The sequence below is a fragment of the Odocoileus virginianus genome, chromosome 4, assembly GCF_023699985.2.
Source record: "Odocoileus virginianus isolate 20LAN1187 ecotype Illinois chromosome 4, Ovbor_1.2, whole genome shotgun sequence".
NCBI classification, from domain to species: domain Eukaryota; kingdom Metazoa; phylum Chordata; class Mammalia; order Artiodactyla; family Cervidae; genus Odocoileus; species Odocoileus virginianus.
The window spans coordinates 89,710,439-89,830,644 of NC_069677.1; the positions used below are offsets into that span (position 1 = coordinate 89,710,439).

Here is a 120,206-nt window from a genome sequence, read left to right on the forward strand (position 1 = left end):
GGCTCGGGGAGACAGGGTGGAGGGAAAGAACCTCTCTGGCCGAGGACAGAAAACAAGCAAAGGCCTTGAGGCAGGGAGATGTTTGCTGTGTTCCGGGAAGGAATGGAGGCTGGTGTCTTTGGGAGGCATGAGCTAGGGCCACTGCTGGATCACACAGTCTCGTAGGTTACGGGGAGAAGTTAAGTTTGACATCAAGACAAGAGGCAGACGTTACTGGAACATTTTAAGTCTGTGAGGATGTGATCTGATTAGATTTTTAAACAATTTCTCTGGCTGCTGTAAAATGAGGCGGCTTAGAGGACAAGAACTAGGGAGCCATTGATTGTTCTGGGAGGGTGACGATGCTATTTAGGCTACATGGCAGCAAAGGAGAGGGAGAGCAGCAGAGTCCTACTGGAATTTGTCAGTTTGGACACAGGGCCTCCCGCTCTGGCGTGTGACTGCCCGTGGCAAGGACCAGCCCTGCTCCTGCCTGAACCCCCTGCAGATCTGCATCCACTGTGCTTCTGCAGAATTTCATAATTTATGAAGTGCCTCTCTGTCCAAATCTCACTTGATCCTCGCGGCAACCTCGAGGGGTTGCTGAAAATCAGATAATGAAGGCTGGAAAGGGGTGGTTGAATGGCAAAGACACATAGCTGCTAACAACCAAACCAGGACTCAGATCCGACGCCTTCCATGATCACTGCTGCCTCCAGCTTAGTAGAAAGAAAAAGAAAGTGAAGTCGCTCAGTCGTGTCCGACTCTTTGCGACCCCATGGACTGTAGCCTATCAGGCTCCTCAGTCCATGGGATTTTCCAGGCAGGAGTACTGGAGTGGGTTGCTATTTCCTTCTCCAGGGATTGAACCCAGGTCTCCTGCATTGTAGGCAGGCGCTTTACCATCTGAACCACCAGGGAAGGCCAGCTTAGTATCTAGTGTATAAACTGTGCACACCCCAGGAACGTTCACAGCTCTGAAAGCGAGTCGAGATCTTCTGTGCCGTTAGTGCACATTCCTCGTCCAGATGAGCCTGAGCTCTGTCTGTAGGATGGTCCTGCCACTTCATTTGCATCCTTCTCCCTCCCTTGCCTTGTGGCTTCTGAAACCACTGTCCAGCTTTGCCCAGCACAGGCTGAGCCCTCTTTGGCCAAGATATCCATGCCTGTCCCCTTTCATCACATTCTGCCTGAGACTCCTTCAACATTCTTTGAGTCATTTCTGCCATCCTTCCCTGGAACCTCTGCCTCCCTCTGCCTGGGTTAATGTCTGGACTGGCAGCATCAGCGTCCCGTGGCAACTTGTTAGAAACGTGAACTCTCAGGCCCTGCCCCAGGCCTATTGAATGAGGAACCAGGGTGTGGCCCGGCCATCTGTGCCATCATTGGCCTGCCAGGTGAATGATGCACACCAGAGTTTGAGAACCACTAGCCCACATCTTCCCAGGAACAGCCCTGATGCTGCAGACAGCTGAGCCCAGGGAAGGCTGTGTTTCCTATAAACCCAAGTCAGGGGCTGAGGTCCCTGACGGCTCTGACTGCACCTCTGGGCCCGCATGGCTGAGAAATGGGGACAGCCCCAAACTGAAGAACTCAATGAAGCTCCGAGAGGTATTTTCAGGGCCAGTCTCCCCTTAGGCCTCTCTCCTTGGCTTGCAGACACCTCCTTCTTGCTGTGTCCTCCTGAAAGTCTTCTATCTGAGTGTGTGCACAACTAGGGTGTCTTTTTGTGTCTGATCTCTCTTCTTATAAAGTCACCTGTCAGGCTGGGCCACGGCCTAGCTATATGACCACGTGTAACCATGTGGTGGTAGTGGTCAGTCGCTCAGTCGTGTCCGACTCTTTGTGAGGCCATGGACTGTAGCCCTCCAGGCTTCTCTGGCCCATGGGATTTTCCCAGCGAGAATTCTGGAGTGGGGTGCCATTTCCTCCCCCAGGGGATCTTCCCATCCTGGTGGGTGAACCCCCTCTCCTGCATGGGCAGGCTGATTCTTTACCACTGAGCCACCTGGGAATTTAACCATAACCACCTTTTTAAAGGCCCTGTGCCCCGATACAGTCACATTGTGAGGTGCTGGGGGGTTAGGACTTGAATATATGAATTTAGGAGGGTACAGCTCTGCACAGGCTATGACTAGAATTCTCTTCAGTGGAGCAGGGAACAACCGTAAGAGGTGGTCAGAGAGGGTTTCCCAGAGAAGATGATGTTTAACTTTAGTCCTATAATATGTTTCCAAGTGGACAGGCATTGAGAGTGAATTCTGGGCAGAGCAAGGTACCCTGGACAGGTAAAGAAGTGGGACTATTTGTTGGCTTGGAGATGAGAAGTATGTCAGTGGCTAGAGTATGTGGTCCATGATGCTGTTTCTTGTTGGCTTGGAGATGAGAAGTATGCCAGTAGCTAGAGTATGTGGTCCATGATGCTGTTTCCTGCTGCCCAGCTCAGGGGAGTCCAGGGGCCCGGTCCAGAGTCTCCAGTAGCTTTGACTAATGCATCATTTGGGTTCTTTGGTTACTGACTCAAGTTAGGGTAAGTCAGCATGGAATTTATAAAAGGATATTAGGGAGCTCAGAGAACTGTTGGGACGGCAGAAGAATTAAACACAAAAATGGTGCCCTGGGGAGTGGTGCCCATCAGAACTGCTTAATTACCTCGACAGAGTGATCCCTGCCAAGGGACCAACAAACAAGCTCTGACAGCTCTCTCTGCCCTTCAGTGCAGTTCAGTTCAGTCGCTCAGTCGTGTCCGACTCTATGTGACCCCATGGACTGCAGCACGCCAGGCTTCCCTGTCCATCACCAACTCCCAGAACTCACCCAAACCCAAGTCCATAGAGTCGGTGATGCCATCTAACCACCTCATCCTCTGTCGTCTCTGCCCTTGAGACCCTCTGATCAAGATGCAAGATCCAAGACTGATAACATCAAGTGTTGGAGAAGATATGGAGCAGCTAGAACTATCCTAAAATGCTGATGGGAATGTGAACGAGTACCAAAACTTTGGAAAGTTGTTTGGCAATATCTACTAAGTATAAAACATACCTACCATGATCCAGCCATTCCCTGTTTTCACATACAAGAACATTTGGTGACACTTGAAGGAATTAGAGTGTATCAAGTCATTGCACTCTTTCCTTTAGCATCATCTTTTTCTTTAGATCATCAGAAGTCTTGCCAAGGAACACACATGATTTTCATTTGTTGTGAACCATCTCTTCTCTTGTAACCAGTGGCACTCTGAGCTGTCCTAGCATATAGCACAGTCATGCAGCTCCACATCCTGACTGCCTTCACTGGAACAGTGTGTAAATAAACAGAAAATAAGTAGAAAATAATTATTGTAAATGTTTCACATGGATATAAACTTGGCAGCATCACCTGAAGGTTTCTCTGTACACCACTGTGCCTCTGGAATGGGTTGGAGAGCACAGAGCTAGTCTTCATATCTAGCAGGGGCTAATGCCAGGTAATAAAATGGCACTTGTTGACTTGAATGGACTCCCCTTTGATTTGCTTGGGGAAGGCTCTGCCTGACTTCTCCTGTTGGTCTGATTCCAGGCTGGACCACTCAACCACTGCCCCAGTGATGACTCTGCTCAATGCAAAAATAGTCTTCAATTAGATACTTTGCTCAGTTGAAAAATTACGTTCATTTGGCCTCTTCTGACTTCTTGGCCAATGTTTTTCAGCCAAAAAACTAAAATCTGGAACTGTTGCCTGTGCATGCCCTTCAAGGGACTTCCCCCATTACGGTCATTTTTTAGAGTGTCTGTACAGAGCAGTGTGCCCATCAGTGTGGTTTAGACCAATATACAGTTGATTCTTGTTATTCATGGTATTATGTCCTCTGAAGTCATCAGGAACACTGAATTAGTGAACACTGAATTGTTGCTCCTAGGGAAATAGAACCGTGACTAAGAAAGCAATGCAAGTATTTGATTGGGGGGTTACAAATACATTTTAGTGAGTAGGTACCATTTGCAAATATAGACTCGATGAATAATGAGGACTGACTATGTATGGTTCATATTCTTCATGAGAACTTAAATCCTCTAACCCATCTTTCCATCTCTTCCCTTTCTCCCCAGTCTACGCTATAGCCTCTGGACTCCAAGCTTTTCAACAGTCATTTATCTTTATGCCATCCAGGATGGCAGCCTGCAGTATCCTGGAAGGCACACACTGCCTAGTGTGAGCATATATATACCTGATGGAAGGTTATAAGAAATACTCTCAAGATTCCTCCCACCCCTCCCTCCTTCAGAGCCCTTTTCCTCCTGTTTACTCTCCTTTCTCCCCCTTCTGCACTTCTTCCTGGGGCCCACTCCCCCACCCTCTCACCTAGCTCTGCTTTCAGACCACATTTCCTCTCCCCTCACCTGTGACCCTCCTCCCCAGAAGGCCCAGAAGGCCTTTCAAGTATCTTCCTTTGGAAAAACTGATCCCTTGCAGTTTTGGTGACTACAGCTACGTTGCTGGCTACTTTGTGATTTCATCCTGACCTGGAAGTTGAGGATGGAGGGTCCTTCAGAGCGACCAGCTTGCAGAGGCCCCCAGGGACCCTGGTATCCGTTAGAACAGAGCTGGAACCACCACGGTTATCTGGGGGCTGATCAATTCTACCGTTCCAGGACACACCCACCTACAGCTCAGTGGTTGAAAACAAGCATGTTTCTCTCATACATCAGGGACTCCAGGCTGGGCTCAGCTGCGTGGTTCTGCTCTTCTCTGTTTGGCTTGGTCATCACAGTCCACCGGGGGTCAACTGATCTGGGATGGACCTGTTGGAACTGGTCCTGCTCCAGTGTGTCTCTTTCCCCTTCTGGAATGGTGGGTAGACTGGAGCATGCCCTTCCTAAGGCAACTGCATGAGTTCTGAGAATAAGCGGAAGCACTCATAAAGCCTTAAAAGCCTAGGCTCAGAATCAACACACTGCCTGGAGTGTGGGGACCCCCAAAGCCGCCTCTCAGTTGTGCCAGAAGTCACAGGGCTCAGTAACAGACTCACACTAAATCAGCAAAGGAACAAGGCACCCAGGGCCGGGTCTGCGGGCCAGCTGTCCTCTCCCGGGGGGGTCACAGACAGGGCCTATCTCTCCTAGCAGCAACGTATGATGACACAAGAGGAATATTGGCAACAAGGGAAGCTCCCCTGAGACTTGGTGGCCAGGGTTCCCACCGGTCATGAAGGCACAGCTGGCTGCTGCTGTGTTTACTGCAGTGTAGGCCAGCCCCTCCGAAGGTCCATGTGATGCTCTGTAGTCCCAGGCATCACCGTAGATCGTACTGTGTCACTATCTGGCTTGGCTCCGGGTAAACAAGGACACTCTTGTCAGGCAGGATATCCCCGGGCTTAATGCTACCTCCCAGGAAGCAGGAACCAATCCTTCTTTGGAATATGCAGAGTTTGGAGTTAGTCCTTCCCCACAGGCCGTCTCTTCTGTCTCAGTCTAGTGGCTGTGTCGGAGTCAGAGGGCAGTGTGGTGTCACAGCTGAAGGCATTGCTGCAGGGATGGGGGGTGAGCTGGGGCCACTCACGCCACCCAAACAAGGCCTGTCTGGGGTGAGGACGGGGCCACAGTCCACCACGTCCTCATCATCCTAGAATGCCGCACTCCCTGCATCCTGCATGCTGTCCTCCTCTTTCCCATAGCCCCTCATTTGCCAGGAACGTCCCAACTGTAACATTGAGTGCCCCACCCAAAGCCCTCTCTGGTGATCCTCAGCAAAGGCAGGGCCTCCTGAGCTGACTCAAGCTCCACCCTGCCCAGTGCTCTGAGATGGCCCCTGTCCCAGTCTCCTTTCGATTCTTCGTCTGTCCTCTTCTCCTGATTGGCCCCCGACTTAACTTCACCAGGACAACGACCTGCCTGCCTCACCTGTGCCTTGGAGGCTCCCTGGCCCAACCGTCTGCTCCCACTCCTGACAGCCTGCCCACTGCCAAGAGAGGAAAGTGCAGATCAACTCTTCTGAGGGCTGTTTCCAGTCCCCAGGCCCCATATTCCCACCTGGTTCTTCTCCCAGCTGCTGAAACGATTTCCAGATTTCCAAGGCAGGGAGGAATTGGTGAGAACTCTTCACAATCCACGTCCCTTTGCCCAGGCTTGTAAAACACTTTATGTGCAAATATATTGTCTTCTCCTTGGCATCTGGGGTGTGAAACTGGGCTGGCAGCAAATCTGGTCTGAATCCAGGCTACTCCTGGGCCTCAGAGCAAAACCAAGCCACTCGCAGAGATTATCCGACCCTGAAGGTGAAGCTGTCCTCTTCCCAAATGTCACCTCCTCCATGAAGCCTTCCTTAGACCCTTGGGGATAGTGATTTCTCTCCAGTCTGAAACCTCATGAAGGTCTCCATACAGATTCTTCCCGGTATTACTTCCTTTTCCCCGAGCGCCCCATCTCCTCTGTGTTGTAGGTAATCGGAACCATATCTATTCCCTCTACATTTACCCCCTAGAGCCAATGTTTGTTGAATGACTATTTGATGACAGCTGACAGATGGCCCCACGGGCCCTAGTCTCTAAAAGGCAGATCTAAACTGGAAAGAGAAAGGCCAGCAGAGTTCTTCGTTCACCTCAGCCCTAAAGCGGGTACAACAGGCCACACCATGGGGAGCCTGGCGCAGGGACCTTCCAAAGCCCGGCAGGCGGCCCATCAAGAAAGAAGAAAGCAGGATGCAGGCTCCCCGAGGGTGGGGATGTGTTTTAGTTTATACCTTCAGGGCTCAGCAAAATGCTGTCCACCTAGAAACAGTGAGGTCCAACAAAGCCACAAGGAGCATGTAATACAAGGCTCAATTTAGAGAGAGAACTGAAGCAAGCAGCTTCTTAAAATAAGGCCTTCCAGGGCTGGGGTGGGGGTGGGAGAGTGGGCCCAGAGTCAGCGGCAGGTTCTTTTTCTCTTCTGCTCCCTCCAGAGTTGAGGCTGTGTCCTTGGAGCAGCACCCTGCCCCGCGCCCCGCCCCCCATGGCCGGCTTCCACAGACCCCCAGGCGCCAAGATGCCAGCAGGCAGTGGAGGCGGGGAAGAGGCTACCTCCACAGCTGAGCTGCTCACCCTTCAGTGTGTGCGTGCTCAGCGCAGGTTCTGTGAACCTCCAGCTGCTGCATTTGTAGGTCTGGGTGGCACCTGAGATTCCACAGTTCTCCCAAGTTCCTGGGTGATGCGGATGCTGCTGGCCGAGGAAGGTATTTGAGTGGTGACGGGCCAGGCTAGCAACGGGTCTCAGCGCTGGCAGCCTATGGTCACCTGGCAGAATTTTAAGCTGCTGCTGCTACTGCTGCTAAGTCACTTCAGTCGCGCCCGACTCTGTGTGACCCTGTAGACGGCAGTCCACCAGGCTCCCCCATCCCTGGGATTCTCCAGGCAAGAACACTGGAGTGGGTTGCCATTTCCTTCTCCAATGAATTTTAAGCTACTGAGGCCTATTGCCAATAACTGGATGGTTATTGTGAGGTTAGTGGGGCTCCAAGTTCAGGCCCTGGACTGGCAACACCAGCATCAGCTGGAAACTCGTGAGAAATGCAAAAGCTCGGGGGCCCTCACAGACCCCCAAACTGCAAGGGCGAGCGCCAGAATCTAGGTTTTCACAAGCCCTTCAGGTGCACACTGAAGCCTGTGAACCTCTGAATTTTCTGCCTCCCAGTGTGATATAACGGGAGGTGCGGAATATCGCAATAATCACCATGTGGGCTTCTTGCCAGAAGTACTTGACCCGAGTCTCTTCTCAAGGAAACAGTGGTTATCCTATCCTGGTAATGCTGTGTGGTTGTGGAGAATGTCCCTTTGCTTTTCTTTTCTTTTTTCATTTATTTTTATTAGTTGGAGGCTAATTACTTTATAATATTGTAGTGGTTTTTGCCATACATTGACATGAATCACCCATGGATTTACGTGTATTCCCCATCCTGATCCCCCCTCGGCCTCCCTCCCCATCCCATCCCTCTGGGTCTTCCCAGTGCACCAGCCCTGAGCATTTGTCTCATGCATCCAACCTGGGCTGGCGATCTGTTTCACCCTTGATAGTATACTTGTTTCAATGCTATTCTCTCAGATCATCCCACCCTCACCTTCTCCCACAGAGTCTAAAAGCCTGTTCTGTACATCTGTGTTTCTTTTTTTGTTTTGCATATAGGGTTATTGTTACCATCTTTTAAAATTCCATATATATGTGTTAGTATATTGTATTGGTCTTTATCTTTCTGGCTTACTTCACTCTGTATAATAGGCTCCAGTTTCATCCATCTCATTAGATCTGATTCAAATGAATTCTTTTTAATGGCTGAGTAATATTCCATGGTGTATATGTACCACAGCTTCCTTATCCATTCGTCTGCTGATGGGCATCTAGGTTGCTTCCATGTCCTGGCTATTATAAACAGTGCTGCGATGAACATTGGGGTGCACGTGTCTCTTTCAGATCTGGTTTCCTTGGTGTGTATGCCCAGAAGTGGGATTGCTGGGTCATATGGCAGTTCTATTTCCAGCTTTTTAAGGAATCTCCACACTATTCTCCATAGTGGCTGTACTAGTTTGCATTCCCACCAACAGTGTAAGAGGGTTCCCTTTTCTCCACACCCTCTCCAGCATCTATTGCTTGTAGACTTTTGGATAGCAGCCATCCTGACTGGCATGTAATTGTTTTGCAGTGGTTGTGGAGAACGCCCCTTTTCTTAAGGGAGACACGCTGAAACATTTAGGGGTGAAGTGTCAATGTGTGCAGACTGCTTTGGAATGGTTTGGCCCGAAGAGAATGTGTGTGTAGTAAGAGAGACAGTATGGGTGTGGCAAGATGCTAATAGCTGGTAAATTTAGATAAGAGGTTTAAAGGAGTCCCATGAAAGCTTCTTTCAAAATTTCTGTACTTGGGGAATTTTAAAAAATAAACGAAGAAATAGTAACCATGCAGGATTGGCCTCTGGCGTCCTCTGATGCAGCTGTCTGAAGGTGAAGCGGAATCTGTTGACAAATCTCCTTCTGGAAATTCAAACGCAGAGCCGGTATTGAGGACCTCGGTTGCAGGGCAACTTTCTTAAACTGTGGTCAAAACAACCACCCGCACCAGAATTGTCTGAGCTAATGCTTTAAAATGCAAGTCCTGAGCCTCATTTGTGCCCTGGAATCAGGATCGCTCAGGCCAGCACCATGGAGAATTCTGATGCTAATATTTGAGAATCACTGTTTAAAACCCTTTGTCAGAGCATTAGGTCACCAATCCAGGCTACAACAGGGCCCAGGACATGAAATGAACTAGTGCATGTACACCCATGGCTGATTCATGTCAATGTATGGCAAAAACCACTACAATATTATAAAGTAATTAGCCTCCAATTAAAATAAATAAATAGATTAAAAATAAAATGAACTAGTAAGGCAGGCTGGGTATAAGGCAGTAGGGAGCAGTGAGAAATAAAGGAGACAAGAGAACAGATGCTCCCTTTAAAGCCCCAGCTTCCAGCCGACTGTGGCAAGAAAGTGTTGCCAGTGTTGCCCAGCATTGTCAAATCTTTTTTTTCTTGGAAGATACACAAGAAATTCAGAATTTTTAATCCCCCAGTTTAAAAGTGTTGGTGACTTTCTCAATCAAAATCCAAACACTGTAGGGTCTGCAGTGATGTCCCTTCTTTCATGCCTTATATTTGTAATACATGTGCTATCAATGTATGTGTGTGTGTGTGTGTGTGTGTGTGTGTGTATTCAAACAAAGCTAAACAAAACATCTCTGCGGGTAATGTGCAGCCTCCTTACCACTCATCTGTAACTTCTGACTTGGACTTAGCTAAGCAATCAGGATGCTATGAGGGTCATGGTTCAAGGGTTCTATAGCTTATCAGAGAAAATCCCACAGCAGGCATTCTAATCGTGGTGTCACATCCTGGAACAATAGTTTCCTCCGCAGGAATCTTCCCAAACATCCCCTGCAAATTTCCTCTGTTGTTCTTTAAGCCTGATGGGGCTGAGAGGGCAGGAGAACCTGAGTCAGTGGTGCTTCTACTCCAGACGGGTTTCCCACTTACTCTGGGTACTTTCTATGATCCAGTGGATGCTGGCAGTTTGATCTCTGGTTTCTCTTGCCTTTTCTAAATCCAGCTTGTATATATCTGCAAATTCTCGGTTCATATACTATTGAATCCTAGCTTGGAGGATTTTGAGCATGACCTTGCTAGCATGTGAAATGAGTGCAATTGTGCAATTTGAACATTCTTTGGCATTGCCCTTCTTTAGGATTGAAATGAAAACACTTTTCCAGTGAGAGTTGGACCATAAAGTAAGCTGAGTGCTGAAGAACTGATGCTTTTGAACTGTGGTGTTGGAGAAGACTCTTGAGAGTCCCTTGGACTGCAAGGAGATCAAACCAGTCCATCCTAAAGGAAATCAACCCTGAATATTCGTTGGAAGGACTGATGCTGAATCTGAAACTCCAATACTTTGGCCACCTGATGCGAAGAGCCAACTCACTGGAAAAGACCCTGATGCTGGGAAAGATTGAAGGCAGGAGGAGAAGGGGATGACAGAGGATGAGACGGTTGGATGGCATCACCAACTTGATGGACATGAGTTTGAGCAAGCTCCAGGAGATGGTGAAAGACAGTGAAGCCTGGTGTGCTGCGGTCCATGGGGTCGCAAAGAGTCGGAAAGGACTGAGCGACTGAACAACTGCAGCAACTGGGACCTTTCTGCGGCTCCAGCCTGGCGACAATGCCACCTGCCCACACGTCCTGGGATGTGAGGTCTCCGTCCCAGCAACTCTGCTGCCCTGTTGTGTGAACCTGGGCAAGTCACATCCCCTCTCCGCACCTCCAGCTCGTTTCCATGGCAGGAGACTATAGCCATTGGTATTTTTTAAGTGCAGAACTCTTTTTTTTTTTTTTTAATCGAATGAAAATTTACAGCAAAACCCAAATAAAGAGCAAAATGACACAAGGTTAATTTTTCTAAGGTTGACTGGGACACATGAATACTTGCCAAACCTCTCATACCACCATAAAATCCCAGGAAAAGAGTTTGAAAACTACAGAGCTTAGTTATTTTCAATAAAGTTCTCCAGTTTGGAGATTTGCTTATTTTTCCAATTTGGAAATGCCATTTTTATGGGATTTATGGGATTTCAGATATTTATGGGCAATTTGCTCTAGGTATCCCGCTGGTTCATATTTTACTTACAACTGTAGGGAAGGCCACTTCTTCAAAACACTTTTTGAAGCCTCCTGATTATACAGAACTGTGCTAGAAGCTATAAAGGAAAACAGTCATGGCCCCCAGTTAACCTGGCATTAGAATTAAAAACACTGAGAGGCCAAAGAGGAAATGGGCTTTGGACAAATTCTCATCCTAGACTTTTTGACCTTTTCTAACCCATGGCTTCCTTATGATAAGCATAAAGATCTCATGGACTGAGAGTTCCTGATGTCATCCCACAACTGCTTTGAGAAAAATTTTGTTCAACTTTTCTTTGTGTAATTTATCTAACAATAAATTACAATTTATTGTAATAAATTAAAATAATTAAAAGACAATAGGTATTATATTTTCATGTTCCACATGAAATTATATAACGGAGCATTATTTACTCGCTTTTTCCAAAACACACACGTACGCCACCCCCAAAGAATGGAACCCTCTCCCTCCTTCCAGTCATCGAGTATAACTGACCAAATCCATTCACCCTCATTTGTGCTTAAGCCTTGCTGTCTTCAGTTATGACGTGTGAGGCCTTAACACTGGAAGTGAGGTGGGTCTGGGGAGTTGGTGGGGATAAGGTGAAACCAGAGTAGCCTTGGGTTGGTTATTGTTGAAACTGGGCAAATGGTATATGGAGATTCTTCGGTGTTCTCTCCACTTCTGTATGTTTCAAAAATTCCCATGATAAAAGGGTTGAAATGAAGATGCTGTCATCTGCCTGTGGGTTGGAATGGAGTGTTTCGCCCAGCTGCAAACCTGGAAGCGTGTTGAACGGCATCTTCAGTTGCTGCAGCCACTCCTGACCATGTGTCTCCTGCCTCCACTCTCTGGCGCGATCCATTTTGTCAAACCAGAGTATCCTACTGTGCCCCTCTGAGGACACCCAGGGAAGTGCAGCAGTCCAAATCCCAAGTCAGCGGAAGCCCCTCATTCTGGATCCCTTCACTCGCTTCTTTTCAGTAACCAGTGGAGCTGGTCCCGGCCGGCCACAGCAAGTCCTCTCTAGCCTGGGGTACAAAGGGTTAACACTCTGCCTCTGGAATGACTGGGTTTCCCTTTGGTCAGAGATGCCTTTTAGGCTCATGCCTTCCTGCTGACTCAGTACAGACCAGCATGACCGTGAGTCTGTGGCTCCCGAGTCCGGGGTAGTTGACTTGGATTACCAGAAACTAAGACTATTTACACTTGACTTTTTCACCCAGGTTTACGTGAAACCTGTGGCAACGTACCTGTGTCCTGAGTGGTGGGAAAGTCTTCCGTAACACTGGATGCCTCATGGATGGTCAATGCAGCCTCCAGAGATAAAACAAATCAGAAGCTGCTGCTAACTAAAGAATCTGTGGCATTCAAATGCAGGGAGGGGGTTGTGGGGGTGCAGAGTGGGCAGGCAGGGCACCAAAAGGACTGACATGTGAAAAATCCATCTGTGACAAAGTGGCTTCCAACTAATTAAACAGAGAAAAACCTCTTTTAGGGAAGATAATCCTATTGGATCAACTTGCAAGATTTTTCCAGCCACCTTCTGCCTCTTGGAGCGTCAATTAAAAGCTATTTAGCAGATGGCAGTTTCTGAGTCACAAACTTAGATTCTGGCAACCATGTGAGCTGTTGGTTTCCCAGGGGGTCCCGGCCGCATATGGCCCTGGAAAAGGTGTGACCGTACTTTCCTGGTAGGCAAGAGAGAGTCCTCGCCCATCCTAGCATTCAGATGGCAGGCGTGTCAGTGCGCCCATCAAGGGCGATGAGCAGGAGGGACTTTACTGCTAATTCTGGAATTTGGGGGCTCTGGAAGGCATAACATAGCAAGGCTGGAAAGGAGCCTAAAAACACATCGTGTGTGTGTATGTGTGTACTCAATCACTCACTCGTGTCCGACTCTCTGTACCCCAAGGACAGTAGCTGGCCAGTCTTCTCTGTCTGTGGAATTTTCCAGGGAAGAATACTGGAGTGGGTTGCTATTTCCTGCTCTAGGGGATCTTCCCGCATCTCTTGCATCTCCTGAGCTGGCAGGCAGATTCTCTACTGGTGCACCACCTGGGAAGCCCACCCTGGAGGTATCAGCTGGCACAACCCCTTCTTTTTATAGAACAGGGGAACTGAGGCTCAGAGAGGCGATGTGATCTATCCAAAGTCACCTCGCAAGGGAAAACCAGAGTCAGGAATCAGTCTCAGTCTTGCTTACTTTAGAAATGACTTATCTGTTTATTTTAGGGACTTAATTCATTGCCTGGTTCTCTCCCAAGTTCTCTCCTTACACTCAGGGGGCGCCTCAGGGACATTTCCCCCATGATCTGACAAACATCAGCAGAGAGGCTTGAAAAGGTCACTGCATCCTCCCTCCGGCTTCACTGCAGAAATCAGAGCTTCACTGCTCTCCTCCTCAAAGCATCCTACTAAAGCTGAAGTCCTAACTTCTCTTGGGTGCTGTCAAAGAGAAGCAAAGCCGGACATTGATCAGAGGCAGCAAGACAGGTTTAATTCAGTTCTACTGCAGCCGGGGAGAGAGCTCAGCCCAGCTCCACTGAAACGGAGGACAGGAGGCCTTACACCCTGGGGCATGCTAAAGGAACGTAATAAGGGATGTGATGGAGGTTGGGTGATGGGTCAAGGCCACCCGTATTTTGTTGTTTTGTTTTTTTAAATAATTTTATTTGTTTGCTTTTGGCTGTGCCGCGTCTCTGTTGCTGTGTGGGCTTTTCTCTAGTTGCAGCGGGCAGGGGCTACTCTTCATTGCGGTGTGCGGGCTTCTCATTTGTGGCGGTTCTCTTGTTGTGGAGCAGGGCTCTAGGATACTTGGGATTCAGAAGCTGGGGCTCCCGGGCTCCAGAGCACAGGCTCGGTGGTTGTGGCACACAGGCTTGGTTGGTCCGCGGCATGTGTGATCTTCCTGGACGAGGGATCAAATCCGTGTCTCCTGCATTGACAGGTGGATCCTCCACCACTGAGGCACCAGGGAAGCCCCCACCTGTGTTCTCTACTGAAAGTGGGCTTTCAGTAGAGAAAGGAGGTGGGCTCCCACCTCCCCCCACGTTCCCCCTCCTCCCTTTGGAGGCTGGGAGACAGGGCCCTGCCCTTCTTGGTGATTACCTTTCAAGTGATGGCTCCTAGGTCCTCGAAAAAGATAATACCGGCTTGTGGAAGATACATCACAACAGGACAGAGAAAGGATTTCCAACTGCAAGTTCTTCAAAGTAAATGCTCATAAGAAAAGGGAAGTCAGGGGCATATAATCAGGTTTTAGGAACAAACAGTAAATCCTTTTGGCAGTGTTGAGATTTCTATGAAATTAAAACAGGCTGGCTCCTTGGAAGGAAAGCTATGACAAACCTGATAGTGTATTAAAAAGCAGAGATAGGACTTTTCCAACAAAGGTCTGGATAGCCAAATTTATCGTTTTTCCAATAGTCATGTATGGATGTGAGAGTTGGACCATAAAGAAGGCTGAGCGCGGAAGAATTGATGCTTTCAAACTGTGGTGCTGGCGAACACTCTTGAGAGTTCCAAGGACAGCAAGGAGGTCAAAATAATTAATCCTAAAGGAAGTCAACCCAGGATAGTCATTGGAAGGACTGATGTTGAAGCTGAAGCTCCAATACTTTGGCCACCTGATGCGAAAAGCCGACTCATTGGAAAAGATCTTGATGCTGGGAAAGACTGAGGGCAGGAGAAGAGGGAGACAGAGGATGAGATGCTTGGATGGCATCACTATCTATCTTGTCATCTATTCTTGACTCAGTGATCATGAATCTGAGTAAATTGCAGGAGACGGCAAAGGACAGAGGAGCCTGGTGTGCTGCAGTCCATGGGGTCACAAAGAGTTCAACGCAACTTAGCAACTGAGCAGCAACAATTTAAGGGGACTGGGACCGTTGTCCTGGGGATGCAGACCTGAGGTGTGTGTGTTGTTCAAGTGTCTTATCATAGGTGATGGACAAAATCATTTGTGCCAAGAGCCTGCAGCTCTCATGGGCCAAAGATGAGGCCCAGCCAACAGTCAGAGGAGCCTGATTTGAGTTTGGTCAAAGAATAGTCTCTGTCAGTGCCGATGAGATTTCTGCTGCCCTGGCAGTCAGGAAGTTGATTCAAATGTTTTCCCATGCTCAGTTCAGTTCAGTTCAGTCATTCAGTCGTGTCCGACTCTTTGCGACCCCATGAACCGCAGCACAACAGGGCTCCCTGTCCATCACCAACTCCTGGAGTTTACTCAAACCCATGTCCATTGAGTCGGTGATGCCATCCAACCGTCTCATCCTCTGTCGTCCCCTTCTCCTTCTGCCCCCAATCCCTCCCAGCATCAGGGTCTTTTCCAATGAGTCAACTCTTCGCATGAGGTGGCCAAAGTATTGGAATTTCAGCTTCAACATCAGTCCTTCCAATGAACACCCAGGACTGATTCCTTTAGGATGGGCTGGTTGGATCTTCTTGCAGTCCAAGGGACTCTCAAGAGTCTTCTCCAACACCACAGTTCAAAAGCATCAATTCTTCTGTGCTCAGCTTTCTTTATAGTCCAACTCTCACATCCGTACATGACTGCTGGAAAAACCATAGCCTTGACTAGATGGACTTTTGTTGTCAAAGTAATGTCTCTGCTTTTTGATATGCTGTCTAGGTTGGTCATAACTTTCCTTCCAAGGAGTAAGTGTCTTTTAATTTCATGCCTGCAGTCACTCTCTAATTTCCCATGTAACCTATTATAATTTAACCTTATTTCTACCTGTTCTGTACTGTGGCTGGAAGTTGGTTCATGTTCTACTTGGATTGCCTCTTCTTATACTTATAATCAAATTTTCCCAGACTGAATTTTAAGTTGTTTGAAGATAAGATCCATGTATCACATAAAAAAAAAAAAAAACAAAACTTCCATTGGACCTTGTAAGTAGATGACTTGATAATTATTTTCTGATCAAAATCCCAGATCACATTCCACTTTCAATGGTACTCACCAACATTGTACATCCTATTTCTGGAACCAGCTCTGTGGTTTTTCTCAACCCTCTTCCAACATGGGAGGCCAAAATCAGGCTCAGCAATTCATGTCTGTACATCTCAAGAGCACATTCTCTTTTCAGAAGGCCCTTGAGAATTCAGTTCATCCAGTTTTTGCTGAGCACCTGCTATAGGCCAGACGGATGCTTCTCTGGGTGCCGAGGAGAGATCAGCAGGGCGTTGTACTCTCACATGCTACCAAGTAGACCAGCAGGAGACTGGGCGGTAAGTCAGTGATCTGAGGACTCAGTGAGGCGCTCAGAGATAGAGCTGTGTGTGTGCAAGTTACTCAGTCGCGTCCGGCTCTTTACGACCCCAAGGACTGTTGCCCACCAGGCCCCTCTGTTCATGGAACTCTCCAGGCAAGAATACTGGAGTGGGCTGCCATCCCAGGGGTCCCTAAATGCATATGGGTGGAAATTGGTCAGGAAAGGTCTCTCCAGAAGAGACAGTGTTTGCCTGGGCTGGCTTCCCTCAAAGCAGAGTCTGGGAGGGGAAACCGTGTACAAGTGACTTATTGAGAGACATCTGAAGAAGCCTGTCAAGAAATGAGGGGAGTGAGATAGAACAAGAGACCAACTTAGGTCTCTGCTGGAGTCTAGGTCTCATCCCAGGGGACTTTCCATGGGGAGCGGGGATTATACCAGAGCTGTCTCTCTTTGAGCCAAAGAGGACAGACTTCTGGACTCTTACCAGCCAGTCACTGGCTGGAAGCTGCATCCCAGGGGTAGAGAGCCTAGCCTCCCATATATTTCTAGGGGAGAAGCCCGTGTTGGCAGAGAGTGAATCTTGGGGAAGGATCTGGCTTTGAGCCGTTAGAAGCTAACACTCATAGCACCTGGGGGACAGGTGTCCTGCTCAGCTAACAGGGATCAGGGTGAGTGCCCCCAACCTCTGGCACAATGCCTGAGCTGACTCTAGAGAGGGTACTAGTCAAGAGTAGCATGGGAGGGGGGATACTAGGGTATTTCAGGGCAGTTACAAGGGGAAGAGAGAACACAATACGTTTGCCAAGGACAGAGGTTTGGTGCTGTAACAAAATATGAAGTGGGTGGCTTATAAGTAACAGATGTTTATTTCTGACAGTCCTGGAGGCGAGAAGTCCGAGATCAGGGGGCCGGCATGGTCAGGTGCTGGTGAGAGCCGTCTTCTAGGTCGCAGATTGCTGTTTCCTCTGAGTGTCCTCACGTGGCAGAAAGGGGCCACGGGAGCAATCTGGGGCCCCTTATATAAGGACACGAACCTGAATGGCCTTTCAAAGGCCCCTCCTCCCTGCCCCATCAACCAGGGGGGTGAATTTCAACTGGTAAATTGGGAGGAAGGGGGCATATACATCAGTCCACTGCCCTGCAGGTGGGATAGACAGAATCCTGGGCTTAAAAAGAAAGGAGTGAGACTGCCCTCGTGGTCCAGTGGCTAAGACTCCAAGCTCCCGATGCAGGGGGCCCTGGTACGCTGCATCTAAGGATCCCACGTGCCGCAACTGAGTCCTGGAGCAGCCTAACACATGAAATATTTGTAAAAAATGGAAAGGAGGTGTGTGGCAGCAGTTAATCGCAGTGAGGGTAGGAGTCCTCCCTAGTTTGGTGATTCGTGTCCACCCTTCTCCCTCCTCAAAGGAGAATGGGGGTGCTGTCACTGGAGCAAATGAGCCAGAGGGTGGAAGACGGCTCTGGCCAGGACACACGGAAGGATGACTAGTTGGAGCTACGCGACATGTGAGTCATTCCAACTCACAAGATTGTATGAGCTTCTCCCCCAGTAGTAGGAGATGTTTATAAAACCTCCTCCGGCCCTGTTCTTTGAAGAGGCATTTGATTTATTCACCTGCAGTCCAACACCCGAGAAGCCCCAGCAGCGTCATTCATTACTGTGCAATTGTTTACCCAGCCTGTCGCTCTCACTGGAGGCTGTGAGCTGGTCCTGGCCCCAAACCCATCTCCCTGAAGCCAAATTCTGCCTGGTGACCACAAATTGATGAATTGGTGTTTCGTTCTGTTTTTCTCCTTGCCTGAGAAGTTATTTCCTTTTGAGAAGATGAGCACTATTGTAGCTTTCGCCTCGCTGAGACCTCAGTCTGCTACATGGTCCCCAAAATAATAGCTGAGGGTTTTGCAATAACACCTGTCAACAACTCCGTACGTCTCCCATTGTACTGGCTTGAATATATTCATCTTCAAGCAACTCTTCCTCTGTGGAATTTAATTGGACAAACACCTTCCCACTTACGGGAGATGATGCTTATTTTTGGTCTGTGATTGCAGTTAAATCTTTGGTAAACGCATTAATGAAGTTGTATGAACCAAGAATCTACTCTGAACCTCGTAAGAGTGTCGAAAGATTATCAAAGGCTTTTGCTGAGATGATCTGTGTGACTGTGTACACACTAATGTGATCGGATGGTGGACATATGCAAAATGACAAAGCAACATCCAAGCTCCACAGATGTCCTGTATAAGCTACATGTCCTCCCCCACTTCACTGATTACCAAAATAACTGTGTGTCCTCAGGGACTGCTCTGATTTTCATTTTCACCTTGGTGGCATTCCTCATGCGTTTTTCAGGCTGTGGTACTCATTCATTCATTCCATAAATACATCTCAGAGCATCTGCTGTGTCGCAGCCACAATCAGGTGCTGGAACAGCAACAACGAACAAAGTATTTAGGGTCCTGGCTCTCGTGGAATTTCACAGTTTTGGTGGAGAAGCAGATATTCAGTAAATCATTTTAAAATGTTTAATCACAGGAAAAAGAAAAAATGTAGAATCCCAATTGGGACAGTTTTAAGAAATAAAAATACAGTGGTGTTCTGATTACCTGTAGATGCACAACAACCATCCCAACGCTCAGTCTTAAGGACAATAGACTACGATGTTGACGATCACTGGACAGGAATCCATCATCCCGCAGCTCTGGCTGGCATGGGCTGGGGTGGCGTAAAAGCTGGAGGCTGGAATCATTTGCAGGAAAAACCCCTGCCCTGTCTCTGGGGCCTCAGCTGTATGTGTCGGATGGAACACACCACCTTGCCTGTCTGCGCAGTTTGGGCTTCCCCGCGGTGTGGCGGGGCCCCCAGGGTGTGTGTCCTGAGAGAGGGCGGGCGAGATGCTGAACCATCTGTGCAGTCACAACTTCCTGCCCAACTTCAAGGGGAGGGGAAATAGTCCCCCATCTCTTGATAAGGTTTCAGAACCGCAGGCAGGATCAGAAATGCGGCTAGGGCAAGTTTTGGAACGTGTAATATCTCACAAGCGGCTATGAGAGAGCAAAGACTTTATTGGAGGGATCCGGGATTTTTTAGGGTGGGATCCGGAGGACGTGGGAAGAAGTGGAGAGCATTCCAGACAGTGGGTACTGGCTCAGAAGGAGGGCGGCTCAAGAGGGAACAGAATGAAAGGGCGGCTGCGGCAGAGTGAGCCTGCATCATGGAAAAGCCCCAGCAACGTGAACGTCATCCGTGGGCACCCTCAAAGCGCTTCACCAGCCTGTACCTGGCATCTGGCTTGTCTGTCGCTGCACAAACCACCTCAAACTCCCTAGCCTGAGAGGACTGCCACGTGTCATTTTTTTCTCCCGCGGTTCTGGATTTGCCTGGGCTAAGTCTCATAGCTCTTCCTAAGGGTCTTTCATGTGACTGCAATCAGATGACGGCCAAGGCTGGTCGTCACAAAGCCTTCCTCGCTCGTATGTCTGGTGCCTTGATCGGGAAGACCCCGAACAGCAGGGGCTCCCCGGGCATCTGGGGCTCTGATCTCTGGTCTTTGCATGTGGTACCTTCAGCACGCAGCCCCTGGGCAGCAAGACTTCTTCCAGGGGTCCCTGCAGTCAGACGCTGCTCATCCAGGCGGTCGCAAAAGCCCACCCGTTTCCAAGGAGAAACGCTTCTTGATGTTAAGCATGTCAAAGAATGGGCAGATACGGTTTCAAACCACTACATCTGGGGAGCTGGGGGATAGGTGGAGCAACCCTGTAACCCACTGTCCAGAAAAAGGCATCCTGGAAAGTAGGTGCTTTTCCAGCTTGACTCAGGACTGTCCTGGCCGGACCAGGACGTGCGGTCCTTCCTGCCTCAATGTCCATCGCCCTCTTCAGCTCCTTTGCCCCCTGACCGTTCACTGTGTCATTTCCAAACACACGCTTGTTGAAATTTGGGCTTTAAAGTGTATTTTCTGTTTCTTGATCGTTTCTCACTTCTAGATCATAAAGAGTATCTTAAGGTTGCTTTTTCCTGATGAGCCTGAAACTTGATGGTTATGAATTTTGTCCCATAATATCTTTCATGCAAACTGAGGCAGCTTCTGGCCTGTGGAAATAACCATTCAGGATGCCTCTCTGTCAGGAGAGAAACCCAAAGCAATGGAAGATTTTGCTTCAAGAAATGCTTTTTAAAAAACCTCATTTTTTGGCTAAGTGGTTTAAAAAAAAAAAAAACAGGGATGACTCATCAGTTGAAATCAAATCCTTCATCCCAAAAAAGTGTTTTTATAAGAAGTGGGTGTTTTTTTCTGTCCCTGAAGGCAGACGGCATAATATTTGGTGCCTTTCTCTTCTGAGTAATATATTCCATCTCAGTGGAAAGTGACAGCTTCAGACTGGAGCCAATAACATTTTATTTTCAGAGCTGGGCGTGATACCCCCTTATGCGCCTTCGGCCCTGAGAAGAGTTCAGCCTGGACCATTCCGCACAGGCCCCTTTGTCTCCCTCCCCTCCAGCCAACTGTTAACCTGTCTTTCTGAGGACCCTGGATGCCTAGGCAGGGCGTATGGAAATGAGGACCCTGGATGCTTAGGCAGGGCGTATGGAAACAGCATCAGAGGAAAACAGCCCCTGACTATCAACAAGCACGACTTTTACTGTCCTTCAAGAGTCCACCCACTGTCCATCTTCCTCTCCTAACCTCAGTTCCCCACTCAGGAGCCTTTATTCCTTTCGCATATATATCTCCACCAGAAGGTCTTTTCTTTCCCAAGACTGTACAGCTCTCTGTCATTTACTGAAAGGAGGAGATGGGATTCATTTCTGACCCATGAAAACAAGTGTCCCATTCCACTCTGTCTATCTTCTTGGAGGCTTCCACAACACCTCCTTGCTGGAAGACAAAAATGCAAAACGTGTATCCATTTCTTTTCCAGATTGACGTCCACAGGGAACTCATATGAGCCCTCAGCGATTGCTGCAGCATCGTAAATTAAAGGGCATTTAAAGGAGATATCACAGGAGAGGAAGACCAGGAGAGCAGAGGGGGAAAAGTGAAGACAGCCACTCGGGGCGGAAGGGCAGCACCTACAGCTGCTCGGAACACAAGCGGGGCGCAACTTAGGGTGGCCAGCGGTCCCGAGGAGCCTGGGCCATGGAAATTTTCAGTGTCCCAGTCCAGGAGAGTCCAGGACACCAGGCGAGTCCATCACCCAACTGGAGCCCTCTTCCTTTGTTCTCTCTATTTTTTTATTTTATTGAGGTATAGTTGACTTACAGTGTTGTATTCATTTCTGCTGTACAGAAAAATGACTGCATTATATATATATATATATATATATATATATATATTCTCTTCCATTATGATTTATCACAGGACACTGAGTGTAACTCCCTGTGATATACAATAGGACCTTGTGGTTTCTCCACCCCATACTTAATAGTTTGCACCTGCTAATCCCAAACTCCCAGTCCATCCCTCCCGCCCCCTCCCCCACACCCCTCCCCCTTTGCTGGAGTCCACTTCCTTAACCAGAATCTCTGTTGGGGTAAGCCAGGTTCTGCTCTGAAACAGGAGGTGGAAGCAACGCCATGGTCAGGCTGGGGCCTGGAGGGGAAAGGACAAAGCCAGAGGAGCCGCCGGTCACTTAGGCTTCTCGGTTCAGGGGACTAAGGGACGTCTAGGGGGAGAAAGTGGCCACGGTGGTGGTGAACACCGTCACAGAGACATAGAGGGCTCACTGTCTATCTGCGGGCTCAAAGGGACGGAGGCAGGACTCCACTCCGTAAGGAAGGGATCTCTTGAACTATAAGAGGAACGGGTCCAGCTGAGCTTTTAAGGTCCCCTCCAGGCAGCCTTGCAGCAGAAGCCCTGGGCTTAGGGGTGGTCTGGCTTCTAGCCAAACTCTAGGGCTCTCCTCTATCCCTCTTCCAGGCTCTGGGCCCTCCTCTCTGCCCATCCCTGCTGGGAAGACATTAATTATTCAAACTTCCTTTTTTGTCTTCACCAGCCACCAGTGCATCCCACTGCTTCAGCTCCAAAGAACAACCCAGCAGTACTTCCCTGCTCTGAAACAGCGGGAGGGGACAGTTAACACCACCATGGGCTCCCCTTTCCAGAAAAACAGTGTCCAAAAGTCAGAAATAAGGCAAAAAAGATGCAAAACAGCATGTCTGCCCCTTGGGAGCATTAGACCTTCTAGAAGGATATAACTTTGAGTTATTGTTTACTTTTGAGTCAATATTTTATAACTCTTTAAAATTAGCTATTAATTTTGAAAACCATTAGGGTACAAATTGCTTTTATCCAGTAATGGTGCAAATGATTTTTTTCCTGTAGAGATAAAAATGATGTTCTGTTTATAGAAAAAATAACACGAAGGGTTGTAGCTTTATTGCCTTGAAGAAAATTAACCAGTTTTGTATCTAACTCAGTGAACTGACCCCCCATTTTTTCTTTTCACTAACCATGCATCAGATCTTACACACCTGCTTCTCTCATGAATGAGTTAAAGTAAAACTTTGACACATACACCTTAGATATTTATAGGAGGATTATACTTCCTTTTGCTTTTATAACTTAAAATTTTTTTTTGCTTTTTTAACATTTTAAACATCCTTTATATAGTCCTCTGCTCCTCCCACCACCACCCCCCCCATTTCCATTTCTGATTTCCTTTGGACCCACCAGAATGCAGTTCTAAGTCCCAAGTCCTCTTCATCTTTCTGTCCTTCAAACACTGATGACACCCTGGGCCTTCCTCAAGGGCTGTGGTAAGCATACCTTTGAGTATAAATTCTTTTAAAATGAATTGCTCAGTTGTAGAGACACAGATAATAGCAGAATCTGGACACCAAGATGTCCAGAAATAGAAAATTATGGCACATCAACACGAAATATCATGCAACTATTAAGCATAACCATTGTCAAGTGTATCACGGCCACTGGACAAATGGCTCAAGTGGAGATGCTCAAACCTGTCAGAAGACGGTGTATAGGGCTTCTCTGGTGACACAGTGATAAAGAATCTACCTGCCAGTGCAGGAGACATGGGTTCTATCCCTGGCTGGGGAGCATCCTGCAGGCTGGGGAGCATCCTGCAGGCCACAGAGCAACTAAGCCTGTGTGCCACAGCTATGGAACCCGTGCGCTGGAACCCGGGAGCCACACCTACAGAGCCCGTGCACCCAGAGCCTGCGCTCTGAGACAGGAGAAGCCATCTCAAGGAGAAGCCCATACACCGCTGCTGTAGAATCGCCTGGGCTTGCTACAACTAAAGAGAGCCCGTGCTCAGCAGCGAGGACCCCGTGCAGTCAAACCCAAATAAGTAAATAAACTGAGTATTAAGGGGAAAAGTATATAAAAAAAGATGTTGTATAAAGTATGAATTGGAAGGTAAGATAAGCATGAAAATATCTGTGGGGAGGGGCCATTCGGAAGCTTTTTTGTTTTTTTCTCAGTGTTTTTAACCATGGCTTTCGTCCTTTCAATGAAAAAATAAAAGCAAGTTTAAAACCCAAGCAAGCAGAGCATTAACATTATATGATATTATTGATATCATGATTTATTATATGTTATTATTTATTAATATATAGTAGATATTATTATTGATAGTTACCACCAACATGGTCACAGAACAATGGCTAGGAGATTTCATTGAGTGACTCTCCTGAAATCTCCCGCACTTACCCATTCTGTCACCCTTTCATCTCCAAACACTTAGGGAGCTCTGTGTGTGCATGCAAGTCGCTTAGTTGTGTCTGACTCTTTGTGACTCTATGCACTGTAGCCCGCCAGGTTCCTCTGTCCATGGGATTCTCCAGGCAAGAGGACTGGAGTGGGTTGCCATGCCCTCCTCCAGGGGATCTTCCCGACCCAGGGATCAAACCTGCACGTGGGTTCTTTACCACTAGTGCTTCCTGGGAAGCCCATGAGCTCTGAGGTCACTTTAACTCCATCGGCTATATGACTGGACAGGGAAAGGCAAGACCCAGGGCATTAGATGAAACTTGTGGGGGAAGACTTGGGGGAGCTTCCGGAGGCTTATAAGGACATGCAAGACCTCAACTCTCAGACTCATGGACAGGTGTTAGCCGCTCTGCTCACAGACTTCCAGCAGGCCTGCAGTCTCTCTGGAGGGCTGTCAAGACCCAGAGGACCCCGTCAAGGACCCCTGCCCTTGACATCGTCACTGCTGCTAGCCCTCTGTTGACCTACTCAGATCCACCTTTGGGCCAGAGAAGGAGAATGTGCACCCTCTAGACCCCAAACTGGGACCCAGGCCCAATACTCCTTTGTCCATCCTGCCTTCCTGCCACGTGGAGCATCCGTGGCTGGCCACGGAGAGGCTTCCCGGCCGTGGACGTGGTGCTGGCTGTCCTTCAGAGCCCAGACTTCCCCCCGCCCTCTTGGAGGAAACCACAAAAACAAGGCAGGAGCCAGCTTTGTTCCGAGGGGAATATTTTCACCCTGTTTCCGCTTCATGGAACGCTCTGGCCTGTGACACAGGCAGTGAAGCATCCTGAGGCTCCCAGAGGTACCCATTGCTGCCAGCCCGATGACCTGCCAGGTCCAGCCCACTTGGAGTTGCTTTTATTTCTCTGGCAGCTTTTTGAAGTTGGCTTATCTTCTGCATGTATGTACTTACAAACAGACTTTTATGTTCCTTAAAAATCTCCCTTCTTTTGGGCCCCTGAGTCAGTCTTTGTTCAGCGAGTAGCAGAGTCCTGTTTTGTTTGATAGGTTGGTGCATTCTTAGCTATTTTTCAAGCACAGATCCCGAGCATAAGATCCTGATGGGCAGGGACATACTTAACATTTTTTAATAGCTAACATAATGCCCTGCACAGAATAAATATCTACTGGCAACCTGGAAACAATCCTAATGTTCGTCATTAGGAGAGTAGATAAGCAACTTATCTATTCATACAATGGAATACCATTTAGCAATTAAAAGGAATGCTTCACTGATGCGTACAAGAGCGTGGGTGAATCTCCAAAACATTACACTGAGAAAAAGCAGCCAGTTGCCAAGGAGCATGTACCGTTTGATTCCATCTGTCTGAAGCTCTAGAACTAGCAACGCTAGTCTATGTGGATTGAATGCCTGTACCCCTCTCCCCATTGCTATGTTGAATCCATAGCCCCCAGAATGGTATTTGAGAAGGGGCCTCTATGGAAGTGATTAGGTTAAATAAGATCATGAGAGAGGGGCCCTGATCCTAGAAGATTAGTGTCCTCTTAAGGAGAGACACAGGAGGGCTCACTGTCTATCTGCTGGTACAAAGGGGAGGTCGTGTTGGGACACGGTGAGAAGGTAGCTGTCTGAATCAGCTGCAACCTTCCTCCCGGACTTCCAGCCTCCATGGGAAAGTAACCACGGGAAAGTACATCTCTGTTGTTTAAGCGACCCAGTCTATGGTATTTTATCAGTACTATGGCAGCCCAAGCTAAGACAAGGTCAGAGCAAGGGTTGCCTCTGCGGGAGCTGGCACGACTGAAAAAAGACACAGAGAACCTTCGAGGGTGAAGGATATGTACTAAATCTTGACAGCGTGGTGGTCCCATGGATATTTACATGGGTATATGTAAAAAAGGGTTGAGCTGTACCCTTCAGACATATGTACTTTACTGTAGGCAAACTGCAACTCAATAAAGAACTGAAATTAAATCTGTTGGTAAGAAAGGTTATCTCTTCACTGTGACTCACACCCTGCAACGGATCCATTTGGGATGAAGGTTTGACAAGCACCTGCCATGTACAGATTCTTGTACTAATCACGGGGATAGCAAAGGGCGGTGGGTGGAGCAGCCCTGGTCCCTGGTTCCCAGGGAGACGTTTCCACCTCCTGACTCAACACCTAGAAGTCCTCAAGTCACAGCTGCTGAGCCATACCAGACCAAATGCTCAGGGTTCGTTAAGAGACTTTTTGACACCTGGGAAGCCACGTTAACCTGTCATGCTTCCACGGAGGCAGCTGTCGACTGGTTCCTTTGAGAACCAGCCCCGCCCCAAGAGCTGCTCAGCCGCTGGCAAATTCCACCAGGAAAAGCAAAAGGGAAACAGGAAAGCCAATGCAGAAAATCTTACTGAGATACTAAACTGCAATTCTGACCTTGAAGACTACTCCTTCACAAGCAAAAGAAGCTGAAAAACAATCTACACCCACATTCCAGCGGTTGGCTTTTCTGTGATGTGCGGTAACAACGGGGCTTTTAGCACCCCAGGACAGAACTGAGAAAGGCCTCCCCAAGGGGCTCCCACTCCCTTCTCTCCTGACTTTGGCAGTGCTGGCAAGATGCAGTCAGACCCCAGTGCATAGTACCATAAACGGGCAAAATCGAGGTGGTCCTCCCAGGGATCCCAGGCACTTTGCCATTAAAAAAAAAACATTCTTTTTGAAAATTGCTGACATTCTAGAAGAGGTACACATGTGACATGCCTGCCACACTCCTTCCATCCTGGGTCCTTAGCAGATGTTCTTAGTTGATCATAGCACGTTTCACCACTCAGCCCAGTTCCAGAATCAGCATTGTGCTAGATCCAGCTGGTACCACCTCATGAGAGCCGATGGTTAAACCTCAAGAATCTTGGGACTTCCCTGGCTGCCCAGTAGTTAAGACTCCAAGCCTTCAATGCAGGGGGCATGGTTTCGGTCCCTGATTAGGGAACTAAAAACCCCATGTCACATGGCAAGACCAGAATGTTAAAAATAATTCAGGAACTGGAAGCAACCTAGATGCCCATTGACAGATGAATGGATAAAGAAGTTGTAGTAGATATTCACAATGGAATATTACTCAGTCATAAAAAGGAATGCATTTGAATCAGTTCTGATGAGGTGGATGGACCTAGAACCTATTATACAGAGTAAAGTGAGTCAGCAAGAGAAAGATAAATATTGTATTCTAACACACATATACAGAATCTAGAAAAATGGTTTGGAAGATTTACTTACAGGGCAGCAGTGGAGAAACAGACATAGAGAATAGGCTTATGGACATGGGGAGAGGGGGGAGAGGGTGAGATGCATGGAAAGAATAACATGGAAACTTACATTATCATATGTAAATAGACCGCCCATGGGAATTTGCTGTCTGGCTCAGGAAACTCAAACAGGGTCTCTGTGTCAACCTAGAGGGGTGGGTGGGGAGGGAGATGGGAGGGAGTTACAAAAGGGAGGGGATATATGTCTCCCTATGGTTGATTCATGTTGAGGTTTGACACAAAACAACAAAATTCTATAAAGCAATTATCCTTCAATAAAAAATAAATTAAAAAATAATAATTCAGGAATCTTGATAGCTGTTTGTTAAGCATATTCATTATTAAAACCAAATGATATAAGTTAATACTTAAATGAATTACATTAAAAGAAAATTCATCCTTTCTTAATTGCCTTATCACCTTTTATTATTTTCTGTGTGCCTGAGGTTACTTGTAAATATGGTATCTGGAAATGCTACATGATGGTGTACTACTGGGTATCTCTTCCCAACTCTGTGTTGACAGATACAGTATTAGCTTCAAATATGTCACCATGACAGAATTTATACCCCAGAAACCAGTAAACCCAATAAGTCAAGGCACCACTCCCCACTCCCCCGGTGAGAGACAGTTTTTAAACATCGACCAGCACACCACCACTGGATGTCAACATCAGAAAATGAGAGACCCCAGAGGAGGCAGACTGTGCCAGCCAAATTCCCTTCTGCCTCTAATAGGGGGAGGCACGCTAGTCAGCATGCCTTTCCTCTAGCATGCAAAGATGCAACTCTAAGCACTCACAGAGGAAGTCGGAAAGAAGAGACAGAGACCTCCTGGATCCAGCCATGCCAGAAGCCAGAAAGAACCGCTACACAATTTTTCACTAGTGTGAGACTTGCCTAGGGGCATCATTTTCTCAGTCTCACGAAGACATCAGGACTCACAGCTCAGCCCAGGAGGGGACAGATGATTATTTGCCCTGGAGCCTTCTTTGGGAGTGCCAGAAGGAGTCCTCTGAGGACCACGGGCCAAGGTCAGTCAAACTCAGGAGCAAACACGGGTGTAGCCGCTGGAGAGGCTGGTCAGTAGGAGGGCGTTTGGGAAGCCCTGAGACCCAAGAGGGTGCAGGCGGGGTGTGAGTCTCCAGAAAAAACAGATCTAGGGTTTCTCACTGGGAAATCTGGCCTGGCTGCAAAGGGTAGTAGAGGCTAAAACGTGGGCAGAGAGTAGGCCGGGGCCTGAGAGAACTTGCTCACAGGAATGGTGACCTAGAGACTTTTTTTCATAATTTCAGGCAGTGAAATACACAAAAGTACTAAGTCACCATGAATCAGTGAAGTCGATCAGTTGTGTCCGATTCTTTGCGACCCCATGGACTATAGCCTACCAGGCTCCTCCCTCCATGGGATTCTCCAGGCAAGAGTACTGGAGTGAGTTGCCATTTCCTTCTCCAGGGGATCTTCCCGACTCAGGGATCGAACCCAGGTCTCCTGCATTGCAGGCAGACGCTTTAACCTCTGAGCAAAGTGCTAAGTCACCATGAATGAGTGAAGTTGATCAGTCGTGTCTGATTCTTTGTGACCCCATGGACTGTAGCCTACCAGGCTCCTCCCTCCATGGGATTCTCCAGGCAAGAGTACTGGAGTGAGTTGCCATTTCCTTCTCCAGGGGATCTTCCCGACTCACGGATCGAACCCGGGTCTCCTGCATTGCAGGCAGACACTTTAACCTCTGAGCCACCAAGGAAGCCCATAGCCAGGGCCAAATGAGGGCTCTGTGGGTCAGGGTGGGGGCCACAAAGTCGGCCTGAGTCAGTGGCTCCAGCAGCTGCTTACCTCTCACAGCTTCCGCCCTTTATTATCCCTCTTTGTTTAACTTAAGATCCCGCTCTAAAGTACTGGAGCCCAGTCTTCACCAAGCAGCAGAATCACCCAGGTACCCCTCCTAAAACGCAGACTTGGGGGCTGTGCCCCTAGGAAATTCGATTGAGAGGTTCCGAAACTAGACCAGGAATCTCAGGGCATGAGTCGCTCAGGGAAGATTTCCCATTTTACTGTCAGTTTTCACCTCTGGCAAAGGCAGCCAGAGCCACTCGGGGCGGGCAGGACTGGCCCCAGAATTTGCAGAGTCCAGCATAAAAGGAAATGGCAGGGCCCCTTGTTCAAAAGTTGTTAAGGATTTCAAGACAGCAGAACATTTCAGCAGGCACAGGCCCGTCCGAGCAGGGGCCCCGAGTGACTGGCCCAGGGAAGCCCTGCTGGCCGGGCCCCGTCTGCCTGTGGGGCTCCTGCGTCATCTAAGTATACGTGTTACTGACCGGGTTCCTTGGCCTCCTAACTCAATAGAAATTAATATGAGGCCGGACGGGAATTCAGGCAAGGCTTTGCTGGGGCCCCTGCCGCAGTGGGGGGAGCAAGAACAGTCAACAGTACCCTCGTTCGATCGCCCCCCGCGCAGGGCTGAGCTGGTTCCCTATGCAGGGTGAAGGCCAGGGTGTGTGCGGCGGGGGGCGGGGAGGACGGGTGGCTCGGTGGTCAGCCCATCCCAGGGTGGTGCAGGGCAGGGGGCACGCACAGTACCATGCTCTTGCCCCGGACTCTCTGCTTTTGCTCCCAGCCCTTCAGAAGTGGCAGCTGTGTTGGAGCCTTCTTCACGCTTCTGCTGCAGCTCAGGCAGCATGTCAGCTGTGTCCGCCTCTGCGACCTTATGAACTGTAGCCCGCCAGGCTCCTCTGTCCATGGGATTTCCCAGGCATCCCCCACCGGTGAATATGCATTGTTATTATTCGTCCCTTATCATTTCTATCTTGCTGCTGGAGGAGACATTCATCTAAGGACAAGCACTATAGCAAAAGGCCCAGGGCCCAGGGTCCAGTCGGTCTCATCTGGACCCCAGGGATTGCCCACCCACCTTTCAAGGACAAAGGCTCCAGGCAAAAGGCTGTGCGTCTCAAAACCCAGTGTCTTGACTTTGGAGGAAAGCCGTGGTTCTTCAGGGTTGGACAGAGCAGCTCTTCAGAGTCTGGGGAAGCTCCACTCCTCCCAGGCCCCCGAGGCTCTGGAGCTATGGCTGGGTCACTGCTGGAATCTGGAACAAACGCAGAAATGTCTCAGGAAGATGGCAACGAGGCGGGGAGAGGACCCTGCATCCGAGAGCCCGACTAGAAAGGACGCCGCAGACAAACATCCACAGGGGATCAAAGCCTGCTGAGCCTCAGGCCTGACTCCTGTTGGCCAGGTCACTCTTTCCAGGCTCTGATCCTATACTGAGAAGACACCAAAGCCTCGGGGTGACCATCGCGTCCCAGTTTGCTTGGGACAGCCCTAGATTCAGCAAGAAGAGCCGCGAGCACTGTTCACTGGGTTAGCCTGGGTGAACCAGGCAGGCTGGCTAGTCCGCTTCCGTAAACGCGAGTCACAGGGCCCTGTGTGCAAGGGTTCGGGGCCTCCTGCGGGTCCTCCAAGACGCATGGGCTAAGTTCCCACGATCTGATGCAGCAGCTCCGTAGCCTCACTCCCGGCAGCTGCGCTTTCCCTCCGAGTTCACTGGGACCTTTCGTCACTCAATCAGATTCAGCAGGTGCAGCTTACTAATGTGGCTATGGCCAGGGATGGATGACTTTTGGTTTTTCCTCCCCAAACAACCTCAAGCTCTGGGCAGTGCTCCCCGTCTCTGGGGACATATGAGATTCCCCTACGGGACTGGACTTCTGCGCCGATCAAAGCCCCAAGGTCATTCTGACCCACAGCCAGAGTTAAGGTCCTGAAGCTCCAGGACCTAGAACACCAGGCACGTGATTTCCCCTTAGTCCAAAACAGTTTATCTTTTTTTTTTCAGGAAAATCTTGGCTCACTCAGGGTCTCCTTCAGCTCACCTTTCTGCAGCTGTGAACAGACCTCCACTCAGGCACCGTCCTGGTTTAAGCAATTCTTTTTTTAACGAAAAAAGATCAGTCCTAGATTACATTTTCTTGATAGTCAAAGCATTTGGCACTGTCCCTATGATCAATGCAGACATCTTAGCTCCAGGTACTTACTTGCCTCTTAAAGATGAAAATCCTGAACTCCAGGTTTGATGACAGGAGGATCTATTGATTGTCCAGTTGGAACATTCTTATTCCAAGGATAGAGTGAATTTTATGACCAACCATGTTCCCGTTTTTACATTGGCTACTGGGAAGCTCAGAGAGTTTCACTTTTGCAATTGCCCACACGCTTTGTAAGTTAACTTTACTTCTGGTTTTATCTTGCTCCCTAAGCTTATTTTTTTCTCTGTCCTTATCTATTTATTCTGTCCTGTTCAGTTGAATGCACACACAAACCACCACAAATCCTTTCAAAAGCAGAGACTAATATATAAATAAAGTACAAATGGTAATTGCTATGATTAGGAAACTCAATGAAACTATGAGTCACGCTGTGTAGGGCCACCCAAGATGGACGGGTCATGGTGGAGAGGTCTGACAGAATGTGGTCCACTGGAGAAGGGAATGGCAAACCACTTCAGTGTTCTTGCCTTGAGAACCCCATGAACAGTATGAAAAGGCAAAAAGATATGATGCTGAAACATGAACTCCCCAGCTCAGTAGGTGCCCAATATGCTACTGGAGATCAGTGGAGAAATAACTCCAGAAAGAATGAAGAGATGGAGCCAAAGCAAAAACAAAGCCCAGTTGTGGATGGGACTGGTGATGGAAGCAAGGTCTGATGCTGTAAAGAGCAATATTGCATAGGAACCTGGAATGTTAGGTCCATGAATCAAGTTAAATTAGAAGTGGTCAAGCAGAAGATGGCAAGAGTGAACGTCAACATTTTAGGAATCAGTGAACTAAAACGGACTGGAATGGGTGAATTTAACTCAGATGACCATTACATCTACTACTGTGGGCAGGCATCCCTTAGAAGAAATGGTGTAGCCCTCATAGTCAACAAAAGAGTCCGAAATACAGTACTTGGGTGCAGTCTCAAAAATGACAGAATGATCTCTGTTCGTTTCCAAGGCAAACCATTCAATACCACAGAAATCCAAGTCTATGCCTCAACCAGTAATGCTGATGAAGCTGAAGTCAAACAGTTCTATGAAGACCTACAAGAGCTTCTAGAACTAACAACAAAAACAGATGTCCTTTTCATTATAGGGGACTGGAATGCAAAAGTAGGAAGTCAAGAGATACCTGAAGTAACAGGCAAATTTGGCCTTGGAGTATAAAACGAAGCAGGTCAAAGGCTAACAGAGTTTTGCCAAGAGAACACACTGGTCACAGCAAACACCCTCTTCCAACAACACAAGAGAAGACTCTACACATGGACATCACCAGATGGTCAACACCGAGGTCAGATTGATTATATTCTTTGCAGCCAAAGATGGAGAAGCTCTACACATTCAGTAAAAACAAGACCGGGAGCTGGCTGTGGCTCAGATCATGAACTCCTTATTGCCAAATTCAGACTTAAATTGAGGAAAGTAGGGAAAACCACTAGACCATCCAGGTGTGACCTAAATCAAATCCCTTATGACTATACAGTAGAAGTGAGAAATAGATTTAAGGGATTAGATCTGATAGACAAGTGTGCCTGAAGAACTATGGATAGAGGTTCACGACATTGTACAGGAGGCAGGGATTAAGACCTTCCCCAAGAAAAGGAAAGGCAAAAAGGCAAAATGGTTGTCTGAGGAGGCCTTTACAAATAGCTGAGAAAAGAAGAGACATTAAAGGCAAAGAAAAAAGGAAAGATGATATACCCATTTGAATGCAGAGTTCCAAAGAATACCAAGGAGAGATAAGAAAGTCTTCCTCAGTGATCAATGCAAAGAAATAGAGAAAAACAATAGAATGAGAAAGACTAGAGGTCTTTTCAAGAAAATTAGAGATACCAAGGGAACATTTCATGCAAAAATGGGCTCAATAAAGAAAAGAAACGGTATGGACCTAGCAGAAGCTGAAGCTATTAAGAAGAGCTGGCAAGAATACACAGAAGAACTATACAAAAAAGATCTTCATGACCCAGATAATTACAATGGTGTGATCACTCACCTAGAGCCAGACATCCTAGAATGTGAAGTCAAGTGGGCCTTAGGAAGCATCACTACAAACAAAGCTAATGGAGGTGATGGAATTCCAGTTGAGCTATTTCCAGTCCTAAAAGATGATGCTGTGAAAATGCTGCACTCAACATGCCAGCAAATTTGGAAAACTCAGCAGTGGCCACAGGATTGGAAAATGTCAGTTTTCATTCCAATTCCAAAGAAGGGCAATGCCAAAGAATGTTCAAACTACTGCACATTTGCACTCATCTCACATGCTAGCAAAATAATGCTCAAAATTCTCAAGCCAGACTTAAACAGTACATGAACTATGAACTTCCAGATGTTCAGGCTGGATTTCAAAAAGGCAGAGGGCCCAGAAATCAAATTGCCATCTGTTGGGTTGTAGAAAAAGCAAGAGAATTCCAGAAAAATGTCTACTTCTGCTTTATTGATTACTCCAAAGCCTTTGACTGTGTGGATCACAACAAACTGGAAAATTCTGAAAGAGATGGGAATACCAGACCACTTGACCTGCCTCTTGAGAGACCTGTATGCAGGTCAGGAAGCAACAGTTAGAACCGGACATGAAACAACGGATTAGTTTCAAATTGGGAAAGGAATCCATCAAGGCTGTATATTGTCACCCTGCTTATTTAACTTAAATGCAGAGTACATCATGCAAAATGCTGGGCTGGATGAATCACAAGTTGGAATCAAGATTGCCAGGAGAAACATCTATAACCTCAGATACACAGATGACACACCTCTTACGGAAGAAAGTGAAGAGGACCTAAAGACCTTCTTGATGAAAATGAAAAGGGAGAGTGAAAAAGTTGGCTTAAAATTCAACTTTCAAACAACTAAGATCATGGCATCTGGTCCCATCACTTCATGGCAAATAGATGGGGAAACAGTGGAAACAGTGTCAGACTTTATTTTTTTGTGCTCCAAAATCACTGCAGATGGTGACTGCAGCCATGAAATTGAAAGATGTTTGCTCCTTGGAAGAAAAGCTGTGACCAACCTAGACAGCATATTAAAAAGCAGAGACATTACTTTGCCAACAAAGGTCCGTCTAGTCAAGGCTGTGGTTTTTCCAGTGGTCATGTACGGATGTGAGAGTCGGACTGTGAGGAAAGCTGAGCTCTGAAGAATTGATGCTTTTGAACTGTGGTGTTGGAGAAGACTCTTGAGAGTCCCTTGGACTGCAAGGAGATCCAACCAGTCCATCCTAAAGCAGATCAGTCCTGGGTGTTCATTGGAAGGACTGATGCTGAAGCTGAAACTCCAATACTTTGGCCACCTGATGCGAAGAGCTGACTCATTGGAAAAGACCTTGATGCTGGGAGGGATTGGGGGCAGGAGGAGAAGGGGATGACAGAGGATGAGATGGCTGGATGGCATCACCGACTCGATGGACATGAGTTTGAGTAAACTCCGGGAATTGGTGATGGATGGGGAGGCCCAGAGTGCTGCAGTTCATGGGGTCGCAAAGAGTTGGACACAACTGAGAGACTGAACTGAACTGATAATAAAAGTGAATGTAAAAAAGCAATATATCTATTTATATGTATGTATAATTGAAGAGCTTTGATGTACATCTAAAGCTAATGCAACATTTTAAATCAATCATACTTCATTTAAAATTAAACAAAATAAAAGCCTAAAAAATTTAGTTCTAACTTGAGACAAACTTTCAGAGACTTCCTCCAAGCCCTTTCCAACATCCTCAACGCATTCATTCAAGATGCATTCACAATGATGTTTGTCCCCCAGGCATCGTAGGGGTTGCCTGAGGCATCTATGCCCCACACCATCTGGATGAACAGCCTTCTGAACACATAAAGGAACACAAGTCCTAATGGAAAGTCCTGCAGGCAATGAGAATTCTCTGTTTGGGAATCTAGCCCTGCCTTCTCTCTACGGGCAGCCAAGACCTACATTTCTCCCTGCCCCATTCTTGCATATTAGCAAAACACTTCTGTCAAGAGCTGTCTCCAGCTTTATACACACACTCTCTCTCAAGGATCATCTCATACTTGCTAAAGCCTCCTTTAGAGACAGTCTCACCCCTGCAAATTGGGACACAGAGCAAGGCACATCCAAGGGGTAAAATCCAGCTGCCATCTGAGGAACGGTTGTCCCCATGGTCTCCCTCCACCCACGTGTCCTACTGTGTGCCGCCATCCCCTGCCAGGTCCTGCTTAGTGTTTGGGGAGAGTTGAGTGCTAAATTGATGGCATCTGGATCATATCAGATTTTTAAATGTCAGGCTAAATGTATTTCCTAGTCTTTTCCCGAGGGCTAAGATTGGACTGCTCATAAATTTGTCTCCTCTCTCTCTGCATGGATTTTACACTGTAGATGTTCACAGATCAGCTGTTTCCAATGCCTTCCTATCTCAAATGGCAGATAAAAATGGAAAAGCTGAGGCTCAGCAAAGATGCCAAGAAGACACGAGCTGTGGGTGTGTGACCCATTGTTTGGGTGTTCAAGATGACAGTAATGCTGGCTGGGGTTTATTTCACATAGCCCCTGCTGTCTCCGGCTCTGATCCAGCCTACAGAAGGGAGAGAGAAGTTTTAAAAAAATGATAACAAACAATGAGGTCACAACCCAGAACATCCCAGCCTTCCTGGACCCAGCCAAACAAAAGCAATCTTAGTGGCAACAGAAGCCGTGTGGGTCCTTTGAATCAAGGGATCATGGCTGGTAGAGCCAAGCAGGATGGGATTCATGAATTGGGGGGTTCACTTAAGAATCGTGGCTTAGAACTGAAGAATCTCAACACCAGTCCCAGACTGTCTTCTATCCTAGGTTCTAAACTCTAGCAACTCAAGCAGTGTCCAGCACACAGCAAGCAGTCAATAACCCCTGACTACCTTCTCTGCTGGGCTGTAGTTCCAGAGCCCAACACAGTGCTTGGCATATGATAAGTATTCAATAATTGTTGACGGGCTGATTGCATTCTTAGAAAATAACTGAGTGTACAGACTCACTGAAGGAATGAAAGAAGGGAGGAAGGAGGGAAGGGAGAAAGGAAAGGAGGGAAGGAAGGAGGAAGGAAGGATATTAAATCTCTGCCTAAAGCTAACAAGTCAAAAAGTTGGACTCCTTTTCTCACAAGTCAACCCCTTCAGCTGTTGGACAATTTGCTCTCAGTATTATAAAGTCTTCCCATTGATGGAGCCAAAATCTGCCATGCTGTAACTGCCTCTTGGCAGTTCTAGTTTTCTCATCTATGTCTTCCTGGCTCTTTCTAGAAGGTCCTTCCCAGCAGGAATCAGACCTTCTGCATTCTCTATCTGTTAGTATTGGAAGCTAGCAGGAAACCGCAGGGTTTTTAGCCGCAGAATCACAGGAAGGGAGAGTCCGAAGAAATCAACAAGTCTTTGTTTCATCTAAGAATTCATTTGCTCTGGTTTCCCCAGTCATCTGTGGAATGATGTCTTTAAAAAGACCTAAGTCTGCCATCCTTGTTTCCAATGCCAAGAGCAAGCTTCCTATACCAAGATGGCGGCCAGAGAGCAATGAGGCCCATGGACGCTTTGGTGACCTCATCATGTGTCAATTAGGCTGACCCACATTTCCCAGAATGAACTTTCTTGCATGTTTTCAGCAAGGTTGGTTACACTGTCTGCCCGAGTTCAGATATCAGAAAGGATTCCCTAGACTCCACCAAATATACTCATGATCAGTTCAGTTTAGTCGCTCAGTCGTGTCCGACTCTCTGCGACCCCATGGACTGCAGCACGGCAGGCCTCCCTGTCCATCACCAACCTCCGGAGCTTCCTCACACTCATGCCCATTGAGTTGGTGATGCCATCCGGCCATCTCATCCTCTGTCAGCCCCTTCTCCTCCTGCCTCATGTTAAGGCTTTTATTTAAAGCCGGAAGATCCGGTGCAAGGAAAGAAAGAACGCAGGGCAGCAGTGTAGCTCTGAGACACGGGATCCGTGCACCGGGGCGCAGCCTTTGTCCACATGGACCGCGCTGAATCTCCGGATTGGACTGCCAAGACCAGGGTGAGGAAACTTGGCTTCAGGAGAATTCACTGAAAGGGGGGCTATGTCATCCAGGCAGGCTTCTCAAAACTGGCAAGGCCGTTGTAATCCACCAGCAAAGACGAGATTCCTGAGACTTGCCAGGAGAGTTTCGGACCTCAGACAGGACACCACACGCCTCATTGCCTTCATCTTGGTCATAAGTCAAAAACCGGACATTCAGCTGTCCCCAGAAGTGAAGGCAGAGCTGTTCCGATCTCTCCGCAGGGCGGGCACAGGGGAGATTCTTGGACAGAAGGGAAGAAACAGACGTGTAGGACATGTGCGTTGTCACTGATCTGCTGGCTTACCTCATCTGCCCAAAGTGGCAGAATTTTCCCTGAATCCTCCTTAACACCTCTGCTCTGATTTCTGGGCCAGGGGTTGGCATTTAGATTCACAACAAAGGGCCCATCTTCCGCTGGACACCCATACTGCCCATGTAGAGACAGCAGAGACGGCAGGGCATCAATGTGGGGTTCCAGCTCATGCTTATGGGTTCCAGCTCGTTCTTGATCTCCCCCGCCGTGGTATTATCTTTCCTTCATAGCTGCCTGTCCTGACTTCAAGCTGCAGCATCAGATGTGAATTCAGCAGGCTTGCAGAGACCACATGCGGCTCCCACAACTCCGTGAGGCCGTATCTCTGTGACAAATCCTGCGTCTCCCGTTTTTGTCTCTCGGTGGATCTGCCTCCCCGGCTGACTCCTGACCGCTGGCTGACAGGTGCTCGGCACTGCCCTGGGAGCACGTCCTCATCTTCCCCTCTCCCTCTGTGCATGTGGCGGCCGATTCCCTGGGCTCTGCTTCCACCCACAGGACCACTCGGCTTGCGAGCGCCTCTGACGATCTCTGGTGGGCGTGCAGGTGGGAGGCTGGGCGGGCAGCCCTGTTCTCGGGGATGGAGGAGGCTGACCGTCTATGCAGATGAGCAGGTCCCAGGGGAAGAGCCCAGGATCCTCAGCTAACTTCTCATAAGAGGAAACATGCCAAATGGTGACAAGAAATGACTGGAGAACTGCACTAGCCACAGGGAATGGTGATCCTTAGGTCTCTCAGAAGCCTCAAAGCAGGAGAGCGAGGTGAGCCCACCGCACAGACACAAGCGTGCCTCGCCACGTGGGTGTCGGGACAGATGTCTAGTCCGCTGCACCCCGGGAGGCTCGGCGTGTGCAGGAGATGATGCTACCTTTTCTCCAGGCTCATACCCAGCAGGTGGGATCTCGGACACCTTCCATCAGAGAGGCTGCAGATCTCGGGGCTGCCGTTGGCCTTCTGCCACGTTTCGTTCGACCTTAACAGTATATTTAGAATTTTTTTAAATTCATTGCCAGTTTTTACAAATTTGGGATTTCACATTTAAAAAAATCTGCATTTCCCACTTTTCTTGAAAAAAAATCAGGAGATTTGGCAAGTCTAGTTCCTATCTTCCAGCATGGCAAAAATTGACCATAGCTGAGAAACAGCTGTTCTTGTTAGACAGGGAGAGAATCTCCCAGCTTCTGCGGCCTCTCTCAGCCTACAGCCCTGGCTTATGTGACCTGCCCGCTCCAGGGGGCTCCAGAGTCCACAGGCCCCCACCCTTCCATCTGTGGCTCACGCGACCTGCCCCCACCATAGTGGGCACCCCGGTTGCCAGCATCCGCACCTCTTTGCCTGAGGATGGTCTTTGGCGGTCAGTGCCTCTGTCTGCTCCTCAGCAGGCCGTGAGTGCCCCTCCGCAGCCATCCTCCGCTGATGGGGTTGGTGCATACACACCCCAACTCCCCCTTCCTTGGCTGCCATCACTCTGAGGCAGGCTGCCCTCTGACCCCCAGTATCCCCCAAGATGTTATGCCCCAAGTACCCACAGTAGTAGCTGCCCTGATTACGTGCCCTTCAAAGCCTGCCCACCTTCCCTCTCTTCCCCTCTCCCCTCCCTGGATAAACCATCTGTTCAGTTTTTTTGTGTGTGCAGGAACAAGACCTCATATGAGTGTTGTTCTACCAAGTCACTGTGAATGCTGGCTTAGAGAATATAGAACAACTCACCGCTCTCCGGCCTTCTGGTCAACCAATAAATACATAACCTTGCTTTAATATACTTATGTTCAAAGACACCTTATTTAATATATATTGTGGATTCATGAACATTAAGCCCACAGCCAACAGCACTGGAGCTTATGCGGGAATGAAGCTCACCTAACTCTTGCATTTCCCCCGTAAGGCTCATCGCAGCCTTCTGAGCTTAGGACGCTAGCCAGCACTTCCCCGCTAGGCTTGGGGCCATTTTAAACAGCAAAATCACCAACACAAACACAAAAAGGTGTAAACACAGTGCTAAATAGAATGCGAGAAAGACACTTCATGAGAGCTGGAACAAGGTCAGACTGTCACCTTGTGTGACTTCAGCTGGGAAGGGGCACATCACGAAAGTTAACATTCATGCCACTCTGCGCATGTCCACAAGTGATTCTGAGGTTACAGATCAACTGTAGCAAGTAGGTGAAACCACAAAAACAGAATCCATCAGGACACTCCCACACCCGCTTCTAGGGGACCCCGAATGAAGACATCTCAGAGGTGTTTTCCTCCTCAAGTAAATCGGGGGCATTTACTGGAGGAAATGCAAAACAGTAATTTCAGGACTTGCCATCAGGTAACAGGGAGGTGACCGAGAGAGAGGTGGGAAACCAAGGAGGTGAGTCCTGGGATTTCCCCAGTGTGTTGCCTGGAGACAGTTTCCAGGCCGGAGGGTGGAGCTTCTCCAGGTGGAACTGGGGGTGGCGGTGATCTGGGGAGGTGGAGCTGGGAGACCCGGAGGCAGGGGTGTCACAGTCCTGTAACAGAGCCCTGGGGAGCAGAGAGCTGTGCACAGAGGGCTCTGGGGGCCAGCGAGGATCAGAACCTGCCTTTGGCGAAGCTCACCAAGGCCGGGGAAAGGAGCGCCTGGAGGAGCCAAGGGAGGAATCCCCAGCGCTCACACAGAGTGGGCAGCAGCCCCGCTCCCAGAGAGGAGACCCTTGACATACACGGGAGACCGGGAGAGGACTCAGACCTTGTCTCAGCAGTGGAGACACTGACCCTCAGTTAAATACCGCTCCAAAGGCAAGACCTTCTGGGGAGAGCTCAAGAATACTTACAGAAATACAAAAGTATCCGGTATCCAACAAGATAAAATTCACAGCATCTGGCATCAAATTAAAAATGATGAGGCATGCAAAGAGTCAGTAAAATATGACCCATGATGAGGAGGAAAATGAATTGAAACAGATCAAGAATATTGAATATTGAGAAGTGCCCCAAAGATACGGAGAATGCAGGGGTGACAAAGCCACACGTGGATGGGTCTCCCTGAACAGGCGACTCTGGGGTTGACACCCAAGTGGAGGAATGAGGCATATGGCTGGACCTCTGCGAAAAGAGCCCTCAAGCGGAGGGGAGATCAGGTAAAGGCCCTGCTGTGGGACGAAGCTGGCCAGCCTGAGGTCGGTGTTACTGGACGGGGGAGGAGGCGCTCTGCCCGGTGGTGGAGACCCCACACCCTTAGGTCTCTGAGAGCCCCCCGGGAAGGGGAATTCTCCCTCTCATCATCCCCAACCCCCAGAGGTCCCTACATTCTAAACCACACCTCCCAGTGGCTTCCCAGGCGGCCCAGTGGTTACGATTTCACCTTCCACTCCAGAGGGTATGTATGGGTTCAATCCCTGGGTGGAGAGCTCAGATCCCACGTGCCTTGGGGCCAAAAACCAGAACAACAGAAACACTACTGTAGCAAGTTCAATAAAGACTTTAAAAATGGTCCATATCCAAAAAAAAAAAAAAAAAAATCTTAAAAAAATAAATAAATAACCACATCTCCCAGAATGCCTGCCTCTTGAACCTGGAAGTCACGCAACTCCCACCCCCTGGACATCCTGATGTGGGATTTGGAAAATACAGTCCAATTTGTCAATTCCCATGAGCTGCCCGCTGGGGCCTGGGCTGTTGAGAACAGTTGTTTAGGACCCACTCGTTCACCTCTGACTCTGAGTGGCTTCAGGGGAAACAAATATGAGCACAAATGCACACACTGGAAGCAGCAACTGAATCCAAAGGAAAAACATTTTTTTCCATGAGATGTTTTATGCTCACAATCTAAGATCAAAATCAAATCAGAAAAAAAATTGAGCAATCCATTTCAGGAACCCGCCCCCCACACCCCGGTTCCTCCTACAGTTATCAAAAGAGTCGCTTCTAGTGATGATGTTACCTACCCTCCATCAATCCGGTCCACCAGATGCCCGAGGACTCTGAGCTTACCGACACCCCTGCCGTCTCATCTCCATCACTTCAGTTCAGTCGCTCAGTCGTGTCCGATTCTTGGCGACCCCATGGACTGCAGCACGCCAGGAATCCCCGTCCATCACCAACTCCCAGAGTCTACCCAAACCCATGTCCATTGAGTCGGTGATGCCATCCAGCCATCTCATCCTCTGTCATCCCCTTCTCCTACCCTCAATCCCTCCCAGCATTAGGGTCTTTTCAAAAGAGTTAGCTCTTCACATCAGGTGGCCAAAGTACTGCAGTTTCAGCTTCAGTATCAGTCCTTTCAATGAACACCCAGGACTGATTTTCTTTAGGATGGACTGGTTGGATCTCCTTGCAGTCCAAGGGACTCTCAAGAGTCTTCTCCAACACCACAGTTCAAAAGCATCAATTCTTCGGCACTCAGCTTTCTTTATAGTCCAACTCTCACATCCATACATGACTACTGGAAAAACCATAGCTCTGACTAGATGGACCTTTGTTGGCAAAGTAATGTCTCTGCTTTTTAAGATGCTGTCTAGGTTTGTTATAGCTTTTATTCCAAAGAGCTAATGTTTTTTAATTTCATGACTGCAGTCACCATCTGCAGTGATTTTGGAGCCCAAGAAAATAGTCTCACTTTTTCTATTGTTTCCCCATCTACTTGCCATGAAATGATGGGACCGGATACCATGATCTTTGTTTTTTGAGCCTTGTCTAACTCAATGAAACTATGATCCATGCCGTGTGGGGCCACCCAAGATGGACAGGTCATGGTGGAGAGTTCTGACAAAATGTGGCCTACTGGAGAAGGGAATGGCAAACCACTTCAGTATTCTTGCCTTGAGAACTCCATGAATAGTATGAAAAGGCAAAAAGATAGGACACTAAAAGATGAACTCCCCAGGTTGGTAGGTGCCCAGTATGTTACTGGAGATCAGTGGAGAAATAACTCCAGAAGGAATGAAGGGACAGAGCCAAAGCGAAAATAATGCACAGTTGTGGATGTGACTGGTGATGGAAGTAAAGTCGATGCTATAAAGAGCAGTATTGCATAGAAACCCAGAATGTTACTTCCATGAATCAAGGCAAATTGGAAGTGGTCAAGCAGGAGATGACAAGAGTGAACATCAACATTATAGGAATCAGTGAAGTAAAATGGACTGGAACGGGTGAATTTCACTCAGATGACCAGTATATCTACTATTGTGGGCAGGAAGCCCTTAGAAGAAATGGAGTAGCCATCATAGTCAACAAAAGAGTCTGAAATGCAGTACTTGGGTGCAATCTCAAAAATGAGAGAATGACTGTGTTTGTTTTCAAGGCAAACCATTCAATATCACAATAATCCAAGTCTATGCCCCGACCAGTAATGTTGAAGAAACTGAAGTTGAACGGTTCTACGAAGACCTACTTCTAGAAGTAACACCCAAAAAAGATGTCTTTTTCATTATAGGGGACTGGAATGCCAAAGTAGGAAGTCAAGAGATACCTGGAGTAACAGGCAAGTTTGACCTTGGAGTACAAAGCGAAGCAGGTCAAAGGCTAACAGAGTTTGCCAACAGAATGCACTGGTCATAGCAAACACCCTTGTCCAACAACAGAAGAGACGACTCTACACATGGACATCACCAGATGGTCAATACTGAAATCAGATTGATTATATTCTTGTCTCCATCACTCCCAAAATCTTCAAAAGCCATATCTATACTGCTGGCGTCTGATTTTACATCTTCAAGCCAGACCTGTCCCCTGACCTCCAGCTATTATAAACCCCCAGGTATCCATACGTCTAGCTGCCCACGCCTCCCCTCCCTTTGGCCATTGAAACGCCATCTTCAACGATGTGTGTCCCCCCTGAGCCACTGCTGACCCTCTGCCCTCTGCCTGCTCCCAGTCTTCCCATCTCCTTCGAGGGCAACTTGATTCCTCCAGCCGCCTGGACCCGAAACTTGTAACCATCCTGGACTCACCTGTCTCTCACCCACAAATGCACCGACAAATCTCACAGGCTCTTCCTTAACATACGTGCCCAAGCTGAGCACTCACCTCTGGTTCCAGGGAGGCCCTCGTGTGTCCCTGCAGCAACGCCTCAGTCGGTCTCCCTGCTTCTGCCCTGCGCGCCCGCTGTCTAACTTCAGCAGCCAGAGCGTCCAGTTAGCATCCCAGTCCGTGGCGCCTGTCTCCTGCTTACAGCCCTCCAAGGCTCCCATCTTAGAGGAAAAGCCCAAGGGCTGGCAGTGCCCCCCAAGGTCCTAAGAGATGCCCCCCTTACCTCTCTCATCCCACCCCACCCGCCCACCCTGCTCCAGCCTCACGGGCCCTCTGCGGGTTCTCCGAAGGCCAGGCGCGCTCTTGCCTTTGCACCTGCTGGTCCTCCCCCTCCACTGAGCCGCCCAGCCCTCCTCCTTCAGCAGAGCTTCTGGGACCCCTTCCTCACTCCCGGTGGATTGCCGGCCCCCAGCCCCTGCTCTCCGGCCCCCTCCCTCTGTCTTCTCGTTAGCACTGTCACCATCTCTCCCACTGTAGGTCTTTCTTAATCGCTCCCACTAGGCTGTAAGTTCCACGAGGCACACATTTTGCTGTTTTATTCGCTGCGATCTCTGCGCCCAGCCCCCAGGAATAGTTTCGGCAGAAGGTGGAGGCTCATCATTATGTGTGGTTTGAATAAAGGGAGTGGACAGCGGAGGGAGCGTACCCTTCCTGTTTCAGCATCCCCCTCCCTGACCCCACCTGCTCGGTGGCCAGGGCCAGGGGGATCGGGTGGGCATGGGGAGCTTGTTATGGGAGCATCTCCACCAGCTCGCCTCCTTTTCAGAAGGAGGAAGACGGGGTCCTCAGGAAGGGAGGGAGGGCCCAGCCTGGCTCTCCGGGATCACCTGAGCCCGCCAGGAACAGCCCTCTGGAAATCAAGCGGGAATCCTCTCTCCCGCCCCTTTGGGTGGGGAGAGAAGCCTTCCCGGGATCAGACGCAGACCGGACCTCCCCGGGGTGTTCCCGCTGGGATTGGTCCCAGCAGCGCCAGTGTTTGTTTACCCGGGTCGCGTTCCCGGGAACAGTGAGGGCTTTAGGACCAGGAGCCGGGCGCCCGCCCGCCCGCCGGGCCCGCAGCGTCTTGGCCAAGCGCAAAGCGATGTATGAAAGCAAATTAGGCTGCTCCGGCTTCACATCTGTGGATCCGACCTGACCTGAAGGGTCCAAAGGAGGACGGGGGTCAGCTCTGCCGGACCGAGACCTCCCGGCTCCCCGCAGACACCCCACAGCAACCTGACCCTTCATGCAAGCGGCGAGGGGGCTGGGAGCGAAACACGTGGGACTCGCCCCCTGAGCAGAAAGGAATTATTCTTTTTCCCAAAGAGGAAAAGGGCACCAGGGTTCAGTCTGAAGTGCCCCCCCTCCTCCCCGCCCCAGGCCCCCGTGGATGGGCTTTCGGAAGGCAATTAAAGACATCCGCTCAGAGAGGACCTGGGCTGGGACCTGGGTCCGTAGCTTTCTGAGTGGCAGCCGGTCTTACACACGCTGCTGGCAAGTGTCAACTGCGGGGGGCAAAGGACCAGGTTAAGTGAGCTGGCAAAAAAAGAAAAAGAAAAAAACCCGCTTCCAAGTGGACCCAGGAAGCCAGGTTGTGGTGCCAGCGTCGAGGACCCCGGAGCGGGAGGAGACTGTGAAGTGGAACATGACCTGTTGCGTTTGGCAGCTCCCCGCAGCATGCTCGTAAGGAAGCGGCGCAGACACGGACCCTGCCGGCGGCAGGCGCTGCTCGCCCTCCTGGTGCTGGGGTGCGTGCTGCTGATGCTGGGGGCCCTGCACCCGCCCCCGCACGCCCTGCCCCGGGCGCCCCCAGTCCCCCAGGCGGCCGCGCGCAGCCCCCAGGCCGCCTACCGCCTGGACTTTGGGGACCCCCAGGAGTGGCTGCTGGAGTCCGAGGAGGAGGACCAGGAGTACGGACCCCTGCCGCCCCTCGTCTCCCTGCGAGAGGACCAGCTCCTGGTGGCCGTGGGCTCGCTCAGGGCCGGAAGGAACCGGAGCCGGGGCGGGCGAGGCGGCGGCTACCGGCTTATCCAGCGGCCGCACAAGCAGCAGGACGCGGCGGCCCCGGAGAGGGACTGGGCGGCCGAGGAGGAGGATGGGGAGGACGAGGAGGCGTCCGAAGAGGGGGAGCGGACCGCGCTCAGCCCGGAGGAGGCGCCCAGTGCCCGCAGCCCCGCGCACAGAGGGGGCTCGCGGCATCCGCTGTAAGTAAACCCCGGCCGCCCCTTCCCGGTTCCTGGAGGGGCGCAGACGCTCCGCCCGCCGCTCCGGCTGTGGCAGGCGGCGCTTCTCCAGGTGTGGTCCCCGGACCCGCGGCATCACCTGGGGACTTGTTAGAGCCGCAGAGGCAGAAACCCCGGGTGCGGTCCGGCCGTCTGTCTTTAACCAGCCCTCCAAGGGAGACCCACCGTCCTAGAGACGGAGAGGGAGGAACTCTTCCCCGTCCCTTCTCCTCCCCACCGACCCGGGTTCCAGTCCTTCCGGCCCTGGATGGCTCTGGATCGCCGGTCAGCCGTATCTCTAACCCCGAGGGGCCTGGGAACCGATGTTCCCCGAGACGCTTCCAGGACTAAGTCACTCCAGCACAGTTAGATATTGTGATTGTTGGGCTTGCTTTTCATTTGGATGAAAGTAACGACTGTAGTTAACATTTATGTGGATCTTGCCATTGCTTGGCTTTAATCAAAGAGCTTTTCATGTATCAACTGATAAAGGCCTTACAACTTAGCGAGACGGGTGCTAGCTCGGCTATCATGCCTATTTTATAGGTATGAGCATTGAGGTGGAAATGGTAACCCACTCCAGTACTCTTGCCTGGAAAATGCCAAGGACGGAGGAGCCTGGTGGGCTACAGTCCATGGGGTCGCCAAGAGTGAGACACGACTGAGCGACTTCACTTTTTCACTTTCATGAGGCACAGAGAGGCCAAGTGACTAGTCCACAGTCACACAGCTGGGAGGCACCGAAGCAGGGATTTGCTCCAACCAGTCCGAGCCCCTCCCTACACTATGCCTTCCCCCTTAGCCCACTAGACGAGGTGGACCGCGCAGGACCCAGGAGCTAGAATACTGCACTGATGCAGTCTGACCTGGCAGGGTGGTTCCACCACCTCCAGGATCAGCCCAGGAGGCAAGCTGGGAGGTATGATGACCCACAAACTGTGCGCAGGGAGACGGTGGACTCATCCTGGACCCCCTGCGCTCCGCACCATCCCCAGCATCCAGGGGCAGTGCAGCTGGGTAGCCGGTGATCGGGTCCCTTCCTGGTAGGCACGGCTCCTCCCGGAGTTGGGAGAGTCTCCCAGGAAGCAAACCCACCCTCCGCGCCTCTGGGTGGGAGGTGCGGAGCGGGGCAGCAGGGGGCGGGGCCACGTAGTCCTCAGAGCCGACCCGGCTCCTGCGGGAGCGGCTCCTTGCCTTCAGGGAAGGGCAGATGCGCAGACTCTGAACTTCAGCGCCTCATCCAGGTCGCAAGCCCCTGCCCTGCGGCTCGTCTCCAGGTCTCAACCCAAACAGCTCCTTTCGGGAGACTCCCAGACCCCGTCAGACCCGCCCTGTCGCCGTTTTGTGCTGCCGGACGCTTTAATTCACAGCTTTCGCTGCAGCTGAGGCTAAATGGTCCTCGATGTATTGGTTTATTCAGTGCCTGCTTCCCCCGCCGTGCGGTGGGCCTGGAGGCCCAGCACACAGCAAAGGAGCGATTGCTGAATGAGCCAGTATATCGTCTTCTAATTCTATGATGCATCTTTTCACTGGCCTACAGCAAGAAGGTTTTCCAACCAGACACACGGCCTCAATCAAGTCTGTGGCTGTGTGTGTGTGTGAGACTGGGTGTCTGCCTCGCGCAAGGTGAATGCACTGTGTTGCGTGGCAAATGGACGCTGTGCAAGTGTGTTGTGTGCAGTATTAGCGGTGCCCGTGGTGTGATGTGCTGTCACGTACGCCTGAGTGTCCTCAGGGTGTCCGTGTTCGCGTGTGTACACGTCATGATTGCATGACGTGCGCACACCTCACACATGTTGTGCACGTGGCCTTGTGTCTCTGTCGTGATGTGATGCTCAGGCGGCATGTTTTTGCGGTACGTGTGCACGCATATTGCGCTGTGACTGTGCTGCACATGTGTGGTGCGTGTGATGCGCCGTGTGAGCGGTGTGAAGCGCATGGGTGTGGCCCACCGTGTACGGTACACGAGCGCGTTCCGTGCGCTGTGCCTGCGGCATGGGGTGCGCCTGCGCTGTGCGGGTGCGCGCGCGCGCGCGCTGCGATGGACGGCTCGTTTGGCGTGTCCGTGTGGTCCGTGAGAGTGTGTGTGTGTTGTGAGTGTGCCGACTGTGTATTATCAATGCGTTGTGCGAGTGGTGCGTGCGTACTTTTGCCGGTGTGTCCCTGGTGTTGTGGCCTAAGTGCACGGCTGAGTGTTGTGCGTGTGCGGGCCCCCTGTGTTATGCATGTGATGTGTGCACGGGTGTGTGTGCACCGCTCCCGGTCAGAGTGACCAGCTCTCTTTGAGTTTGCCGGAGGTTCCCGTCCCGGAAGCCCCGCGGTCCCGGCTCGCCCGGCTGGCGGGCTGTCTCCCCTCCCCCGGCTGGCTCTTTCCGGAGGTGTGCGGCGCCCTCTCCCGGCTGCGGTCTGTCCCTGCAGCCGCGAGTCCGGCTCTGGGTCCCCAGCTCCCCTCCCCCAGGGGCACCCGGGGCGCTAGCGCCTCCCCCTCCTGGCGGGGCTCCCAGATGACAAGGGGTTCTCTGCAAAGCAAGGCCCCAACCCCACCTCCCTCCAGGGTGACAGGACTTTAAAACCGGCCCCAAACGCAGTCCTTTAAAGAACAGCCGTCTCAGAAGCACCTCTCCTATGTGTCTGAGGACACTCTATCTCCGCCAGGTTGCACAGAGCACGCTTCTCAAATTCCAGCGTGTATGCAGATGGCTGGATGGCATCACCGACTCAATGGACATGGGTTTGGGTGGACTCCGAGAGTTGGTGATGGACAGGGAGGCCTGGCGTGCTGCGGTTCATGGGGTCGCAAAGAATCGGACACGACTGAGCGACTGAACTGACCGATACTGATGCAGATCCCTTGCGCATCTTGTGAAAGTGTGGAGTATGACATATTTGGCCAGGGGGCTGCCCAAAGTGCAAACATTGCTATCAGGCTCCGGTCTGGTCCCAGCACTGCTGATCCATAGACCACACTTTGGAGCAGCAAGGGGCTTTATCACTGGTTCCCAAATGTTTGTGCATGTCAGATTCCTACAGATTGCTTGTTTTTAAAAAAGTAGATTTTTCAGATACCGTTGCTAGGACCTATCAGTGGTTCTGAGTTGCAGCCCAGCGACCTGAATTTTTACAAGTTGGTACTAGACAGTTGGGGGTGAGTGTGAAGCCGAATCTGCCTCTGTTTTCTGACACTCAGCTAAATATTGGAGACAGAGTTTGGGGTCAAGTAAACAAGAAGAGCTTTATTGCTCTGCCAGGAAAAGGAGACCCCAGCAGGCTAACGCCCTCAAAACTGTGTGTCCTCCAACCTGGATGGGGCAGCGAGGAGGTTTATAGTAATGGTTCAAAGAGGGCGTGAGAAGCTCATGGACATTCTTCTAATTGGTTGTTAGTTGGGCTTCCCTGTGGCTCAGATGGTAAAGAATCCGCCTGCAATGCGGGAGACCTGGGTTCAATCCCTGGGTTGGGAAGATCTGCTGGAGAAGGGAATGGCTACCCACTCCAGTACCCTGGCCTGGAGAATTCCATGGACTGTATAGTCCATGGGGTCACAAAGAGTCTGACAGGACTGAGCGACTTTCCCTTTCACTAGGTAAGTAAGAGTCAGCATCTTTAACCCTCTGGTTCCAACTGGTCTGGGGTCTACATGCTTGTGGGCAGTGTACAGTTAACTTCTCCCAGCTGGAGGGGGTTTCAGTTACTGCAAAACAGCGCAAAGGTCTCACTATGTGCATCCCTTGATGGGGGCCCGGGATCCTGGCCCAAGGCTCCACGATTGTTCCTCTTGACTGTTTCTCCCTGCTCTCACGTCCCTCCCTTCTCCCTTCCTTCTCCCCTAATTAACAACTGCTTGAATCTGCCTGTTGTCTCTCAGGGAAGGTCATGGAGGCTGAATGAAGGCTGCTTCCTGTAATCAGGAGGAAGAGAGAGGAGAGAGAGAGGGGGTGACAGAAAGGCTTCGTGCCCAGGAGGCCCGCAGAGCCCTGCTGGGTGTGAAGTGGAGAGGCAGTGGGGTTCTGGATGTTTCCACAGAGGAGGTAGTACTGGGATTGGAAAATGGAGAGGAGAGGCAGAAAGGCATGCAGTCCCTTTCACGGTCCAGGGTTTGTACTTGAAGACAAATGACTGCTCGGTGCAGCCGGCTATGCGCTACTTGCTTACGCCAACTTTGTGTTTATGCTTTGGTCTGGGTTTCCTTGGCTATACACCCACACCATGACTAAGCCATACACCCATGGAACAGTGGCCCTGGGGTTGGATTCTGGACATCACCCCTTACTGTGTGACCTTGCACCATCACTCAGCCTCCCGGAGCCTCAGTTTCTCCAACTGTAAAATGGCGATGACAGTAACACCCCCGCGAAGGGTTGTGATGAAAACGAGATGAGAGGTGTGCAATTTCCCCTAGTGTACAAGTCCAAACGGAAGACACCCTTGGCATATTCTCAAGGGTAGGACCGAGGCGTGAGTTGGAAAGAGGCTTGGAGAGCGCCCTCGTGGTCTGCACACCACTGTCCTTTCTCTGACCCATGAACTATCTTCTGCCCCCTCCGGCTGCCGAATCATCACAAACTTGGCAGCACTCGGAATTGCTGGGAAAGCCTTAAAAGGGACTCCTGCCCAGGTCCTGCTTGCGGGGATTCTTATATAGTCGGTCTGGGCTGAGGCCTGGCATCCCCTGGAGTTGTGACGTGTTGTCAAGGAGGACGGGGTGTGGGTCTCACAGGGTCAGGCCGGTTCCTACCAGGAAGCCAGACACCGCAGGATGGCTCTGTCACCTTGGTTGCAGAAGAGGGCAGCTGCCAGGGCATCAGTAGATCTGAGCGGGTGGGCCCGGCCCTAGGGCAGGTGAGGGGACCTCTACTGATTCGGTAGGAGCTGGGGGGGGGGGGTGTCAGTAACTGGGCAGAGATGAGAGGCTGAAGCCCAGCTCCTTCCCCACCTGTAATGAGAGGGAAAACAAGCCAGGGTGTGTGGTGCCTGGCTGGTCAGCTCACAAAGGTACCCCGTGATCACCAAGCCCCCCAAGTCCAGCAAAGCCACGGCCAGGGAGGGCACCTCTCTGCATCTCCAGTCTGGATCCAGCCCCCACGAGGGGGCTGCGGTGTAGACTGTGCCGAGTGCCATCCTCTGAGATGGAGCACGCAGTGCCCAGGGTGGGGGGTCCTGCCTTGTGCTTTGAGGGTTAATCAGAAGTGGTCAGCTTGCATCTTATCTTTTTTAATTACCAGTGAAAGTGAAAGTTGCTCAGTCGTGTCTGACTCTTTGCAACCCCATGGACTATACAGTCCATAGAATTCTCCAGGCCAGAATACTGTAGTGGGTAGCTGTTCCCTTCTCCAGGGGATCTTCCCAGCCTAGGGATTGAACCCAGGTCTCCCTCACTACAGGTGGATTCTTTACCAGCTGAGCTACCAGGGAAGCCCAAGAATACTGGAGTTGGTAGCCTATCCCTTCTCCAGGGGATCTTCCTGAGCCAGGAATCGAACCAGTGTCTCCTGCATTGCAGGCGGATTCTTTACCAACTGAGCCATGAGAGAATTCCTAGGTTCTCATAGAAGCACAATAAATGTAGTGTTGTTGAGTCTTCCCCAAACCATCCCCCTCTCCAGTCCATGGAAAAATTGTCTTCCATGAAATCGGCCTCTGGTGCCAAAAAAGTTGGAGACCACTGCTCTAAAGCATCACCCCCAGGCCATGTCCCAGCAGCCCTGGCCCCAGGCCTGGCCTGGAAATTGGGGTCTCCACAATGAGCTCCACCAATTAGGGGCACCATGGGCTGAACCCAGGGGTTCGCATAGAATGTAGGGAATTTGTATCATTATCCTGTACCTGTAGACAGCCAGCCTGTACACCTCTTGAGAGCAAGAACAGCATCCACCTTCATTCATTGAATAAATATTTCTTTGTGCCCGCATGCATTCTAAATCCCTTCCGTCATGCCTAGCTCTGAGTGTTTGGTTAGCAACTGTTGAAGGTGAGAAGGTGAGCACGCCCCAGCCCCACCCCTGAGGAGCTTGGGGTACCCTGAGGGCTGCAGGCAAGCAACCAGCTGCGACACAGGTGGGGTCAGGGCTGAGACTGGGAAGCCCATGTCAGCGGGGGACCTCGACTGATTTGGTAGGAGCTGTGGAGGAACTTAGCACGTACGGGAGTCGAACTCCAAACCAGCTTCAGAAAATCCAGCAGAAACCTTTCTACTCTGGCCAGGCAAGGGGAGGGCGGACAAGGGTTTGCGTCACAGCCCAGCCATCTGGGGCGCGGCTATGATTCCTTCTCTTCAGAATCAGCCTCCAAATGCATGTTCTGAGGTCACGGGGAACCCCGGAGCTGCAGGAAGCCAGGGCGTGCGTCTGTGTGTCAACGCAGACCCAGGCTCTTCTGATCTCTGAGTGTGAAGTTTGTGTGCATTGAGCAGCTCTCCTGAGCCAGAGTGATCCCTTTTAATCCAGGCAGCAGCCCTGGATTAGAGGGGAGTCTGAGCCTCCCTGTGTTGGCTAATTTGGGGGTATAACAGTGGAGCCAAGATTCAGAGCCACGTTGATTTGGTTCCGAAGCCCTGGGCCCTTCCTTCCTCCCTGCCTCCGCTCAGAAGGTGGACAAGTGAGCTCGGGTGGGCTTCTGGACACTTGCCTGATGTCCACACTGAGACAGCAAAACGTGCACCAGGTGTTTGGTTGAAGGACAAAGAAAGCGGCGCCATCACTTAATAATAAAAGCAAGCGTTTCTTCTGGGAGCACCTCATTGGACCTGGTCACATTCGAGCATTGTTTCTGGGAGTCCAAGAGCTGTTTCTCTGCCCTGCCTCACCCATCCCCCCGGCAAAGCCATGGTTCAGACTGAGCAGGAAAAAACCCGCTTGACAGGAAGAACGCCAGTCACCCCAGGAGGGGAAGGGACTTGCCCAGGGCCCCTGCAGCGACCACTGGCCTTTGCTCTCTTCGTTGCCTCCCTACCTGCTGTATTCCCCGGAAGGACCTGAAGACACATCATGAAGCAGAGAGTTGCTCCTAACATCCTGCTTAGTCAAGATAAAGGGAAGTGTACTTGGGAAATCTTTCTTTCCGTTCCTGGTACACGCCAAGCCCCTGCCCACCTCCAGTCCTCAGCAGAGGCTGTGACATCCGCCAGGAGCACCGTTCCCCACCAGGCACCTTCTCAGACTGTGTCCCGCCCACCCTCAGGTCCTGGCTTCAGCTGTTGAATAATTCTTTGGTTTTCTGTTTAATGGGATGTAAAGTCCACGACATCAGAGACTCTCTGAGTTGGGTTCCCCCCGAGGCAGATCCCAAGGCAAGGATTTGTTTTGTCCCTGGTGCCAGGGAGCCCTGCTGGGGGGCTGGGACGGTGAGGCAGGGAATAGGAGGCAGCCGACGAAAAGCGGGTTTGCAGGCGGTCACCTCTGTGGGCAGCTGAGACTCAGCCCCGCAGGGGCACCTGCCGACGGCACCTTGCTGCCCCTCGCTTAGGGTCTGGGTTGCTGGATGTGAATACACCGGCTCCCTTTAGGCGCTGACTGAGGGCAGCTCCCAGGGCTGGAGGAGGTTACTCTGCAGCTGCTCAGGCGCTGGTGCTGAAGGAGAACGTCTCTGGCCATCAGAGAAAACCGCCAGACAATTGAAAGTCAGGCTGTGCTGTATTCTAGGGTCTACGGGCAGGCGCATCACGCAGCTCTGCTTCCAGACTTTTATCTACCACGAGTTCCCTACATATGAACAAGTTTCGTTCCAAGAGCACATTCCTAAGTCCAATTTGTTCCCAAGTCCAACAAAGTTAGCCTAGGTACCCAATGAACACAGTGGGCTACATAGAACTGTTTAGTTCAGTTCAGTCGCTCAGTCGTGTCTGACTCTCTGCGACCCCATGGACTGCAGCATGCCAGGCCTCCCTGTCCATCACCAACTCCCGGAGTTTACTCACACTCGTGTCCATTGAGTCGGTGATGCCATCCAATGAGGATGAGATGGTCGGATGGCATCACTGACTCAATAATACTGTACTGTAACAGGTTTATAATACTTTTCACACAAATAATACATTAAAAAATCACAAAAAATAAGGAAAGCATTTCTACTCTTACGGGGCAGTACCTTGAAGGGTACAGAAGTCCAGTGCAACAGCTGGCACACAAGAGCTGGTGCTGGGTGGGCAGGCAAGAAGAGCTGCCGGCTGGAGGAGACAGGAGGCGGGCGACGGTAGAGCTGAAGGGTCGTCAGCCTTGGGAGACGGAGGGCGAGCTGCAGTGTCGCTCACCCCTGATGCTGACGGCACAGGGTCTGGTTCCTTGTTGGAATCAGATGCACATTCACATCTTTGAAAGTTTACAACTTGAAGATTCATATGGAGGGGACTTATTGTATTTAATCCGCCTCCCAGTAGTAGTAGATTGTCAGTCAATAACTGTTATATGACTGGATAGAAAATGGAAAGTTGAGATCAAAGAGAAAATTAGAATGAAAATAGGCAATCAATGACTGGTGAAGTGAAAGTCTCTCAGTCATGTCCAACTCTTTGTAACTCCAGGGACCATACAGTCCCATGGAATTCTTCAGGCCAGAATGCTGGGTAGCCTTTCCCTTCTCCAGGGGATCTTCCCAACCCAGAGATTGAACCCAGGTGTCCCACATTGCAGGCAGATTCTTAACCAGCTGAGTCACCATTTTCTTACTCTGAGCTTCCCGGTGGCCAAAGTGAAAAGGGAAACACCGTAAATATCAAAACCCTTGCTGCTCAGGACAAGGACACACACCGGGTCCTCAGGGGAGGAGAGGATTTTCCTGGCACTTCTATCTTGAGAAAAATTCCCTCCAGAGTTGTGTGTGGGGATAGAGAGTGCTGGAGGAGACCATGCCTCCACAGGTGTTAACAGTGACCGTAACACAAAGCGGTTGTCATGAAAAGCTTTCTTTCACTGTTCTCTGAGAAAAGCTGAGAGCGTGGTGCCAAGCAAGACTCCACAGAAGCAAGTTTCCAGGCAGCCAAGACAGTGGGATCGAAGGAAGTTGCTTTCTGAGGACTTTACTGAATCAGTGTAGACAGCCCAGAGCATTTGATGAAACAAATGTGTTCTTCAAATAATCCCCTCCCATCACAGTCACTGGAACACAGGCTTTATGACTGAATCCACAACATTCTGTTAGCACTTCAGTCTAAGATACCAATATACGTACATTGGTCAAGAGCACAAGGTTTAGAGTCACACTGACCATCAGCTATTTGCTGTGCATGCAGGCATGCTAAGGCACTTTAGTCCTGCCTGACTCTTTGCAATCCCATTGACTGTAGCCCACCAGGCTCCTCTGTCCATGGGATTCTCCAGGCAAGAATACTGGAATGGGTTGCCATGCCCTCCTCCAAGGGATCTTCCTGACCCAGGGATCAAACCAGAATCTCCTGCAGCTCCTGCGTTGCAGGCAACTTCTTTACCACTGAGCCACCGAGGAAGCCCCGTTTGCTGTGAAGCTTTAAGCAGGTCACTGAAGGTCTTTGGGTTCTAGTTTTCTCATCTTTAGAATGGACTGTGCATGCCTCATCTGGTGCTACATACATACAAGCTCAAAATTTAGTGACTAAAAAAATAAGTAAATTTGGCTTCATAAAATTTTTAAATTATGTGCTTCAAGAAAGTGAAAAGACAATCCAGAAATGTAGAAAGTATTTGCAGATCATATATCTGATTAAGGACTTGCATCAGAATATATCAATAGCCCTCATAATAAAAATAAAAAGATATCCTACTTAAAAATAGGCAAAGGATTTGAATAGACATTTCTCCAAATAATGCAGAGGAAGTTACCAAAAAGCACATGAGCTGATGCTCAAATCATTAGTCAGTGGAGAAATGCAAATCAGAACCACGATGAGGCACCATTTCAGCACCCCTGAAATGACTAAAATTAAAAAAAAAAGACAATAGCAAGTGCTGACAAGGCCATAACGAAGTTGCTGGAATATAAAATGGTGCAGTTGCTTTGGAATACAGTTTGGCAATTCCTAAAAATATCAGCGTTCATTTACCACATAGCTCAACAATGCCAGTTCTAAGTGTATACCCAAGAGAATTGGAAACACATGTTCACATGAAAATTACACATGAATGATCATAGCAGCACCACTCATAATAACCAAAAATGGAAATACTCAAATGTCCATCAACTGGTGAATGGTTGAAGTGAGGTCTACTCAAACAGTGGAACAATATTTGTCAGTAAAGAAGAGTGAAGTACTGATACGTGCTTCAAACAATGAACCTTGAAAACACTGCAAAGTGAAGGAGGCCAGACACGAAAGGCCACAGATCATATGATTCCATTTACATGAGGTTTCTAATCTTCCCGTAGTCCTTAACGGTCACCGTACATCTTATCCGCATTTTATGGATGAAGAAGCTGAGACCTAGAGAGCTAGTCAGGCTCTTGGAAGGCTTGCAGGAAACGATAATCAACAGCCTCTATTGGCAGGTTACTTATGAGTAGGGCACTGGTCTAAGCACTTTATATGAATTCACTCATTTGCTCCTTCCAACAAACCCGTTTTTCAGATTAAAAAATTAAGAGTAAACTGCCTGCTTGAAAAGGACTTACTGGAATCAAAAAGATTCTAAAAAATAAGCATTGGTTACTACAGAAGTGACTGGGCCTGTGGATCTGGAAACTGTTGAAGGATGGCTATCAGCCAGCTTGTGTCTCTCATCCAAGTCACATAAGGACGGCGCTGGGATTTGAACTTAGTGTCAGAGTTTGATATGCACTCTTCCTAAGCATCACTGACTCGATGGACATGAGTTTGAGCAAGCTCTGGGAGTTGGTGATGGACAGGGAAGCCTGGCGTGCTGCAATCCATGGTGTCGCAGAGAGTTGGACACGACTGAGCGTCTGCACTGAACTGAACTTCCTAAGATTCCCTCAACTGTCAGGGTGCTGGAGCTCTCAGGGAATCCCCTCCCACACCCCCTCTGCCTCTGTGCTACCACGTGGACCCGTCTAGCCACCCCTATGAGATTCGGTGCTGCCCAGAGGCGGATGAGGCCATCCCTGGAGTGACGACCTTGGACCCCAGAAGCCCAGGCATGTATCCAGAACCTCTTCCTTCCATAGGGGTCTACACAGCCTGCTTGGCCTATAGCCCCCTGTTCTCGCTCACTCCACCCCCCAGAAACACAAGAATCAATCCTGGCTCCTCTGAAGAGCATTTCGTGGGCCCTGAGACACAGGCCTCACCAAAGCTCTGTCTCGGATATTCTGTGCTGCTCTCAGAGCCTCGGTGGGAGAGCTGGCCTGCCCCCAGCAGCCCACGCCGGTCCTCCTGGGAGCTTCACGTTGCCACCGTGATTATTTTCAGCTCACAGCCCCGGCAGCTCTGTGGTTGCCTGAAGAGGTATTCCAGGGCCATCTGCTTATGTCCTGAAGACGTGTGAGCATCTTTCCCTGGAGCACGTGAAGGGTCCTCTCTGAGCTGCTGCCAGATGCCCGCCTCCACGGCCCAGGGAGCCCACCCGCCCCCCCCACCCGATTAGCCTTGAAGAGTTTTCCAGAGCTCGCTCGCTTTTCAAAGTCCTCGAAGCCGGTTGAGTTCACCCCAGTCACGCACCTTCCCTGTCATCTCTTCACCCCCTCTCCCACCAGGAAGAGAGAACACAGTTCTCTCTACTCAGAAAACCTAGAAAACTCTGGAACAGGACGTGGAGGGAGAAGCGGACAGTCCTGCGAGATTCTCTTCGAAAACCCCGTTCCCCTGCTTTGTGCTCATGCCTTCTCCCTGTTCTGTGCAAAGCGCTCTCCGAAGAGTCAGGAGCACAGAGTTTCAAGGCCTGCCAGAGCCTTTGGGATCCATCCTGCAGTAGTAGTATATCTTCTGATGAAGGCAGTGAGTGCAGAGCGCTTTCTCAGGGCCAGCACCGTTCTTTTTTTATTATTATTGGAGTCTAGTTACTTTACAATGCTGTGTTGGTTTCCGCTATCCAGCAAAGTGAATCAGCTGTGAGTGAGTGAGTGAGTGAAAGTTGCTCAGTCGTGTCCGACTCCTTGCGACCCCATGGACTATACAGTCCATGGAATTCTCCAGGCCAGAATACTGGAGTGGGTAGCCTTTCCCTTCTCCGGGGGATCTTCCCAATTGGGACTGTACAGTCCATAGGCTTGCAAAGAGCCGGACAGAACTGAGCACCTTTCACTTTCACTACAAGGACACATGTGCACGCGTGCGTGCATACACACACACACAGGTGTTGTTTCCTGTCCTCATATTCTGTGGATTGGAGCAGAGCAAGGGGTCACTCGCTCGGATGGTGTGGCTGCATTCTGAGGTGATGGACTTCAGTCCCTCTGAACCTACGCCCATGAGAATCCCATATGCGGGCCTCTTTGTCCCCAGCTCCTCTCCTATCTGACCTGGAAAACAGCCATCACGCAAGAAACTGCTCAAATTATGTTTTGGGGGTTGTTCTGTACCCACTGGGCTCACTGTGGCAAGATTTCTTTTCAGTAGCCCTCGGAGGCCCCTGTGTCTAGGACACTTGGGTTTGCCAATCCTGGTATTATTCCACTTCTGGTGTGTTATTTGAATAGCCTTGAGATCAAGCTGCAAAAGTTCATGTATAGGTCACTATTTTGTTCATCCTGGGGATGCTTCTAAGAATACTGTCATCTCTTTAAGAGGGCCTTCTTTCTAAAGTCCACAAGAACTTCTCTTTTTAGAATTTTGTTTATTTATTTATCGCTGTCCTGGGTCTTCACTGCAGTGCAGGCTTGTCTCTCTCTAGTTGCCGTGAGCGGGTTTCTCATTGTGGAGGCTTCCCTTGTTGCGGTTCCCGGCCTCAGGAGCTCAGCTCAGTAGTTGCGGCCCTTGGGCTTAGTTGGGCTTCTCCTGTGGCTCAGTTGGAAAAGAATCTGCCTGTAATGCAGGAGACCCCGGTTAGTTGCTCTACAACATGTGGGATCTTCCTGGACCAGGAATTGAACCTGTGTCTCCTAGACTGACCGGTGGATTCTTTACCCCTGAACCACCAGAGAATCCCTACAGTCCATAGGGATTTCTTTTAGAAACCAGCGCTAGATGTAAAAACTGATGAAATCTGCATAAGGCCTGTATTTCACTTAATAGTATTGAACCATGTCAAATTCCCGGTTTTGACAGTTGTGGGGGGTGGTGTACAATCCTCTCCCTGGGGTGGAGCTGGGTAAAGATAACATGGGAATTCTCTGTATTACTTCTGCAACTTCTTGTGAGTCTTAAATGATTTCAAATTAAAAATTTATCCATTGTATAAAAAAAAAATCTACCTGGTACGTAGTTTTTCTGACGGCAACAATTCTGTAAATCTCCCATTTTACTTTGGGCTCCAGGAAGCTTAGAGTCAGATTTCAAATTCTCTCTAGAAATACCAAGGCTCTTTTGACCTATACATGTATGTCCTTTTCCAAATGTTGACTTTCCACTTGTCAACTAAAGAAAAATGCACAACCTAAACGTGGAGAGTTGTTTTATTTGGGAAACTTACTGAGGACTGTAACCAGGGAGACAGCTCAGGCAGCTCTGAGGAACTGCTCCCCAGAAGGAGGAGAGGAGCCAGATATGTAGCAGTTTTTGCTGGAAAAAAGAAAAGCAAATAAACCATGGAGTCAACATCAAATGGAGTCGAACATCAAAAGATTACTGCCAATCACAGAAACAGACATCTCGAGTTAGTGATTTTAGTGCGCTGCTCTGTATGGGAAGATGCAAGAAACTGGGCTCATTGAAATCATTTCTTAGATACTCATCTTCAGTATCCTGTTTTCCTCTATCCTGAATCCCCTCCGGGTGCACTGACGTGGGGGCAGGGAGGGAGCCGCACTGTCTGCTGGCCGCAACATTCTTTTTTTACAGGACAGGCAGGCAGCATTCTGTTTAGGCTTTTTTTTAAAAAAATCATTATTTCATTGTGTATACTTCTTCAGAGTGACTTTGAATCAGTTCAGCTCAGTTCAGTCACTCAGTCATGTCCAACTCTTTGCACCCCCATGGGCTGAACCACGCCAGGCCTCCCTGTCCATCACCAACTCCTGGAATTTACTCAAACTCAAGTCAAGTGAGTCGGTGATGCCATCCAACCATCTCATCCTCTGTCATCCTCTTCTTCTCCAGCCTTCAATCTTTCCCAGCATCAGGGTCTTTTCAAATGAGTCAGCTCTTCTCATCAGGTTGCCAAAGTATTGGAGTTTCAGCTTCAGCATCAGTCCTTCCAGTGAATATTCAGGACTGATTTCCTTTAGGATGGACTAGTTGGATCTCCTTTCAGTCCAAGGGACTCTCAAGAGTCTTCTCCAACACCACAGTTCAAAAGCATCAATTCTTTGGCACTCAGCTTTCTTTATAGTCCAACTCTCACATCCATACATGACTACTGGAAAAGCCATAGCTTTGACTAGACAAACCTTTGTTGGCAAAGTAATGTCTCTGCTTTTTAATAAGCTGTCTAAGTTGGTCATAACTTTGCTTCCAAGGAACAAATGTCTTTCAATTTCATGGCTGCAGTCACCATCTGCAGTGATTTTGGAGCCCCCACAATAAAGTCTGTCACTGTTTCCATTGTTTCCCCATCTATTTTCCATGAAGTGATGGGACCAGATGCCATGATCTTAGTTTTCTGAATGTTGAGTTTTAAACCAATGTTTTCACTCTCCTCTTTCACTTTCATCAAGAGGCTTTTTAGTTCTTCACTTTCTGCCATAAGGGTGCTGTCATCTGTATATCTGAGGTTATTGATATTTTTCCTGGCAATCTTGCTTCCAGCTTGTGCTTCCTCCAGCCCAGAATTTCCCATGATGTACTCTGTATATAAGTTAAATAAGCAGGGTGACAATATACAGCCTTGACATATTCCCTTCCCAATTTGGAGTGACATTGAATACTTTATGAAAAGAAACAGTGTATAAATACAGAAGCAAGATTACAGTTGTCACAGCTAGCTTACAAGACGTTCATGTGGTTTGTTGTTTCATCATCTAAGGTTTGTGTTTTTCCGTTCTCTGAAAGCACTCACCTAGTATCAATCCCTCACCATGTAGCATTTTTCCCAGAGAGTCACAGGCAAGGTTCTGGTGCATTGAGAGCTCAAGTTTCAGCTGGGACACATCTGGCAGAGGGGTGCCCAGCTGGTGAACAGCTAGAGCTGATCCCCAGGCCAGCACAGATGCCTTTATTTATTTATTTTTTCCATTTATTTTTATTAGTTGGAGGCTAATTACTTTACAATATTGTAGTGGTTTTTGTCATACACTGACATGAATCAGCCATGAATTTACATGTGTTCCCCATCCCGATCCCCCCTACCACCTCCCTCTCCACCTGATTCCTCTGGGTCTTCCCAGTGCACCAGCCCTGAGCACTTGTCTCATGCATCCAGCCTGGGCTGGTGATCTGTTTCACCCTAGATAATATACGTGTTTTGATGCTGTTCTCTCAAAACATCCCACCCTCACCTTCTCCCACAGAGTCCAAAAGTCTGTTCTATACATCTGAGTCTCTTTTTCTGTTTTGCATATAGGGTTATCGTTACCATCTTTCTAAATTCCACATATATGCGTTAGTATACTGTATTGGTCTTTATCTTTCTGGCTTACTTCACTCTGTATAATGGGCTCCAGTTTCATCCATCTCATTAGAACTGATTCAAATGAATTCTTTTTAATGGCTGAATAATATTCCATGGTGTATATGTACCACAGCTTCCTTATCCATTCGTCTGCTGATGGGCATCTAGGTTGCTTCCATGTCCTGGCTATTATAAACAGTGCTGTGATGAACATTGGGGTGCATGTGTCTCTTTCAGATCTGGGTTCCTCAGTGTGTATGCCCAGGAGTGGGACTGCTGGGTCATATGGCAATTCTAGTTCCAGCTTTTTAAGAAATCTCCACACTGTTCTCCATAGTGGCTGTACTAGTTTGCATTCCCACCAACAGTGTAAGAGGGTTCCCTTTTCTCCACACCCTCTCCAGCATTTATTGCTTGTAGACTTTTGGATAGCAGCCATCCTGACTGGTGTGTAATGGTACCTCATTGTGGTTTTGATTTGCATTTCTCTGATAATAAGTGATGTTGAGCATCTTTTCATGTGTTTGTTAGCCATCTATATGTCTTCTTTGGAGAAATGTCTGTTTAGTTCTTTGGCCCATTTTTTGATTGGGTCATTTATTTTTCTGGAATTGAGCTGCAGGAGTTGCTTGTATATTTTTGAGATTAATCCTTTGTCTGTTGCTTCATTTGCTATTATTTCTCCCAATCTGAGGGCTGTCTTTTCACCTTGCTTATAGTTTCCTTTGTTGTGCAAAAGCTTTTAAGTTTCATTAGGTCCCATTTGTTTATTTTTGCTTTTATTTCCAATATTCTGGGAGGTGGGTCATAGAGGATCCTGCTGTGATTTATGTTGGAGAGTGTTTTGCCTATGTTCTCCTCTAGGAGTTTTATAGTTTCTGGTCTTACATTTAGATCTTTAATCCATTTTGAGTTTATTTTTGTGTATGGTGTTAGGAAGTGTTCTAGTTTCGTTCTTTTACAAGTGGTTGACCAGTTTTCCCAGCACCACTTGTTAAAGAGGTTGTCTTTTTTCCGTTGTATATTCTTGCTTCCTTTGTTGAAAATAAGGTGTCTATAGGTTCGTGGATTTATCTCTGGGTTTTCTATTCTGTTCCATTGATCTATATTTCTGTCTTTGTGCCAGTACCATACTGTCTTGATGACTGTGGCTTTGTAGTATAGTCTGAAGTCAGGCAGGTTGATTCCTCCAGTTCCATTCTTCTTTCTCAAGATTACTTTGGCTATTCAAGGTTTTTTGTATTTCCATACAAATTGTGAAATTATTTGTTCTAGTTCTGTGAAAAATACCGTTGGTAGCTTGATAGGGATTGCTTTGAATCTATAGATTGCTTTGGGTAGTATAGCCATTTTGATAATATTGATTCTTCCAATCCATGAACACGGTATATTTCTCCATCTATTTGTGTCCTCTTTGATTTCTTTCATCAGTGCTTTGTAGTTTTCTATGTATAGGTCTTTTGTTTCTTTAGGTAGATATACTCCTAAGTATTTTATTCTTTTTGTTGCAATGGTGAATGGTATTGTTTCCTTAATTTCTCTTTCTGTTTTCTCATTGTTACTGTATAGGAATGCAAGGGATTTCTGTGTGTTAATTTTATATCCTGAAACTTTACTATATTCATTGATTAGCTCTAGTAATTTTCACAGATGCCTTTAGATGTCAGAAGTTTGAGGTCCTTGAGACAACCCCAGTTCAAATGCAAATGCCTCTGTGAGGACAGACTGGTGGTTTCAGCAGCTACAACCTGGAAAGGTGCGCTCTAGCAGTGCATTTTAAGAAAGTGCCTTTGTGGACAGGTATGAACTGCATGCTGCTTTATGGGTCAGGGTGTTATTAGAGTTCTTTCCACTGTGGATTCACTCAGAGTCCTCACAGACCCCATGCTCAGCGAACATAGAACAGAGCATTCTCTTCACCTGGAGAGGAAGGTGGGAACCTAAGAATCTCCCGGCAGCGATCACACCATCACACACCCACACACACACACATACACACCCATTGGTCCAGTCACAAACCAGCAAAGGGGAAAGGGTGTGACTGCTGTGAAGGTATAATATCCAGCTCTGCCAATCACTGATCATGTGGCTTTGATGATCCTTATTCTCTCTGAGCCTCAGTTTCTTCATCTGTAAAGTGGGATGAGATGGTCCAACCCACAGACTCAACAGGCAGTAATGTGCATAAAGGGCTTGACACAGCACCTGGCATGTTGTTACTGCTCCCAAAGGTTTGATCCTTGCCCCTTCTTCAATAATAATTACAATATTAATCACAATAATAATTAGCATGTAGAGAGCTCTGATCAAGATGGCAGAGTAGAAGAACGTGGAACTCACTTCCTTCTACAAATGCATCAAAAACACCTCTACAGGCAGGGAAGTTCTCACAGAGCACCTCCTTCCTGGACCCAACAGAAGATCTCAAACTCCTGAAAGGACAAGAAAGGTTTCTATGCAACTGGGTAGGATGAAAGGGGGAAAGGGGGTAAGTGGGACATCCCCTGGGTCTCTGGGAGGGAGCTGAAAAGAGGAAATGTTCCTGAACTCTGGGAAGCCCCTTCACCAGTGGGGAGCTCAGAAACGGAGCTTCAGAGGCTCAGAGGTGAGCCCAGCCACCAGCCTGCAGCAGACAGAGCAGAGAGGCCTGCATGGACAGTCCAGCCACCAGCCTGGGCACCCAGTCTGAGACACAAGTCTGCTGCTACGGACTGGGGCTGGGTGCTGGGACTCGGAGTTCAGAGGCCTGGCCTGGGGAGAGGAATGGAGCTGGCTGCTCAGAGGTAGCCGGAAGGGCCTGTAGCTTGACCCAGTTCAACAAGGGGTGTTCTTGGAAGAAGCCCAGCCCTCCACAGTAGCAACGCACCATTGCTGAGTAGCGCGCCAAGGGCAGGGTCACTATAGCAGCCATTGTCTCCACACATTGACCCTGCCTCCGCGGGCTCCTAGGGAGTGCACCCCAGCCGCCACTCAGGGCTCAGCAGCAGATGCCACAGGCGCCCATGTGCAGAAGGGTAAATGAAACCACAGCTGAGCCCCAGGGCCACGCCACTTGGGAAGCAGGGCTGAATTTTCTCTCCCTTCAGCTGTGTGCACCATGGATTTACACCCCTGCCCCTGGCTTTGTAAAGTCAGCACCTGTGAGTCATCTGAACAGACACAGGTCTACACCAAGACAGATGATAATTAAAATGGCAAAAGTGAAAGAGAGGATGAAAAGGGAATCCCTATAAGGCCGTCAGCTGATTTCTCTACAGAGAAGTTGCAGGCCACAGGGGAGAGGCAAGACATATACAAAGTCCTGAAAGGGAAAAAATTGCAACCTAGGATACTCTACCCAGCAAGACTATCATTTAGAATAGAGGGACAAGTAAAGAATGTCTCAGACAAGCAAAAATGAAAAGAATAGAGCAATACTAAATGTACCCCAAAGGAAATATTGGAAGGTCTTCTCTAAATAGAAAATAAGTAAGAATCTATAGGAAAGAGAAAATTATAATTGGAGGGTAAATCATGTAAATAAACCAGTACACAGATAAAAAAAAAAAAACAAGAAAAATTTTTTCTGTGAAAGTGATGACAACCACAATGGACAGTAAAATGATGAACCTGAAGATGTAAAATCATAAAATCATCAAAATCATCAAATGTGGGGGATGAGTAAGAAAATAGTCATAGTATTTAAGAAAATACTCTAGTTCTTTTTTCTAGAATGCGTTTGAACCTATATGACTACCAGTCTAATATGAGAAGATAGAGGAAGGGATTAATGTACTTAAAAACAGAGTGACCACAAATCTAAAACATACAATAAGTCCACAAAACCCAAGAAGCAAAGACATAAGCTTAATACAAAAGAAAATCATCCAACCACAAAATGGAAAAGGACAAGGAAGAAATATGAAATCAATGGGAAAACAAGGTTTAAAATGACAATAAGTATATGTCTATCAATAATTACCTTAAATGCAGTGGGCTAAATGTGCCTCTAAGTGTGCCACATCCATCTAAAAGACATAGAGTGGCAGAGTATGTTAAAAAAAAACAAAAACAAGAACCCACTATAATGCTGCCTGCAAGAGACCCACTTTAGGGCAAAGGATACACATAGAGTGAAATAAAAATTAACATGTATTATGTGTCAGATGCTATGCTAAATTGTAGCAATACAAAAATAAAGAAAATAGTGTCCTTGCTGTTAAACAGGCGATCTTTCATGTTGACAGGACACTTACTGTGTATCTTGTCCTGTTAGGGCCTCACACCAGCTCTAAGAGGTGGGTGATCTTGTCGTTCATTCCCACTTTACAGATTAGGACAGTCATCTGCTGAGAAGAGGTGGTAATACCGCTCAGCTGCTAGGGGAGAGGCAAGGATAAACACTGTAAATCAGTTCTTGGAATCCAAGGCCTGGGAGACAGTGGACAGCACATCTGTGAGGGTACAATGGGTTCACTTTGGTGGAAGTTCTGAGAAGACCCAGGGAAAGATCCATCGAGTTGGGAGGAGAGTCACTGGCCGGCGCCGCCCCAGCCGGGGCTCCCCTTCCCCTCACATCCTGCCTCTCCTCCCTGCAGGTGCCTGCAGCAGCCGCCACCCACGGACAGCCTGCCCACCGCCAGCGTCATCCTCTGCTTCCACGACGAGGCCTGGTCCACCCTCCTGAGGACCGTGCACAGCATCCTGGACACGGCGCCCAGGGCCTTCCTGAAGGAGATCGTCCTGGTGGACGACCTCAGCCAGCAAGGTGGCCGCGGGCTTCCTCCAGGCTCTCTCGGGAGGGCCTGGACCCTGGGGGGCTCCCTGCACAGACTGGGGTTTGGAGCTTGTGTAGACGGGGTTCCCGGAAGCGGTCCCGCAGACGGGGATTCGGGCGCAGGAGACTCATCCGGGGAGAGCCCCAGAGGCTCCGCCCCACTGTGATACCCACAGGGTGTGATGCTGGCCGCAGGTGCGGAACCAGCAGCTCGAGGGTGACTGTGCTGCCCTCTCGTTGTTGGTTTTTTTGACCACACTGCATGGCATGTGGGATCTTAGTCCTGCACCCCTATATTGGAAGTGTGGAGTCCTAACCACTGGACCGGCAGGGAGGTCCCTTGTACTGACCTTTTATATAAGAGACTTGAACACTAGAGCATCTGCAGATTTTGGTGTCTGCGGTGGGTGGGGGGACTCCTGGAACCAACGCCCTCACCCTGACTCTGAAGGATGACTGTCCGGTGGTCTTCCCATCTCTGCTGGTTTCCTCATCTGGGCGCACTCACACCTGTCCATTTGCACAGTTTTTCTGATCTTGAATGTGCTGTGTTATGCTTAGTCACTCAGTCGTGTCCAACTCTTTGCAACCCCATGGACTGTAGCCCACCAGGCTCCTCCGTCCATGGGATTCTCCAGGCAAGAATACTGGAGTGGGTTGCCAAGCCCTCCTCCAGGGGATCGTCCCAACCCAGGGATGAAACCCAGGTCTTCCGCGGTGCAGGCAGCTTCTTTATCAGCTGAGCCCCCGGGGAAGCCCAAGAATCCTGGAGTGGGTAGCCTATCCCTTCTCCAGAGGATCCTCCCGACCCAGGAATCGAACCTGATCTTGAATACAAAGCCTAAAAAGCTTCTCTCGACCTGTATCCTCTATAGGATTGTCATTCCTGGAAGAACGTGCAGACTTTCGCCCTCAATCTCTAGCCTCCTATTTTCTCTTCACCGCAGCATTGCTCACTCCCCACCACCACAGTAAGACCTCTCTGGCCAGTGCCACCTTCCTGGGGGCCGCCTACAATGGACCCTCTGCCTTCGACTTCCTTGAGCCCTGTGTCTTAGGTCAGGTACCCTAGAAGCAGAGCCTGAGATGGGGATCATGTGTATGTTATTGGGGGGCAGTGCTCTCAGGGGGGCACTCTAGGGGAGCAGGGAAAGCTGGAGGAGGCAGAAGGAGTTGAGCTAAGATTCGGTGTCAGGTGAAGTTCAGCCATGGCCTGTCCCCAGATGCACCTCAGCATCTGTCTTGCCTTGAGGCAAAGAGTGGGTTTGGTATTCAGGCAGCGGTCAGTCATTGCCAACCACCCACCGCCCACCTGGGGCGAGGGGTGGCGTTCTGCCCAACTCCCTGCTACTTGCAGAAGAGGCTCACAGGACATCCCCTGGGGCACATCTCCAGGGAGGATGGGGACTTCAGTTAGCAGCCAACCCCCAGCAGCTGGGCACCTGCAAACCAAACCAGAAAGAGGGGTCCCAGGGCATCTGAGCGGGGCACCAGCAGCGTCTGCTTCAACCTAGCTGCTGCCTTTGGAGAATGTGAGCACGTTCTCTTCTCTCCTAGCTTCACAATGCCATTTGTCCTGGTTTTTACCAGAGAGAACCCCAATCCACCCAAAGGAACAATGCATCTCACATCTTAGCAACAACCACCCAGTAATGTAGGTGATGCTCACCTCCGCTCCCAAGAGCGGCCTGTTGGCGATGATCCTAGTGGTGGTCATCGCACTCTCGGGGGCTGTGGCATCCCATGACCTCACTGACCACCACCCTGTCGATTCCAGGACAACTCAGGATGGCTCTCAGCGAGCACGTGGCCCGGTTGGAGGGGGTGAAATTACTCAGGAGCAACAGGAGGCTGGGCGCCAGCAGGGCCCGGATGCTGGGGGCCGCCAGGGCCACCGGGGACGTGCTGGTCTTCATGGACGCCCACTGCGAGTGCCAGCCGGGCTGGCTGGAGCCCCTCCTGGCCAGAATAGCTGGTGACAGGTAACTCACTACCGGGGGCTGTGGAGCAGGAGGCGGGAGAGGGAAAAATGGTCTACAGCCTCAGCCACTCACAGAACACAACCCCCTCCCCGGCCACCACTGCCTGAGCCAACTGCAGCTCCAGGGCCCAGGCCGGGGAGGGAGGGTCATGGCCAGAGGAAAAGGGAGATTTCCAAGGGCAAAGGGGCAAACCCCGCTCTTAGAGGTGTTCCTGGCTCAGGAGCCTGACCATGCTGTTTCCCACTTGAAGACTGGTCCAGGCTCCTGCCTTAGGGACACGTAGTTCTTTTTTAAAACTATGTGCGTATCACTTTATAGTTTCCAAAGAGCTCCTGGATCACTGGTCAAAGGGCAGGGTCTGGGATGTCTTCATTCTATTTTTTTTTTTTAAATAGACTCTATTATTAGAACAAATTTTGGTACACAGTAAAATTGAGAGGCAAGGATGCTGGAGTGGATTGCCCTTTCCTGCTCCAGGGGATCTTCCCGACTCAGGAATCAAACCCGGGTCTCCTGCACTGCAGGCAGAGTCTTTACCAACTGAGCTACGAGGGAAGCCCAAAATTGAGAGGAAGTTACAGAGATTTCTCATATATCCTCTGTCTCCACACGCGCATAGCCTTCCCTGTTGTCAACATCTTCCACCAGAGTGATAAAACTGTTACAACTGATGAACCCACATTAACAAATCAAAAGCATCCAAAAGAGATGCCTAGTTCTCAAGGTCATCCGGTCCTCAAGGTCATCTAGTTCTCAAGGTCATATAGTTCTCAAGATCACCTAGTCCCCAAGGTCACCTAGTTCTCAAGTTCATCTAGATCCCAAGGTCACTTAGTTCTCGAGGTCATCTAGTTTTCAGGGTCATCTGGTTCTCAAGGTCACCTAGTTCTCAAGGTCACCTAGTACTCAGCTGAGGTTAAGGCTGCTCCATACTGGAGGACTTAAGTGATGGAAGGCAGTCTGAAGAATCCCATGCGTGTGCATGTACGTGTGTGCATGTGTGTGTGTGTGTGTGTGTTGAGGAGCAGCAAGGGATTAAGATGCCTCCAGCCCTGCAGAGCGAGCTGCCTTCCTCCCGTTTGTGGCCCCAGGGAAGCTCTCAGCCCCTCTCCTGCTCTGCCCCCCTCTCCAGACAGAGTCCTGGGAGGGCCAGCGTCAGTCTTGGGGTCGCACCTGAGCAGCAAAGCTCTGGGAAGAGAGGCTTAGAGCTTATAAGACACTTCCCACAAACACCGAGAATTTGCATGAGCTTCCAGAATGACTTTCTACATCACAGAGCAAGAGAACATTCAGGCCCGCGGGAAAAACAAAGAGTGGTGAGATAAACTAGGGTCCTTCCTCCTTGTGGTAAAAGTTTGGTGGATGAGTCTGCAGTTGCAGTCAGCTTTGGCTCTCTGGACAGTGGTGCCTTTGTTGACCTCACGTATTTCAGTTTTTGTTGGAGTTTGTTGACAGCTCCATTGAAACCCAAATGCTTGACCACCTAGAGCTTAGAAAGGCTTAGGAGAGGATTGACCTCAAGTCCGCCTGCGAGTTAAAACTCAGTTCAGAAGTGACAGGATGATAGAGTGAGTCCTTTCCTTGCTCCTTCCAAGTCAGACAGGAAAGCTTTGCTATTTTGCCCTAAGTGAATTCCAAGAACTCCAAATACATCTGTAGATTTGAAAAACAAAGCTAAGTATGACTTTTTTTTTTTTAATCACTCCTTTTCAAGTCCCTCCACTCCAATGTCTTCCTAATTCAGCCCCAACCAAGTAGCCACTCTGGCCCATGGGAATAAAAACCAAAATAAGGAAACATCTTTTATTCCATTCATTGACATTTTAATCTTCATCTTTACCCAAAATGTGTTCAGAGGCTTATGATGAATCACTTATGTAACTGGCTAAAATAGAAGGAGAAGACTTCAGAAAGGAAAAGACGGTGTTGGAAACTGGGAATAATACAGTTATTAGAAACGAGATTTACATATGACCCTGAGCCTCCAGCGAGACAGAGCAAAAAGAGAAACTTTAGGGTGATCATCCTCTGATGAAAAGGGATGTACAACTTTTTATCAAGAAGGACACAGTTTAAAGATCTGGGACAAATTGATGGTGTAGACACTTGAACGCAGTTTCCTTTCTTGTCCTGTTACAATTACTAAGATGGCACCGACTTGATGGGATTCTTCAGAATTCAGCCACACAGCTTCCCTGGCTCTTGATTCTGAAATTCCACAAAATGCTCTGCCAGTTGCCAAATCCATCCTCTCCACACAGCTCATTCAACAGTAAGCAAACCTGGCTCCTGAAATCCTTGCCTGTACACCTCAGTTTCCCTAGGTCAGTGCATCGTGCTCCAAAGTGGTGGAAGCCAGAGGTATTAAGTTACTATTACCTTCCAGAAGATGGGGAAAATGTAACAAGATCCTTGCTGTAAATATAAACCCCATAACCCTTCATGCCAGGGCCGGTCACTGGAGGGCACAGATTAAAGCAGATCATTGAGTTCCAGGACCACCCTGGCCCTCTCCACACGGGCTGAGCTCGTGCCAGCCCCGGCTGTCTCCGAGGTGGATGGAAACCGATGGGAGTGTAAACAGCATGGCTGGCATCTCTTTCCCAGGAATATTCCTTTTCTTAGGCTGGTAACTACCAGCCAGTCTAAGACTTTTCTTACCAGTCTAACTGGGTAACCCCTGAGTTCATGCCTAACTCATTCCAAGGTACAGTTTTTAGAAGAAACTGTCATGAGAGGCCAGGAAAAAAATGTGACTGAGATATGACTAGGTAGAGGGCAGCTGCTGTTATACCTGAGTGATGCGTCAAAAGGCAGGGTTTCCAACCTGTACTGAAATCTGTACCAATTTCCCATAGTGCTCTCTCTGAGGTCATGTAGTCCCAGGCTGTGCAAAAAGACTGGGATGAAATACAATGCCAACAGCTACAGTAAATGAACAAGTAAATCTAGTTGCAGGACTTTGCTGAGAGACACCGTGTACTCATATATATGCACGTGTGCACATGCATACATGTGCGCGCGTGCACACACACACACACACACACACACATGCTTTGACATCAAGGAGACTTCTGGGGCTTGACAATCCTGGTTCCCCAAGACAACCAAGTTTCATGATCCAGGTAAGAACCATGTGATCCATACGATACTGAGATGGGCACACCATTTTTCATACTAAGTCTTCTCAATGCAGTGCGTGTTTCACACTTACACCACATCTCGGTTCAGACACCTGGTATTTTAGGTGCCCAGTGGCCGCTTGGATGGTGGTTGCCACTTTGGGGGCCGCTGACTAAATCATGTTTCTTCCCACCCCCGCCTCCCCAGCAAATGGAAGGCGTGTATCTCTTCTCTGATCTCACGGTTCCTTTCAGGAGCAGGGTGGTGTCTCCTGTCCTAGACGTGATTGACTGGAAGACCTTCCAGTATTACCCCTCCGAGGACCAGCAGCGAGGAGTGTTGGACTGGAAGCTGGATTTCCACTGGGAGCCTTTGCCGGAGCGCGAGAGGAGGGCCCTTGCCTCCCCTGTCAGTCCCATCAGGTGAGGCTCTTCTTCTGGCCCACTTTGCCACTGCCTCCCCCATGTGGGCTCAGCAGTGGGCAGGCTCGGCAGCAGGCGGCCTGGGCCAACCCAGGCTCTCCCCCTCTCCTAGCAGGTTCAATGCAATTCAGTTCAGTCATTCAATCGTGTCTGACTCTCTGCGACCCCATGGACTGCAGCACACAGGCCTCCCTGTCCATCACCAACTCCCGGAGCTTACTCAAACTCATGCCCATCGAGTCAGTGATGCCATCCAACCATCTCATCTCTGTCGTCCCCTTCTCCTCCTGCCCTCAATCTTTCCCAGCATCAGGGTCTTTTCCAGTGAGTCAGCTCTTTGCATCAGGTGGCCAAAGTATTGGAGCGTCAATATTGGAGCTTGTAGCAAGTTACCTAATCAATAAGCTGGGGATCACAATGGTACTTACCTTCTAGGGAGGCTGTGAGGTTTCAGTGAGCTAATATATGAGAAGCATGCAGAAACTGTCAGACACTCAGGGATGGGTGTTATTATCCTCACAGTGTTATATGAGTGGAGTCTGGCGAAGTTTCCAGACCATGGAAGTAGGAAACAGAAGCATCTTATCTAGGATCTCAATCCAGCTCCATCTCACCAGGAAACTCTGGAGTTTCCCAGGCCTCAGATGCTTTCTTGGTAAAAAGGAAGAATTCAGCTAGGTAAATGCTAAGAAAGCGGAAGTCTCAAAATACGTCCAGCTTTATGTTTTGCTTCTCACGAGTTTGACTTTTAGACAAATATCCTATGTTTAACATAAGATATATTAAGTTTAAAATCTAGCTGATGTTCTAGAGAGCTTCTGCTGTGTAACAAACCATCCACACTTTAGGGTGTGGAGGAACTTTTGTTGAGAGCCTGGACTCTGTGTTGTGAATTCTGAAAGGAGTAGTGATGTTGGCTGTTTGCTCCGTGGTGTCCAGGGCCTCAGCAGGACCAGCCTCGACTAGACTAGACTGGCTGGAAATGACTCAACAGCTCGGGGGAGGATTCCCCAGAGTCTGATGCTGGCCATCACTGGGACCCAGTGGGAGCTTCTTCCCTGTTCTCTCCATGAGATCACTGCGGGCGGGTTCCCTGGGGCTTCCTACACCCTGGCACTGGGTTCAGACAGCAAGGGTCCCAGAAGACTCAGGCAAAGCAAGCTGTAATCTCCTACCTAACTAAAAAAATAATGTATTGAGGCGAAATTCATATAATATAAAATGAACCATTTCTAAGTGAACAATTCAGTATATTTGCAATGCTGAGCAACCATTGCCTGTTTATAGCTCCAAAACATTTCCCTTCTTCTAAAGGAAAATCCCTTCCTTGCTGCCTCCCACTGTCCCCTTTCTCCAGCCACTAGCAATCCCCAATCCACTGTCTGTCTCCATGAATTTACCAGTTCTGGATATTTAACACCAAGGGGCTCACACAATAGGTGACCTCTTGTGTCTGGCTTCTCCCACTTATCGTGATGTTTCAGAGTATGTACCCCCTTTTATAAGCAAGTCTCAGAGGTCACCTCGGGTCACTTCCTCCACAGCCGCAGGCCCCCTAGGTTCCCAGGAGGGAGACGTGACCCTAACTCAGTGGGGTCAATGTCACATTGTAGACAGAGCCCAAGGAACAAGGATTCTGCCACCTTTGACCTGCCCAACACCAAGCAACCACCCAAGCTGTTTCCATGTGCCTAGGCTATGGACACAGAGTGACACGTTAGTCACAAACAGGACTTCCAAGTGCCTACCCGAGGGTGTGTGACTAATAGATGACCTAAGCCACCAAGATTAGAAATGTAAAAAGTATCTTTTTATTTTCTACTAACTGAATTTAGGTAATTTCCCTCTTGATCCCTGTCTGCTAACAGCAGAAAACTTCTGGACAAATTAGACAGGTTCAGTGATAGCTTAGCCACCTCGTCATTAAATCTGTCATCCAGGCGTGTCCACCTTCCCGTCCCTCTGGGATGGACTCTGGGCTCCAGGCTTCCGTGGGGGGTGCTGGTGGGAAGGACGTGCTCCACGTCAGGCTCTGGCTGTCCTGTGTTGGGTTCACCATGATGCGTGTGCTTTCACCGGCCGTGACCACAGATGGCGGCTGGCACACAGGTCCCACTGGCCTGCACCCTCCACATGGCATCTGCCGAGGTCCCACATCTTCTTCCGGCCCACCCTGGCGTGCTGATGCTCCGGGAGCCTCTAAGGAGCTGCACCTACCACCTGCCTGCCCGGGCACCACCTAGGCCCTATCTCCTGGGGCCAAGGGCCATCCGGGGGTCTGAATTCCCAGGGCCGCCAGCTGGGAGGTGGGCCATGCACCCTCTGCTCTCTGGTCCCCAAACAACAAACAAGGGATCCCTCTCCTCCAGGAATTGCCCTGAAGGTGTCAAGGTGGATACCAGGTCCTTCTCGGGGATCTACCTGAATCTCTGTGTCTTGGTCTCCCCATGGCTGTCTCTTCTCTCCGCTGGAGGATCTTATCTAGTTTGGACATAGAAAATCCTGGCTCTGCGAGGATGAGCCCTCACCTTAGGCCTAGACTGCAGCTTTGCCATTAGACTTGAAAACTCGGAGTCTATTGTCTCTGTTCTTGGCTTTGGGGCCACGTTGTAGCCAGCTCAGCCGTCATAACAAAAAACCACAGGTTGGGTGGCTTAATCAACATGAGATTTATTTTCTTATGTTGCTGGACCTCATTTAGCCTTAATTACTTCTTCAGAGGCCCCATCTCCAAATCCAATACACTGCGGGTTAGGGCTTTGACATGTGGATTTGGGAAGAATGCAGACATTCAGTCTGGAACAGGCCCATACCAACCTCAGGCCTTGTATTCCCAGTGGGGAAGGGTCATGGTACTAAGATGCAGGTGTAAGAGGTGGGGTGCAGAACCAGATATGTTTTACCTCCTTCTGTCATAGGGCATCCTGGAAGCACAGAGAGCTAAGTCTAACTTCATTACTGGCCTGTCAGCATCTTCTGAGCCCCTGTTTCATGCCAGACACTCTACTGAGGTCTGTGACCCCAAAGAATTGAAAGGGAAGTTTCTGGACCTCTCTGAGTTATGGTGTGGGAGGATAGTATATCTCAGAATTATGAGGAGTGCTGGATAGGTGGGTCCCCAGAGAGTTAAGAGAGGGGCCTGCCTGAGGGAGCAATGTATTCTGCTCCAGCCAAAGCGAAGGGATTCCATTCAAGAGAACAGACTCCTCAGAGGAGCTTTGCCCAACCTGAGGCAAAGGCTCCTTGACTCCAAGCACCAGTCCTCTCTGGAACCTTCTTTTAGGCCTCAGGGTCTCTCTGATGCCCAAGGTCACTGCAGTCACCTTGACCCACCCAGTGTGACCTACCATTGGCCAAAGTTCCAGCCAGAGAGAGCCCAGTCGCCTTCGCCTGGGGCGGCTTCTCCTTCCCGGAGACCCAGCTGCTGCCTGGCCCCTGTGGAGGCCTCAGACTCCCCGTAAAAGGCCCAGATCTCTTTTCACACACGTTCATATGTTTCTAACTGTGTCTTCCCCACCCTGGGTACTCTGACTGCATGGCCTCTCTCATCAGTCTGGCGAGAGAGCATGAAAGAGGAGTTAGGATGAGGTTGGGTACCGATTATATACAGATGCCAAGAAAATTCCAGAAAGGATATCATCATTTGTACATTTGCAAATGACAGTATTAAGTGATATTTATTGAACATGTGCTTAGTTAATGCTATAAACATATTATACATATCAGCTGGCTCAGTGGTAAAGAACCTGCCTTCCAATGCAGGAGACACAAGAGAGACAGGTTGGATCCCTGGGTCATGAAGATCCCCTGGAGGAGGGCATGGCAACCACTCATTTTCTTGCCTGGAGAATCCCATGGACAGAGGAGCCTGGTGGGCTTCAGTCCATAGCGTCATGCAGAGTCCGACACGACTGAAGTGACTTAGCACGCACATAATTCTGTGAAGCAGTTACTGGTAGTAATTACTATTATTAGTCCCATTTCACACATATGAAAATGGAGGTATACAGAGGTTAAATTAGAGGTGAACCCTCTAGAGGTTGCCCAGTTGCATAAAGTTGTTAAGCGGCAGATCCAAGGTTAAACCTGGAGGCCAGCCTCCTGCTACAATGCTCTTCATGGCTTCGCTCTGCTGTGTTTTAAAGACAAGTTTTAAATACAATCTATCATTGCCAGGTACATAAAGGCTATACAGATACCCGTGTCAGTTCAGGGCAGGGCTCGCTGCCAAAGGCATCATGAAAAAGCACTTGATTTTCAGAGATCTTTCGGTTTTGGCAAGCAGATGTACTTTACATGACATTTCTTTGAGTCCCCCAAAACTCCATTATTGTCCCCAGTTAGAGGAGATGAAATTGAGCCCAGAGTGGTCATCTATCTCATCCAAGACCTTACAAATTGTAAGTGGTAAAACTGGAAAGAATTACACTACTGGTTTTTATTGTGGTGTAACTTCGTATTTTTAATAGCCCAAAAATCAGTAGTTTTGTTCATGTAACACTATTGTCTTAGTAATTTAAAAAATCTGAACTCTGAGTCATCCACCCTTGAGGCACACCCATAGTTTGGCCATATTGAAATGTGTACTCTTTTGAATGAAGAGATTCTGATTCCGAAGCCTCTGGCTCTGTCCTCCTCAGGTAAGCTCTTCTAAAGGATGTTGCTGTCATCTTAATTCCCTCACTCAGGGATTCCAGCTTTCTGTGTTTTTAAGGCACGTGTATTTCCCCCAGAGCATCTGGGGACCTACCTATTCCAGAGTCCCTGCAGCATTCGTCTTAGGGGGTGCGTACTCATGAAGCAGATAAGAGTGTGAGGTCAAGAATGAGGGCAGGAAGAGGCCTGCTGGTCCCTCTGGTCCAGGCCTGGGGCTGCTGGCCTCGGGGCACCTTATTTTAACCAAGGTCTTCTTTCCAAAGACCTCACCAGAGAGGGGGCCCTCCCTGAAGGAGCAGAGTCAAGGATGGGGTATAAAAGGTCCAGGCAGCCAGCACTCTCTTTTCATGAAACACCAGGACTTGTGACATGCTCGCTTGGCCCCAGTCTCCAATTAAAAGCCCTGAGGTCTGACTGAGCCCTGAGTCCACTCTCTGGGCCCCTGGAGCACCCCCACCTGCCATGCCCACCCCCAGGTGCTCCGGGTTCTGAACTGTGGTCTGTTCCCTCCCTCTCTTCCCAGGAGCCCCGTGGTACCTGGCGGGGTGGTGGCCATGGACCGACATTACTTCCAAAACACCGGAGCTTACGACCCTCTCCTGTCACTGCAGGGAGGCGAAAACCTCGAGCTGTCTCTCAAGGTATGTCCTGGGCTACGGGAGGCCCAGGAGTTTCTCTGGAGCCATGGGTGGCATCACAGCTTGGAGGTCAAGGATGCAGCTTCAGACAAACACAGAGTCATCATCCGGGGGGTGTCCCACCCTGGTCTCTGCCCCTCTGGCCTCTCTTGGCTTCAGCATAGCCTCCCTCCTGAACCCACTTGAGCCCGCTCGAAGGAAAGGGCATGTCTTCAGCCATCTCCGCCTGACACAGAGCTTCCTAGACGTCCTCCGAGGCCAGCACACTTAGCCCCTGGAGAGTTTTCACCATGCCCACTGGCCGGAGCAAATACCACACAATCCTGTGTGCTTCATTTGATCCAAACAACTTAATGGGGCTTCCCTTGTAGCTCAGTTGGTAAAGAATCCGCCTACAATGCAGGAGACCCGGGTTCAATTCCTGGGTTGGAAAGATCCCCTGCAGAAGGAAATGGCCACCCACTCCAGTATTCTTGCCTGGAGAATCCCATGGGCTATAGCCTGCCAGGCTCCTCTGTCCATGGGGTTACAAGAGTCGGACACGACTTGGCGACTAAACCACCACCGAACAACTTAATGAGCATTTGTCCAAATAGTGTAGCCCCACTGCGCACCACACAATTTCTCAAGCCTTGGGTCAGATCAGACCCTCCACCCACAATTTCCTGTTCCTCATTGATTTTTAGCCTGCTTTTTCACTGCAGCAACCCCTGAAAACCCAACCCAGCGAAGACAAACAGCATTGAAAGTACAGCAATCTGAGGTTGAAATCAGTTTGCAGAACATCCAACAGGTGTCATTATGTTTCTCCTGAATGTTGAAAATAGCCCACTCAGCCATCTGAGTTTGCTCTGGCACCCACTTTGGAAAGACCATGGTTTGCCTTCTTGATGTCTTTTTGTTCATGTACTGCCTATCCGAGGCAGGTTTTCGCTTTCCTCTTTATTCCCAAGTAGGGAATAAGACACTTCTTGTCAGATGAACTCCAGGCATTTGGGAGTAGGAGTGAGTGGAGAGCAAAGAAACTTCTAGGAGTAGGAAAGACTCTGTTTGAGGAAAGCTTGCTTTGATCTCCACCCGAATGGCTTCTGGTAACTTTGCAGCAGACTTCACAAGCTTTTAGAGATTCCCTGGCCACTAGGGGTTCCCTTTCCCCTCGGGAAGCAGCCTTGGGAGAGTCCAGGTGTTAACAGCACGGATGCATCCTCTAAGTGCTGAATCTGGGCATGTGTTTCAGGAGCGGGGCAGGGACATTCAGGCAACTGCAGGGGTTCAGTTCAGTCGCTCAGTCGTGTCCGACTCTGCGACCCCATGGACTGCAGCATGCCAGGCCTCCCTGTCCATCACCAACTCCCAGAGCTGACTCAAACCCATGTCCATCGAGTCGGTGGTGCCATCTAACCATCTCATCCTCTGTCATCCCCTTCTCCTTCTGCCTTCAGTCTGTCCCTGCATCAGGGTCTTTTCTATGAGTCAGTTCTTTGCATCAGGTGGCCAAAGTACTGGAGTTTGAGCTTCAGCATCAGTCCTTCCAGTGAACACTCAGGACTGATCTCCTTTAGGATGAACTGGTTGGATCTCCATGCAGTCCAAGGGACTCTCAAGAGTCTTCTCCAACACCACAGCTCAAAAGCATCAATTCTTCGGCACTCAGGTTTCTTTATGGTCCAACTCTCACATCCATACATGACCACTGGAAAAACCATAGCCTTGCCTAGATGGACCTTTGTTGACATTTTGAATATGCTGTCTAGTTTGGTCATAACTTTTCTTCCAAGGAGTAAGCGTCTTTTAATTTCATGGCTGCAGTCACCATTTGCAGTGATTTTGGAGCCCAAGAAAATAAAGTCAGCCACTGTTTCCAGTGTTTCCCATTGTTGCAGGGGTGTGACCCCTCAACTCACAGGTCCTGGCCCGGGACCACCACCCTCGTTTTCCCCAGCTTGTCCCTCGCCCCCCTGCCCAGAACTCTCAGACCAGGAAACTCTGTTCCATCCAGAGAACTAGCGTCATTCTGCACTCGGGACGTCCCAGGCATTTTGCCAGCCCCTCCCAGGGCCCCTCGTGTCCCATGTCCCTGGAGAGAAGCACAGAGGTGTGAGTTTTCTTCTTTCCTGGCAGACCTGGCTCTGTGGGGGTTCCGTGGAAATCCTGCCCTGCTCCCGCGTGGGGCACCTCTACCGAAATGAAGATGCCCACTCCCAGCATGAGCGGGAGGCCACCCTGCAGAACAAGGTCCGCATCGCTGAGACCTGGCTGGGCTCCTTCAAAGAAACCTTCTACAGGCACAGTCCAGAGGCCTTGTCCCTGAGCAAGGTAAGGGGGGAGCCCAGCAGAGGCTTCTGTGCCCACCGAGGGCTCCCCCAGCTGGAGGCTGGGCCAGGAGTACCTTGCCTCCGCCTTGAAGGGCAGACAGAAGCTTCCAGCGGTACTTCCATGGGGGCCCTCTCAAGGGGCTCCCCCTCCTGGTGGGGTTGTCCTCTGTCTCTCCCAGCATCTCTGGGGGGGGTTGGAGTGGGAGGCAGTCACAGCTGGTCCTGGCCTCGAATCCCCGGATGTCTGTGGGACGGGGTCTGTCATTATGTGGCAGTCTCATCACATTTAAGGCTGCCACCGTTCATCCTGGGCCCAGAGGAGAGACTGGGCAGGGCGTCATTGCTGAGATGGGTCCCTGAGGGCCCTTTCATCCCAGGGAAAGTACTCAAGGCCGTGCAATCACCCCAAGACGTGAAACAAATAGAAGCATAAAAGTAAACGTGAAGGACCTCCCCCCAAAAGCCCAGAAAAATAAACCTTTCAAACACTTGATTAAATGTCCACAAACAGGGCATTTTCAACTGGTCCACGACCACTCAGCACTGTTCCGATGGCAGGACATGTGAATGCTGTTTGGCGTGGGACGCGGCTCACAGTGACGCGTGCGGTCCGCATCCCTCGGTCTCCTCCCAGACCCCCGGGCCCTTCCCCCGCGTGAGCTGTGATCTAAAGCCGCTTCCTCCGGGCTGCCGCCTGTGTCTCCCCCTCCCCAGGCTGGGAAGCCGGACTGCATGGAGCGTCAGCAGCTGCAGAAGAGGCTGGGCTGCCGGACCTTCCACTGGTTTCTGGCCAACGTCTACCCCGAGCTGTACGCACTGGAACGCAGGCCCAGGTTCTCCGGAAAGGCAAGGCATGAGAGAGACAAAGGGCAGAGGAGGAGGGGACGGGGCCGAGCGGCTTCCGCAGCCAGGGCCTGGGTTCGGAGGCTCTCCTACCGCCCCGGGCACCCAGGCCCAGCCCAGCGGGGCCTCCCTGCGGGGGATGGCTGGGCTGGGCCGTAACCCACCGAGGGCCCCTCGCCCTGGGGTGCTGCCACGACCTTCAGGAGGCCCGGCCCTCAGGATCGCTGGCTTGCGCTTGACCTCCCTCGATTCTGCGGCCGGATCGTGGGCCTGAGCGCCACCGTAGAGAGTGAAGGAGGGGACCGCGGCCGACAGAGGGTGTCTTCGCGCGGAGGGCGGGATTCACCCCTGCGTGTGTCTGCTTACAGCTCCACAACACGGGACTGGGCCTCTGCGCCGACTGCGCGGTGGAAGGGGCCGCCCCGGGCTGCGCCGTGGTGCTGGCCCCTTGCAGCGACGCCCAGCAGCAGCAGGTGGGTGGCCAGCGCTCCCAGACCCCCAGAGGGTCTTTGCTGGGATGCCCCTCTCTTCCTCTGCGGGCCTCTCCTTTCCCGGGTCCCGCGTCCGTGACTGTGCCTGGTCCCCCACTCTTGTGACCCGTCCCCCCCAACCTGTCCCCAGCTCCTAGCCCAGATGTGGAGCTGTCAGAGAAGGCGAGCCTCTGAGCTCAAGGGGAAGGGCCAGGCTGTTTAGCCAGTCGTTCAGCTGACAGATAAGGAAACGGGGCCCTGGAGGGTGGCTAGCCCGGGGCGACCAAAGCAGGTGTCTCCAGAATCCCGGTGGGTAAGGGGCAGTGGGAGCGGAGAGGAGCGCCTGCCCCAGCCGCATGCATGTCCTCTTGTCTTGTGTGGAAGCGGATCCAGTATTACAAGATCATCCAAAAACATAAAAGACACTGGAAATCCAGAATTCATGGAAAAGGCTCCCATTTAAAAAAAAAAAAAAAAATTACCAGCCAAGCCTCACAGTATGCAGGATCTTCCCCAACTAGGGATCAAACCCATGCCCCCTACAGGGGAAGTGTGGAATCCCAACCTCTGCCCTGCTAGGGAATTTCCTCTTTTTCTTTTTATTGGAGTGTAGTTAGTTGATCTACAATGTTGTGTTAGCTTCTGGTGTATAACAAAGTGATTCAGTTCTACATGTATGCATATTCATGTTCTTTTTCGGGTTCTTTCCTGTTGTAGCTTATTACAGGATGTTGAATATAGTTCCCTGTGCTATACAGTAGCACCTTGCTGTTTATCTATTTTGTATGTAGTAGTTTGTGTCTGCTAATCCCAAACTCCTAATTTATCTGTTCCCCCACCCCTTTTCCCCTTTTGTAACCATAAGTTTGTCTTCTCTCTATGTGGGTCTGTTCCTGTTTTGTAAACATACTAAGTGAAGTAACTCAGACAGAGAAAGACAAATATCATAAGATGTCTCTTGTGTGTGGAATCTAAAAGATGATGCAAATGAACTTATTTACAAAATGGAAAAGTTCATCACTTAAATTAAAAATCTATAATCAGAGATCAAAGAAAACTTATCTGCAGGCAAATTCCCACCAGGGCACCTTTTTGAAACCAGTTCAAGACCAGTTCAAGACCATTAGCCAACTAGAACCAGAGACGGGGACAGTCGGTCACCAAGCAGGCGCTATAGGCACAGAAGCCCCGAGGAAGCGAGGAGACCCCAGAAAACGTCCCCCATTTACAGCGGTGCAACAAACCCGTGACTTGTGACTGCGTTCCTGAGACTCCAGGCTGCTGGCCCTGAGTCTTGCCCGCGTAGATACGCTGTGTCTTTCAGGCATTTAATGCGGATCTCTGGGGACCAAGACTTCCAGGCCAGAGGGGGCTCTCAGGGGAACACAAGAGCTGTGTGTGTGTGTGTGTGTGTGTGTGTGTGTGTGTGCTGGGGAGAGAGGGCTGGGTTTGGGCAGACAGCCTCATGGCCTCAGCGGCCCCCGCCCCACTTGCCAGAGGAGGGGTCACCCAGCTGGGTGGTCGGCTGCAGGTATCAGAGCAGCGGCTTCACTCCCCATGCATCGAGCATGTGGTCTGTGAAACTCCTTCCTCGGGGAGAAGGGCTTGCACTCCACAGTCAGAAGGGAGGCAGAGGGTGGAAACGCCCCTGGGGAAGGGAGGGGAACGGCTCTCCTGGGGCGGGCATGCCGGAGACCGTCTGTGGATTCCCGGGGGGCTCCCTCCGCAGCGAGGCTGGAGCCCGGGGTGGCCGGAAGGACGCGCTGCCCTGTGACAACAGAAGCTTCTGACCCGCTGCTGCTGCGGCTGCTGCTAACTCGCTTCAGTCGTGTCCGACTCTGTGCGACCCCACGGACAGCAGCCCACCAGGCTCCTCTGTCCATGGTATTCTCCAGGCAAGAATATTGGAGTGGGTTGCCATTTCCTTCTCCAATGCATGCCTGCATGCTAAGTCGCGTCAGTCGTGTCCGACTCTGTGCGACCCCACGGACAGCAGCCCACCAGGCTCCTCTGCCCATGGGATTCTCTAGGCAAGAATATTGGAGTGGGTTGCCATTTCCTTCTCCAGCTTATGACCCAAGGGGCGGCCAAAGTGAGACGATGAGCATGACCGGCAGGTCCACACACGGGGAGGGTCTCCTTGACCCTGAGGTCCTGCTCGTGGGCGCATGCGGCCAGCAGGATGGACTAGGAGATCGGTGCCGAGTGAGGGGGAGGATCAAGAGGCAGAGGGTGCTACCAGCATCATGTGGGGTCCTGTCTTATCAGGAAGGGCTCCTTCTGTGTGAGGGCATTTCTTCTCTTCAAATTCCCATCACACAAATACCTGCCCAGGTAATGGGACGCCCCTGTGACTATGGCTGAGGGTTGGGGGGTTCACGTCTTTTCACAGCTTGGATGATAACCTAGAAAGTCTAGCCCAAACCTCCCTGCTTTCAGCCTGGGATGGGGCTATTGCATTAAGCTGTTCTATCTCAAAGGCCTCTATTAAAAACGAACAACAAAGTGACAGTTCCTGGAGATACTGATGGAACAAGTCAGATAAGCCCCCGAGGACCTGGGGCCAAAGCCAGGAAAATGCTTTGGAGGGTCCAGCCCTGCCAGCAGGACCGGCGAGGCTCTGGGGCCCCAGGGGAAGGCCCTGGGCCTGGAGGACTTGTCGGGAAGCAGGAAATCAGGATCCCTTTGTCCCCTTCCGGTTTTACTGTCTACCAGTGTTCTAGAACACACCCATAGGCACTCACTCCCGGCCCAGAGGACAGAAAGAAAGAGGTAAGTGAGGAGGCCTTATGACGGTGAAAGCACCTCATCTTCTGGCTGCGTGACATCAGGCAGGTTTCTTAACCTCTCTGAGTCTTGGTTTCCTCACCTGCAAGTAGGGATAATCGACTCCCTCATGGAAGAGGAATGTTTTGGAGTTTTGGAGTTAAGATTCTTGGGCTTCCCTTGTAGCTCAGTCGGTAAAGAATCTGCCTGCAGTGCAGGAGACCTGGGTTCGATTCCTGGGTCGGGAAGATCCCCTGGAGAAGGGAACGGCAACCCACTCCAGTATTCTTGCCTGGGGAATCTCATGGACAGAAGAGCCTAGTAGGTTCCCAGTCCCTGGGGTCGCAAGAATCGGACATGACTTAGCGACTAAACCACCACCAAGACTCTTGGTGGGGAGGTGGGGATTAGCAACGGCTTCTGTATCCAGAAAAACTGTGAACTAGCTAAGCTGAAACCACCATCTGCTCTATTAAGAATAAGAAGAAACACACTCTTATGTATAAGGAACTAAGTTTATAGCAAAGAGAAATCTCCAGGGACACTCACAAAACACAGGGCATCCTTCATTGCTTCACCTGCAAGGAAAGTGAAAGTCACTCGTCGTGTCTGACTCTTTGCGAGCCTGTGGACTATACTGTCCATGGGATTCTCCAGGCCAGAAGACTGGAGTGGGTAGCTTTTCCCTTCTCCAGGGGATCTTCCCAACCCAGGGATCGAACCCAGGTCTCCCGCACTGCAGGCAGATTCTTTACCAGGGAACCCAAGAATCCTGGAGTGGGGAGCCTGTCCCTTCTCCAGGGGGTCTTCCTGACCTGGGAATTGAACCGGGGTCTCCTGCATGGCGGGTGGATTCTTTACCAATTGAGCTATGAGAGAGGACCGATGGCTTCGCCTGTGTCGCAGTAAATAGAATAAAGGAGCAAACTGTCAGAGTGTATAAATATGAGTGTCACGGTAACTGGAGTGAGGCGGTGTCAGAGGTCAGGGCTAGTCCAGCAGGCTATCTGTGGATCTGACAACGAGACGGGGTCTTACTGACTCCAGCGGAATCTGAAGCTTGCCCCCAGACCTCGGCCCTGTTGCGGTGAGCTCTCCTCCCCTCGTCCAGCTTTGGGCAGGGTCTCCTTCTAGCTGTGCTGACGGCCGTTCCTCTGTCCCAGCGCCTGGAGCACACGGGCTGGCGCGCCATCCGCTCCGGCGGCCCACGGCACCTGTGCTTTGACGTCAGGGGGGAGCAGGTGATTCTCCAGAACTGCACCGAGGGGGCCCAGCAGCACTGGGACCATCAGGAGGTGAGTGGCCCGCCGGGGGGAGCTCGCGGGGCCGCTGGCGGGCACCTGTCTGGCTCTTCCGAGAGGTCGAGCCTTGCCGCACAAGCCTGTGTCCCTGGGGCTGAGCTTAGCGGCCTGGCGCTAAGGCCTCAGGGGGCGGTGAAGCCAGCCTTGCAGCCCAGTTATCTGCCAGCATCCGGAAAGGTGCTAATTTACCAGCTCTCTGTGTCGCTCTGGTCTTCATGCCCTGGAAAGAGGAGACCCGCTGGCTGTAAAGTTTATCAGCTTCAGGCCTCGAGTAGGACTGTGGGGCGTGTTACAGAGGCTGTCAAACCCCACTGGCGGGGTGCTTCTAGGAGCAGAGGAAAGGCCCACCTCCTGTTCCACAATCAAATAGATGATGGCATCAATCGTACTTTCTTCCTTGGCTAATTTCGTGCTGAGCATTTCATCATTTTTGTAAGAATTTAATTCCCGTTACCCAGAGAGAGGCTCTAGCTCCTTTCCAGAGGTTAGCATCCATAAAGAGGAAATAGGAGGAGTCTAAGTATTTAGACAGAGTGGGCAGTTTAAGGATTGGAAGGATACAGTATTAACAACTGTCTGTACATTGTTTTTCCTTCACCTCAAATCCCTTCTGATGTGAGCTAGGGTATAAGTACATGAAAAAAAATTAACACACATCTTTTAAAATGTCTTATCTTCACCTTTTGCTTGGAAATAAGGGAGGTTAAATAACTAATCAGAACTCCATGCATCAGCGCTCTCAAAACAGGCTGTGAAAGAGGAAAATCATGTAGTGTAAGACTTAAGCTGAACTCACAGTAAGTGTTGAGAACAAAACTCTTGGGGCTTTGGTGACAAGTGAACCCAGGACTCAGGGGGCCACACGTGCTCAAGGAATTCTTAGAAACCAAATTAAGGCCTTTTATGAATGATCACAAAGGATCGTTCTAAGCAAGGCCTCTGGATAAGATAGATTTAGAAACAGCATTTAAACATAATGTGTAAAAGATTAGTGACTAAGATATACCCAGCATCTTTCAGGCATTAAAAAGTAAGACTTTAAAAAAGTATTCTCATTCAGCCATAAAAAGAAATGAGGTACTGTTCAGAGCAACACTATTCACAATAGTTAAGAGGTGGAAGCAACCCAAGAATCCAGTGATTGATAAATGAATAAACCAAATATGCTATGTACATACAATGGACTATTATTCCATCTTAAGAAAGAAGGAAATCCTGTCATTTGCTTCAACATGGACGAAACTTGAAGACAGTATTCTAAGTGAAATAAGCCGGTCACAAAAAGACAAATGCTATATGATTACACTTAATATGAGGCGTATAGAGAAGTCAGATTCATACAAACAAGATAGAGTGGTCGTTACCTGGCACAGGAGGAAGGAGGAAAAGGGAAGTTGTCATTTAACGGGTACTGAGTTTTTGTTTTGAAAGAAGAAAAATTTCTGGAGATCTGTTTCATCACAATGTGAGTATACTTAACACGAATACATTTTACACTTAAAAATGGTTAAGGTGGGGCATTTTGTGTTACATATCATTGCTGCTGTTGTTTAGTTGTGAATTTGTGTCTGACTCTGCGACCCTATGGACCATCGCCTACCAGGCTCCTCTGTCCATGGGATTTCCCAGGCAAGAATACTGGAGTGGGTTGCCATTCCCATCTCCAGGGGATCTTCCTGATCCAGGGATCCAACCTGTGTCTGCTGCTTGGCAGGTGGATTCTTTACCTCTGAGCCACCTGGGAAACTTAGGGCTGCATAAATTATATGACATAGTAACCAGAATACTCCAATTCCCTATCAGGCCAGTTGACAACACTTTTATCATTCTCTTAATGACTAGCACAAATTGTAGATATTTCTTTCTTTGCTGACTGATTGTGAGGGTCCAACTGGTTTTATTTATTTTTTTTTTTTTCTTTCTCTTCTCTCCTTTCAGAATGGAATGATTGTTCACATTCTCTCTGGGAAATGCATGGAAGCTGTGGCGCAGGAAAACAATAAAGATCTGTACTTGCGTGAGTGTGATGGAAAAGCCAGCCAGCTGTGGCGATTTGACAACATCAGCACCGCGGATGAGCGGTGAACGCCACCCTCAGAAGGAACACAGATGCGTGGCCACCGCAGTTCAGCCCCAGGGAACTGCAGCAGCATGTGCCTTTCATGAAGCAGGCCCTTTACACGTGTGCAGTGGCAAAAGCAGAGATGCGAGCTCCATGAACGAATACGGAAGGTCTTTTCTTCCTGCCCTTTATTTCACAGCCCACTGTCTGTTTTAGACAAAAACTATGGACCCATTGTCTCATTGTCTTCATCACTGGTAGATGATCATAGCATGGTACAGAAGATTCTTGGTTTTTTTTCCCCCCTACTGAGCAGTTTACAATTTCTTTTATCTCTGAGTAAGGAAAGAAGGGTCTTCTCTGGTGGCTCAGCAGTAAAGGACCCACCTGCCAATGCAGGAGAAGCGGGTTCTATCCCTGGGTTGGGATGATCCCCTGGAGAAGGAAATAGCAACCCACTCCAGTATTCTTGCCTGGAAAATTCCATGGACAGGGGAGCCTGGCAGGCTGTAGTCCATGGGGTCATAAAGAGTTGGACACAACTCAGCAACTAAACACCAACAACAAAGGAAAGAGGCCTGACAACATCTTCAGAATACATAATTCCTACTGATCAATTTATTCTAGACTGCCTTTCCTTGGACTGTCTGTGTTGACAACCATACAATTCAAGTGTGAAGAAGGTGCAAAGTTCGGACATCTAAGAACTTTAGAATGAGCTTACGAGACAAATTTCATTGTTCATTGGTTGAACCATAGCTCAGATGAAGGAAGTAAGCTACTCAGAGAAAATAGTATTACAGAGACTTTTGCCCAATTTTCAGCTCAGCCTAGCAGCTGCAAAGAGTCAGTAGACCTGGAATAAGATGTTTTCATGTTAATGAGAATTTTCTTGGGACTTTCTACCTCCATTCACCCTTGCCCTCACTGTTCTCTAGCTTGATTAACCATAATCAGATTCTCATGCAATACGCTTCTCTAAGGTCATTGGTGTTGGGTCAGCTTAGACTGAACGCTCCCACTAAAAGGAAGTGTGTACAGGTGAGAAACTCCTGATGTCCTGTTACCAGGCTTGCGTTGATTGGATCAGAACAAGCAACTTTTGCAAAGAGGCAAATCTCCCTGGGAGGGAAATGCCAGCATCTGAGTCAAAATTCCTTTGAGAGGAACTAGAGTGGGGTGTTGATGTCCATGAGGCTGAAAGGGCTGGGTCTGAGCCCCCAGGAAATGTCTGGTTACCCCCAAAGGGACCCACGTCTGAACATTCAGCCACAGGAAGAACACAGCTCCGTCAGGGCAGAGTCCATGCTGGTGAAAGCCGGATGGCTCTGTTGCTGTGACTTGGCCCATCTAGATGGGACTTAAGGGTTGTTGAGTGGGGCTGGTTCTGCGATTAAGAAGAGGTGGTGCCCATTTCTCTTCCAGATGGAGTTCCCTCTTCACACTGTCAGCTTATAAATCTCCCCTCAAAGATGCTGATCTCCTCTGAGCTGTCTCGGGATACAGTGTGTTTCAGATAACAAACACTTAGCAGGAAGTGAGGGTTTCCAAAAAGTATCCCTCATAACTATGCATCTCTTCTCTACCTGTTGAGGTTAATGGCACAGCGTATTTGTCCTTCCTCAGAATACACTCTAGACCTGGGCAAGAGCCACTGGCCACCTGTGGCTATATCTAAACACAAATTCATTAAAATTAAAGAAAACTTAGGCTCAGTTCCTCAGTGGTACTGGCCACATTTCAAGTACTCAAGAGCCACTGGGTTGGACAGCACAGATAATAGCACCTTCCATCATGAAAACAGGCCTATTGGATAGCACTGATCTAGACAGATTCATCATCCCATGGAAAGAAGAGATTCAGCCACCATCATCTTCTTTCAGACTTGTTTGTGTTCAACACAAATTCTCCTAATATCTTGAGGCTGAGATAGAGCTAAAAATTCTCAGATGACAACCTTGAGAAGAGTGTTAATAGTTAAAAAAATAAAAGCTAAACTAGACTTCTGTTTTACCAATGAACATTGGTATTGGCATTGTTTGGTATTTAAAGTTGCTGGAATAAATTAATATAATTAAATGAAAGGCTGAATTGAATCGTATAAGTTGTGCTTGACAGTAATTTGCAAAAGGACCCAGATGGCTTATTGCTTAATTGGTTGAACAAAGCAAGAATGTGGTGTTCCTTGCTTCCTTAACCATCCCCATGATTTATTACTTTGTTAGAGAAATGGCTGTCAACTCAGTCCCTGGCTGATACTTAAAGACCCTTAATTTAAACAAAACAGATGCCTCCACTTAATTCTCAAAGAAATTCAACCTTCTCCTCATCATAGAGTAATAGTATTCAAATCCTCTCCTCTATGGACTCAGTTCTGATTTTATGTACAATGATCAGTTTAAAAGTGGAGAAACCTGGCCATCAGAAGATTTGATTCCCAAGAGTTTCACTTGTCCATCTGAATTTTCTAAGACTTTATTGTTTGGGTTTTAAGATTGAATTCGCCACCATTAGTAAGTAATGATCTAGACAGATTCATCATCCCATGGAAAGAAGAGATTCAGCCACCATCTTCTTCTTTCAGACTTGTTTCTATTCAACACAAATTCTCCTGATATCCTGAGGCTGTCCTGCTGTGGGGACAGAGAGTTTTCAGCCAACAATGTTAAGAGTCCAACACTTTTTGTGTTATTTCACAACAAAAGCAGATGTCATCCCCAGAGGGGCCCTGATCTATTTCCTCTGGTCTCAATGCATTAATCCCACTGGCCAACTTAGAATCTCAACTCCCATGAACATCAGACAGTCCCCCGGCCCAAGCTGATGGTGTGTCAGTCACTGTGCCAGAATTTGACATCATTGGAGGTCACGTTATCGTGCCCACCTCAAGGGGAGCCTTCCGCTTTGCCCTGAGGGGCCATGACAAAGCCAGTTGGGCACCAAACGACCTGTGACCAGTCAACTAAATCTGGACACTGCCGTGGGCTGCCTGATGGGCACAGCTCTGCATATTGTGGACACTGTTTATGCTTGTTCTGTAAAGGTTCTGTTAGAAATGCAGCTTGTTTGGCCAAAGCCCAAAGCACCTACAAGTCCTGCTCTGACTCTTCAAATGCCTGGATTTGGGCATATTTTCAATAATTATGTTGAGCACAATAACCAAGGAGGTGATATTTCCAGGATTCTAGAATCCTCTGCTATTTCTGCGTTAATTATATTCCAATCTCCAATGTTTCTGCAATCTCCTGGTGGCTCAGATGGTAAAGCATCTGCCTACAACTCAGAAGACCCGGGTTTGATCCCTGGGTTGGTAAGATCCCTTGGAGAAGGAAATGGCAACCCACTCCAGTACTCTTGCCTGGAAAATCCTATGGATGGAGGAGCCTGGAGGGCGGCAGTCCATGGGGTTGCAAAGAGTCGGACACGACTGAGCGACTTCACTTAACTTTATTTCAATGTTTCTGCAGTTTCAACCTCCTCTTCTGTGAAATGTGCTCTTTAAATAGGGAAGTGTGTTCTTAGCATTGCTTTAATATTGTGAGAATCTTTGCTGATGTGGTAGTTCTTTGCACGGGTCTGGGATGTTGGTATTTTTTAATCACCAAAGTCTCTACATTATACTAATATGCTATGCTCTCATGACATTGAAGCAGGTCACCTGACTCTTTTGGGTTAAGAAGAGAGTCGGTGTGGTTACTTCACTCCCAGTGATAGTTTGCAAGCTCAGCCCAAACAGATCAGCATCATGTTTGAAAATTGTTGTTCAGTTGCTAAATCATGTCCAACTCTTTGCGACCCCATGGACTGCAGCACACCAGGCCTCTCTGTCCTCCACTATCTTCCAGAGCTTGCTCAAACTCATGTCCATCGAGTCGGTGATGCCATCCAACCATCTCATCCTCTGTCGTCCCCTTCTCCTCTCACCTTCAATCTTTCCCAGCATCAAGGTCTTTTCAAATGAGTCAGTTCTTCGCACAGGTGGCCAAAGTATTGGAGCTTCACCTTTAGCATCAGTCCTTCCAATGAATATTTAGGACTGATCTCCTTTAGGATGGACTGGTTGGATCTCCTTGCAGTCCAAGAGACTCTTAAGAGTCTTCTCCAACACCACAGTTCAAAAGCATCAGTTCTTTGGTGCTCAGCCTTCTTTATGGTCCATCCCTCATATCTGTATATGATTACCAGGAAAACCATAGCTTTGACTATACAGATCTTGTTGGGAAAGTAATGTCTCTGCTTCTTAATATGCTGTCTAGGCTTGTCATAGTTCTTTTTCCAAGGAGCAAGCATCTTTTAATTTCGTGGCTGCACTTACCTTTCACAGTAGTTTTGGAGCCCAAGAAAATAAAATCTGACACTGCTTCCACTTTTCCCCCTTCCATTTGCCATAAAGTGATGGGACTGGAAGCCATGATCTTAGCTTTTTTTTTATTGTTGAGTTTCAAGCCAGCTTTTTCACTCCCCTCTTTCACCTTCATCAAGAGACTCTTAGGTTCTTCTTCACTTTCTGCCCTTAGAGGAGTTTGAAAATTTCTGAACCATACAGCTAACTCACAGTCAAGTGATATTCTAGAACCCTTGACAAACGCTAAATGAAGATGACGGGGCCAATTCTCCTGCAGCTTGGACCTATGAAAGGCTTTTAACTCTACAGTAAAATGTGACCAGCGGGTGGGGCACCTTTACTTCACTGCGCGACCTTCTTGATGGCACTGTTGACCCTTCTCCTTGGCTGAGGGTGACAATGCTTAATGCTTCACTTAAGGCCCGGAAGAGCCTGAAAACCTGTTTTTCAAGTCATGACTAGTACAGATGCACCAATGACCCTGTTCAGAGGGTGGAGAAGTATCTGTTATGGGGGAGGTGGGCAGCTATTGGATTGCCCAACCCACACAATTCCCCAATTCTAGCCACGCGTCTACACTGGGGGCCACCTGCTGCCTCTATGGGAGTTCACCCCCTGATTGGTGGCAGGAGGACCCTTGACCTAATTGGGTCAATCAGCACATTCACCAATAATTTTCTACTGAGACTAAGAAACTAGTCTCTCTGGAAGGGACATGAGAGACAAGGTAAGAATCTATGAGCACTGGACAAATCAGTTTATTGCTCAGATTTTCAGCTGTTCTCAGCCTCCTCTCCTCTCCTGGAAGAACCCATGGTGTGAAGGCAGAGAAATACCATTGTCCATGGACAGAGGATGACAAGCTGCCGGAGCTGCTGCCGGAAGCGCTGGGGGGATGGCCCTGGTCTCGAGGAGGCAGCTGGGGCCCTGGCAGGCAGGCAGCCCCGTGGAGAGGATCCATGGTGAGACTCTGTGTGTGTATGCGTGCTCAGTCGTGTCCACCTCTCTGCGGCCCGCCAGGTCCTCTGTCCGTGGGATTCTCCAGGCAAGAATACTGGAGGGGCTTGCCACGCCCTCTGCCAGGGGATCTTCCCAACCCGGGGATCGAACTTGCGTCTCCTGTGTCTCCTGCATTGGCAGGCAGATTCTTTACTGCTGAGCCAAAGGAGTCTTTTGGAAATGGTCCAGGACCTGTGGCCTTGGAGAGCAGCCATAACTAAACAGCCAACCGTGAGATTCTGTGATTGGAAAACAAATTCTGAGAAAGCCCAAAATTAGATTCTCTCGATCCTAAGTCCCAGAGTAAAGCTAAAACAGAGTTAACTAAGAAAGAGATGCCAAATTCACCCTTCCACACCAGTCCGTGATAGTGATAGCTGTTCTGGCCCCACCCGCCTCCCGCTAGCCTTTCAGCCTCGGGGAGTGAGCAGCGGCCTGAGGGGTTTTTGCCTGTGAGTGCTTCAGCCGTGTCCAACTCTGCAACCCCATGGACTGTAGCCCGCCAAGATCCTCTGTTCAGGGTATTTTCCCAGCAAGAATACTGTAGTTAGTTGCCATTTCCTCCTCCAGCAGATCTTCCCGACCCAGGAATCAAACTAGCATCTCTCATGTCTCCTGCATTGGCAGGCGGGTTCTTTACCACTAGCACCGCCTTCTTGACCTGTGGGTTTCCTTCAAAGGTAAAAAGGTTGCTTTCTGATGTGGGGAAGGCCAGATGAGCCTAGGAGGTCACCCCCCAGGACCAACCCTCAATCAGTGGCTGACAAGAGCTGGAGTATAAATGCCTCAGCTCCCTCACCTCTCCAGCAGGACAGCTCTGAGGTGCAGATTCTGCGCCGTTTCCCAGAGTCTACTGTGGGGTTGAGCTCTGATCACCCAAACGGTAAGTGGCTTGATTGGCTGCAATCCTTTCCTCACACCCCAACCCGGTGCTTCCTAAGCTCACCTTTCAGACAAATCACTTGCCCTCAAATCCTTATCTCCTTGTCTCCTAATAGGGAAATCCACCCTAGAATGCATGGCCTGTCCACTAAAAGTTTCTACCTACAAAAGTTAGTTTGTCATCAAATTCCATTCTTTGCTTATTTGTCCTAGTCCCACCCCACAAGCCAAATACCCCTAGTCCCTTGGACTGAAATTATCTCACCAAACTGCAAGACCAGCATATGGGCTTCCAGGAAGCTGTGTCCCAAGGGAAGGAGACTGAGGAAGGGGCATGTGGTCAGTCCTTATCCCAAGCTTATCTAAAATATTAGGTGTCCTTCCTCCTTGAGGACCAGTGAGTGAGAAGTAGAGAGAGGCCGCTCATGTTCCGCTAATTGATGCCCCTCCTTGTGGAAACCCGAAGCCTCGGGAAGCAAAGTTCCCCTGCAACACAGAAAATTCCCCTCTCATATTCCAGTTATTTTCCAGTTACTGGTACATACCAGCATTAGAGGATATCAGGTATACTCTAAATTAGGAGTAGAGAGCATGATAGCTCTCCAGAAGAAAGTGGAAGAGGAGGGTCAAACAATGTCATGAACACCTAAAGGGCAAGATGGTCAAGATGGGCAAGATGCCCCCAGTGGGGGCAGGAAGGGTCACCAGAGGGATTTTCAGAATTGTGTCCAGTCCTCAGTCTAAAACTTTATTTCCATTGCCCCAAACTTTCAGCCAAGCCTTCCACACTGACCCAGTCCTGTGTTGGAGGATGGGAATCACAGAACTGGGCTGAGCTCCTGTCTGGGGCTGAGCCCAGAAAGAGCAGCCTTTGCAGGTCAGAAATAAAGTTTTAGATCCAGAACGGCTGGGCCTCGGGAATCAGGGCGACACTGTTACAGAAAAGAATGGACACCAGTTCTAGCCGCATATCACCGCACAGTGCCAATCAGGATAAATGCACTTGGGTCAGATAGCATTTTAAAATGATAACTTAAAGTTTTAAATTATATTTAGTATTTATTCTTTTTCTACAGAGGGCTAGATAGTAAATAGTTTTGGCTTTGCAGCCGCATAGTCTCTGCCCTGACTCTATAACTCTGCCCTAGTAGCACAAAAGCAGGCAGGTCAATAATAGACAGATGCATGTGCCTGTGTTCCAATAAAACTTTATTTACAAAAACAGGTGGTGGGGCTGATGTGGCTCACAGGCCTTGTTTACCATCTCCTTTGAGCTGCAGAAGGAGACAAATGATGCAGCCTTTAAAAACAGAAAACCGTTCCCAAAGAAACTGTGACTAAAGGTGGAAAGTTTAAAAATAGGGTGTTTTTACATTATAAATAACCAAAAAGCAAAGAAAACACAAGAGGGGAAAAAACAGGATCTAATTGTAAACAGACTCCAATCCTTTTTAGAAAGAAATAGAAATAAACAAGTGACTCATTTTTTTTTAAATCAAAATATAAAACACGGACCCTGTAGCTGTCAGCTGCCTTTCCCTGGACGCACAGCAGCCTCGCACCTTCCCTCTTGACAGGTCGGGCAGGGCCCGCTTCCTAAATGAGACCACAGGCAGCATCACCAAGGAAGGGAGGGGTGCTAAGGAGCAGGGCACCCCTCAGCATCTCAGCCAAGCCAATGGGATTCAACTGCAGGAACAGATGAAATCTGACGTGTTTCTAGGTTACGGTGGTGAAGACACTCACAAAGGACAACAGCCTTCCCCCAACACGCTTCCCTTGCAACTGGGATGTGAGGACTGTCAGATATGTGCTCCTGTGTGGAGCAAGAACCATGGCCTCTGCGTGTTTACATAAACTCTGGTCCTTGGCAGCCCATTCAGCCAGACTTTAGCACACAAGCTGCAGTCAAGCCAAGCAGAGGGTCTCCCGACAGCAGGCTCGAGGCCAGGCTGTACGAGGCCAACCAGCCTCGCTCCTTGTGCTCTGGAGCCGACACGGCCCACGGAGTGTGTTGAAAGGCCAGACCCAGGAGTACCTCTTGCTTGTGCAATCTACATGCAAAGCTGCCGGCCCGTCATGCGCTTTGAGAGCTGGCGCCCGCATGCCCCAGGCTGGCTCCTGATGAACAGCCTGGAGACGCCTCCTCCCTGCCACACACACAGCTCAAAGCGCCCGACCCCACCTCTGCTCTGCACGTCGCTGACCCCGTCTGTCCAGGGAGCCGTCACCACGCACAAGGGACAGGCGTCCGCATCGCTCCGACCGCCCAGAGAGGGGCACGGCTGGGCATGCTGAGCTGCCGAGGACAGGGCTTGCTTTGCTGGTCCCTGCTGGTCAGATGCCTCATGGAACGGGAGGATGAGGAGCCCCGCTTCCTACTCTTTATTGGGAATGCTATTTTCCTCTCCAGTCAGCTCTTAAGAGTATCCTTAACCTCTCTCCACAGAGGCCCGTGCCCATGGCTCTGGCGGTGGTTGCCCTGCTGGGTGGTGGAGCTGCTCCCGTCTCCCCGAGGCTCCAGCCCTTGACAGGGACATCTCCGCTCGGACCGTTTGACCCTCCCAGCTGCTCAGGGCTCCGGCGCCCTCCTCAAACCTTGCATTGCCTCCCTACTCAGCTGGCCCGAGCCTAACGGGTGGGGCCCGGACGGACACGTGGTACCAGTTGCCTTACGACGGCCCTCATCCAGCACTGCTAGTCCACCTGACTCACGGCGGAACTCTGTCCCAGGCTGAGCGGCAGGCTTTCTTCAGCAAAGAGCCATGGTCTGCGCTTCCTCGTTCCCCCTTAAAAGTGAGTGAAACGGTTAGTCACTCAGTTGTATCTGACTCTTTGCGACCCCATGGACTGTAGCCAGCCAGAGACTCCTCTGTCCATGGGGTTCTCCAGGCAAGAATACCGGAGTGGGTTGCCATTTCCTTCTCCAGCGGATCTTCCGGACCCAGGGATCAAACAAGGTCTCCTGCATTGGCAGGCAGATTCCTTACCATCTGAGCTACCAGGGGAGCCCCTGTCCCCCTTAGCACTTACCCAAGGGCTGGGTGCTCGACTCCATGGATTCTGTCACAGAGGGAAAACCAGGAAGTGTAGTACAGATGAACAATGTTTCAAGACATTGGAGAAAAATCAAGTCGAAAAAGCTTTCTACATTGACTAGGCAAGAGACAATAAGACCTCTGTGACAAAGACACATACCCATCATCAGAAATAATAGGAATGACAGCCACAGGTGATAAATCTATGCCTAACCCTTAGCTCATATTATTTCTTGTTATATTCACAATAGGCCAACAAAGTAGGTACCACTATAATCCTCATTTTATCTTATCCCATTCTATAGTTGAATAAAGAAAGGCTTACATGGATGAAGAAATCTTCCCAAGGCCACAAACCAAGAAAGGGATGCAGTTAGATCACAAACCCAGTTTCACCTGGTTCCAAGGTCTTTATTTTCAACCTCCACATTGTATTGATAGTTTACGGTGAACGATGTTGGATTCATGATCTCCGAAGAAGATTTAGCTTTGGGACCAGGGACCAGGCTTGATCACTCAAGAGCATTTGTGTAACAGAGCCTTATTAAAGTGTAAAAAGGGACAGAGGAAGCTTCTGACAGAGACATCAGAAGGGGGACATCAGGAGAGCCACCCCCTCTTTAGCTAGTCTTATCAAGGCCTTATACACTTTTACCAGACCCACTCCCACAACATGCATCTTAAATTAACAAATTAGAACTAACAATAGAAAGGTCTTACCAGACCCACTCCCATAACACAGTCTTAAGACAATAAATTTAGTCAGAAGTTTCTTGTTAAGAAGAAAAAATATGTCCTTGAGCAAGATACATCGATGTTATATAATCATTGGTACAGAGGACGTCCACCCAGGGACGCCTTCCGTTCACCTTTTGATTTTGAGGGGAGGCTGTGTGGCTCAGCGGAGCCACAAGGGAAGCCAGTGAATTGAGTGAAAGTCTCTCAGTTGTGTCTGACTCTTTGCAACCCCAGGGACTGTTGCCCACCAGGCTCCTCCATCCATGGGATTTTCCAGGCAAAAATACTGGAGTGGGTTGCCATTTCCTTCTCCAGGGGATCTTCCCAACCCAGGGATCAAACCCAGGTCTCCCGCACTGAGGGCAGATGCTTTACCGTCTGAGCCACCAAAAGCCCTTGCAATCCCAAGGACTATACAATCCATGGAATTCTCCAGGCCAGAATACTGGAGTGGGTAGCCTTTCCCTTCTCCAGGGGATCTTCCCAACCGAGAAATCAAACCCAGGTCTCCCACATTGCAGGCGGATTCTTTACCAGCTGAGCCACAAGGGAAGCATGCTTTTGAGCTGTGGTGTTGGAGAAGACTCTTGAGAGTCCCTTGGACTGCAAGGAGATCCGACCAGTCCATCCTAAAGGAGATCAGTCCTGGGTGTTCATTGGAAGGACTGATGCTGAAACGGAAACTCCAATACTTTGGCCACCTGATGCGAAGAGCTGACTCATTTGAAAAGCCCCTGATGCTGGGAAAGATTGAGGGCAGGAGGAGAAGGGGACGACAGAGGATGAGATGGTTGGATGGCATCACCGACTCCATGGACATGGATTTGGGTAGACTCTGGGAGTTGGTGATGGGCAGGGAGGCCTGGCTGCGGTTCATGGGGTCACAAAGAGCCAGACACGACTGAGCAGCTGCACTGAACTGTGTGGTTCAGATGGTAAAGCATCTGCCTGCAATGTGGGAGATCCGGGTTCAATCCCTGGGTCAGGAAGACCTCCTGGAGAAGGAAATGGCAACCCACTCCAGTACTCTTGCCTGGAAAATCCCATGGACGGAGGAGCCTGGTAGGCTATAGTCTATGGGGTCACAAAGAGTCGGACCTGACTTAGCAACTTCACTTTCACTTTCCACAGAGCTTAAGGGAGAACATGAGTTGTTTTGTTGTGTAATCATTAGCTCTGGGCTTATTAAAGATTGCTGTCATAACAACTCAGTTTAAGAAAAGAACGTCTTATGTGACTAAGACAAAGCAAATGCATAAAAAAGTGTTTGTCCCTTTCTCCTCCTTGAGGTCCCTGGACTCCTTGTCAACCTACCCGAGGATTCTCTCTCTCAATATTGCCTTCCAGTGTTTGTTACAATGACCTAGACAGGAATGGGTGAAAATAAGGGTCAAGTTGTTTTCAGTTCAGTTCAGTTCAGTTGCTCAGTCATGTCTGACTCTTTGCATGAATTGCAGCACGCCAGGCCTCCCTGTCCATCACCAACTCCCGGAGTTTACTCAGACTCACGTCCATCGAGTCGGTGATGCCATCCAGCCATCTCATCCTCTTTCATCCCCTTCTCCTCCTGCCCCCAATCCCTCCCAGCATCAGGGTCTTTTCCAATGAGTCAACTCTTCCCATGAGGTTTTAGGATCTACCAAAACTTAGTCTGTTTCATGAGTTCAGGTGCAAGTGAAAGAATAACCGGCTCCCAGGGGATGATGAAATGGCACTCTTCAGTCATTTCAGATGCCCTGTTCAAAGACAGGTAGGTCCCCATTGGCTGCAGTAGCCCACAGACCTCCTTCATCAGCAGGCTCTTGGTGCCTTCCGCTTACCCTGCCTGCTGGCTTTGGATTCTGGCACCCACCCCATCATGCTTACAGGACGTCCATCCCGACACCTACCATGACGTCCTTGGCCAGCATCCCAGGTCGGAAGGAAGAGAGGTGGCGGAAGGATGCGCTCCTCCAGCTTCTTTGTACCGGGAGATCTTCCCCTGACCTGCCCTCCACTCCCTCTCACTAGACGTCCCTCTGTCTCATTGGCCGGAACTGGGTCACAGGGGCACGGACAGTGCCTCACACAGAGGAGGCTGGGCTCCCTGCCGCCCAGACGTCCCTGGGGCCCTGCCAGCCGGGAAGACGTGAGCTTGACTGTGGCAGGGCCGGTGTCTGCCGCTGAGACAACGCCTCTCTCAGGGCTCTGCCTCTGTTCCTTATCGTTATGAAATGAAAATTACCAGACCCTGAGTCCAAGACCTACAAAATCCTGGGCTCGCAACTCCTGGGTGTTGTCCAACCAGCTTCTGCCCCCAGCTCAGCGTGGGGGTGGGGGGGGTTTCACTGGGTGCCTGCCATGCAGATCCCACCCTCCACCCCGGGGGCTGCTCAGACAGGATGACCTCTTTTCTCACACACCTTCTGGAAAACACCGTGGCCCCAAGCACCAGCCCGTAAAACTCTTTTCCTTTACTCCTGTCTCTGAGAGGCAGGTTTCCATTTGCTTTCTAAATGAAACATAAGCAGCAAGCGCGTACAGCTTCTGAACGTGAGGAAGCTGTGCCCCTTGGGATTTACAATGACATTCCTCCTGTCTTGTGTTCGATATAGGAATTTGTTTGGGGGATTTTATTTAAAACAACAGTTTCAGCCTGCTGACTCATCTGCTCCTCATGAGTCGGAGAACTCATTACATGGCACTTGTCAAGGGGCCTCTGGATTTCCTCAAGGCTTTCTCATAAGGCAAGTGCTTAAGACAAAATCCTCTAGCCCTTTGGTCCTAATCCTTGTCTTCTTTGCTCAGTGATTAACCAGAAGGTGCGGCATCTGCTGACACCCACGTGGACTGAGTTGGCTGAGTGAGAACCTTTTTGTGCTCTGACGAGCTTCAGTGGCTGGGCTTTAGGAGGCCTGCGGAGCTCAACGTTAAGCTTCTGAATGATGAGTTTACTGTTCGCATCCCAGACTACATCGCTCTTTCCAGAGTGAATTCTAGACACTTTGGGTCACTTTCCAAATTAAAAAGAACCAAGTATTTCTTGAATCTCTATTATGTACCAAGGACACAGCTAAGTCCTCGTCCCGTGTGTTTTGCGGAGGCTGAGCTTGGATGACCTTGATGAGCCATCCATGAATCAGAAAATTGCAAAACATCATCTTCACTGCCTATTATATCAGTGCAGACGCACATCGAGTTGGATATGTACTCTCTGGTTTCTGGGAAGGCAAAGCTATTTCAAAAACAATTCCAGGAAAGTAAATGAACAGGCTTCCTAAGTACACTTGCCAAGTGGGACACAAAATAGACTTACTTGTAAATAATTATCTTTTCCAAAAATGCCACAGCAACAGGCCCAGCGTCCAGTGACCCTTCAAATACCTGTGTGTGATGTAATAATTCACCAACATTCAAATAATTCCCAGGTGTTTCTCCAGCCTCAACTCCTCCCTTGAACCTCGGATTCAAGCACCTTCAGTCTTTCCTACAGTTCAAGTGATCTAGCTAAAATGCTTCCTTTGATGGAATCCCCTCTATGGCTCACCCATTATTTTCAGAGTAATGCCACAGGTCCCCAACATAGCGTGCCTACAACGTCTATCCTAGCCTGGACTCACCGGCTGCCACTCATCCCACGGTCTCCAACACATACTCCCTAATACAACACTCTTTCTTTTGTACTTGCCTTTGTTATGCTGTGCCCTTTACCAAGATGCCCTTTTCTAGGGAACCCTCCTACAACTGTCAGTAGGAATGTAGGTTGGTGCAGCCCCTTCCTCAAAAAACTAAAAACTATAGGACGCTGATGAAAGCAATTGAAGAGGACACAAACAGATGGAAAGACACACCATGTTTTGAATCGGAAGAATGAATATTGTCAAAAACGACTACACTACCCAAAGCAATCTACAGATTCAATGCAATCAAATTACCAACAGCATTTTTCGCAGAACTAGAACAAAAAAAAATCTTAAAATTTGTATGAAGACACAGAAGATCCCAAACAGAGAAAGCAATTCTGAGAAAGAAAAGTGGAGCTGGAAGAATAAGATGCCCTGACTGCAGACTATCCTACAAAGCTACAGTCATCAAAAGGGTGTGGTACTGGCACAAAAGCAGACATAGAGATCAACGGAACAGGACAGAAAGCCCAGAGATAAACCCACACACCTATGGTCAACTGATTTACAACAAAGGAGATAGGACTATACAATGGAGCAAAGACAGTCTCTTCAATAAATGGTGCTGGGAAAACTGGACAGCCACATGTAAAAAACAGAAATTAAAACTCTCTTCAACACCATACACAAAAAACGAACTCAAAATGCATTAGTGCCCTAAATGTAAGACTGGACACTGTAAAACGTTAGAGGAAAACGTAGGCAGAACACTCTCTGACATAAATTGCAGCAGTATCTTCATTCCACCCCCCAGAGTAATGGATATAAAAACAAAAATAAACAAATGAGACCTAATTAAGCTCAAAAGTTTTTACACAGCAAAGGAAACTATAAACAACACCAAAAGACAACCCACAGATTGGGAAAAAATATTTGCAAATGATGTAACCGACAAGGGGTGTTTCCAAAATTTACAAACAGTTCATGCAGTGTAATATAAAAAATAAACAACCCACTCAAAATATAGGCAGAGGACCTAAATAGACATTTCTTCAAATAAGACATGCAGATGGCTAATAGGCATATGAAAAGATGTTCAACAGCATTAATTATAGAAAGTAAAGAACGCGAAGTCGCTCAGTCGTGTCCAACTGCTTGCGACCCCATGGACTGTAGCCTACCAGGCTCCTCTGTCCATGGGATTTTCCAGGCAAGAGTACTGGAGTGGGTTGCCATTGCCTTCTCCCGGGGATCTTCCCAACCCAGGGATCGAACCCAGGTCTCCCGCATTGTAGGCAGACGCTTTACTGTCTGAACCACCAGGGAAGTTCATTAATTATAAGAGAAATGCAAATCAAAACTATATTGGGATATCACTTCATACCAGTCAGAATGGTCATCATCAAAAAATTTATAAACAATAAATGCTGGAGAGGGTGTAGAGAGAAGGGAACCCTCCTACACTGTTGGTGGGAATACGCATTGGTGTGGCCACTGTGGAGAACCGTATGGAAGTTCCTTAAAAAACAAAACATAGGAGAAGGCAATGGCACCCCACTCCAGTACTATTGCCTGGAAAATACCCTGGACAGAGGAGCCTCGTAGGCTGCAGTCCATCAGGTCGCTATGAGTCAGACACAACTGAGCGACTTCACTTTCACTTTTCACTTTCACACATTGGAGAAGGAAATGGCAGCCTACTCCAGTGTTCTTGCCTTGAGAATCCCAGGAACGGTGGAGCCTGGTGGGCTGCCGTCTATGGGGTCGCACAGAGTCGGACACGACTGAAGCAACTTAGCAGCAGTAGCAGCAACTTTTCAGGCCATATTGTATCACAACTTATAAGCCACTAATATCAGACCATCAGGATTTCTTTTTTTTTTTCCTTTCTCATGTAATTGCCAAAACTTTGGGCATTATAGATGGTGATGTGCCAGATTTTTAGACTTTCAAGATGTAAAGAAAAAAATACATAAAAGTTACATTTGATAATGATTATTCCAAACATATCTTTCTAAGTGTTAAATAAAGAAGGCAGAGTGAAATCCATTGCTGATCAGTTGATCTCTTTTTTTCCCAAAATGTTCTAATGTGCAGATTTTTTGAAGGAAGAATGAAAAACAGCTTTTCTTTTAATTCTTTTGTTGTCCCATAGTGCATGTAAAATGATTTGAGTGACAAGTACATGGAAGAAATTTTATGTTGAAGGAGGATTATTTAATTGAAATAGAAGTGATAGCAAGTTGTGGAGACTAAATACCTAGAATAGGGTAGTTATTTGAAGTATTCAATACTATAATGATTTTTGTACCATTGTGGGAATCTAGTTAAGCTTATTGGTTCAAATATAATTTGTAGAGTCATTTTTTTTTATTGCAGATTTCGTCTTTTTGAAGCCATGTCTGCCATTGAAATGATGGATCCCAAGATGGATGCTGGCATGATTGGAAACCAAGTTAACCGAAAAGTTCTCAATTTTGAACAAGCTATCAAGGTGGTTACCATTGTGCCTTTTGTGTTTTCTTTTATTATTTGTTATTCATATGTTAAGACATTTTGATTAATAATGGAAATCAAACTTAGTATATCAAATTTTCTTAAATGCATCTAGGGTATGTAAACATGTTAGTTATCTGTGTGAAAATTTTAACAACGGTCTCATTAAAAGCTTGTTCTGAAAAAAAAAAAACGAAACATAGAGCTGCCATATGATACTGCAGTCCTGCTCCTGGACATACACCCAGAGAAAAACATGATCTGAAGGACACGTGCACCTAGTGTTGACTGCAGCACTGTGAACAACAGCCAAGTCGTGGCGGTAACCTCCATGTCCCTCCACAGATGGGTGGATGAAGGAGAGACGCACATACAGGCCACAAAGGAATATTGCTCAGCCATAGAAAAGAATGAACTACAGCTACTTGCAGCAACGTGCGTGGACCCAGATATTGTCATACTGAGTGAAGGAAGTCAGGGAAAGACAAATATCATATGGATACTGCTTACATACTGAATCTAAAAAAATAATGATACAGATGAACTTATTTGCAAAACAGAAATAGACTCACAGAGAACAAACTTATGGTTACCGGGGGAAGGGGAAAGCGAGGGAGAATTAGGGAATTTGGGATTAGCAGAGGTAAACTATTATATATAGAATGAATAACAACAAGGTCCTACTCTAGAGCAGAGAGATCTATATTTGATAGCCTGTGATAAACTATAATGGAAAAGAACGTCTATATATGTATAACTAAATCACTTTGCTGTATGACAGAAATGACAACATTGTAAATCAACTATACTTCAATAAAATAATTTTTTAAAAAGAGTTCCCTTTTCTCCTCCTATCAGCTTGTTCTTATCTATCACGCCTGACAGTTCATGTAGCATCTCCCCCAGAGAGTCCTCCCCAAGCCCCAGGGCTGGGCTAAGCACCCCTCTTCTGGGGAGCTGGGTATGTAGCTTTGCGTGAACATGGACCACTCTGTACTGAAATGATCAAACATATGTCTCCTCCACTAGTCTAGAGTTTTGCCCATATTTTTACCCAGAGTCCCTAGCACAGTATCCAAATCTTGTTAGGCGCATGGTACATGCTTATGGAATTTTAAGGGAAGTGATACCAACGTGTTTGTGTGTGTACCTTGAGTCAAGTAGAGTGAATGCAAGAAAAGTTACAGAACTTCAATTTAAGAGCTCTTATTTGAGCTCAAATTTAAGAAGACTTTGGGAACTTCCCTGGTGGTCCCATGGTTAAGACTCCACGCTTTGACTGCAGGGGGCATAGGTTCCACCCCTGAGCTGAGAACTCCCACATGCTGTGCAATGTAGCCAAAAAAATATATATATATATATTAAGAAGATGTTGTCCTGATTACTTTCTAGTCTTCCAGACTCTTTAGATTAGGAGGGAAAAGTTCTAAATAAGCTAAAACAATTTTTTAAAAGAACTCACAAGTCTAGTTCTTTGGAATCAAACTTTGCCAAAAGAGTATCATCTTAAAAAAAATAATAATGATGCATAAAGGCACACGAATCAGGCAAATCAGTGTGCTGACTATAGAAGCAGACTGTGTGCAATCCATTACTTTAAATAAGGACACTAAGGAGAAACGCTTCAAAGCCTGGAAATGATGACCCAGAAGATAACAGTGCAGAGGACAAGTAAAAGCCCCCGAACCTCACTTGGAAGACCTGGCCTTCTACCCCGAGTCTGTGGGGCCCCCGAGCAAACCGGGGAGATGAAGACACACTGCGGACTCTGGTTAAACGTGGAGCAGTGGATTCCCGATGGGGGTGGGTGCTTAGCAGCAGAATAAGCATAGCAGCCACACACACAGTTCCCAAACTCAAACGCGTTTTTATTTTCGCTCCTCGGGAGTAAGTGGATGTAGGGCGCCTATCCCGTCAGTGCAGGGCGCCTCCCCTGGGCGGAGTCTGAGTTTGCAGGGCTGGCACAGTATGGAGGCGTCAGAGGCCAAGTGGGCATCTTCGCTTTGGTCTACACGAGTGACTTCTGAATCTTCTTCGTTAACATGGGGAAGGTCCCTCTGAGCCCGGACTCCTGAACTCAGGATCTGGAAACAGTGCTTCTCCCTGCGCCTCTCTGGGGCCACAGGAGACTTGCTGGGCGGGTCCTGTGCCCATTATTACCTCCGGGATATTCCCAGGGGCGGGAAAGACTAACTCCCATCCTCAGCTGCCCCACGCTGGATGCTGGGGACACCCTCTGCCCTCCCTCACCACACACCACCTGGGCTCCCGTGCTAAGTTGACCCCGGGGACACGCTGGGGGCTTGTCATCCTCCTGGGTCCTCCTGGGAAGCCACAGATTCACTCTGCCCTGGACAGGCCCCTCACGCCCACCTGGGCTGGCCCAGCGTTTGCTTCACCCCAGCTCCGTCCCACCGCAAGCTGGATGTGGCCAACCTCTGGGACAGTGGGGAGGGGCATGGTGTGAGTCTCCCTCTGGCTCTGCAAGGAAAGCCTCAGAATCTGTGCGTCTACCCTCGAGTCCCCTTAGAACCTAGATTTTCCTTTGAATTTTTATCTTTTCCCCCCAAGGTTGGTGCTACCAACCGGATGGGCCTAGGCATCTGTATTTCAGTGTTTCTGACAGGTAGCCAGAATCAGGATTCTCATGCCTTTGAGATGTAGCCTTATCAAGTAACTGCCTTTTAACCACTGCAGACACCAGGACAAAACTAAACTTTATATTCTTCATAGCTTAAAAAAAACTGGGTGCTGGGTTACTTAGGATACTTTGGTTAATAAGCAGAAGAAACACCCTAACTGGCGAAAGAGGGAAATAGTAGACTCGTGTAACTTGCAAACCTGGGACAGCTTCAGGTCAAGCTTGATCCAGGATTCAAAAGGATCACCAGATCATCACCTGGTCTGATTTCCTGGTTCAGCTCTATTACCTGGTCCCCAGGATGGCTACTTGCTGGCTTTGGACACCCCCACTTGTGGCCACAACAACTCTTGCTGCATAACAAATTATCCCTAAATTAATGGACTAAGACATTACTTTGTTATAACTTGCAGTTTCATGGATTGTGAGTTTGGGCATGGCTCAACTAGGCAAGTCTTCTGTTTCATGTGGCAACAACTGGTGTTGCTTGGTGGTTTTCAGCTGGTGGCTGGCTGTTCTTGCCTGGAGGGTCCAAAACAGCTGCACTCACACACCCAGCCCCTTGGCCAGGGTGTCCGGCAGGCTGCTCGGCTGGGCCCTCCCCGCTCAGGGCCTTTCCCATGTCCCTGCAGCAGCACTGTCCGGCCTCTTCCCTGTGGCTCAGTGGACCAGCACAGAAGCTGCCGGTCCTCTTAAAGGCCTGACCTGGAACTTGTACACACCCCTTCCACCATTCTCCTTGCTCAGAGCAACCACAGATCAACCCACATTGAAGAGGAGGGCGAACAGACTCTGCGCATCAAGTTCAGTTCAGTTCAGTTCAGTCGCTCAGTCATGTCTGACTCTTTGTGACCCCATGGACTGCAGCACACCAGGCTTCCCTGTCCATCACCACCTCCCAGAGCTTACTCAAACTCATCACCATCAAGTCGGTGATGCCATTCAACCATCTCATACCCCAGTCATCAAAGGGAGGAGTTTAAAAGAAAAAACCTGTGCTCATCAGTAAAGTGAAGTGAAGTCGCTCAGTCGTGTCCGACTCTTTGCAATCCCACGGACTGTAGCCTACCAGGCTCCTCTGTCCATGGGATTCTCCAGACGAGAGTACTGGAGTGGGTTGCCATTTCCTTCTCCAGGGGATCTTCCCAACCCGGGGGTTGAACCCAGGTCTCCTGCATTGCAAGCAGACGCTTTAACCTCTGAGCCACCAGGGAAGCACCATCCTAACAAGCCCAGTGGCAGGGCCGGAGTTCGTGTCCAGAATCCACAGCAAGAGCTCTGAGGGTCACTCTGGTTAAACTGACTGGGGGGATGCACCTGCCGCTGGCCCACCCTCTGTGACCAGGAGCTTGGGGATTGTGATTAGAGCCGGGAGTGGAGACAGCCCCAGGCCACTCTGCAGCTCGGAAACTGCAGGCAGGAGCTAGCATTGGGCGGGTCCTGGGGAGGCAGGATAGCTTGGGGCAATCCTAACAGCAGATGGGAATGAGGTTGTGGGTGTGGGTGCCTTCTTTAAGAGGTGACCCCAGGAAACAGGAGTCAGTGAGTCAGGAGCGTGGGGCGGAGAGGAAGGAAAAGCCAGTGGAAGGGTGACATGAACCAAGGGCTTGGTTCTTTCTCCTCTGAGACGCTCACAGGACATGGGTATTCCAGAAGCGTCCACCAGCGGGTCGGAGGCTGGCAACTTTTTCCACCAGAGCTCCTCTCTTCCTGGTTGATGTGGCCCCTGGGGGTGTCAGCTCTCTTCGGGCACCTTAGAGGCTGAGAGGGCAGAGCGCTTCCAGGCTTCAGAGAAGGCCCCGGGGCAGGAAAGCAGGGAGGCCGGGCTCAACCGTCAGCAGCGCAAGGTGAGTCTGAGTCCGCGTGGCAAGGTGCCCTAGGGCTGAAACCTGGGCACAGCCAGGGATGCCACAGTGGGCACCAAAATGTCTGCAGCAGGAGCCAATCCAGTGCCCCCTTTGTCTGCCCTGGGGGAGGGGGTGCAGAGCACCGATGCCCCGCCCAGGGGCTCCTGGGAGCACTTCTGCAGCTGATGAAGGTCACCAGGAGTTCCCGCGGGGCAACTGGTCAGAACTGGCCTCTCCCCAGCCAGACGCCACCTCCAGGAACACACCTGCGGCCGTGCAAGCGGGACTCACTGCCACCAGGGGGGTCACGCCCCATGAGGCACCATGAGGGTCCCAGCAGGAGGGTACAGAGGGGCTTGGGAAGCCAGAGCTGGGGCGAGGGGTCTTTGGAAAGGGTACCGGGAAACCCGATCTTGCTCTGGGCTGGAGGCTGCCGGGAAACAGAGCCATGCTGTGACTGGGAATCTTGGGTCTTCATACGAGGTGAAGGCAGGCATGAACAGGGCTACAGCCATCGCGGGTGGTGGAAGCACCACCCCTGTTTGCCAGGGGAGGGGCTCTGCTCATTCTGAGGTGCGTCCGGAGTTCTCGCTTCGTCCGGGCACATGGACGATGGCATGACCCTGTTTCCGTCTTGCTCCATCATCGGCCCAGAGCGGCCCTGTCCAACACTGGTGTCCAGGAAACTGCGTGCTGAGAAGGGATGGGGACTCTGCAGCCTGGGGTGGTGCCAGGCCCTGTGGATTTCTTTTCTCAGGTCTCACGTGACACAGGCCCTGTGCCCCCCCATTAGCCCAGCTGTGTGACTCCAGACGGCAGTCAGCTCACGGGGAACAAGAGCAGGGGACAGGCACAGAAGAGGCTCTTCTGTCTGAAGAGCTCTTTCCAAGCGTGGCCGCAGACATCTGAGCGGATTCTCTCCGCATCCTCTGTGACTCGCGGCCCGGGTGCCCGCGGCTGAACCCAGCAGTGATGCCAGCAGCAAGAGAACCGACAGGGCTCACCCACCCGCCTCCCGCCCCCCATCTCAGGGTGACAGCACATGATGGTGACCGCCCAGACGACAGCCCGGGCCCCCAGATCCGCAAGCTAAACTGGGCCAGGCTGTCAGGAAGGAGAGTGGCAGGCGCTCCGCGTCCTGTAGGCTCGGCCGCCAGCTGCAACCAGCCACAGGAGAGCTTAAAACGGGGTTCGGGGCCCGCAGACCAGTTCGGGAAGCAGAGCTCATGCACAGGCTCTGTGTTGACCAGGGTCAGTGGCGGCCGAGGCTGGAGGACCGCCAGGGGTCTTAATGCCGTCGGGCAAATCAAAGGTTGGAGGCGGTCGGCAGAGTCAGGGTCCACCGGGGAGAACGCGGCATGTGCCAGAGCAGGTGCAGACTCATGGTCCCCAAGTCAGCCTCACCACTGACGCGCAAACGGTGCGGAGTCAAAGAAAGACCCCCTCAGAGGTTCTGAAAGCTCAGCTCTTTCTTGCCAGGCCTCTGCTTAAACCGCAGTCACGCACGGAGGCTGTGTTCTGGAGGGAAGCCAGAGGCGGCCCCATCTGGGCTGGGGTTAGGGAACGCACAGGACGCTGCCACGTTCAGCGAGGCGCTGATGCAGACGCGTCCTGCGGCCGCCGCTGCGTCAGCCCCAGTGCCCGGACAGCGCCGCGTGGCTCAGTTTCCCTCGGCCTCGTGCTGAGGTTCTTCTCCGCCCCAGGGTCTTCTCTGAAGGCAGAGCGGGCCACAGAGCCAGGGAGCAGCTCCCCTGAGAGTGGGCACTCCAGGGCAAGCCCTGGTCACTGAGGGGAGGGGACCAGTGGAGGGCCCAGCCTCCATCTCTCAGGCGGGTGATTCCGAAGGGAGGCATCTCGTACTTTTCTCAGAGGGCCTGCGGCATGCAGCAGCAACTGGGAAGGTGCCCTTACGCTCACCTCTCATTCCGCCTCCCACGTCCTCACTCACACGCCCCTGCTTCTGAGGCTCACCTCCCACGGCAGCACCTAATCCTGGCCTCAGGCTCCGCCCTCAGGGGACGCCGAGCCAAACCGCAATGAAGGCAGCCTTCCTTGACATGGAGGAACTGGCCCAGGCTACCACAAGTGATGCCAAGTGGGCCTTCAAGCTAATCCCGCCCCCAGGGCTGGCCCCACATCCTAACACAAGCAACCGGTTCTTATCTGCTTCCTTCAAGAGCTCCGCCTTCCTGGCAGAAGCTTTAGGTGACAGGTGACAGAAACGCAAATGACACAACCTTAGTCCTTCAGAGGCCGGGGAGATTATAGGAAAATAACAAAGCATCTTGTGTAACTGAAGGAAAGATTGCTCAACCAGCCCTTCGGAATGGTGGTGGTGTGGCTGGGCCTCAGAGAACAAGTCACGATGCTGGCCTTTTCACATGGGGAGGCAGATGGCCCCAAGTCGCTCAGCCATGTCCGACTCTTTGCAACCCCATGGACTATAGACCTCCAGGCTCCTCTGTCCGTGGGGTTTTCCAGGCAAGAATACTGGAGGGGGTTACCATTTCTTTCTCCAGGGGATCTTCCCAACACAGGGACCCAACCCGGGTCTCCTGCATTGTGGGCGGATTCATTACTGTCTGAGCTGCCAGGGAACAGCTCTGGTGGCCTAAAAGAAGACAAGTGAGTATATAAATATCGTAACGTGAATGAGTGTAAGTTCCAGGAAGACTCTTTGTCATTGTTGCTCACTGATTGACTCAGGGGCCTAAAACGTATTTGCAGTTGGTGTATGGTTGAAAAGTGCAAGTGAAAGTCGCTCAGTCGTGTCCAGCTCTTTGCCACCCCATGGACTATACAGTCCATGGGATTTTCCAGGCCAGAACGCTGGAGTAGGGAGCCTTTCCCTTCTCCAGGGGATCTTCCCAACCTAGGAATCCAACCCAGATCTCCCACATTGCAGGCAGATTCTTTATCTGCTGAGCCACCAGAGAAGCCCAAGAATTCATAGATAATTATTGAATGAATGAATGAAGATAACTATTGAGTGAATGAGTGAAGCATTGAATAGAAGGAGGAGAAGATGGGAAAGAGGAGGTGGGATAAAGGAAGAAGTTTCGGGCGGGGTTAAGGAGGGACTTACCTAGCCCGCAGCCTTGGACAGCTGCAGCTCTCTCTAGGGTGTGGGGCCGGGAATGCTGCCCGATCAGCCCTCAGTCCAGAAGGGGGCTGTGTCCGTCCCCCACCCAGTCCGGCTCCATCCACCTCTCCACCTGTCCTTGCAGCCCTATAACCCTGCACTCAGGGCTTGCTGGTCCACGAGCCCGAGGCTGTCCTGAGGGAGATCTCCTGAGCCAGCATCGCCGTCCCTCCTCTGGGGAAAACATCACACCTGTTTCAAGAAGGATTTCAGGTTAGTTTTATGGAGCAGCATCTTATCTTGTCTGTATAATCCTCTACAGTGGAGCCCAGTGGGGAATAGCAGGTTCCGAACACATAGTTAACACTCTTCTACAATTGATACATCTTTTACCATTATTTTTAGCTCTTCAGAATGTGGCTGGTCATACTGAAATGCATCTGAACAAGAGGAAATTTTGGGTGACTTAGGAACTGGGCGAGGTTGGGGAGAGGGAGGCCATGTCTTTTATTCCAGTAATATACAGGTGTGTCTGTGTCTGTGTGTGTGTGTGTGTGTGTGTGTGTGTGGAACAGTGTAAGACACCCTGCTACATTGCAGGGGGCTTGGGGACAAAGTCTGTGTGACCCACAGCACAGAAGCAGGGGCTGATAAGCGTGAATAGAAGGAGTGAAAAGAGGAAAGAGAAAGGCAGGGATGATACAGCATCCACCGCGCGCTTGACCCGTGCGAGGCACTGAGCCTGTGTTTAACCTCACGGCCGCCCTGCAAGGTGATTTTCAGGGTTCTGGGTTCGCAGGAGGCGAAACCGGCTCTCCCAAGGTCACGGAACAACAAAGGACTCGTAGGAGCGGCCCTCTCGCCGCTGCGCTGAGCAGGGAGCCTGCGCCACCTGGTGGCCGGACTGCAACAGGCGGACGCCCGGGAACCAGGAACACTTACAGACAAGGACTGATGCTGAAGCTGAGACGCCAATACTGCGGCCACCTGATAGGAAGAACCGACTCACTGGAAAAGACCCGATGCTGGGAAAGATTGAGGGCAGGAGGAGAAGGGGACGACAGAGGATGAGATGGTTGGATGGCATCACCGACTCAATGGACATGAGTTTGGGTGGACTCCGGGAGTCGGTGATGGACAGGGAGGCCTGGCGTGCTGCGGTCCATGGGGTCGCAGAGAGTCGGACACGAGTGGGCGGCTGAACAGCACCACCAATAAATCCAGTTAAAACAGCTCAGAGACAGGAAACTAGAAGCAGATAAATTGGAGGCTGTTCCCTGGCGGTGTATCGGTAGACAGCCTCTCTGCAGTGCAGGAGATGCAGGCTTGATCCCTGGGTCAGGAAGATCCTCTGGAGAAGGAAATGGCAACCCACTCCAATATACTTGCCTGGGAAGTCCCATGGACAGAGGAGCCTGGTGGGCTACAGTTATTGGGGTTGCAAAAGAGTCAGATGCAATTTAGCAACTAAACAGCAACAAACTTCTAGATGAAGCCTAGTTTCCTATTGAAATTCATGTTTTTAAATCTTGGAAACATAAAAGGCTCTTGTCATCCTCCTGCTCCTGACAAATTTCTGGGGTTTCCCTTGATCCCAACTTGCTGTCTCCACTCTAACCCAGCACTGTCTTATTTATTTTTTATTAATCTTTATTGGAGTATAGTTGCTTTACAGTGTTAGTGTCTCTTGTACAGCACAGTGAATCAGCCGTATGTGCACATGCATTCCCTGTTTCTTGGATTTCCCTCCCGGTTAGGTGGCCACAGAGCATGGAGACTCAGCGGCGAGCCACGGGAGCACTGAATGGAGCGCCCTGTGCTGTCTGTGCCCCGAGTGCATGCTCGCCCGCCCACTGCGCGACGGGCCGATGGATCTGAGAGACACATGTGGACGCAAGGAAGAGACTTGAATTGCGGAGCTGGCAGACCGAGAAGACGGCAAGCTCAGTCAGCTCGGTCGTGTCTGACTCTTTGTGACCAACCCCATGGACTGCAGCATGCCAGGCTTCTCTGTCCATCACCAGCTCCCCGAGTTTACTCAAACTCATGTCCATGGAGTGGGTGATGCCATCCAGCCATCTCATCCTCTGTCATCCCCTTCTCCTCCCGCCTTCAGTCTTGCCCAGCATCAGGGTCTTTTCCAGTGAGTCGGCTCTGTGCATCAGGTGGCCAGGACCTAGTGGGCCACATTTGCCGCAGACCTGGGCTGAAGCTCCCGCAGGTGGCATTGGCATGCGGCAGCCTGCTCATTTGGACAGGGCACACAGGACCCAGCGGGCGGGGCTCGGGCTGCCCACACCCGTACGCTGTGGGGCTCTGGCTTCTCCCACAGGCCTGATGTCTGTCACTAGGCCACTCTTGAGAGGCTGTCCCCTCCCCTGCTCTCTGGGTGTGTCCCCTCCCAGCCCAGGCACGGCAGTCCCCTCCAGGAGGCCCCCTCAGGTTGCCAGGACAGCTTCATCGGAGTCTGGAAATAGTCACCTCGTCAAAGTCACAGCACAACAGAGCCGACGGATCTCTGAAATCAGTCCTTCAACCCCCCTCCCGCGTTACAGCGGAGAGACCAAGGCCTGGACAGGTGGCCAGCACCGTCCTTGGGCACTTTGCCCAGGGCCCTGCCCCGCGGATCCCACAGACGGGCGGGACACGTGGGCGAGCTGGGAGAGCAGGAGCCAGCTGGCCGGGACCAGGGCGCTTCCGCCTCATTGTGTCCATACGGTGCTTAATGCCTCAAGACTTCTGAGGAGGAAGGGGTGTGCTCGGCAAAGAGAACAGAGCTTCCAATCATTTATAATATCTGCCAACACATATTTGTCACATTGGTGGAAAGCATTTCCATTCTGCTCTTAAACTTTCTCTGTAATATGATTATATTTTTTTAAAATCCCCTCTTGGCACCGAGATTTCGCCCAACTCATAAACAAAAGTGCTTACGGCATCTTTATTGATTGAGTGACACTGCTTATCCAATTTGGTGGCTGAGTAACAACTAATAACATTAACACTTTTACAAGCAGAAAGTCCTTTTTCATGTCTAACTTCACAGATTTTTTTTTTCTCTAGACCTCAGCATCGTGTGACAAGTGCTTAGCCAAGCCAGATGGACGAGTCATAAGTAGGTCGTATTTTGCCAGGAATATATAAACAATATCTGGCAGGTTCTGCTCAAGGTCCAAGTTCAAGGTTTCAGACCATATCCGACTTGACATGTGAGCCTCTCACCCAATTTTAAACAGTCTGGATGAGAAACCGTTGGGCACCACTGAAATATATCAGGGAATCCATTGCAATAAAAACACTCAAAATGGGTCATCCCAAATTCCAGCAACCAGGAAACGACACATCAGTAAGATTCCCAGGGGTATTATATTTCACCTTTAATGACATTGTGCGGCCACATATTCCATTTCTCTCTATAATTAGAGCTCACGTATACCTACCTTCATGTGACTATATAGAGCAGACTTTGAAAATATTAACCTAAATTGATGCTTTTGAACTGTGGTGTTGGATGAGACTCTTGAGAGTCTCTTGGACAGCAAGGAGATCCAGCCAGTCAATCCTAAAGAAAATCAGTCCTAAATATTCATTGGAAGGACTGATGCTGATGCTGAAACTCCAATACTTTGGCCACCTGACGCGAGGAACTGACTCATTTGAAAAGACCCTGGTGCTGGGAAAGATTGAAGGTGGGAGGAGAAGGGGACGACAGAGGATGAGATGGCTGGATGGCATCACCAACTCAATGGACATGAGTTTGAGTAAACTCTGGGAGTTGGTGATGGACAGGGAAGCCTGGCGTGCTGCAGTCCATGGGGTCACAAAGAGGCAGACACGACTGAGCAACTGAACTGAACTGATTATTTAATGCTAGGGTGAAGTTGCTTTACATTTGAATACAGAAAGCACAGCCAAAGCCTTGCTCATCTCACAACACAAGTGTAGCAAAAATTAATCCTATGGGACTGTTGTCTGATGTCTGGCCAGCCAAAGAGGCTGACGACCTAGTGTTTCAGTTAATCCGGGGATGATGAAATCAACAGCACAGTGTAATCTAAATTGCTAGGATCACTTTACCTGTTTAACAACAAAACCAGTGTCCCACCCCTGCCATGGCTTCCCCGACCTTGGATATGGTGACTGCCCTGGGACTCTGGGACTACATTTCCCAGAATCCCCTTCTCTGCACGGTCCTGGGTGAACACTGACGTCCTGGCAGTCCAGTGGTTAGGATTAAGCTCTCTTAAGGCTGGGACCTGGGTTCAGTCCCTGGCTGGGGAGCTAAGTTTCCACCAGTCATGTGGCCAAGAAAAGGGAGCAGGAAGGAAAACGGCAGACGTGTTTTTATGTTCAGAAGGTTGGAGCAGGGCCTCTGCAACAGTGAGAGCCCACACACACTGTTGCCCATCTACCAGCTTGCCTTGTTCTGGGCTAACTACTTACCCAGCTCCCCGGGGAACGGCGCCAGTCTCCCTCGAAAATCACCCACGGTGTCCAGGTTGGCGATGGGGGGACAGTTACATCTCCAGTCTGTATTTTCTCTTCTTCACACCAAGCCTTTTTCTCCTCACCTGCGTGTTGGGCTGACCTGTAGGTGGCTTTCGTCTCAACACCAGGTGCAAGATAACAGGCACGATGCCTCCTTCTCACTCCTGCGTCACGTGAAGTCTGATCCTCTAACAAACCCCTCATTCTCTACCACTCATGGCTTCTCTGCATTGAACCCTGACACGTCATGGCTGGGTTCCTTGTGGCCTTAACCTTGGAATGCAGGCAAGTTTCTCAAACCGTAGTCCTGGGTCATTTCTGATTCAGCAAGAATTAAGTGCAATTAAACTACTGTTTACTGAGCCCTTACTATGTGCAAACACTGCTCCCTGCTTTATGTGTATCATCTCACTTCATCTCATTACAGGGTTCAAAGCCCGCTTCCAGCTGGCTGACTCTTTCCTCATCGCCGTTTGGTGGTTCAGAGAGTCCTGCTGGGCCCAGTAATAGTCCAGCTTTCCATTTGGGATTGTAGGCTGGGACCCAGTGCTCTCTGGGGTGACCCTGGGTGCCCGGTCCCACTTTCGGGGAAACAGCCTGGAACGCAGGGAGGTGCCTATTAAGAGTGTGTTTCCCCTCTTCCACACCCTCAGTCTTGGCATTAATCAATCACTGCCCAGATGTACTAACTTTGGCCCTATCCAAGAGCTCAGTTCCCCTCTAAGAATAAAGTCTGGCCTCAATTCTCTGCCTAGGGACTGGGTCCTGCTTGCCTGTCACAGTCCCAAGTGTTGACCCCCTGAAGCAGTGTCTGGGCTCTGCGCCACTTACTAGGATACCCCATCCCTTACTAGACATTCACTCTATTTGGAAGTCACTTTGTCTGGAACCCCTTCCCCATCAAATACCCTTCATTTGCCGGACTGAAGTGGCTGATATATCCCTCCTGCATTTTAAGCATGTTGTGGGCTAGGGGACAGTCTTTTTAACTGTGATTTCTTTTTCATGTGTCCTTTGTTTTAAACCCTTAAAGAGGAATAATTTGAAAAATTGTTTCCCAGTCAACTATATAATCCTGAATAATTTGCTCTGTAGGAAGTAGGGGATGGCAGGGACTCTCAAATGGATTAAAGGAATCCTAATTACTTACACCTGCAGAAGCTGTCACCTTTGTAAGCTGTGCAATTAGCTGCCCAAGTGTGTGCTGGGAAAACGTGATTGCTTAAGCCTGGGGCACAGCTCAGAGCCCGCCCAGATTGAGGCTCTCCTACTGGGGTCATTAGCCCAGCTTGGGCTCTGCCGGTATTTGTTAAGGTGTATTGCATGCCTGGACATAAAAGCAGGTGGCCGAGTGAGCCCACACGCCTGTTCCACATGCAAACAAGTTGTGACCGTTGAAAAAAACTGAATCCTTCTTCCTTTGTGTGAATCCTCTTTTCCAGCTGAGTCTGGTGGTTCACAGCGTGGCCGGCACGTTAGAATCACCAGGGAGACTCTACAAACCCTGATGTTCAAATTGCACCTAGACCGAGTAAATCAGCCTCTCTTGAGCAGCACAGTTTTATCTTCATTTTTTTTAATTGGAGGAAAATTGCTATATAATGTTGTGTTGGTTTCTGCTGTACAAAGAGAAAGAGTCATAATTATGTATATTCATATCCCCTCCCAACATCCCACCCTCTGCGTCATCGCTGAGCAACAGGCTGGGCTCCCTGTGTTATATACCAACTTTCCACAGCTACTGTGAAATGGAGCGTTTCCTGCTATATCAGTAAACAAGGATGTCACAGCCATTGCAATTTTGGGCCTCCAAACATAAATTTCTGAGTCCAACGGGCACCCAAAAGGGAGTATAATGCCTGCGATCCAGCAGCTGTCTGGCTGGCGCCACTCCCTACGGAAAGCGAGGACCTAAGGATGGGAAAAATCAAGAAGCAGGATGCTGGCCCTAGACAGCTGAGATGCATATGAAAAGAGTGATATCAATGAAATCACTGAATCACTGAGATCACTGCTTGCATCTTACATAGAAGAGCACTAAATTCCTTAGTTTCAGGTATCTGGCTTTCCTTAATTAACAATAATCTCCAATGTTCAGAATACCTGCCCCCTTTGCCGCCAAACTTAGACATAAACTGACTCCTCCGCCTGCCTCCTCAGTTCTCAGTGTAACTTGTGATGCTGTCTCCCAGGCTCGAAGTCCTAAGAATGACCACCAAATAAAACGCAACTCTCAACTTCTAGGTTGTAACTCCTTTTTAAGTCGACACTATCTATTTTACCTGATAGTGGATATATGTCAACGCTACTTTCTCAATTCATCCTACCCTCTCCTCCCCGCCCCAATTTGTCCACAGCAGGGCTGAGTAATATTTCAATGTAAACATGTACCATATCGTCTTTATCCATCCACCTGCTGATGGACATCTAGGTTGGTTCTATGTCCTGGCTATTGTAAATGGTGCTGCAATGAACATCAGGGTGCATGTGTCTTTTAGAATTGTGGTTTTCTCCGGGTATACGCCCGATAGTAGGATTGCTGGCTCATACGGTAGATCTATTCCTAGTTTTTAAAGGAATCTCCACACTCTTTTTCACAATGGCTCCATCAGTTTACATTCCCACCAACAAAGCAGGAGGGTTCTCTTTTCCCCACATTCTCTCCAGCATTTATTGTTTATATATATTTTTTGATGATGGCCATTCTAAATGGTGTGAAGTGATGCCTTATTGTAGTTTTGATTTGCATTTCTCTAATAATGAGAGATGTTGAGCATCGTTTCATGTGTTTATTAGCCATCTTTATGTCTTCTTTGGCGAAACGTCTGTTTAGGTCTTCTGCCCATTTTTTGATTGGGTTGTTTTTCTGATATTGAGCTGTATGAGCTGCTTATATATTTTGGAGATTAATCCCTTGTCAGTTGCTTCATTTGAAATTATTTTCTTCAATTCTGAGAGTTGTCTTTTCATCTTGTTTATAGGTTTTTGTGCGAATGTGTTTTATTAGGTCCCATTTATTTTTGTTTTTATTCCCATGAATCTAGGAGGTGGGTCAGAATCTTGCTGTGAATTTTATGTCAGAGTGTACTGTCTATGTTTTCCTCTAAGAACTTTATAGTTTCTGGCCTTAAATTTAAGCCTTTAATCCACTTTGAGTTTACTTCTGTGTATGGTGTTAGGAAGTGTTCTAATTTCATTCCTTGACATGTAGCTGTCCAGTTTTCCCAGCACCACTTATTGAGAGGCTGTCTTCAAAGACTCAAATTGTCTAAATGACTATACTACCCAAAAGCAATCTACAGATTCAATGCAACCCCTATCAAATTACCAATGGTATTTTTCACAGAACTAGAACAAAAAATTCACAAAGTGTATGGAAACCAGCTCAGTTCAGTTGCTTTGTCATGTTTGATTCTTTGCCACCCCATAGACTGCAGCACACCAGGTCTCCCTGTCCATCACCAACTCCCAGACCTTGCTCAAACTCATGTCCATCGAGTTGGTGATGCCATCAACCATCTCATCCTCTGTTATCCCCTTCTGCTCCTGCCTTCAATCTTTCCCAGCATCAGGGTCTCTTCCAATGAGTCAGTTCTTCACATTAGGTGGCCAAAGTATTGCAGTTTCAGCATCAGTCCTTCCAATAATATTCAGGGCTGATTTCTTTTAGGATTGACTGGTTGGATCTCCTTGCAGTCCAAGGGACTCTCTAGAGTCTTCTCCAACACCACAGTTCAGAAGCACCAATTCTTCGGTGCTCAGCCTTCAACTCTCACATCCATACATGACTACTGGAAAAACCATAGCTCTGACTAGATGGACCTTTGTTGGTGAAGTCATGTCTCTGCTTTTTAATATGCTGTCTAGGTCTGTTGTAACTTTTCTTCCAAGGAGCAAGCGTCTTTTAATTTTATGGCTGCAGTCACCATCTGCAGTGATTTGGAGTCCAAAAAATAGTCTGTCACTGTTTCCATTGTTTCCCCATCTATTTTCCATGAAGTGATGGGACCAGATGCCATGATCTTAGTATTTTGAATGTTGAGTTTTAAGCCAGCTTTTTCACTTTTACTTTCATCAAGAGGCTCTTTAGTTCCTCTTCACTTTCTGCCGTAAGGGTGGTGTCATCTGCATACCTGAGGTTATTGATATTTCTCCCACCAATTTTGATTCCAGCTTGTGCTTCATCCAACCCGGCATTTCACATGATGTACTCTGCATATAAGTTAAATAAGCAAGATGACAACATACAGCCTTGATGTAGTCCTTTCCCAATTTGGAACCAGCCTGTTGTTCCATATCCAGTTTTAACTGTTGCTTCTTGACCTGCACATAGATTTCTCAGGGAAACACTAAAGACCCTGAATAGCCAAAGCAATCTTGAGAAAGAAACGTGGAGCCGGAAGAATCAACCTCCCTGACTTCAGACTATACTGCAAAGCTACAGTCATCAAAACAGTATGGTACTGGCCCAGAAATATAGACCAATGGGGCAGCACAGTTTCAAAAGCTCCTCAGGTGATTCTAGTGAGCTGCTGAGTTTGAACACCAGTGCTCAACCAGCAGTTCTCAAGCTTTAGCTGCATCAGAACCACGTTGAGGGCTTGTCAAAATCCATGCCAGAGATCAGTAAATGTGGAGGGTGTCCAATATTTTGCATGTTTCACATAATGTTGTCAGTGCCCAAAACAATGAATTCCTTTTGCATCAGAATAGGTAACCTTTTCATTTTTGCACATACTTCGGGCAGTACTGAATGTTGTCATCATTAGCTAAAGTAGTCATTTTTATGAGATTGTTTCATTTTCATCCTTCGGGTCTCAGAAAAGGTGCGAGACTGAGATGCCTTCAGTCTGCCCTTTAGAAAGGCACGTGTATCACATCATGTGGTTTATTTCCTCCTGGGCCTTAAACACAGCCTGCTGTTTGTTTTCTCTCTTCTTGCAAGTAAGCTCCATGAGACAGAAACCTACCTGCCTTCTTCACTTAGTGGTAAACATTCCACAGACCCTTGCTGAATGTGGGTCTGTTGTTCCCACAGAGCAACCCTGGGAAAAAAAGGTGCCATTATCATCTATATTTCACAGACCAGGACATAGAGATACACAAAGATTGAGAAACCTGTCCAAGATCACAGTGGAGAAACTGAGATTCAACCTGTGTCCTGACCAGAGCTGGGCTCTTAAACCACTATAAGAATTACCATCAGTCTTAAGTAGCAACCTTCCTT

The 120,206-nt window shown here is 49.4% G+C and overlaps 1 protein-coding gene and 2 long non-coding RNA genes across 8 annotated transcripts; 2 read left to right on the plus strand and 1 right to left on the minus strand.

Annotated features, from left to right (window-relative positions):
- Window positions 1-44,577: 44,577 nt before the first annotated feature.
- On the plus strand, window positions 44,578-88,917 carry GALNT15 (polypeptide N-acetylgalactosaminyltransferase 15). 2 transcript variants are annotated; one of them, XM_070467000.1, is made up of 10 exons: window positions 44,580-45,903; window positions 66,065-66,234; window positions 68,021-68,225; window positions 71,603-71,770; window positions 76,950-77,067; window positions 79,186-79,380; window positions 80,094-80,225; window positions 80,591-80,695; window positions 84,622-84,753; window positions 86,698-88,917. In XM_070467000.1, exons 1-10 carry the CDS (start codon window positions 45,377-45,379, stop codon window positions 86,842-86,844), a joined length of 1,899 nt encoding a protein of 632 aa, XP_070323101.1. In that variant the 5' UTR covers window positions 44,580-45,376; the 3' UTR covers window positions 86,845-88,917. The 2 variants fall into 2 exon arrangements, with proteins under 2 accessions (XP_070323102.1, XP_070323101.1); XM_070467001.1 differs by lacking the exon at window positions 84,622-84,753 and having other exon boundaries at window positions 44,578-45,903.
- Window positions 88,918-91,230: 2,313 nt separating this feature from the next.
- LOC139034847 (uncharacterized) lies at window positions 91,231-98,861 on the minus strand. Of its 5 annotated transcripts, none has more exons than XR_011487438.1 (4): window positions 98,713-98,861; window positions 98,138-98,186; window positions 94,563-96,110; window positions 91,231-93,533 (listed from the first exon to the last, which is right to left on the minus strand). It is a non-coding gene; the product is annotated as an uncharacterized lncRNA (long non-coding RNA). The 5 variants fall into 5 exon arrangements; XR_011487437.1 differs by having other exon boundaries at window positions 94,563-96,625; XR_011487440.1 differs by having other exon boundaries at window positions 94,563-95,836; window positions 98,713-98,859.
- LOC139034848 (uncharacterized) lies at window positions 95,764-103,759 on the plus strand. Its single transcript, XR_011487441.1, has 2 exons — window positions 95,764-95,843; window positions 102,805-103,759. It is a non-coding gene; the product is annotated as an uncharacterized lncRNA (long non-coding RNA).
- The last annotated feature ends 16,447 nt before the right edge of the window (window positions 103,760-120,206 follow it).

Bases quoted from the DNA above. Each gene is read 5' to 3' on its own strand.
- GALNT15 (XM_070467000.1), top strand. From the start codon at position 45,377: ATGCTCGTAAGGAAGCGGCGCAGACACGGACCCTGCCGGCGGCAGGCG. The intron at 71,771-76,949 runs GTGAGGCTCTTC...CTCTCTTCCCAG, and splicing joins TCCCCTGTCAGTCCCATCAG to GAGCCCCGTGGTACCTGGCG. The intron at 77,068-79,185 runs GTATGTCCTGGG...CTTTCCTGGCAG, and splicing joins ACCTCGAGCTGTCTCTCAAG to ACCTGGCTCTGTGGGGGTTC.